General features: G+C 37.5%; 1 protein-coding gene across 2 annotated transcripts; it reads right to left on the minus strand.

Annotated features, from left to right (window-relative positions):
- Positions 1 to 6660: 6660 nt before the first annotated feature.
- On the minus strand, positions 6661 to 105722 carry SLC25A12 (solute carrier family 25 member 12). Of its 2 annotated transcripts, XM_041721755.1 has the most exons (18): positions 105633 to 105722; positions 104631 to 104684; positions 84395 to 84537; positions 72546 to 72661; positions 64430 to 64569; positions 50977 to 51123; positions 48687 to 48825; positions 47750 to 47843; positions 45940 to 46024; positions 39431 to 39512; positions 38013 to 38171; positions 34644 to 34696; positions 34316 to 34396; positions 14041 to 14181; positions 12122 to 12260; positions 9240 to 9398; positions 9038 to 9128; positions 6661 to 7759 (listed from the first exon to the last, which is right to left on the minus strand). In XM_041721755.1, the coding sequence occupies exons 1-18, from the start codon at positions 105642 to 105644 to the stop codon at positions 7558 to 7560; spliced, it is 2037 nt and encodes a 678-aa protein (XP_041577689.1). In that variant the 5' UTR covers positions 105645 to 105722; the 3' UTR covers positions 6661 to 7557. The 2 variants fall into 2 exon arrangements, with proteins under 2 accessions (XP_041577689.1, XP_041577690.1); XM_041721756.1 differs by lacking the exons at positions 84395 to 84537; positions 104631 to 104684; positions 105633 to 105722 and adding an exon at positions 67927 to 68030.
- Between the last annotated feature and the right edge of the window lie 23405 nt (positions 105723 to 129127).

Below are 129127 nucleotides of genomic sequence, written 5' to 3' on the forward strand. Positions count from 1 at the left end.
TGGTACATCCAATGAAATATTTTGCACTAAAAAGAAATGAGTACTCAAGCCATGACAAGACATGGAGGAATTTTTTTTTTTTAAGATTTATTTATTTGAGAGAGAGAGAACACAAGCAGGGAAAAGGGGCAGAAGAAGGAGAAGGAGCAGCAGACCCCTTGCTGAGCTGGGACAACCCTCTCCTATCCCCCGAAACAGGTCTCCATCCCATGATCCTGGGATCATGACCTGAGCAGAAGGCAGAGGCTTAACCGACTGAGCCACTCATGCACCCAACATGGAGGAATCTTAATTACCTATTACTAAGTGAATGAAGCCAATCTAAAAAAGGCTATATCCTGTATGATTCCAAATATATGATATTTGGAAAAAGGCAAAAGTATGGAAATTAAAAACATCAGTGATTGCCAGGTACTGAGGGGAGCCAATGGAGGAATAAATAGAACACAGAGGATCTTTAAGGCAGTGAAAATACTCTGTATGATACATTTGTTCAAACTCAGAATATACACCACCAAGAGTGAACCCTAATGTAAACTGTGTACTTTGCATGATTCTAATGTGTCAATATAGGTTCCCTGAGTGTAACAAATGTACCAATCTGATGGAGGATGTTGATAATGAGGGAGGCTATGGATGTGTGGAGATACAGAAGGTATATATGGAAGATCTCTATAATACCACTTAATTTTGCTGTGAATCTAAAACTGCTTTAGAAAAGATATTTTTCAAAGTAGTAAAAATAAAGGAATTAAAGTGGTACACTACAGCTATAAATACAAATATCTATTTAATCTAATAAATATACTTTACACATGAAAGCAATAAGACAGGAAGATACAAGACATATAGAAAACAAAATTCAATTATCAAAACTAGTAAGTGAATTCACTAAGGTCATAGGATACAAGATCAATATAGAAAAATCAGTTCTGTTTCTATATAGTAATAATGAGCAATATGAAAATATAAGAAAACAATTGCATTCATAAAAACATCATAAACAAAATACTTAAGAATAAATTAAAAGAAATACCAGACTTGTGCATTGAAAAAAGACAACATAGTTGAAATTTTTAAGTATCTAAATAAGTACAGAGAGATTCCAAGTTCATGGATTGGAAGAATAAAGATTGTTCAGATTACAATTCACCCCAAATGGACTTACAGATCCAACAAAATCTGTATCAAAATGCCCACTGACTTTTTTGAAGAAACTCTCAAGCTAATCTAAAATTTGTATGGAAGCGCAAAAGATCCAGCCAAAACAATTTTGAAAAAGAACAAAGCTGAAGAATCTATATTTTCGTATTTCGAAACTGAACATGAAGATACAGCAATCAAGAAAGTGTGGTACTGGCGTTAAGTACCATCATATAGATGAATGTAACAGAATGCAGAGTCCTAAAATAAACACGTATGGGCAATTCATTTATGATGGAAGTACCAAAACAATTCATTAGGGAAAAGATAACTGGACAGCTGCATGCACAAAGATGAACTTAGACCCTTCACACCACACACAAAAATTAACTTCAAATAGTACACAGATCTAAAAGGGGTTAAAACAGAAAAATTTTCAAAGAAAACAACAGAAAATCTTGATGACCTTGGTTTAGGCAGGGGTCTCAGATGACACCAAAGCATGATCCATAAAATTCAAAAATTGATAAACCAGACTTACACTTTAAAACTTGCATTTCAGGGCACCTGGCTGGCTCAGTTGGTTAAGCATCCAACTCTTGATTTCGGCTCAGGTCATGATCTCAGGATTGTGAGAACAAGCCCCATGTTGGGCTCATGTGCTGGGCATCTCCCTCTCCCTGCCCCCCCCCAACAAAAACAAAAACAAACTTTTTGCATTTCAAAGACATGATTAAGAAAATAAACTGGGAGAAATTGCAAATCTGATATAGGACTCATTTCTAGAATATATAAAGACACTTACAACTCAGTAATAATAAAAGGATAAATCCCAATTCAAAAATAGCTAAAGCCTTAAACACAAATGTCTATAAGCACATGAAAAAGATGCCCAACATCATTAGTCAATGTGGTAGTAAATGTTAAAATCACAGTGGGTATCACTTCATACCTATTGAATAACTATAATAAAAGACCATAAAATGTTGGTGAGAAGGTGGAAAAACTGTAACATTCATACATTACTGGTAGGAATATAAAATGATATATTTTACATTTGGGGAAGTGATGGAAATGTACTAAAATTGGATTGTGGTGATGATTACATAGCTTTGTAAAGAATATCTCAGCAGTAAAGCTCTTAAAAGAAAAATTAACCAATCTATCACTAGACTTCCAGTTTATAGCATTGGGATGAGTTAGACAATACCACAAGGAAACAATCAGATAAATAATACAAGATACTCTGTAAGACAAATGACTTACAATGTTAAGGACCAACAAACAGATGAAAAACCATGGGACTATTCCAGAATTAAGAACTAAAGATGTACAGCCAAGATAATGCATCAATATTGATTAGACTATACTTCAGAAAAACAAAGACATTTCTGGAGTAGTTGGAAAGGTTTGAATTTTTATAATATCAGATAATATGAAGTTATTGTAGATTTTTTTTAATGTGTGATAATGGTGTTTGGTTGCAGAATGTCCTCAGTATTAGGAGATGTTTGCTTTAAAAAAAAAAAAAGATGTTGCTAAAATATTTAAGAATGATGTACCATGTCATCTGCAACGTACTTGCAAATGGTTCAGCAAAAATAACTGTATTTGCAAAGATAAAGAATGCATGGAAAAGTGTAAATAAGTGAATCTAGTTGAAACATGTTCAGAGTTTCATACTACCTCTTCAACTTCAAACTTTTCAGATTTGTAATCTTTGAAAATAAAAAGTGGGAAGGAAACTCAATTACATTTCTATATACCAGGAATGACTTTTTAAAAAGATATAATACTATCTAAATTATGACATACCTAGAAATGAATATATATACACAATATACAAGACCTCTGGTGATAATAAAATTTTATTCTGACATTAAAAAGACTTAAATAAGAGATATATCATGTTCATGGACTAGAAGGTCCAGTATAATGATGTAAATTCTCCCCATATGGCCTATAGATTCATTGCAACTCCAATTAAAATCTCATTGTGTTTGGTTTGCTCAGTCTTTAGGAGGAAATTCACAAGCTGTTTCTAAAATGGATATGAAAGAGCAAAGAACCAAGAAAAGCCACAAGCTCTTGAAGAATAACAAGGTGAAAGGACCTGGAGTACTACATAACAAAACTTCTTTTCAAGATAGAGTAATGAAGAGAGTGTATATTGGCACAGGGGAAGACCAATAAAACAAATAAATAGTCCAGAAAGAGATGTCTGTACATATCAACACTCAATATATAGCTGGAGAAGGCACTTCAAAGCAGTAGGGAATAGAAGGTCTTTTCAATAAACAGTGCTGCAACAGACTAACCATATAAAGACACAAAAAAATTACCTCATACCACATGCTGAAATCATTTCTAAGTAGGATGAAACCTCAATGTGAGACACAAAACTATAAAGCATTTATGAATGAAATAACCATATTCATGAGCTAGAGAGAGAATAATTTTTAAGTGAAATATAAAACATTTTAACCATAAGGTAGAAATATATGTGAACATATTAAAATGTTAATATATCAAAAACACTGTGAAAGGACAAGCCACAAATTGGGGAAAGATCTTGCAAATACAACTCAGAGAGTAGTATCCAAGATATATATAAGAATCCTCTGCAAATTACTGGGGAAAAAATGGACACAAAACTTTAACACATACTGCACTCACCAAAGATGACATCTAATTAGCCGGTAAACATGTTGGCGTTCTCATATGCTGTCAGCAGGAAAAGTAAATAAGTCTTTTTGAAGAACAATGGGGCAGTATATATGAATATATGAAGGGTGTTCAGCCTCATTTGACATAAGGAAAATGCTAAGTAAGACCACAATGAGATAACACTATACACCCAACAGATTGGTAAAAATTAAGAAGCCAATATCCCCTTAGGGGAATATAAATCAGTACAAGAATCTCTGGGAAAGGGCAGCCTGGGTGGCTCAGAGGTTTAGCGCCGCCTTCAGCCCGGGGCGTGATCCTGGAGACCAGGGATCGAGTCCCACGTCGGGCTCCCAGCATGGAGCCTGCTCCTCCCTCTGCCTGTGTCTCTGCCTCTCTCTCTCTCTCCTATGTATTCTCATGAATAAATAAATAAAATATTAAAAAAAAAAAAAGAATCTCTGGGAAATAGTTTGGCGTGATCTGGCAAGAATCTAACAAACCTGTGCCTCTGTTGTTCTACTCGTAGGTATATATCCTTTTAAAAGTGCATACTCTAGAAGCCTGGGGGAGCATGCGACTAGATCTTGGGATTATAAATTCGAGCCCCGTGCTGGGTGTATAGATTAAATAAACCTAAAAATAAAAAAAGTGCATACTCTAGAATACACAGACAATATATCCAGAGCAGCACTGTTTGTAATATCCTCAAATTAGAAACCACTCAGATGTCCAGAGTAAAATGGAAAAATTATATTCATATAATGGAATAAGTATAGATATATACGATTATATGGATGAATCTTATAAACATGTTTAGCAAAAGAAAACAAGTTTCAAAAGTCTACAATATAATTTGATCATATAAATTTCAAAAACAGGAACTAAATATTGTATTTAGGAGTATATGTATACATGTATGAGTGTAAACTATAAAGAAATGAAGAAAGTAGGGCTGGTGTTAAAGAGGAGACAAGGAAGGTGATGGAGACGATCATATGTGGGAATTTCTGAGGTGTATTTTGTGACATGGGTAGTTACATGGGTGCTCACTTTAAGACTTTAAACTATGTGTGTATATACATACATACATGTACATCTCATGTACTTTCTATATATTCCACAATAAGAAAATATACAAATAGCCAGTAAATATGAAAAAACATTCAACCTTTTAAGTAATTAAGAAAATGAGAATTAAAATAACAGTGATCACCTATCATGATTTACTTAAAATATAAGACTGCTAATACCCATTTCTGCAGTTATAAAGAAAAAGGCATTCTTATACGCTGTCAGTAGGAAAGTAAATTAGTAAAGCCTTTCTGAAGAACAATGTGGCAATATATACAAAAATGCAAAACCCATATCTTGTGAATTATCAGTTCCAATTTTAAATATCCCAATGAAATACTAGCGCATGTACTCAAAATATATGTACTAAAAGATGTATACCAGTGTAAAAGATATACACTACAGTAGTGCTTGCAATAGTGAAAAAAAATCAATGTCAATAAGGAAGTATTTATGAAAAGTGTCAGAACCCACACAATGGAATCCTATGCAGCTGTTAAAAACTAAGATAAATCTTTATGAATGGGCATGGAAACATCTCAAAGATATTAAGTGAACCTAAGTCACAGAACAATACACACATAGCATAACCCTGTTTTTAAGATATAAACATGTATATATATTTTTTATATAAAGATGTATGAAAAACAGACTACAAATTTAGACTCTAACCTGTTAGTGATTACCTCTCAGGCAGGGAGAAGCAGGGTGAAGAGGGCGCTTTCACATCTTACTCTATATAGTTGACCCTCGAACAGCTTGGGTTCAAATTGTGCGATCGGTTCACTTTTATGTGGATTTTTTTCAATACGATACTGTAAATGTACTTTCATTATGATTTCTTAACACTTTCTTTTCTCTAGCTTACTTCATTATAAGAATAATCTAATACATACAACATAAACAAAATATGTGTTAAGTGACTGGTTATGCTATTGGTTTAAGGATTCTGGTCAGTAGTAAGGTATTAGTAGTTCCGTTTTCAAGGAGTCAGTATATGCCAGTTTCCCACTGCACAGGGGTTGGTGCCCCATGCCCCCAAGTTGTTCAAAGGTCAACTATATACACAGATATTCCATGAATCTTTTATAAGAACATATCCATGGACTACTTGCATATTTTTTAACAGGTGGTAATAGGAAACAACTGTATTGCTATTTATTCCATTCCAATGAGAACTGAATACATTTGGAAATAACTTGCTTTCAAAGCTAAGTCTTTTGTTCCTTGGGGGCCTGAGAGCCTACGGTTGTGTTACAGGGCTGTCAGCCATCAAGTGATAAGTGCTGTGTAGGATTCTAAGTGACTGGGTCTATCTCCAAGTTTGCCCCCGGAAAATATTTGCATACATTCTCATATCCTGGCTCATTGGCAAAAGCAATAATGTTTTTCCCAAAGCACTTTGCTAAAGTAAATTCTGATGTACACATCAAATCACAACCATAGCAAAGTGTAGATGTGGCTGTCAAGATGCATGTTTAGACCTAAATTAGTAATCATACCCTTGGTGAGTGACTTTTGGAATAAGTAGTTTGGATTTGGATTCATAAGGAAGAACCAAGACTCCACAAAAAAAAAAAAAAAAAAAAAAATCACAAGATACATCTTCTCTTTTTCTTCTTCCCTCCCCTCACTCCCATAGCCCTTTCCAAATCAAATAATTTCCTACAGAAGTGGGAAAGAGGGAAACCTGATCATGAGTTATTTGGGAACTGGTAGTGAATCAAAATATAAGCACTATCAGTGTATTTATGAAGGAAAATCCAACTACGTCCATACATTTTGGTGTGCATTTTATTTTGAGGGGGATCATATCCACATGAAGAAAAATTGCCAAAGTATCCTTTAATCTTGAAAGCTAGGCCCCTGCCTTGCTGTGTCAGAGGAAAGCAAACTAAGTCAGTAATGCGGGAGACATCCCTGTTTCCATATGCACACTGACAGGAGGGGAGCTGTCTAGAAAATGCATTTTGATTGATGAACAGAGGAGAATCTACACACGTGTTAAATACAAATAGAAACACATCAGCACACACAAGTCATTAGCCTGCTCCTCTGCATCTGCTAGCATGCATCTTTTCCAAAGACTCTCTTCATCAATGGTGTAAGCACTTGGTCTCATTATGCCTCCTATCAGCAAATACCTTTTTATTCCAGAATGGAAAACAAACTGGAAATTAAATACATCCAATATTGATGCTTTATTTCCATAAGCCACCAATAAGAGAATGAATTTAATTTTAATACATTTATTTTTGTGTGACTCTTAATAAAACACTTTCAAAACATTCTGTACATTTCAAGCCACTTAGAACCGCATTACATTCTATAAACGTGATTTGTTGGGATGAGGTGCCAAGATGTCTCTGTACAAAGATGTACAATATGTACAGTCACTAGAAGTGCAAGCTGTGCAAAGCAGTCTAGAACACTAATTCATGCCAGAGCTTAGAAAACATCTCAACACTTAACACTAAAGCTTGAAACTGCATTGTTGCTTTTTCCTGGGCAAATGATTATTTTATAAACAAATATATGTATATGTCATATAGAAAGAATAGTTTGCCTCCTCAGCTCAGCCAGCACCATGCAGCTGACTGGGTACGTTACAGGGCTGCTCTTCTAGGCTTCTTTCTCCAGGGCACCATTTTGCCACCCTCAATGGTTGTCCCATCACTGAGCTGCCGCCGCCACTGCCTTTGACTGAACTACAGCAACACTAGGAGATTTAAATTTGGGAAGATAAAGGCCAAACTTGTTTTCAATGCCCGCGAAAGTGGCTGTGGCAAGTCTGTATCCACCGATGTGATCAGGATTGGCAGGAGGAAGGTCTGCGATGCGTGACTTAGGTGTTGGTTCTGAGCCAGACGGTTTGCTGTTGATAGGAAAAAGCCAATGGTTAGAGGCTCCAGACTGATGCGGGTGGCACGTGAGGAGGCAAGAACATTTTCAGTCTCCCCCCACGTGCCACAGAGAGGAGTGTTTGTCCGGCTACTTCCTTGTCATCTATGCTACATTTGTCATGACTTATAGCTGCTTTCAAAGTAACACTTTCACATTTTTTTTTTATTTGGAAGAGAAATGGCTTCAATTTATAAATAGAGCCACAGAAAAAAGATCAGAAGAAAATACACTTAAACATTAACACTCTCTGAGAAGTAGGATTGTGAGTGATCTTCTCTTTTATACTTCCACATTTTCCAAATTTTCTGCACTAAGCATAAATTAGTCATAAAAAGTTTGCATCTTTCTTTTATTTTGACATAGTTTAAAAGGCTAACTTTTTAAAAGTAGACTCATGAAGGTAATCATTAAATTTAAAGAGACATAGATACGATTCTTACTCTTACAGAATGTGAAAACACAAAAGACCCTGGAATTCTAAGATTGCTGTTCTTACTTCCTACTTTGGAAAAATCCCTCTACTTCGTGGCTCAACAGCTAGTTCCCTATTTGGCCTCTGAGCAAGGAAGAGGGTAAAAGGTTGATGAGGTAAAGACCCAGATATCAGATTTGATCATCTGCTGAAAAGCTAATTATTGCCTGCTTGCCCACCCAGCAGATTCAACAAGTAATTCCCTTTCTTCCCAGGACTGGCTCAATTTCTGATCTAGATCTCACCAGTGATTATGTCTATAGGCATATTCTTTCTCTGAACCTGTTTTTTCTGGTTTTTAGCTCTAATAACATCTATATCTATCTAATAATCATGGTGAATAATGAAGTCTCAGAGGTGTGAAAGAGCTTGACTGAGTCTTGGAAAGAAAGTTCATAAAAGCCTTACTAATACAAATTTACATTACATCTGGTGTAAAGGCCATGTGATAAAATTCAAATAATAAGGACTTAAATCCATAAAGCTCTGTATTTACTTACACTACAAAAGACAATTTATTCACATAACATTTTAATTTGCGACTTGCCTTCACTTTCCCCAAGTCGCTGCTTAACACTGCATGATGTCACCCTACCGAGATCTTATTCCCCTAATACTGAAGCTTCTCAAGCCCACTGTTTGTTTTAAATGCATTGGTCCTGTAGGATTCTCTGTCCTACCAGTTCTAAGAATCCCAACAATGCCTCTGTCTGCTGAACAAAAACCTATTTTGGTTTTGGTGCTTTCTTTCACAAGGAGTTGAACAGCTGCACTTACAGGCCTCCAAAATCAATGTAAAACCACCGCTGGAGAAGTTCATAGGTGACCAGAGTAACACCAAACTGGGGAGAAGATCGAAACACTCGAGCTGAAAAAGAGACGGGAGAGGGGATACTTAATATGACTGTGGCAAAGGCAACAAGTAATGGAAGCAGGTCCCTAACACTGGCCAGCCATTCTCTAAGGCCCTAGCCCTTACCTGCGGTCCCCTTCCAAAATGCTGAGGGCCCCTCTTCCCGGAGTATCTTCCTGAAACAGTCAATGACACCACTGTATGTCGTCTGGCCTGCACGGGCGGCCACTTGCAGTCTTGTCTTGATGACATCGGCGGGGGTCACCAGAGAAGCAGCAGGCACACCTTTCAGGAGAAAGGCACATTTAAGTCATCCAACGTACCTCATAAAGAACAGAAATACTGCTAACGTCTAACAATATGATTAGCAACTCTAACTGCTCTAACTCAAAGTTTCTTAAATAGATGCCCAGGCACTCGTGGCAAAAAGGACACACAAACCTATTAGTTGCTTCAGTGTGGAACAAAATTCTTTTTTCTTTCTGAATTAGGAAAATCATGCTACATTGCATGATACCAAAGAACTATGACAGGAAAAACTGCAGCAATATTACTAGGACAATTCCCAAGTATTCCCTTTTAGGATTCAATTATATCACCTCCTTTTTTTTTTTTTTTTTTTTTTTTTGGTAAATAAGATAGAAGTATTTTAGTATATAATAAGAAATGAGGACACTGGACACTGTCAGTTTAATGAGATGCTAGTGCTTCTTGCTTATTCTTGTCACCTTACGGTGCAAGGTGAATGTCAATACTCACATCCATTCGCGTGTTTAAGGGGCCAACTCAAGAGTTGACTGGGACTCTTTTCAGACATGCTTACATGACAGAAGTCATTACCACTGGAGCAACAGCAGAACTGATCATCCAAAGGCCTTATCATCTATCCCCTGTGCCTAAACTCCTGCTCATGCCGATATTAATCTGCAGCGGGATACCCAAGATGGATTTCACAACCACATCTCTCACTTAGAGAACAAAGCAAGGAACAAAGGAGCAAGATAACCTTCCTCAGAGGGTTGATATTCAATTTGGCCTGAATATCACCAAATCATGCCTAAGCGGATGGAGCTGGCGGGCTTGTGGGAGCCTGTTACAGGAGGATGCAGATACCTCCCCTCCACGTGGCCCTGCACTGTATTCAGATGAAACCAGGTAATTTGCCTGTCGTTGGAATGTTCTGAATTCTAAGCGTTCTGAGGGCCTGCCAGTAAGGCTTTATCGGTAAAAATTAGAAAAAATAATCTCTCATTCTGAAAACTAACATCAAATATCTGGGGAAGAAGTTGGTGCTGACAGTTCCATGGAAATGTTAACTTGGTTCCATCAGCCACTGGCAAAATGCCTGTCCACGATTAGACTGTTCTTTGGCTGGATTTTTGCTGCTGACTAGAAAGCACAAGCAAAAGCTTGGAGGGAGAATGTGTTGGCCCCATTTAAAACTGGGAGACTGGGCAGCCCGAGTGGCTCAGTGGTTTAGCACCGCCTTCGGCCCAGGGTCTGATCCTGGAGACCCGGGATCGAGTCCCACGTCGGGCTCCCGGCATGGAGCCTGCTTCTCCCTCTACTTGTGTCTCTGCCTCTCTGTCTGTGTCTCTCATGAATAAATAAATAAAATCTTTAAAAATCAATCAAGCAATCTGGGAGACTCTGGCGACCAAAAAGGGGCTGGATGAGCACTTAGTGCCAACATGGAGCAGGCCGCTTTTCTGGCTTTCAACTGACTAAAGTAACAAATGCCAGAGGACAAAGGATTTGGTGGACCCCAAATAAGGGCTTGGAGCTCCCTGGGAGAGTTTCTTAACCTTCACGAGTCATTCCCTGTCTTCACGGATGAGAACTAGAACATGGTCCTTCCCAACACACCACCGAACCCCACCACACACACTGCACTTCCGGAAGTGCTCAGCAGGCTGTCCCGCTGTCCCGCCAGGGCACTGGAGGAGAATGAACCCAGTGAGAGCTACACGATACCATGAGCCCAGGCTGGCAGACCTATACTGAGCATCTGGATACTGCGTCTGAGTTTGTGTTCACCCTTCACGTTTCTATCCCTGACCTGTGGTAATGGGTGGCAGACACACAGCCTTTACCTTCCCGTCATTTCTGAGTGCTGGTGCGGCCAAGGACATCTGGCCCTCCCCTTCTATCTCAAGCTAGCTCCTTCAAGAAGAAGGCTAGACCTGTGAGATCAGAAGGAAACATCTTACTACCTTCCTGCATATGTTAGGCTCCTCTTTCAAATGTTATCTCTTTTGTGTCTAATTTGGGAACTCAGACCAGATGAAGATTGTCATTTGTTCCACTGACATCCAATCTCCTTTTATTACTATGCTGGCCATGAAGGGAAAGCAAGAATGAAGAAAATGAGAATCTTGCCCTCAAAAGCTCCCAGGCTAGTACAGAAAATAAAACTTCCACAAAGAATTATTACTAAAGGAAGTGTTAAGGGACAGAGAAGAGATACCAATTGAGTATAGGGTAGTTTGCTGGGAAGTATTGCTTACTTGTATCTAATGAAAACGATGGTAGAAGGAACATCGATAGTATCATGAAGAAAGCTCAATTTGGAGCCAAATCATGTAGACTCCATCAGGCAGAAATAGCAAGTGAGGCATGCTAGACCTGGGCATCCCATGAGGTACAATGAAGCAACTGATTTGATGAAGAACTCTTCCACCTCAATGCTTAGCTTGGCTGCACCCAAGGTTTCAGGGGCACGAGAGGCTAAGAAGCACGTTAATGATGAAAGCCCAATTTAGATGGGCAGATCTAATTTGGCTCTGAGTTGCTAAGCTGCATTACGCTGTTTATCCACATTATGCAAATGTAATTAACTCTCATCAGAATTAAAGCACATCCCACAAAGGAGAAAAAGCGATCATATTTAAACTAAGTCAGATACAAACAATAACCCTTCCAGAAATAAAGGCAGACAGTGCACAGAGATTCTGTACTTCTTAAAGAATTGGGGGGGGGGGGGAGGTGTTAAAAAAAATTGTAGTTACCTGCCATGGCTCCAGCTGCAAGGAGATTTATACCTCCCACGTGTCCATTTTCATCAGCCAGAAGTAGTTTGCAATGAGCATAAACAGGAAAATAGATTGCAGAGAAGGGAATGTCTCGGAGGAAACACGCTTTGGCACCCTGTCACAAGTGAGGAAATAGTGCAAAATGGTTGTGTAAACAGGGCCATGAATGCCCACAAGGGATCCAGGGTGACACGCCCTAGGTGCTCCCTCAAACAGCATGGGGACTGATGTGGAATGGAAATGGGGGAGAAATGAGAGGGGCACAGGAACTATATACGGCTCAAAGTTTGAGAAAAACTGGTAGACCCTGGGGACCCAGAGTTAGTTAACTGGGTAATGATGTTATCATGACAACTAAGAATTTCCTGGCATTTCCAGGCTGTTTGTTCTGTGTGGCTTTGGTGGATGCGAGGGGGAGGGGCATGAGTGGGAACAGACTTGGAAACCCAATGTTAATAGCTAGATTCCAAAGCAACCAGCAAAGGCACCCCCCAAAACCAACAATCTACCCATTCAATCTATACAGCACAGAGCCCATGAAGTGCCAGTTAAGTTATAGGCAGTGGCAATGGAAAAGAAAGGTGACCATTCTAGGGAAGGGGAAAAAGAAACCACCAATCTTCCCTCCTCAGTCCCCATGTCCTAAACAGCAGATTGGGGGAACTGGGTCGAATTATTTTAGCAGAAGTTTCCACGGGAATAGAAAGCTACCCAGTGATGGCTTATCTCGGGGACTGAGTAACAATAAACACTTTCCCCAGCTTGGGCACAGCCCGGGCTATTCACAGGACAGAGCTTGACCTAGCCACCTGAATAATCCATCTTTGGCACTTGTTTCTCCAATGGTTGTTTTCAAAAGACAAACTCAAACATTAAAAAAAAAAAATTCAAGAACTCTCTGAAGGATGATACAGGCAGAAACAGTATTAAAAAATTTAGCTCTCAAAGGGAATTTCAAAAAGGATGGAAATTTGGGGGTGAAGGGGAAGGAATGTGTACAGAACTCTCTCAAGGTAGGCATCATTGGTTTACTGGTCTCCTAAGAGCCCTGTACCTGTATGATTCTAATCTAGAGAATTTCTAATTTCCAATTTGTAGCTATAGAAGCCAATTTACGCATTCCTACAGTGATAGATCTATAAATAAATCAGATGCTGTAGAAACAGTTCTCTAATAGCAGCCAAATTTACGAATTCCCACCTTATACCAGGCAAAAGAATGGAAAGAAATACTCTTCCTTGTTTAAGAAAAATAATAGCTTCTGCTCCATTACATCTGATCTGTAATGATGGGAGTAAGTATACCTGCAGGGAAGGAATCTGTTGACTGGCATTTTGCTAAAGTACAGTACACTCTGTTTTTTGTTTTTTTTTTTAATGGAATTCATTATTGACAAATCCCACCACTTAACTTCTTAAAGACCTGAATTCTACCAAACTCTACTACTGTTTCACTGTGGTCAAATTATTAAGACAAACAGAAGCTCCTACTGGGAAGATAACAATAGAGATAACTCAGACTCAAAATAAACATAAGACTATTTTGAAGTCCTAAAACAGACCAAAGAGAACACCAAAGAAAGTTTCCCCAAACCTGCCATCAAATAAAAGGCTGGGAGCCCAAAGACATCGGGTCTGCAGTGTCAGCCCCCTGCTGGCAGCTTCGTAAAGCTGAAGATGACAACAGGAGGGTGTGTTTGTATATCCCACTGCCTCTAATAAAAGTGTCCTGATTTTTTCTTTTTGTCTGATTTTGTACTCAAGGGACTACCCTGCTGGACAAAATTGCTTTTCCACTTTGAGGGGAAGGGAGAAGCCTGGTTTCCACATTCTTTCACGAATCTATTGAGTACATTACAAGCTCTCTACTGAGATAACCCAAGGGAATCTACCCACCTTATACAGACCAAAAAGTCCCAGGTCCCGGAGTACATTCAGGGCGCTGACCCTGGGTCCTGTGGTGATCTCGCCAGCTACCTGCAGGCGAATCTTTACTATCTCCAGCGGATTAGTAAAGATGACTTGAGAGCCACCAGCCTGTAGGCAAGGGAGGAGAGACAGAAAAGCAGATTTCTGAATCAGAGACCAACTGGCAGTGTTACCAAGAAAAATCCAGAAAAAGCCTCTACATGGCACCACTCTACTCCACCCTCTTCACAAGGGAACAGAGTCCCATTCTTTGGCCGGTACTAGAGGAGCTCACAGGGATGATCCCAAACTCAGTTTCGAACCAATCTATGCCTGGGTTTGTTTTGATTTGAAATGTTGTCAACAGTAGTTCTCAAACTAGTCTTCCCGGGGTCAACCCAACCATATCCAAGATGGCAAAACTAATAAACTCATTTGGAAAATAAAAGTGAAGCCAGATGAGACAATGGGGAGCTCCCCAATGAAAGGGAAAGAGACAGTAGAAGACTGGTTGTAAGCTGGAGGTAAAAATTGGATCTATAATGGTCACTTTCCTTCTCTTAGCTCAGCCACCTGCTTCTGCTTCCTTGGATTGTACAGCAATTAACACAACTTTGGCCCACAGAGGTGTCTTAAGTCAGAGGGGAAAAGTCTCCCCTGGTTCAAATTCTAAAACATACTATACCGAGCAAAACTCTTGAGACAGATACACAGCTAAAAGGAGAGAATTCAGAAAGACACTTACAGTATCAAGACAAAACCAGAAAAACTCTGCTGGGAAATGGAACATCTAGTTACCATGAGTACAAAACTGGCAAATCAAAGCTACACTCCACAATGGTGGTGAGTGACAGGGATTTGAATTTGGATAATGAGGGTGTATTTGCATCTGAAACCTGTTAACTAGTAGGGGGGCGATAAAAAGAATGTTTAACAAAACTGCTACCAATTTTTTTTTTTAGTTTTTATAAGAAAAAAATGTGTTTGTATTGGTATACGTATATACAGATATACATAAATTTTTTTAAAACATATATATGTATCTCCATAAAGTGAATAAACTCATTTGTACATCTTCATCTGAACTATAGCTATTTATATTACACAATCATCACCACAGTCATATAATCATATTATACTACAGAATCATAACTTCACTGCAATAGCATGTCACACGTGGAATAGGAACCAGGAAAGGCCTCACTGGGGCACCATAATTCAGACGTACAGAGGTTCTACAAACAATACCCTTAAAACTCACGAGCAGCCTTCATGGACCCTTCAGCACTCTACCTTCACCCGCATTCCTGTTCATGTTTCTAAAACCCACAGGTCTCCCAGTCCCACTGCCAGAGGTAGCAAGTCTCAGCCTATTCTCCTAACTGTCCGGGGGCTATAAACCCCTCAACTATGCCTGCTCCAATCCTGACCCCTTACTCCTATCGACCACGACGTCCACAACCACCAACACTGACACAAGATTCCTTTCGGCTTTGTGGAAGCTTACTGTCCTGGATTCCCCAGGGCCCTAATCCTCTTTTTGTCCACCAAGCAAGGGGGTGCAGCAATTTGCTGTCTCTCTCTGGGTTTCCTGCAACTCCCCACTCAACAATCCATACCATTGGCACACAAGTTCCTGAATGACAACTGACCCAATTTTACATGTTGATCTGCCTGTGTTTAGTTCTCTTAATCTACTGCACTGCAGGGAGAAGGAAGCATTTCAATGTTTCAATCTAAGCAAACAATACTTTCAAAAGGATTGCTGGGTGAAAAATTATGTTAAAATGATAATCCAAGTAATTGCTCCCATAGCTAGTATTAAAAACCAAACCAATTGAAAAAGTTTACTACTTCCCTGAAATCTTTGTTTAAATAATGGTTAAAAGACTATCTTTGGGAAAATACACCTTATGTTCTAAACTAAAGCAGATTAAAAAAAAAGAAGAATAGAAACACAAATTTTGATTATAATCCCCAAACTTTGCCACCACCAAATGGTGTCAAACCTTGGGTGCCATTCATTAAATATGGACATCATGTTTAAATAAATACAAAATCCTTTCATGTTTTTAATCATTAGTAAAGTATAACATCCCACAGAGCAGGAGTACTGCAACCAGCAGTCCCTTGCCCTGTGAGTCCTCTGCCCCTCCTCATCAGACCCTTTTGGAAATAATTGCTAGTTTATGGAGATTTGTACTCCTTTAACAACTCTTCACATTTCTTTTTTTTTTTTTTTCATATTTCTTTTTGAGTGTACATGTACCATCTAACACATCAACTGTTGTATGCTTGGAAGATCTGTTACCCAGAATGCATACTAAGTCCTGACAATGCACTGGACAGAAGGACAAAGCTAAACTGATTTGCATTTACATATAGATCTGACACGTGAGCATGTAAACAAGAAAGCAATGACACTCTAGTAAGGCGCACATCTATGAGTGTGTTTCATTTTCACACTTAGCTACTCTACTGCATAGTCTGTATATGCCTTAAAAATTTATATTTCAAAACACTTTATGATAGGCCTAGGAATATGGAGGCCCCAATACTACCCAGAAACATTGAATAATTTTAGAAAAAATAAAGACTGTTATTTAAGTTGGCTAAAACTTCAGATATTTCATAACACTTAAAAGGAAATATTCATGGCAAATATGCACTGTCCTTTTCTAAACTCTGAGACTGACCACTATCTCATACATGTTAAACTAGAGACAGTGGGATTGGGGAATAAAACTGGCAATTAATCCAATCTCTTTAGTAAGAAATCTAAAGAATAGACAGAACAAAGATTATGTTTTATCACATTCTTAACTGTTTCCTTTCTGAAAAACAAATATAGGAAAATATCATTTCTATTTTAAGCTTCTACTGATTATAGTGATATTATTACATTTAAAACAGCTTTTCAGGGATGCCTAGGTGGCTCAGTGGTTGAGCGCTTCCCTTCAGCCCAGGGCATGATCCTGGAGTCCCAGGATGGTCCCACATCAGGCTCCCTGCATGGAGCCTGCCTCTCCCTCTGCCTGTGTCTCTGCCTCTCTCTGTGTGTCTCTCATAAATAAATGAATAAAATCTTAAAAAAACAACCAAACAGCTTTTCACAGAGAAAAGTCACAGTAAAGATAATTACAGAATATACAGAATTTCAGAAGTATTAAATTGTGAAATAAAAATATGGTAATTTTTCAGTGGAAAAAAAGTATCTGTATTTTTTCAAATAAGCTAATATGTTTGCTATTCTACGAATATGCAAATATACTTGTTACTTTAAAGAGTAACAAAATTAGATTTAGAAAATGTAAATGCCCAATAAGGAAATAGTTAAGAAGAAACAATTATAAGCTCTTAAGCAATAAGATCAGGTAATAAAATTTTAAACCAAACATAAAATATAGGTACTCACTGATCACCAATATGTCAATATTAACCTAAGTTTATTAAAATTAGAATGACTTTAGTTGAGAGATGAAAACATAGGTTGCCTCCTGGAAAGAGGAATGAGTACTTGAATTTTTAAAGCATACCCTATTGTTCCTTTTAAGTTCTGAATCATGAAATGCATTAACTACTCAAAAACAAAAAAACTGGGGCACCTGGTTGGCTCAGTCGTTGAGCATCTACCTTTGGCTCAGGTCATGACCCCGGGTTCCTGGGGTCCCACACTGGGCTACCCCACAGGGAGCCTGCTTCTCCCACTGTCTATGCCTCTACCTCTCTCTGTGTCTCTCATGAATAAATAAATAAAATCTTTAAAAACAAAAACAAAAACAAAAAACAAGAAACAGACCTGGTCTTAGAAACAATGGTTTCTTTTGTAGACTACGTCCTCTCTCACATTCTACCCCATGATAAATTTGGTAATTTATATACATTAAATGCATTTTAAAAACTAGTCAGCCCTAGTTATCTACAGATCCAACACTTTAAACAGGCTTATCTATGTAAATATGAACACCAAAAAAAGTCTAACCAAATATAGCTATGATCTGGAATAATAGACACAAAGACCTATAAAATTTCAAATTAAACCACGATGATACACAGCTCTAAACTCTTAAATGGATTTGGTCTAATCTGACATCTTGACACTCACATTAGATAACACCACTGCATACAACACATTTGGTAAATTTTTTTTTACCAAATCACCAAAATTAGCTCCTAAACTTCTAATTGTGAAATTTCCCTCTTCAATCTGCCATTTATTCTTATAAAGAAAGGGAAGCATTAATATTGAAACTTTTGGAGGTTTTCATTTTTCAGTGCTAAGTTGTTTCTTTGTTCTAGAAATGAATTACAAATGACACAATAAAAGAGAACAGATCTCATTTTGAATGAAGGTTATCTATCTATCTATATAACAGAAATGGAAAGAATATAAACACTTCTAGTTAATCTTGCGTCACATTATTTTTTTAATGAGAAAATAAACCACCTAAAGTGGACAGCAAAAATTAGGAGAGAAAGGATGTAATACTGAGATGTCACCAGGCCTCTGATGTGCCTGAGGCCAATGGGTTGCACCAGGATTAGACCTATTCAACCTCCTGCCCTCAAAATCCTACCCCAGGGGCAGAGTCCACAAAAAGGCAGGGGACCTGGCTCTGCTTGTACTCAGTCTCCTGTTTACTTTCTTCTTTGATCTGTTTTCTCCTGTAGTTTGGAACTGTTTCCCTCCAACCACAATCTGAACAATTCATTATAAAGTCTTCCCTTACAGAGATTGATGAAAATCTAACTTCAGTTTGAGGCCACACCAGGAACTTGAACAGAAGTGCAAAATACGTGCATTTAAAATAACCAAGCTAATAAAAGTCACAGAATTAGCTGTCACCAGGACTGACTCAAGAGGAATAGGAACAGATAGTGACTGTCTCACAAGCCATCAACCACACATTCTTAGATATTTTATAAAGCAATGGGAAATGCTATGGTTCCTTTCTAAAACAGCATTTCCTACTGCTTTATAAAAGAAATGGTTCCTTTCTAAAATAGCCTATGACCATGATAACTTAAAAGGAATAAATTGCAATTTGCTCATTGCTGGCTCACTGATAGAAGCCAGGGTGGTAGGATATAAATAGATAAAAACTACACATACCCCTAACGAGGGTAAAGGTGGTTCAAAACCTCTGTGTACCTATCATGAGCCACTCTGACATAAATATATGTCCTCTGAACTTGTACACATATGTATGTGTGTTCATGTAAGCATGCAAGCATCAAGTTGGGAGCTTGCTGATTCCTGGGATGGCAATTGGAAATACTATTTCCAACAACTCTTAAGAGATGTGCAACTCAGTTTGCTGAGGAAGACACAGCATACGGGCTGGTTAGCTACCAGTCTTGGCCCTAGGGTTTGTAAATATTCCAACTAACAAGTGGACCTCTCACTGCATCAATGGGTGTGTACACCCATGGGCTGAAGGGAGGTAGTATGGAAGAGTAAAGGTTCTAGGCTTGTTGATTTATACTGTCATTAACTTTGTAATCTTGGATAGATCATAACCTTCCCTCCCATTCCTTGGTTTCCTAATATGACAACAGGGATCCTAATGATCGCCCCCCTATACTTTACACAGCTCTTGTGCACTAATGAGAGAGCACTGTGCATACTGAAAGTAAGATATCAGGAGAAGGGATGGATTCTTCAGGAAGTATGTTCACACAGGGCTAAGAACATCTGCAACGTAAGATTACACTAGCCTTTTGCTGAGCAATAAATACGTTCTGAGGGGGTTGCCTGGGTTGAGCGTCTGCCTTTGGCTCAGGGTGTGATCTCTGGGTTCTGGGATCGAGTCCCACACCAGGCTTCCTGTGAGGAGCTCCCTTCTCCCTCTGCCTATGTCTCTGCCTCTCTCTCTCTCTCTGTCTCTCATGAATAAATAATTTTTTAAAAATATGTTCTGAGTTAAAACACTTCTCTCATTCAAAAGTATACACTATCTGAAAGAGATGATGTGATCAGGCAGGTATGTGGTCTGGTTAGAGTTTAAACATAAAAATAGGTACTTACAAATGGGACATCTTAAAAATGCATATAGGTCAGTCTATCAGTCTACTTAAACTAATAGACTTTCTGCTTTTTGACTTAGACAGACATAAATTTTTTTCACATTTAAGTTCATAGATATGTCTAAGAAACACTACATAATCTTTTCTTTGAAAAAACAACCACAGAGGGGGCAGGTCAATATGGTGGTATAGGAAAATCCAGAACACAACAAATCTACAGCTACCTATAGAACAATTCTCTCTGAAAAAGACATGAAACTAGCTCAACATCTCCTACACAACGACTGATAAAAAGACCACACTGAGACAGGTCAAACAGAGAGGCTCACATCCAGGAGATCCAAAGGGCTGAAGTAAACTGTGACTCCCCTTTAGAAGGGCTCATGCATACACACTCACTCACCCTATGACTCAGCACAAAAGCAGCAGGTTAGAGGGCACCTAGACCACATATAAAGGAGATTCATTGGTGAGGCATAAGGCGTCTGCTGGAAGAAAAGGGCTCTGCTGGATCCCTCTCTGGGGACAAGGGTGCTGACAGGTGCAATTCTGCACTCCTCTTGCCTTGCTCTTGGGTCACTAGTGGGCATCATTTTTACATTCTTCTTGCTAGCACCACGAGCCCCAAACCTGTACTCTCCTGCAGCCTTGCTCTGCTAATCCCAGTGGGCAGGCTTACCCCAGCCCTGCCTTCTCCTGTGACTCTGGCCCTGCTAAACCTGGCAAGTGAGTTTGCCCTGGCCCAGCACTTCCACGCAGCCCTGCCAAAGCAAGTGGATGCATGCAGTCCACACAGGGGATGGCCCTTGAGCATCTGACTCTGGTGGTCAGGGGACTGGCATTTCTGGGGCCCACAGGACTGAAACAATTGGAGACATGGTTCTTGACAGGTTACTACCCCCAGGGTACACAGCAACAGACAGAAACACACCCCTCAATCTTTCTGTGAACACTTTTTCAAGACTGGGAGAGACAGCTGTTTTGACTAATATAGAAAAACAGAGAGTCAGGCTTAGGAAACAGAGGACTATGTTCCAAACCAAAGAACAAGACAAAATCTGAGGAAAAAAAATCTCAGTGATATGGAGAGAAGTCATTTAGCTGATAAAAAGTTCAAAGTAATGTCATAAAGATGCTCATGAATCTTGGGAGAAGAACAGATTAATAAACAGAACTCCAATAAAGAGACATATAATGTAGGAAAATACAAACAAGGACTGAAAAATACAGTAACTGAACTGAAAAATAGACTAGATGGATCAAAAGCAGATCAGATGAAGCAGAAGAAAGGATCAGTAACCCGGACAACAAGGCAGTAGAACTCACCCAAACAGAGCAACAACAAAGAAAAAAGAATCTTAAAAAGTGAAGAAGCAACTCATAGAACAACATCAAGCACAGCAAGATTCAAATGTAGGGGTCCCAGAGTGAGAAAAGAGAGAGAAAGGGACAGAAAACTTATTTGAAGAAATAATGGTTGAACTCTTTCCTAACCAGGGAAGGGAAACAGACATCCAGATTTAGGGAGCCCAGAAAGTTCCAAAAGAGATGAACCCAAACAGATTTAAAACAAAACACATTATAATTAAAATTTCAAGAGTTAAAGGGAGAATCTTAAAAGCAGCAAGAGAAAAAAAACTTGTTATATACAAGGGAACCCCATGAGACTATGAGCAGATTTTTCAACAGAAAATTTGCAGGCCAAAAGTGCTGAAAACAAAAACCTTCCAACCAAGAATACTCTACCTAGAAAGATTATCATTCAAAACTGAAGGAGAGAGGGATGCCTGGGTGGCTCAGGGGTTGAGCGTCTGCCTTTGGCTTAGGGCATGATCCTGGAGCCCTGGTATCGAGTCCCACATTGGGCTCCCTGCATGGAGCTTGCTTCTCCCTCCGCCTATGTCTCTGCTTCTCTGTGTGTCTCTCATGATTAAATAAATAAAATCTTTTAAAAAAACAAAAAACAAAAACTGAAGGAGAGAGAAAATTTCCAGACAAGCAAAAGCTAAAGTGCATAACTGCTAAACTGGCCTAAAAAGAAATGTTGAAGGGACTTCTTTAAACTGAAAGAAAGGGTCCTGATTAGTAACAAAGTAACATCTGAAAGTAAAAATCTCAATAATAAAGGTAAATATATAGCAAAGTTAGACCAACCACTTATAAAGCTAGCATGAAGGTTAAAAAATAAAAGCAGCGGGATCCCTGGGTGGCGCAGCGGTTTAGCGCCTGCCTTTGGCCCAGGGCGTGATCCTGGAGACCCAGGATCAAATCCCCCGTCGGGCTCCCAGTGCATGGAGCCTGCTTCTCCCTCTGCCTGTGTCTCTGCCTCTCTCTCTCTCTGTGTGACTATCATAAATAAATAAAAATTTAAAAAAATAAAAATAAAAAAATAAAAGCAGTAAAAATCAAACAAGAAACTATAACAATTAAGGGATACACAAAATAAAAAGATGTAAAATACGACATCAGAAACATAAAATTGGAGGGATAGTAAAAATGCAGAATTTTAGAATGTATTCAAACATAACTTGCTATCAACATAACATAGACTAGCATACATATAAGCCAACATATATAAGCCTCACTGTAATCATAACGCAAAACCCTATAGTAGATACACAAAAGATAATGAAAATGAAATCTAAACGTAACACTAATGAAAATCATCAAACTATAAGAGAGCAAGAGAAGAAACAGAATCACCATAAAACACCCAGAAAACAATTAACAAAATGGCAATAAGTACATACTTACCTGTAATTACATTAAAACATTTTTTTAATAATTTTTTAATTTTTATTTATGTATTATAGTCACAGAGAGAGAGAGAGAGAGAGAGAGAGAGAGGCAGAGACACAGGCAGGCAGAGGGAGAAGCAGGCTCCATGCACCGGGAGCCTGACGTGGGATTCGATCCCGGGTCTCCAGGATCGCGCCCTGGGCCAAAGGCAGGCGCCAAACCGCTGCGCCACCCAGGGATCCCTTAAAACATTTTTTAAAGATTTATTTATTTATTTGAAATGGGGGGAGGGATATAGAGAGGGGGGAAGCAGACTCCCCACTGAGCACAGAGCCCAACATGAGGCTTGATCTCACAACTCTGAGATCATGACCTGAACTGATACCAAGAGTTGGACACTTAAATGACAGCCACCCATGTACCCCACCTACCTGTAATTACTTTAAATGCAAATGGACTAAATTCTTCAATCAAAAGACACAGAGAAGCTAAATGGATTAAAAAAAACAAAACAAACAAAAAAAAACAAGACCTATCTATATGATACTTAAAGAGATTCACCTCAAATGTAAGAACGCACATAGACTACAAGTAAAGGGCTAGAAAAAGATGTTTCATGCAAATGAAAATCAAAAGAAAGCTGGGATGGCTACACTTATATTAGACAAAATAGACTTTAAAACACTATAATAAAAGCAAATATAGGCATTACACAATGATAAAAGAGTCATTCCAGCATGATTATGTAACGTTTATAAACATTTGTGCACTCAACATAAGAGTACCTAAACATATATAGGAAATATTAATAGGCGTAAAGGGAAAAATTGACAGCTATACAGTAAGAGTGGGGGATTTTAATACTTACGTCAATGGACAGATCATCCAGACAGAAAATCAAAATGGAAAAGGCAGCCTTAAAGAATACATTAGACTATGGACTTAATAAACACATACAGAACATTCCACCAAAAAGCAGAATATACATTCTTCACAAGTGCACACAGAACATTCTCCAGGATAGATCACGTTACACTACAAAACAAGCCTCAATATAGTTAAGAAAACTAATATCAACTAATATCAACCATCTTTTCGGATCACAATAGTATGAAACTAGAAATCAATCACAAAAAAAATTTAAAAAGGAAATATCACAAATATGTGGAGATCTAACAACATGCTTCTAAACAACCAATGAGTCAACAAAGAAATCAAAGAAAAAATTTTAAAATCTCGAGACAAATGAAAATACAACACAATCTATGAGATGCAAGAAAAGCAGATATAAGAAGGCAGTTCATAATGATACAGACCTACCTCAAAAAACAAGGATAATCTCAAATAAACAATCTAACTTAATACCTAAAGAACTAGGAAAAAAAGGAACTAGAAAAAGAGGAACAAATGAAGCCCAAAGTCAGTACAAGGAAGAAAATAATAAGAATCAAGGCAGAAATAAATAAAACTAAAAAGAAAATAGAAAAGATCATGAAACTAAGAGCTGGTTCTTTGAAAAAATAAATAAAACTGATAAACCCTTAGCTACACTAAGAATAAAAGAGGGCTCAAAAAAATAAAATCAGCAATGAAAGAGGGGGAAGTTATAAACCATACTAAAGAAATACAAAGAATCATGAAACAACTACGAAAAATTATATGCCAACAAACTGGGCAACCCAGAAAAAAATGGATAAATTCCTAGAAACATACAACATTCAGTCTCTCAAGACTGAATAATGGAAAAATAGAAAATCTGAATAGACTGATTACTGAGAAGGAAACTCAATCAGTAATCAAAAACCTCCCAACAAACAGAAGTCCAGAACCAGACGGCTTCACTGATGAATTCTATGAAACATTTAAGGAAGAGTTAATACCTATCTTTCTCAAACTCTCCCAAAAATTGAAGAGGAGGGAATGCTTCCAAACTCATTTTACGAAGCCAGCATTACCCTGATACCAAACACTAAACAAGAACACCACAAAAAAGAAAATGACAGACCTAAATCCCTGAGGAACACAGACGCAAAAACCCTTAAAAAATATCAGTAAACTGGGTGACAGGCATTGAGGGGGGCACTTGATGGGATGAGCACTGGGTGTTATGCTATATGTTGGCAAATCGAACTCCAATAAAATATACAAAAGGAAATTTAAAAACTAAATATATATATATTTATATATATAAATATACACACGCCAAATTCAAAAATACATTAAGAAAATCATACACCACGATCAAGTGGGATTTATTCCATGGATATAAGGATGGCTTAATATCTGCAAATCAGTGTGATACACCACATCAACAAAATGAAACCTAAAAATCACATGATCATCTTAATAGATACAGAAAAAGCATATGGCAAAATTCAGCATCCATTTATGACAACCTTCACAACTAAGATCACACTCAAAAAAAAAAAAAAAAGTCACACTCAATGGTGAAAAACTGAAAGCATTTCCTCTAAGATCAGGAACAAGAGAAGGATGCTTTCTTTCACCACTTTTATTCAACATAGAATTCAAAATTTTAGCCAGAGCAATTCGCCAAGGAAAAGAAACAAAAGGCACCCAAATTGGAAAGAAGAGAATAAAATTCATTATTTGCAAAGGACATGAGTTTATATATCAAATCTGAAAGACCACACAAAAACTGATTAAACAAATACAATAAAGTTTCAGGATACAAAGTCAATATACAAAAGCCTGTTATATTTTTATACACTCACAATGAAGTATCAGAAAGAGAAATTAAGAAAACAATTCCACTTACAATTGCATCAAAATGATTAAAATACCTAGGAATAAATTTAACCAAGGAGGTAAAAGACCTGTACATGAAAAACTACATTGATAAAAGAAATGGTAGAAGAAGGGAGGATATTCTGTGCTCATGGACTGGAAGAATTAATATTGCTAAAACGTCTGTATTACCCAAAGCAATCTATAGATTCTAGTGCAATCTCTACCAAAATCCCATGGTATTTTCATAGAAATAGAGCAAACAACCCTAAAATTTATATGAAACTACAAATGATCTTGAGTAGTCAAAACAACTATGACAATGAAGAACAAAGCTGGAGACATCACACTCCCTGATTTCAAATTATATTCAAAAATGATAGTAATCAACGCAGTGTGGTTTGGGCATAAGAACACAAATCTGTGGAACAAAAAGAGTCTAGAAATAAACTCATGCATATATGTTCAATTACTTTTTTTTTTTAATTTTTTTTTTATTTTTATTTATGATAGTCACAGAGAGAGAGAGAGAGGCAGAGACACAGGCAGAGGGAGAAGCAGGCTCCTTGCACCGGAGCCCGATGTGGGATTCGATCCCGGGTCTCCAGGATCGCGCCCTGGGCCAAAGGCAGGCGTCAAACCACTGCGCCACCCAGGGATCCCTATGTTCAATTACTTTAGAAGAAAAGAAGAATTATACAATGGGGAAAGGAGAATCTCCTCAATAAACGGTGTTGGGAAAACTGCACAGCCACATACAAAAGAATGAAACTGCACCACTATCTTACCCCAAACGTAAAAATTAACTAAAAATGTGTTAAATACTTGAATATAAGAGCAGAAACTATAAAACTCCTAGAAGAAATCATAAGTGGTAAGCTCCTTGAAATTGCTCTTGGCAATACTTTTAGAAAAAAAGGTGGGGGGGGGGGGACTACATCAAACTGAAGAGCGTTTACACAGCAAAGGAAACCATCAACAAAATGAAACCTACTTGAATGGGAGAAGAAACTCGCAAATCATATAGCCGATAAGGGGTTAATATCCAAACTATATAAAGAGCTCTTACAACTCAACAGCAGCAGCAACAACAATAATCCAATTAAAAAATGGGTAGAGCATCTGAATAGCATTTTTCCAGAAAAGATATACAGGTGGCCAATAGGCACATGAAAAGATGCTCAACATTATTAATCACCAGAGAAATGTAAATTAAAGCCACAACGAGCTATCATCTCACACCTGTCAGAATGACTATTATCAAAAAGATAAATAATAAGTGTTGGTGAGGACATACAGAATAGGGAAAACTTGTACACTGCTGATGGGAATGTAACTGGTATAGCCACTACAGAAAACAATACGGAGCTTCCTCAAAAACCTAAAAATAGAGCTACTATATGATATGATACTATATGATACAGCAATATTACTTCTGGGTATTTATCCAAAGAAAAAGAAAACACTAATTTGAAAAGATATTAGCATCCCTATGTTTATTGCAGCATTATTCACAATAGTCAAAGCATAGAAACAACCAAGGTGTCCATCAATGGATGAATAAAGATTAGGTGTATGTATGCAATGGAATACTTCTCAGCCAGAAAAAGCAACACAGATGGACTTTGAGGGTATTATGCTAAGTGAAATAAAGCAGTGAAAGACAAAAAATGTAGGATTTCATCTATCTGTGAAATCTAAAACAAAATAAATTAACAAAACTCACAGGTGCAGAGAACAGATTGGTGGTTAGCAAAAGGGAGGAGGATTAGAGGAGCAGGTAAAATAGGAGATGGGGGGTTAAGACAAAGAAACTTCCAGTCATAAAATAAGTAAGTCATGAAGATGTAATATACAGCATGGTAACTATAGTCAACAACATAATGCATACTATGTAACTTTTTATGGTGGGGGGACTATACTTATTGTGGTAAACACTTCCCAGCGTATACAAATACTGAATTGTGTTATACACCTCAAACTAATACTATATGGCAATTATAACTCAATAAAAAAAACACACAGACACGTTAAGATAATAGGTGAGTCAAAGACTGGGAAAAATATTCATAATACATATTTTTGACAAGGGATTACATCCATCATGGATAAAGAATTCCTACAAGTCGGGATCCCTGGGTGGCGCAGCGGTTTGGCGCCTGCCTTTGGCCCAGGGCGCGATCCTGAAGACCCGGGATCAAATCCCACGTCGGGCTCCCGGTGCATGGAGCCTGCTTCTCCTCCCTCTGCCTGTGTCTCTGCCCCTCTCTCTCTCTCTCTCTCTCTCTCTCTCTCTGTGACTATCATAAATAAATAAAAATTTAAAAAAAAAAAAAAGAATTCCTACAAGTCAATAATAAAATCTATAAATAACATAATGAAAATAGGCAGAAAACTTAAACAGATACTTTAGAAAAAAAGATATACAAATAGCCAATAAACACATGAAAGGATGGTTAATGTCTTTAAGCATCAAGGAAATGCAAATTAAAACCACAGTAAGATATCCTTTCACATGAACTTGAATGACTAAAATAACAAAGACCAAGACCATCAAATGTGTGTCAGGGTGTGGAGTAAGAAAGACAAACACTGCTAATGAGACTGTCAGATGGTCCATCCACTTCAAAGAACCGTATCTGGAGTGCCTGGGTGGCTCGGTTAAGCATCAGACTCTTGGTTTCAGTTGTGGTCATGATCTCAGGGTCTTAGGATCCAGCTCCACCTGGCTCCCAATCAGCACAGTATCTGCTTAGATTTTTCCTCTCCTATCTCTCTGCCCCTACTCCCCTCAAGTATGCATGTGTGTATGCACGCACTCACTCTCTAGTAAATAAATAAATCTTTAAAAACATTACATTGAACATATCTGTAGTTTATTTTACTTAGATATTCACCCATCAAAAAGGTTGACAGATTTGTACAGGAATTTTTTTTTCATAATCCCAAAATTTTAGCACTTTTTTTTTTTTTAAAGAAATGGAATAGCTGATGCTAAAATTTATAAGGAAGAGCAAAGTGACAATAGTCAAAATAATTTTGAAAAGCAAGAACAGGGTAGCCCCGGGGCGCAGTGCTTCAGGCCACCTGCAGCCCAGGGCCTGATCCTGGAGACCCCGGATCAAGTCCCACGTCAGGCTCCCTGCATGGTGCCTGCTTCTCCCTCTGCCTGTGTCTCTGCCTCTCTCTCAATCTCTCTCTCTCTCTCTCTCTCTCTCTCTCTCTCGCTCTCCTCTCTGTGTATTCTCATGAATAAATAAAATCTTTAAAAAAATCCCACTTTAAAATTTTTTTTTAATATTTTTAAAAAATAAAAAAGAACAGCAAGAACAAAGTTGGAGGACTTATACCATTTGATTTCAAGATATACTATAAAGCTATAGCAATCAAGACTGTGGAATTGGCAGAAAGACAAGTAGATCAGTGGGACAGAACAGAAAAACGATTCATGTTCAACTGATTTTTAATAAAAGTTTTTCAAGAAGTGATAATGAAACTATTGCGCACTAGCCCATACCTTGCATTATATATAAAAGTTAACTTGAAATTGACTATATAGCCTTGGGTTTTTTTTTTTTTTTAATTTATTTTTTTAAATTTTTATTTATTTATGATAGTCACACACAGAGAGAGAGAGAGAGAGGCAGAGACACAGGCAGAGGGAGAAGCAGGCTTCAGGCACCGGGAGCCCGACGTGGGATTCGATCCCGGGTCTCCAGGATCACGCCCTGGGCCAAAGGCAGGCGCTAAACCGCTGCGCCACCCAGGGATCCCAGCCTTGGGTTTTTTTGAGAGAGAGAGCACATGTGTGCAAGTGGGCGGGAGGAAGCATTGGGGGACAGAAAGAGAGGAAGAGAGAGAATCCCAAGCAGGCTCCATACTCAGTCCCATATGGAACTCAATCTCATGATCCTGAGATCATGACCTAAGCAGAAATCGGGAATCAGACACTCAACTGACTAAGCGATTCTGGTGCTCTTATAGTAGCCTTATTTATAACAGACACAAACTGGAAACCCAAATGCCCATCAACAGAAGAACAAATAAGCAAATTGTGGTCAATTCATGCAGTGGAATGATAGTAAAAATAACAAAAAACCGGGGCACCTGGATGGCTCAGTTGTTGAGCATCTGTGTTTGGCTCAGGTCATGATCCCAGGGTCCCGGGATCGAATCCTGCATCAGGCTCCCCACAGGGAGCCTGCTTCTCCCTCTGTCTATGTCTCTGCCTCTCTCTGTGTCTCTCATGAATAAATAAATAAAATCTTTAAAAACAACAATAACAAAAAATAAACTACTGATAAACACAAAATGACAAGGATGACTCTTAAAAACTCTTTTAAGCAAAAGAGGCCAGCCATGAAAGGATGCATTTTGTATGATTTCATTTATATGAAATCCAAGAAGAAACAGGATTAATATCAGAATAGTGGTTACCTAGAGGAACAGAAAAGTGATTGATTGGAAAGAGGTATGAATGAATTTTCTGGGGTGAAATGTTCCATATCTTACACCTTGAGTGGTGATTTCATGGGTTATACAACTGTTAAAAATAATTGAGCTGACATCTAAAATATGTTCGTTTTTTGGTATGTTAATTATACCTAAATAAGTGATCATATATATGTATATACATTCAAATATATGCTAAATTTTTATTATATACATAATAAAGATTCTTAAAAAAGGATGAAAAGCCTCTACAAAGTTGAACGGGCTCATTTAGATTTATTTTGACATGTGAAGAAGGCCTGGGTTTGAATCTCCAAGAGAACATGATCAAATAAAAGGAGTTGATCTTAAAATCAAAATACTTGGGGCTCACATGAAACCAGAATATATTAGCTGTGTGATTTGGGGTGAGAGCTAACCTTTCTGAGCTTCTGTTCCTTATGTACCTATTTCACAAGAAGCGACAAGGCGCATTTTAAAGTATTTTGAAAATTCTAAGTTGACATTAAAGTATTATTCTTGCTCACAACAGATATCATAATTAAGCACTGAATTATATTTATGTCTGATATGAACATGTAATATGTATGTGTACACAGATATGTATGTATTTATACATATACATAAACTTCCTAATAGAAAAATAATAACATATGGCCTGATAAGAATGGCTTATCTATAAGAACAATGGGAAAAGATTATTTGAAACCAACTGTTATATATATGCTACACATACAACATCCATAATATATATTCATGGATAACTGTATATACAGATACACTCTTGCCTCAACCCTACCTAAAGAAGGGTCAAGCAACTGTTATACCTAAAGGTTAATTTATAGATATTACAACAAAATTTATACTAGCACATCTATATTATCATAAATTCTGAACTACTAAGTCTTTTCTGAGAAGGCTTTGCTACAGAGAAAGTTGGTTAATGTTCACACTGAAGACTTAAAGTTTGAAAATGCACATTCTGTTTATACTTCTAGAAGTATATACTTCTATATCCCCAAAGGTTATATTCTATTTCTACAGTGAGATATTCTGCTGCCTTTAGAAAGTGAGAGCAGCTTGCATCTCTAATCAGGAAATCAGTCAAAAAATTTTCCATCTGATTTAAAAAAGAATGTGTGCGTGTGTGTGTGTACAGACACATGTACGTGAGCATGTATACATGTGTATAAGAACATTAGAAGGAAATATAACAGACACCTGAGTAGCTCGGTCGGTTAAGTGTCTGCCTTCAGTTCAAGTCATGATTTCGGGGTCCTGGAATTGAGTCCCATGTAGGGCTCCCTGCTCAGCACGGAGCCTGCTTCTTTCCTTCCAGCTACATCTCTCTACTCCCCTCCTCACTTGTGCTCTCTACTCCGTCTCTCAAATAAATAAAATCTTTAAAAAAAAAAAAAAAAAAGGACATACACCAAAATGTTGACAATGAAAAATAAAACTGTCATTTGGTAATCTCTATGCTCAAGGCAAAAGGCCCTAAAATATTAAGATTAATAATTTGTGTGAAAGATTGAAGACCTAAATATAAGAGCTAAAACTATAAAACTCTTAGAAGAAAACAGAGGTATTAATCTACATGATCTTGGATTTGGCAATAATTTCTTAGATATGACACCAAAGCACAAGCAACAAAATATGATTAAATTGGACTTCATTAAAATCTAAGTCCAATTCTTCAAAGGACACAAAGTGAAAAACATCAGAAATCACATGTCTGATAAGGGACTCTAAATAAAACTCTTAAAACCAGAACAAAAATAAGATCTAAAGACTGGATATTTTTGTTTCTTGGTCAATTCATTATCTAGTCAATGAACACCATTTTTTTCCTAAAGGACAGCATTTTCATAGCAGAATTTTTCTCCTATACATAGGGAACTCAAAGCTCAGGTCCTAGATGATCCTTCTGCTGAGGTAAAATCTATACCAATACTGACTACTCAGTTTAAGCCATTTCTTCTGAATTAATCTGCATTAGGTTAACACATTTTGCAACAGGTTAACACAAGGTACATCTTTCAAATTGAGTGATTTTTGGAAAAACAGCACTGTTCTCAGCTGGTGATATAGACCGCATTTAGCCAAACATCCACAGGGCCCCTGAACATCATATCACCACCACTACCCAGGATGGTGAGGGTTCTCATGATCAGGCTCACAGGCAGCCACTCTTCCTAGTGTCTATCTGGTGGTAGCTGCTTACCAGGTTTCATTCGGTAAAGAGAGCATTCCTATATTTCACAATGCTCAATATTCTTTAAACAGAGACTTATTCATTTTGTTTAAGGCTTTATTATCTGTTGCAATACACAGACATAGGGAGAAGTGGTAGATTATGCTTTATTTTTTTTTTTTTAAGATTTATTTACTTATGATAGACAGAGAGAGAGAGAGAGGCAGTGACACAGGCAGAGGAATAAGCAGGCTCCATGCCGGGAGCCCAACGCAGGACTTGATCCCAGGATTCCAGGATCGTGCCCTGGGCCAAAGGCAGGCGTTAAACCGCTGAGCCACCCAGGGATCCCCAGATTATGCTTTAACAATCATTTACACTATAGTGTGACTGAATTCATCAGTACAAACTCAATAATTACGCATTTTCTTTCCTCCCTGAATGGAGAGATTTAGGAAAAAAGAAGGAAGCATAAAATGTTTGAGGTGAAGAACTGCAGACTACCTCATCATTCTGCCTCGAGCCCAACTTGTCTATTTTTCATGCTGTTGATTTCCAACTAGACAATCCATCACAGTTCTCAGAAATGAGTCATGATTAAAGAAGAGATTTAGAATGTCAGCATGACCCTCCAGGCACCCTAGACTTCAACAGAAATTCCCAAAGTTCAAACCTAGAAACAGGGTCCACAGTAGGAAAAACAAAGGAACCAAATATCTGATTACGGTTTAACCACTTAGGTCACATGTCAGACATGGGAACAGGTCAGTTTCATGGGCAAAAACCTCTGGGTATAACAAAGGGAAACAGAAATAATGAGCTACACAGAACAGAAAGAGCATGACTTAGATTTCTGGCAAACGTGTGCATGAGCAGTGGCAAAACTGAACTTAGAAACTTCTTAACGAAACTAAACTGAACCACTGAGAAAAAATACTTAGGATTCGCAAACATTCTCTCATTTGAAGAGAAGCAATTACAGCTTCTCATTGTGGTAAAGGAAGAGGAGAAACTACATTTTTCGTGATCTGATTAAACAAAGGTCTTATTTTTATGTTATTTGTCCTTCATAAAAAAAGAAAGTCAGCCAAAGAGGTGAGTTTTCTTCCTGAAAATGCACTTGGACGGACATGCGTGCAAACATACACACAAATGCACATATATACATACACACACACACACACACACACACACACACACACACAGCCCAAGTCACCTTTTCAATAGGAACTTTGGTTGCACAAAGGTGAGGACCCAGGTATGTACCAGGCTGACAAATCTCATCAAAAAGAATCCAGTGCAGCCGCTCTCTCTGACCCTTGGGGCATCTTTGCTGAATTAAAAGCTGCAAAGGTCATTGACCTCATCACCTCAAGTTCCACAAGCAACTGAGGAGGGTTTAGCCAGGACTGTCAGCCAGTTCAACTGGAAGTTATTAAGGGTTTCAGGGACAAAATGGACTAAATAAATCTTAAACAATTATGTAGTAACAAATTTGAAATGAACACCACAAATAAAATTAGTTGAGCTACAAACTTAGATTTGAGAATTGGTCCAAATCCAATGTCATGCTCACACTTTAAAGAGAGAAACCTTTGTGCTCTAAGTAAATATAATCTGAATCTCTGCATTCAGAATTTAATAGCCTTAACATAATTATGGATATTTGCTATAACCTCTGGTCCCTAAAGAAGGAAAATTATAATCATACCACAATGGTTTACTCAGTCCTACACCTAAAATCTAAGAGCCCAATTAATCAGTCGTCTCACACTTAAAGTTCCAGACAATGTAAATGTATGGGAACTTTATCCATTACTCTTATTTTCTGTGATATTTAAGAATCAGAATTAGAACTTTAAAAAGTGTGGAAGGTAATGTCAGGAGCTTCTAAGAGTCAGAGCTCATAAAAATACTACCTCTTTTCTTCACTCAAAACCAATTAGATCATGCAATGATATTAAAAAGCATTCTTTACAATCACTGAGAAAATCTTAGAAATCCTTGAGTTCAGAAAGAATGTCACTCAGATATTATATCTAATGTGCAAAAAAGATTAAAGGAACATACTTGCCATGAGAAATGCCCAGTATTAATACTTACACAACCTCCAGCAAGGATTTCTGCTAAAAGTGGAATGGAGCCATCTCTTCTGGTAAATTTGTCCCGGACAAAATCATTAACCTAATCAGAAAGACAACATCTGTTAACCAGAATTCTCAACCACTTCCTTTACAGGTATGTTTTTGGTTTTCCAAGTCATCAAAATATCAATCTCATGATAAAATTAAAAATTATCAAATGCTTACATGTTTGTTGAAAGCTTTACAAACATCGTGATAGTGTGCCAGTCTCAGCAGCATCATCATTAATTTTTGGCTTAATGATAATCTAAACAAAATGACATAAATTCAATGAAAAAGAAACTTACAGTCAGTTTAATGGCCTTTTCTGGAGCAACCCCTATCAGTTGTGGTATCAGACCTAGGTAAACAGAGAGAAGCATTAGCAATATGAACATACTAGATGTGAATACACAATCCTGAAAAGTAAAGATTTCCCCTGCATTATTTGCCTATCAAACATTTTAGAGTTTTCATTAAAATATGGAAAAATGGATTATCCTAAAAACTCTGTACATGTATGTAATAATTACTTATGTCAAACATAATATGCTTTCTTGAGACTATAGATTCTCTCTTAAGCATGCTTCCTTTTGGGGCAGCCGGGTTGCTCAGTGGTTAGTGCCGCCTTCAGACCAGGGCCTGATCCTGGAGACCGGGGATCGAGTCCCGCATCAGGCTCCCTGCATGGGGCCTGCTTCTCCCTCTGCCTGTGTCTCTGCCTCTCTCTCTGTCTCTCCTGAATAGATAAATAAAATCTTTAAAAAAAAGAAAAAAAAAAACAGCATGCTTCCTTTAAAGCCTAGTTATCTAACATCTCCCAAAAAGTACCTGAGAAAGGAATGGAGCCCATGATCTTCTCTACTCCCAAACACTGCCAATAACAATGTAATCAAATTCCCTCCCTTTACAACCAACAACATACAAAAGTACAAAAACACTTTAGAGAAGCCCATGTTGTATGTTTGGAAAACCTTTGCAAGGCATGCTGCTGAATAGACCCAGATTTTGCCACAAATGATGCTATTACCTATGCAATAGCATATGGTGGCTTGGTTATTACAGAATATCAACTTCCATAATTTTCTCTTCAGAGAAAACCAGAATTCAGTACTCATTTATCTTAAAGGAAGCCAAAACTGCAAAGAAAAATGCAGTTTTAAGTATCAGTTAATGGATATCTTCGACAAGCAAAAACATATGCCTCCCGCATTCTTATTTACTAATATATGTCAAACTTAAGACTTTTCAAAAGAATCTTCTTAAAACAAAGGAAATCATTATTCTCAGAAAGTTAAATTTCCCAGGCTGGCTGCAAACTGGAAAAGAAAAAATATACAAACAATTCAACATCTGTAGATATTCATAAGGCTCAGCTTTCTAAAGCACACAGATTATCCAAATTGCTGGCGTACATTTTTTGCATACATTTTTTAAAGATGCTAACAATAAACATTCTATACCCTTTAAATCACTCAGCCATGGGGGAGTTATATATGTGTTTGCACACTCACTGCTGATCTTAAGCCTACTTTGAGGATACTGCTGAGTGATTTTCTATGAGTTGAGAGCCAGAAGTAATCATACATACAGGCTACTGTCAGTCAAACGGAATTATCAATGACAAACACAAATCTGCACACACCTTTAACGGGCAGCAGACTGATTTAAAAGAATAAATCAGCAGATGGCAGTCTTAACTTTCTAACCTTCGTGATTATGAGGACCTATTACTTTTAATCTAACTTCCATACAACCATGTCAGCATGTATATTTGTTTTACAACTTGCCTCAATAAGGCTCATGGAATTTTAATAAAGTACTGATTTATGTCATTTTATCACTATTGCCTGCAAAGAAATTTAAGCTAATCTGTCAACAATTTTGTCAATCATCTGACAGAATAATGGACCAGTTCTAAGCAATATATGACAATCTCAATAATCATAGTGTTCACATACAGGACTCCTACAATCTTCTCCCTAATACAAGAGTCTCTCATTTAAAGAACTGATTTTATCAGCTCACATCCTGAATAAAGCTAACAATCCCTCCACCTCTCCCCACCTCCAAACTTGCCATATCAGACCCATTTAATTAATATGATACCTCTCCGAAATGAAATTTTCAGTAAGCATCCATCCATTGAGAAGGCTAAAGTGTGCAGTATATATCTAGGTTAGTTTCTTTTTTTTTTTTTTACGTTACTTTCTAATAGAGAACATTCTCTAACAAGTATACCAAGGAGGAAGAAAGGTTATTATTTAACAAGGACAGATTGAAGATGACAAAGGAAAAACAACAACAACCTTAGTACCACTCAACCCTCCTTAAATTCTTCATTAAATAAAATCTAGATATGCAGGATTTAATACATCTTAAAATAAGCATTTCCATGCACAAATCTGCATCCTGGACAACACACATTTTTTTCCACTAGAATTTAGAAACTAGAGTTCTGAATATTTGAGTAAAATTAATTACATTCATTCTAAAGAGCAGGCTATTTGAGCCTAGTTTGATTTCAGAACCACTCTTATTCTATATAATGCCAAAAATGAACATCCTCATGACCCTCTCCTCTAAATATATCACAGATACATTTTTCACTTGAGTATCTGCAAATAATGCTAACCAGATGTATTTTTTTTCCTCCTGTCTATGAGCAGACGCTTTGCACAGGTCCAATCTTTCTTTCCAAGGAAGAGGTTCTAAGCCAAACAGTTCAACAGAGCTCAGAGTGAGCTAGGGATTAATGAGATTTTGTGCGCAAACAAATAAGTATGGTAAATTACATAAACGATCTGGACTTGAGCTTGTAGAGAATATTTTCAAAGAATTCCAAGTGGCGCCCAAAGGGATTAAAAAATTAATCTCCCTCCCAAAGGAAACCCTAAATTCTAATGTGAAAACATATACATGAAAGTCATTCCCTCTCCAAAGAGAACAAGTTCCTACAAAGCCGATGGGGGTGGGGAGAATTCTACAAGGGGTTGTTGCCTCTGATGCTGACAGCACTGTGCTCAGCCTCAACTTGGTGGCAACATTCCCTGCAAAAGAAAATCTCTCTGCTTTTACTCAGTGCCTCTGAGGTAAGGGGAGGAAAGGAGAGAGAATGAGATTTGGAGCCAAAGATTTTCTTTTATTCACTTTTTTTTTTTAACTTCAGATGACTCACTGGAAAAAAAGACTTATGAATGGTCTTCTTGGAAGAGACAAACACATCTGATATCTCTTTCAATTGAAACAAGTGCATAGAGGGTAAACTTACCTTCCAGTAACAGCCTGACTTCAATTTCACAGAGAAGAGGTTCATCTCTCTTCCCTAACTCTTTGAGAAAACCATCTATTTCTTAGCTGCCATCCTTTATTCAACCTGCACACCAGTGCCTAAGTTTGTAAGAGCAGAGTGACCATAAGCCCATGTTGGAACAAATGCAGGATTTGGATTCCATGAAATATAAATATCAGGAAGAAGAAATGAAGGCTTTGTCTGTAGACTAATATTGCTAGTTACCAACAAGAATGTAAAAAGGGAAACAAAACAACAAGAAAATAAAAAGAGAAAAACAACTCTAGGTCTGACTGGACGAACTAATTTTCATAATGACGGAGTTAAGATCTGCTGCTGGAGAGATAAAATCACTAACTTCAGCAGCTGAGATATGCTTACTCACCTCGGTAGAGTCCAAAGAAGCCCTCATAACGTAAGACTTTTTTAAAACAGTCAAAACTGTTTTTGTACATCAGCTCCCCAACAACAGAGCCAGTGCCACGCTGGTTTTGCATGCGGGTCTTCACCAGATCTATAGGATACACTGCAGTGGCTCCCACGGCTACAAATAAAACAGTTTTTAGGCTTAAAGGAGAGCGCAATTAAATGGAGGATCTTTAAGGACAACAAATCTCATCTCAAAGGACTAGAAAATAAAACACAAAAAAGAGACCATGTGTTATTTTTTTCCTTTTCTCGTACATGGTAAAGGATGACAGGCTAGCAATTGAGATCCATAAATACAGCTGCTTCAGAGAACAACTGCAGTGGATTTTCAAGTCATCACCAACATCAGATAATCAAGACTTGATTTTCTGTAACAACATGAAACTGTTGTATGTAACATATTTGTTTATATTTTCCATTTGATGCCTAAATGCTATACCTTGTACCCCTTTAAAATAACCACATATGTACACACAGGTAGCTTTAATTTTAAAACTTACTTTACTAAAGCATTTTGGTAAATTAATCTTAGCTATGAGCATAATATTGGAACTACATCTCAACATGACCCTATCCCTTTGTATAGAATTTGGTCTTTAAAAAAAAGAAAAGGCCAGGTTTTAGAGTTTCTCAGAGATTGAAAAATTTATAAAATGAATTAGTGTTATATTATTCCACTGCTGAAAACCAAAACATGTTCTGCAACTTCTAAAACTGAAACCAAAAAGAAAAAAATAATAGTTTCATTGGTTCAGGCTTGTTTTGAAAAATCATAAGCATTTTAATCACACCTCCTAGATTCTACTCAACAAAGCAACTTCAGATTCTACACATTTTCTACAGAGAGATTTAAGCAAAAAAAAAAGTCTCTCAAATTTTGCCCAGGAGCCAGGAGGGGAGGTTCCTTTTAGCAAATAGCAGCTGTAAGTCTAGATATTCTCAAGCAGTAAAAAGAGAGAGGAAAAAAACATAAGTAGAAATGCAAAGGTGAATCACCTTAGGAGGTTATTTTATTTCATAAGGTTCTGGGATTTGTATCCCAAATCTGGATTTCCTACCTGCCTTTGCCCCCAACACCATTAACACAGTATTATTCCATTTCTTCATATGGTTCTAACCAGGATACTTAAGGTGAGTGCAGCACACATCCAGACTTTCACTTTATTACAAAGGTTTTGTCCTGAAGACAGACTGGAGCCAGAGGGGCCATGGTTGTGTTACAAGTCCTATGATCACAGGTAAAAATAAAGAACACTTTGGAAAGCTCTGCAGTCAAGTCCTACAGCAATAAACTGCACCTCTGCTGATCTGTCTCAGTCTAATGAGATATTACATTAACACAAGCTTGGAACAGCACACAGCCATGTCACTCACCTCCAGCAACTGAGCCCAGCGTGAATCTATAAGCAGACTCGGCAATCTGGAGCCAGATAGGCCTGCCTAAACCGTGAGATTGCTGTGGACAGGAAAACATGTAAAAAGAAAAAAAAAAAAAAGGAAAAGTATAAGGCAAATTTAAAAAGCTACAATTCAGCTATTTTAAGATTTTAAAATAGATACCTTGATTAGCATTTAAAAACCACATCCAGCCAAATAGATACAGTTGCTTTTTTCTCTCCCATTTTTTTTTTACAAGCCTATTAATACCTGATTTGTCTGCTCCTATTGGGGAATACACTATCATTCCAGAGAAATGACTCTTTTAGGCAAATGAATATTTAAGGTATAAAATCTTTTCCCCCTTTCTTTACTTTAGCCAACTTAAAAATTTTAAATATTTGTAAAATGTACAAAAACTACCTCGAGGGGCACCTGGGTGGCTCAATAGGTTAAGTGTCCAACTCTTGATTTCAGCTCAGGTCATGATCTCAGGGTCCTGAGACTGAGCCCCCTGTGGGGCTCCATGGTCAGTGAAAGTCTGCTTGAGATTCTCCCTCTCTTTCTGCCCCTCTTCACCCTGCTTGCTCACTCACTGCACTCTCTCTATAAAATAAAGTCTTCAAAAAAAAAAAACAAAAACCCACAACTTGATTCCTAAGTCAGAGAGTACTGATCATAATCTACCTTCTCTAACAACAGAAAGTCATCATATTCCTAGGTCCATCAGTTACTGCATCAAGATCTAATGCAGCTGTTTGTGCTATCTTCCCATGCCTCACAGACATTACTTCTTTCATCAACAGCCTCTCATCTATTAGGGCTAGAGAAATCACATAACTAGGATTGTTAGAATTATATGTAAAGCAAAGCCAAGTGCTTCTCTTTGGGGCTAAAGTGAAAATCTTTAATAACTACTATTTCAACTGTTCAGAGCCTTGGCCCCTTATTTCTGGCTTTGCAGGCTCACCACTGCAGTTATCACTAATTAACTACAGTATTTCTGACCTATGTTACTAAGCATTTCCTCTCCCAGACCCATCTATTCTCCAGTTATACCTATGCAAAGAAAACACCTGAGGGGCTTAAAAAAAAAAAAAAAAAAACTGGGGCCTGGAGCTTATCTATTTTTTAAAGGTTTCAAATCATTATGCTGTGCAGTTAGGTTGAAAACTACCCATATTTATAGCTCTGACATAGAATCTGTGATGACAATGATGCAAAGGGAAAAAACCCTATTGTGACTCAGTGTTATTTCATAGGTATCCCACAGCATAGAAGATCTAAAATAATTGATCTATACTTGTCTTCCAGTTTTGTTCTGTAATATTTGCTTTATGAAGACAGCAGTTATGCTCTATAAACAATTTGAGATGAAAGAATAAAATATTTGGTTTATCATCAAGCAAACCTGAAAAATATTAACTTGGAATAACCTTTTAAAAATAAACACAGCATAAAAAGCTTAGATATGCTCATTAGAATAATTTAATGGAGAGGGAATCCATGCCTAAAATCTAAAAGAAGGTAAAAAGCCAATCCACTCTGACTTGCTTTCATCTGTACAATTTCTTCAAAGCTGAATTAACCAAGCTAAATATGGCAAACCCAGATATTTACAAATAATTTGAGAAGCAGCCTACAGAAAAGTTTTATCTGCTTCTTGTTTTGTAAATTCTGTACCACAATAAGCATGTTTACAGTTTTTAACCAAAGCATCTGATCCCTAAATATTTAACATTTGATTTTTATCTCTATAGGCAGATATCTTTTAAAAGTTCATTATGCTTGCCAGTACTGTGGTTCAATAAATTCTAGAGTAAAAAGGAAAATAAACAATGTTTGATGAAGAGTCAAAATGAAACACTTGGAAAACTCTTGGCAAAAAAAAAAAATTGGTAGAATATTATTTCAAATAATATCAGTACATATTTTATAAATCTCAACTATCAAAATATACGAAATTTACTATAATCTAATTAGGTGAAAGTATACATCTATTACATACAAAACTGAATTTAGTTTGTGGAAGAAACCATTAAAAGGTGGAAAATTACAGAGTAGTACATTATCATGATCTTGTAGGAAATACATTTTTCCTACCAAGTTAGCTCAAGCAACTACACAGCCATCCATTATGTTTAATTTACATGCTGTAACAAAAGTGAGCAATTAATAATTAGAAACTGATATTTTTATTTGAAATCTAATAATAGAACAGGATATTTTAACAAAATCCTGAGTATAAGCCTAATTTGATTCATTCATAGAATAGCAAAAAATGGGCCATTCAAAAAGATAATTGCTTTTTGTTCTCTTTATCACTATAATAATAATAATTTTAGACTGTTTAGAGATTTACTATCTCCTAAAGGATGAAAGTACTTTACCAAGCACTCAAGACCTGTGCCCTAATGCAGCCCTCAGGGACCCAGTGTTTTTTAATCTTCTGTAAATAAATTCCATTGTGAGACCATCAGGAGGATAGAAGTCTCCATCATTCTTTTAAGTGAACAGCTCCAACAACTGTTTAAGATCAAACACTCCTGCCAGGAAGATTTTAAGCACCTAATCTCAATATATAATTTCATTTATAAAGTCATATACATGTTCCATTGTACTACAGAAATCTAAGTGGCATATGCTTATTAAATTACATATAGTATGCCTTTTAAACATATACAAAAGTAGAAATTATAAAAGAATGAAATGAAGTAAAGTGATTTTTTAAGTTTTATTTTCATTTATTAATCCAAAAATCTTTTTGGTTATCACTTCAATGCATTACATTGACTATGCTTCAGTGAATTTTTTAAAAATTGTTTGAACAAAGGGAAGCTAACCAGTTAATTCTGATACTCTGTTTCAAAGATAACAGTTGAAAACACAATGTGTATCTTCAAGGCAAAGATGTTTTTAACATCACATATTTTGAAGAAATTTAAGTAACAGCATTTTAGCTTAAATTTAAAAAACTTTAAAATCAATGTGGCTATTATGCTACCTTTTAAACACAGGCAAATATGGGTTTTTTAAAAAGTTTTTATTTAAATTCCAGTTAGTTAACACACAGTATATTAGTTTCAGTAGTACAATATAGTGATTCAGTACTTCCATACATCACCCGGTCCCCAATGCAAGTGTCTTCCTTAAAATCTATCACTTATTTCACCCATCCCCACACCCACCTCACCCCTGGTAACCATCAGTTTGTTCTATCCAGTTCAGAGTCTGTTTCTTGGATAGCAAATACATTTTTAATATGCACATAAAACTTTTTTCCAAAATGGAGTTTCTCAATCACAAAACTGTGAAAATAAGCCTCATTCTCATAGATTATTATTTTCAACCATATTCCTTTCAAAAGAAGATGCTGAATTAAATTCATAAAATTAAAAAAAAAAAAAATATATATATATATATAAATTCATAAAATAAAAGAGCTATGATCCCCGATTAGAATCAAGTAACCACTAATTTTGACATGGAAAGTCTCTCCTATGTTCAACGACATATATTTTCTTTACCCTCCTTTCCTTTAAAGAATGTTTATAAGTCCTACAAAATCCTATGAAAACTGAAGATTATAGTGCACTTTAATTCTTAGCTAAGAACATCTCTATTAATACAAAACACCTAAACGCCTTTTGGTCTCTGCCCTTATTAAACAGCATTTTTTTAAAGTACAATATATTTAAAAATAATAATAATAAAGTAATATATGGTCAGTAAGAAGGTTTTTTTAAACTTAGCACTGTAACTTATGGTTCACTTGTATTCGGGTATGTAAATTAATTTAATTAATGCTATGGATTTCACTTCATGAATATTCATAAGTAGAATGCTACTGTAGCTGTCATCCCTGTTAATGACTGTGTACTGAATTTTTAGCATTTAGGCTGAAAGAAAAATACTCAGCACTAAGAAGAAGATCGCCTACCGTGAGCAAATGGGCCAAAGGAAAAGGCACTCTTCCCTTAAGGTTATGATTATGATCATGAAAGTGATATTTAACAAGATTAATTAAGTGTTTTTCAAAGCAAAATAAGAGTTGAGGATCTCGACTGATTTTTAATCTGCTCCCTAAGTATATGTGAATGATAGGAAATGATTTGAGACCTCATTTGGATAATAGAAAGTTCTTGCGCTTTTGTTATTGAATGTACCTCATTCTATAAATGAGAATTAGGTAAGGCGAGATCATGCCCATGAACAAGTCAAACTACCTGCCCAAACCAAGTTACTTCAGGTTTTTATGCCAACCCAAAAAAGAGAACTGCCCCCTTCAAAATAGCACACTATTAATGGAGAGAAGAAAAGGAAGGAAAACCCAATCATTTTTATACTGAACATACAAGGGGAGAAGAAAAAGGCTAGATTTTAATATCTACTGAAATGTATTATTGGAATGGCAAAATAAGCATAGAGAAAATAAAACAAAATTCTTTGCCTGCAAATCACACCTGGATTTGAATTCAATATTCTTGGCCTTACAAAACAAGATTTAAGGGTCTATAGGTTTTTTCTTTTGTCTTTTAGATACCACATGTAAGAGAATCAAATGGTATTTGTCTTTTAACTTTTTTTTTTTTTTTTTGACTAACTTATTTCACTTAGCATAATACTCTCTAGGTCCATCCATGGTGACACAAATGGCAATATCTCACTCTTTTTTTATGGCTGAATAATATTCATGTGTGTGTGTGTGTGTGTGTGTGCGTGTGAGCATGTGTGTATACATACCACATCTTTCTTATCCATTCATCTACTGATGGACACTTGGGTTACTTCCATATCTTGGCTGTTGTATATAGTGGTTGCCAGAGGAAAGGTGGGGGGGATGGGCAAAAATAGATAAAGGGGATTAAGCAGTACAAACTTCCGGTTATAAAATAAATACATCACAGAGATGAAAAGTACAGCATAGGAAATATAGTCAGTAATATTTTAAGCTATATTAGTAAACATTAACACTGAAAAAAATCTCCTTTTGAAATATATATTTTATTTCAAAGCAAATTTTTATAACTGTACACTACAAAATACAAAATTAAATTCACTATGCTCTTTAAATATTTCAATGCCTCGATGATTTAATAATTTTATTATATTTTATAAATCAATGAGTTGGAATAAATCTATTTTTTTTTTTTAAAGGATCTGAGAACATATAGGGAAAATACACTTTGATGACAGCAGGTAAGAATTTTTTTGCTTTTTTTTTAAGGAAGCTAAACTGTAATGGGTTATAGATATATTTTAATCTGTAGGGAGCTTTATTCCATTCCAGGAAAAGAAAGTATTAACATAAAATATAGATATAAAAGCAATATTTTCTATCTTCAATCTACTTATCTGACTAAAAAGTACTTGTTTATTATGTAAAGTAGAACTGGAAATTCTAATTAGCTTCAGAGGCAGAATCATTCCATGGAGCTCAAGTAGAAGAAAATTTCCTACCAAAATTTCCCAGAGTGAACCACACTCACATGCCTGATCTTTCACTAGCACATGTAGCTATTCATCTGTGGCAGCAATGAAGAAAAAAAAGAGTTGGGCTCTTTCTGTGGCATGCCTATTTAGTTTTTTTCCTCTCTCCTTGTTTCTGGTCCTTTTCCTGTCTGCCCAAACCCCTTCAATGTCTCCTAGGGCACCATAGTCCCCTAAGGAATCATGTGGGACATAGACCTCATCTAGTAGAGCAGGGAAATAACAGGAGGACAGGCAGTAGCCCTCCTAACCCTCCTCCACACACAAAGCCATGTGACCATCACTACAAATCAAGCTTCCTCCAAGTGCTACAGAAGTTAAGAGTTTCAATTTAAAACAAGACTTAAAAAAAAACCCAAAACCTGTTCCATTCTATAATTTTTTTTTCCATTCTACTCTTCCACAAAGTATCATGGGGTTTATTTTCCCATTAAAATAGTATTTTTGAAATCAGAAATGAGACTGTATTAACTTTGTGGGACTCAGAAGCTACTGTTTAAATCATTCTTTAAGAAAAAATGATAATATTTTATTAAAAATGCAATAATAGTCAAAGTTTTCTTTTCTGGTTCATTAATTACATAGTGTTCCTGTGTTATAATCTATAAAGCACAATCTCAGTGAAAGATTTACTTCATTAGAAGAATGTTTTGTATTTTAAAAACCCTATAAATATCAGCCTAATGATTCAAAAGGAACTTAACACTAATATTTAAATGTCACTATACAAATGAAAGGCAAAGACTGCTAGTTCTAGGGAGAAGGAAGTCAAGCCCATGTATGTTTGCTCTCTTATTTTCCTTATCTTAATAGCTAAAATTAAAAAAAAAACACATAAATTTAGTCCCCCATAAAAATACTTCATGAGGGCAGGGGTAACAGTTCTATAAAGGTAATCTGTGAGCTAAGTAGAGCTTCTTTCTGGAAAGTAGTCTTTAATTTTCATAGCATTCAGAAGCTCTAAGCTGTCATGTACATAGGATTCCAGCATTTTTGAAGGTGGTTCTACCTCCTACCTGTCTCTGGAGCTCTGCCAAGTTGTAAGGTAAGGCCCCCTCAGCCAACGGTGCTATTCTCTCAATATCTGCCAAAGTCAAGCGCCTTCAGGCAAAAATAGGAGAAAGGAAAATTGTTAGACACCAACACTCTCATACCAAGATCATATTTCTTCAGAAAAAAAAAAAAGGATTGGAGAAAAGAACTGTGCTTTAAAAGTAGTTTTTCCCTATTCACACAGATCATGAAGATAAATAAAGGCCCAAGTTCCCACAACAAAAAGCAAAGACCTCAGAAAAAATATGTAGAGTGCACAAAGTTAATAATACTCTATGATAGATAATAAAAGTAAAAAACTAATTTTTACCAGAAGTATCGACTTTGACAGTTAATATGTACTAACCATATCCCTTTAGTGTACATATTTAATGCACAGGCACAAAGTACTTTGAGAAGGATAAACGCACAAAAGTGATCAATATTGGTGGTCTTTAAAGAAAGGCACAAAAGGTAGAAGAGAGAGTTTTTTCAGCACCCTCTTTTTAAGCTCCAAGTTTCAAAACATGCACTACTGTTTTCAAAAAATTTATTTAAAAATCAATACATTCCATGAACAAGGTAGATCACTTCAGATCCAGTTTTGAGAAGCACTTTTTTGAAACTGTTTATTTCATGAAGGAAGGCTCAGAATCTTTACTAAATCTATGAATTCTACATGGATGAAACATGGCCTGATACTTCATGTCAGTCACCAAAGATAGGCTGCTACGTTTAGTGTCACCTCCAGCCCAACAATTCATTATGTAGCATGAAGGCAATAAATCACCCAGGTGTGGGGGGTTTGGGGGGCTCAGTTGGTTAAGTGTCTACCTTCAGCTCAAGTCATGATCCTGGGGTCCTGGGATTGAGCCCTGCATCGGACTTCCTGCTCAGTGAGGAGTCTGCTTCTTCCTCTCCCTCTGTCCTTCCCCCTCTGCTTGTGCATGCTCTCTCTCTCTCAAGCTAATAAATAAAATCTTTAAAAATTTTTTTTAAAAATCACCCATGTATACTCAGCTTCTACTAGTCCTCAGGTCCAGGTATTCCTATACTTAACTACTAAAGGCATCTAAAAAATCTTACCACTTAATAAAGCATAAGTCCCCATTACACAAACCCTGCCAGAGATAAAGGTTTTTCTTTTCGATTTGCAAAAGAACTTTGCAAATTAAAAACTCTCAATATGCTTTGTTTTTTTAATGTATAAAATGGGGGCATAAAACATCTGAGCTTGTCCATGATGCTAACTCTGATAATAATGTCACAGGCATATTTCACGAAAATGATACCCTCACAAAATGACATTTACCATTCAGTAAAATGACCATTTACAATGAACCAAAAAGATAAGGCTCCTGAACATGTAGTTCAGTTTATTTGATAAATTTAGGCAAATTTTCACAAGTATCTTACATTTAATCCAGTACAGTTGAAATCCATTTTTCCCATCCTTCTCTTTCTTCTTACTCCCTGACTCACTGTTTTCTTCCTTCCCCCATTTCCCTCTCTCAGGCCCCTTAAGCCCTTGCTCTTTCCTCTTACCTCCCTTTCTCCATCTCTTCCCTCTCCTCCTCTTGCTCTCTCTCCCTTTCCCTCTATCCATTTCCCCAACCTAAAAGTCTGTTTTCCTCTGTCTCTCCCTCCTTCCTTGTTACTCACATTGCCTATCTCTCTTGGAATTTGCAGACTGAATTAACTACTGTTAAAATGAACACAAAGCATCCCCCTGCTTCACATGTTAAACTAACTGTCCTAAAATAAGTATCATAAAGAATTATTAGAAATAGTTACCCTGTAGCATTATATAAGTCGGCAAGTTGGTAGAGGATATCAATTTCTAGTGGAGTGACCTGTCCATAGCGTATGGCACTCTGGGCAAATTCCTCTAAAAGAAAAAGAAAGTATTTAAAAATCTTAGCAGATTCTTCATATGCTTCTACCAACCATAATCTGAAAGCTAAAGACATCTTAGTATTATTTTAAAAATCTAAAACTGAATTTAAATACTTAAGTTCAACTATGAAATTCTGAAAGTTGGCAAAAGATAAAATGTTAACATCACAAACAGCAAAAACAGATACTTTAATTTCAAAGATAAAACAATCTCTTCAGAATCCTCTCTCTTATCTTGTATATTTGCTTTGATCTCCACCGTTACAAGATAAAAAAAAGAACTGGTTATTCTCCAATCATCTAAAACACCCTTTACAATATAGCAAAAAGAGTAGGTGTGCCCATCTTTCTGTGGCAACTCTTTCTTAGAACATACAAGCTGCTGCCACACTGCCAGTGACCAGTTTGACATATTGGGCCAAGGTTCTTTTCAAAACTGTCAAAGCCACTTTTCCATTCCTGACCCCAGCATCCCATTAATTCCACCTGGATTTTTGGAGACCATTATGGCTCAAGTGAAGCATGCACATATAACAACATATTTTCTAGATCTGGCTTCAGAGCAGTAAACTTAGATCAACTTCATGCCCTAGATAAAGAAAAGTGAAGGGCAGCCCTGGTGGCTCAGCAGTTTAGCGCAGCCTACAGCCCAGGGTGTGATCCTGGAGACCCAGGATCGAGTCCCATGTCAGGCTCCCTGCATGGAGCCTGCTTCTCTCTCTCTCTCTCTGTGTGTGTGTGTGTGTGTATCTCTCATGAATAAATAAATAAAATCTTAAAAAAAAAAAAAAGTGAAAATGTAGATTGAAATCAATATGTATTTTTAAACTCTTACCCTTTGTGACTTCAACATCTTTCCTTGTGCCAGCTAGAGTGCTATATATCTTACGGACAAGCTCCATGTTATTCAGTAAGGAGTTAAATGCATTGAAGTAGGAGAAGCTAACCTGATGTGAGATACTTCCTCCAGCTGCCTAGGAAATGACAACACGAAAAGTTTAAAAAGCAAATGAAAACAAAAAAAAAAAAACATGTTTAAAGACACTACACTTTTCTCAAAAGAAGATCCAAAGGAGTCTTCATTATTAAAGTGATTAACAACCAGTCCATAAATATAGAGAAAGTATCGTACTGAAACACTCAGTGCATTTCACGCCCTCAGGGAGGTCTATGTAATTTAGGTTTTAAGGAAGAAAGCAACATCTGGAAGTTGGACTTCACGGTTCATCTACCTATAAGGTCAGAAACAACAAATACAATTATCACAGATCAAAAACAATGGTTATTTAAACAGGATTTTCAAGATCCTCAACTATGGAACTCTTGCTAGTCCAGGATAATTCAAACATCAGTGTACAACATAAGGAGTATTTTTTAAACTCGCTTTTATTCTTATATACATACACAAAAAACTTTACATTATAAGACTATTTCACTGTAGCAACTCTCCTTTTTTTTTTTTTTAAGGCCACTGTTATAATTAAGATATTTAACTTCTGTGCTGGGCTCTGAATCTGCATCGTCAAAGATACAACTATCAAAAACTCCAAAAAATGTAGAGAAATCTAGGGAGGATTCATTCACCATAAAGTACATCTTTAGTGGAACAGGGCAGAAGAGGCTTTCTCATGCCTGGGGAGTAATGAGGAGCAATGTGGCCTTCATTACCCTGGCAGGGTGAGGAGATAAGTTCTCCCTCTCCCACCAGCTGGATATAAATTCAAAAGAGAATTTTTTTCATAGTTTTTAAAAGCCTAAATTCTAAGCCAGGAGTCAGAGGAACCCATATGATTGAAAACATTCTCTATTAAAAACTCAAAGAAATACTTATGGAAATACCAGCGTGACCTTAATCATAAAGGTCCACTAAGAATAGTGTAGGTAATGATGGGCAAATGCACCCATCCCTCACACACATGCCTTAACCCAAATATAGATGAATGTATATTAGCCTGAATTTGGATGCCAGTGACCCAAAAGCAGAACTCAAATTATTTAATACATTCCTTCAGGGACTGAAATGCCATTTGGTAAGCTGAAGCTATAATAAGTCTACGTAAGCCAATTGGAAAAGATTAAATGGGTCCCCTCACTCCAAGGCACTGAGTGAGTCCTTTTCTCCAGGATTTACTTTCAGTCCGCCCCCCCCCCCCCTTTTCTTTCCTTCCTTCTCTCATTTTTTGGCTGGGGTATGAGGTAAGGGTTCAGGGAGTGGGAGATGGGTGTCAAGGAGGTGAAATGTGTAGGACAAAGTGACATGCTCCATGTTCAAATTCACTGAAGAAAAAGAACAGAAGTTGATCTTTCTACCCCAGTCTAAATCAGGGATAATGATCTTCAGCTGAAACAACAAAAGCACTCATTGGCTTCCCTCCATTGAAAACAAGCAGCAATCAAAAACTTATACATAAGTACAATGCATGAACAAGAAAACTGGTAAGTGAGGAAAGTTTCACCACTCTTTGTGAGGAAGTGAATGACATCAGTTTGCTATTGGTCCAGATGATTACTTTGTAGAGATTAGCAGTTTGACAGAACAAAAAAAAAAAAGAAAAAAGAAAAAAAACTGTCTGGTCCATGCAGACTGAATGCACAGGTGAAGGGGCAGAGAGAGGAGGGAGCCACAGAGGCTGATGCCCACATATTTCCTCCATACCTTCTGCCACGGCCATGGTTATTAAAACAGTGTAGAGGCCAGTGATGATTCCTCTAGCAAACAGCACCCTGCAGGCAACAAAGGAAGGAGCCATCTTTATAGCAAGGCTTTGGGAGCCTAGTGGGATGGAAAGGCCAAGGTGAAGGCAGTAATGTCTGGGCCAGGTACTGCCCACTGGGAAAAGGTAATTATACACCCTTGTCTATAAACCCTGTTTTCTTTAGTTGGACTCTGTAAATGGAAATAAATAATTTGAAAATATAAGACAGCAAGACGGTGGCTCTGAAAAAGCTATAAGGGGAAAGACTATTCACCATCACCCCCACTTCCCTTACACAAACCTGTTTACCTTCTACATCCAAACATAAAGTTAGAATAGAGAGTCAGATGGGTCCAAGGAGGCAAGCCAGGACCCAATAGTTCAAAATTTTTAAGGAAACAGAAAATGAAATACTTGCTTTCTACTTACTGAAACTAAGTTCTCCTCCACAAAGGGAGTAAGCATGTGAGATCGAATGGTAACCATGATGTCACTGAAATCCAGACCGGAAATCACACCACTTTTGCTTTTGTCTTTCAGCGCAAAGGCTTGTCTTGCATGTTCCAATTGTAGCTCCTGGAGAGAAAAGTTAGAAACAGGACATTAGATTGGTCAAAGTACATTGCAACTGCATTTTTTGAAAAGGACAGATATTCTTCCCATAAGTGCACTTACTACAGAAATGAACACTGCACAGCTCTGAATTTACAATTAAAACTTTTTGATTTCTCTTAAAAGGAACATGTTTTCCTGAAAATGTACTACACAGTATTCATCAGGAAGAACAAAGCACAGCATGGAAATAAGGAAAAAGGGAGGAGAAAAAAAACCCTTTATTTACTTGAAAAGTTTCCAGCACTGAAAACAGTTCTTAATTTTTAAAATGTATTCTCTTCTGCCTGAAGGCATTTTTATCCAAGAGTAATTTCTGAATTAAAAGTTTAGATTCAGGATGCCTGGGCAGCTCAACGGTTGAGCGTCTGCCGTGGGCGCAGGTCATGATTCTGGGGTCCTGGGATTGAGTCCCGCATTGGGCTCCCTGTAGGGAAACTACTTCTCCCTCTGCCTGTGTCTCCGCCTCTCTCTCTCTCTCTGTGTCTCTCATGAATAAATAAAGTCTTAAAAAAAAAAAAAAGGCAAGCTATGTTCAATATGCTCTAGATGTCAGTTGTAATATTTAACGTTATTTAAAACTTAATTCTTATTTTCTTTTAAGGGATAGCTTTTCTACATATGGGTGCTCAAATGAAATCTGAGGAATGCGTTCTTTGACCACAACAAAACTCGCACACAAGAAAGTGCCTGCCTCCTCCTCTAAAAGAAGCAATACATTTGCTCATAATCTCTTTCTCAAACAAAGCAAGTTTTTAAAATATTTTTTCTTAGCAGGTTGGCAGGCTAGAGACAAGTATATCAAACCTACTAAATCTTTCAGTAGTTGTAACTTTAAAAAATTAAACTATAACACTGAGGAAAACATCTAAAAACTTTAACATCTATCATCAAAAATTTAACTATTTGGATTTTCTTGAAAAGAGCAACAGGAGTGGAAAAACTGAAACTCAACTGGTAAATATGAAAGACAAAGAGTACAAATAAACACCCAGCATGACTTAACAAAGTTTTCTCTTCCCCTTCTACTTTTTTAAAATTTCACTCTATCAAGATAAAATTAACAAAATCATAAAGTGTGCAACATGGGACACACTGGGGAAGATTAAGTAACACATCCATCACCTCACAGTTACCTTTTTGTATGAGAACATTTAAGTTCCACTCTTAGTAAATTTCAATCATACGGGGGTGCCGGGGGGTATATAGTCAGTTAAACATCCAACTTTTTTTTTTTTTAAGATTTTATTTATTTATTCACAAGAGACACAGAGAGAAAGGCAGAGACACAGGCAGAGGGAGAAGCAGGCTCCCCATGGGGAACCCGATGTGGGACTCAATCCCAGGACCCCAGGATCACGACCTGAGCCGAAGGCAGATGCCCAACCACTGAGTCATCCAGATGCCCCAAGCGTCCAACTCTTGATTTAGGCTCAGGTTGTGATCTCTGGGTCCTGAGATTGAGCCCTACATCTGGCTCTGCTCTGAGCAGAGTCTAAGATTCTCTTCTCCCTCTGCCCCATGCTTTCTCTAAAATAAACAAAATCTTTAAAAATTTTTTCAGGGCAGCCCCGGTGGCGTAGCAGTTTAGTGCTGCCTTGCAGCCTAGGGCATGATCCTGGAGTCCCGGGATCAAGTCCCACGTCAGGCTCTCTGCATGGAACCTGCTTCTCCCTCTGCCTGTGTCTCTGCCTCTCTCTCTCTCTCTCTCTCTGCATCTCTATGAATAAATAAATAAATAAAATCTTAAAAAAATTTTTTTTCAATTATAAAATACAGCATTATTAACCATAGTCACCATGATACACAGTACATCCTCAGACCTTACTTGTTATAATTGAAAGTTTGCACCCTTTTTCCAGCTTCTCCTGCTTTCTCTCACTACCACCCCACCCCCAATCCAGCCTCTGGTAACCACAATCCTACCTTGTGTTTCTATGTGTCCAACTTTTTTTTAAAGATTCTACATAGAAGTGATACTTTGTAATATGGCTTTCTCTGACTTATTTCACTTAGTATAATACCTTCCAAATTCATCTAAGTTACCACACAACAGGACTTCTTTTAGAGTGAATAATATTCGTGCGTGTGTGCGCACACCCATACACATTTCCTTTATCCACTCATCTGCTAATGAACACTAAGGTTCCTATACCTTGGCTATTGTGATAGTGCTACAATAAACATGAGAGTACAACTATCTCTTTGAAATAGTGATTTTTGTTTCCTTTGGATACATACCCAGAAGTGGGATTGCTGGATCATAAGGTGGTTCTATTTTTAATTTCTTCATGAACCTCCATACTGTTTTCCATAGTGGCTGTACCAGTTTACATTCCCACCAACAATGTACAAGGGTTCCCTTTTCTCCACATCCTTGCCAGCATGTGTTGTCTCTGGTCTTTTTGATGGCATCCTAACAAATATGAAGTAACATCTTGTGGTTTTAATTTGCATTTCCCTGGTGATTAGTGAGGTTGAGCAACTTCTCATATACCTCCTAGCCATTTGTATGCCTTCTTTGGGAAAATGTCTATTCAGGTCCCTTGCCCATTTTTAATTCTTGTTCGAACGATTTCTTTGTACATTTTGGAAAAAATATCATTCAAGTCCCTTGCCCATTTTTATTTTTATGTATGTATGTATGTATGTATGTACGTCACGGAGTTGTAAAAGTTCCTCGTATATTTTGGCTATTAATCCCTTATTAGATATGTGGTTTGCAAACGGCCGGCCTTTTCATTTTGTTGATGGATTTCTTTATCATGAAGCTTTTCACATTGGTGTAGTCCTACTTATTTATTTTTGCTTTTGCTGCCTTTGCTTTCGGTGTCAAGTTCAAAAAATCATTGCCAAGACTGAAGTCAAGAAGCTTACCCACTTTCTCCTAAGAGTTTAAAGTTTCAGGTCCTACGCTCAAGTTTTTAATCCATTTTGAGTTGCTTTCATGTATGGTATAAGATCTGAGTTCAGTTTCATTCTTTTGCATGTGGATCCAGCTTTCCCAACACTTTTTATTGAAAACACTACCCTTCCTCCATTGTATATTCTTAACTCTTTTGTCAGAAATTTATTAACCATATATGCATAGGTTTATTTCTGGGCTATTTTGTTCCATTGATCTATATGTTTGTTTTTGACAACACCGCTGTTTTGAGTACTATACTTCATAATATAGTTTGAACTCAGAAAGTGTGTTGTCTCCAGCTTTGTTCTTCTCAAAACTGCTTTGACTATTTGGGGTCTTTTGTGGTTCCATACAAATCTTAGGACTGTTTTTCTATTTCTGTGAAAAGTGCCATTGGAATTTTGATAGTGACTGTGTTGAATCCATAGGTCGCTTTGGGTAATATGGACATTTTAACAATATTAATTCTTCAAATAAGTGGACACAATTATTTTTCCATTTGTGTCTTCATCTTTTTTCATCAATGTCTTACAGTTTTTAGTGACCAGATTTTCTACTTTCTTGGTTAAATTTATTCATAGGTATTTGATTCTTTTTGATGTTCTACAAATAGGACTGTTTCTTAATTTCTCTTTCCAACAGTTCATTGTCAATGTACAGAAATGCAATTGTCTTTGTATATTGATTTTGTACCCTGAAACTTTCCTGAAGTCATTTATTAGTTCTAATAGTTTTTGGTGTGTGTGTGGAGGAGGGGAATGTATAGTCTTTTAGGGTTTTCTATATAAAATATCATGTCATCTGCAAAAAGGGACAATTTTATTTCTTCCCTCCTAATCTGGATGTCTTTTATTTCTTTTTCTTGACTAATTGTTCTGGCTAAAACTTGGCAGTACTTTTTTGAATAAAAGTGGTAAGAGTTGGCACCCCTGTCTTTTCCTGATCGTAGAGTAAAAACATTCAGCTTTTTACTGTTGAGCATAATGTGAGCTATGGGCTTGTCATAATTTGCCTTTATGATGTTGAGGTATGTTCCATCTATACCTAATTTTCTAAACATTTTTATCATGAAAGGATACTGAATTTTGTAAAATGATTTTTACATTTACAAATGTAATTGTAAATGTAATGTAAATGCTTTTACATTTACAATCTAGCAAGATCATATGATTTTTATTCTCCATCTTGTTAATGTAGTATATTACATTTAATCATTTGCATATGATGAATCATCCTTGCATTCCAGCAATAAATATGACAGTTCATGATGTAAGCTCCTTTTAATGTACTATTAAATTCAGTTTACTAATATTTTGTTGAGGCTCTTTGTGTATATCTTCATCAGGAATACTGACCTGAAAAAAAAAAGGGGGATCCCTGGGTGGCGCAGCGGTTTGGCGCCTGCCTTTGGCCCAGGGCACAATCCTGGAGACCCGGGATCGAATCCCACATCAGGCTCCCGGTGCATGGAGCCTGCTTCTCCCTCCGCCTGTGTCTCTGCCTCTCTCTCTTTCTCTGTGACTATCATAAATAAATAAAAAATTAAAAAAAAAAAAAAAGGAATACTGACCTGTAATTTTCTTTTCTTGAAGTGTCCTCATCAGGATTATCACTGGTCTTGTAAAGTGCATTTGGAAGAAGTATACCTTCCTCTTCTATTTTTTGGAAATTTGAGAAACATTGGTATTAACTCTTCTTTAGATGTTTGGTAGTATTACCAGGGAAGCCATCAGGTCCTATACTTTTCTTTGTGGGGAGGTTTTTAACTACTGATTTAATCTCTTTACTAATAATTGGTCTGTTTAGATTTTTTTTATTTCTTCATGATTCAGAATTGGTAGGGTGTATGTTTTTAGAAATTTATCCATTTCTGTTAGGTTATCTCATTTGTTGGCATATAAATGTTCACAGTGGTTTCTTATGATCCTTAGTATTTCTGTTATCAATTGTAATGTCTATTTCTAAGTCTTTTTTCCTCAGTCTAGCTAAACATTTGTCAATTTTGTTTAGCTTAAAAAAAATACAGCTCTTAGTTTCATTGATCTTTTCTACTGTCTCCCTTGTCATTATATGTCATTTATTTCTGCTTTGACTTTTGTTATTTTCTTTTTTCTGCTGACTTTGGCTTTGGTTTATTCTTCTCTTTCTAGTTCCTTGAGATGTAAAGGAAGGTTGAGCTCTTTATTTTTTCTTAATGTATGGGTTAATTACTATAAACTTCCCTCTTAGAATTACTTTTGCTGCATCACATACATTTTGGTATGTTGTGCTTTCATTTTCATTTGTCTCAAGATTTTTTTACTTTTCTTTTGATTTATTCTAAGATCCATTAATTATTCAGGTGTATGTTGTATAATCTCCACATATTTGTGAATTCTGTCCTCTTCCACTTAATTCATTCTTCCTACTCACTCCATCTTCCTATCACCTCTGCTCTAACCATATCACCTTTCAAATGAAGCAGGAATTTTAGGCCTTTATTTCAACCTTAAAATGTGATTGAAAGAATTCCCTACAGAAAGGATATTCCTAAGCAGCATCAGAAACAGACACGACACAGGTCCACTCTCTATCTTATATATGTTTTCCTTCACTCCTTTTTCATGGTTTTTGTCATTTCTTTGTCTTCTCCATATATAGGTCACAGCCTCTCAGAAATATCCAGTGGCAACCATGGACATAATAAGGTCTTATTAATGACACTCAGTACTGAAGAAAATGTGGACCTTTATATTAAAGACAGCAGAATTCTCATTGCAAGAATAATGCTAGAAGAATAGATTTTATTTTATTTTTTTTTTAGGTTAACAATTAGAGAACTCCTATGTATCTTTTAAAGATACACAGTGAAAATCATAGATGAAACTATAGAATGTACGGGATTGGCTTCCAAATGATTCAGGAAGGAGCACAGTGGAATACAGACAAAAATAGAATATAGACAAAAATAAGAGTGGTCAACAGTTACTAACTGGTAAGATGGTTGATGGGTACGTGGAAGTTCATTAAACTCTTCTATTTTTAAATATATTTGAAGTCTTTCAAAATAAAAAGTTTAAAAATTAACATAAAGGATTCAAATGAGAAGCAAAAAACAAAGGGGAAAAAGGAAGCTTCTTATCTAAAGTTCTAAGGTTTATGTAATATAGTTAATATATCAGGGTAGAATTAGATATTGCAAAATATATTCAGTAAATGCAAGGGAATCAAAGACAAGAGCAAACCATCTTTGGAGGAATCTTAAAAAACACGAGTTGGAAGAACATTTCCTTTTTCTTATTTTTTTTCTTTCAAGATTTTATTTATTTTTTATTTTATTTATTTATTTATGAGAGACACATAGAGAGAGGCAGAGATACAGGCAGAGGGAGAAGCAGGCTCCCTGCAGGAGGCCCTATGTGGGATGCAAATTACAACCTGAGCCAAAGGCAGAACTCAACCACTGAGCCACCCAGGCGTCCATCAAGATTTTATTTAAACTCAAGTTTGTTCACATATAGTGTAGTATTAGTTTCAGGGGTCATTTTCTTTTTTAAATATCTCTCAAATAAATAATATTTTCAACTTTTCCAATTTGAGCACTTTACAATGTCAGTCAGGTAAGCAGCACTAACTGTGCAAGTGTTTGAACAAGCACTGGGGGGGCACCTAGGTGGGTTAAGAGGCTGCCTTCAGCCCCAGGTCATGATCCTGGGATCAAGTCCCCTGTTGGGCTCTCTGCTCAGCAGGGGAGTCTGCTTCTCACTCTGCCCCTCCCCCCAACTCATGCTCATTCACTCTGTTTCAAATAAATAAAATCTTAAAAAAAAAAAAAAAAAACACTAGGTTCTACAAATACCTAGACCGATTAAGTTTTCAAACTGTGATCCTGCTCATGAAGAGAAACAATACCCTAGACTTATAAAAAATAAAATAGGGATCCCTGGCGCAGCGGTTTGGCGCCTGCCTTTGGCCCAGGGCGTGACCCTAGAGACCTGGGATCGAGTCCCACGTCAGGCTCCCTGCATGGAGCCTGCTTCTCCCTCTGCCTGTGTCTCTGCCTCTCTCTCTGTGTTTCTATGAATAAATAAATAAAATCTTTAAAAAAAAAAAAGAAACTGGCATTGAATGAGAATGACCTAGTACATGTAACTGCTGTCTTCTAAAACTCCACTCTTCACTAAAATCACAGTAAAGAAACTAAAAGCAAAACAGACATTCAACGACAAAGAGAACAGAAAAGGAGATAGCAATTACATTTTAAGCTTAGAGAGCAGTAAGGCAAGTGACAACAGACTTAACCAACTCAAGAAAACTGGACATGGAAAAAGCCAAAAAACAATCCAATGTACATGACAGAACTCCCAAACCACTCAGGAATTGGCTAGATTAGTACCTTGGAACTGAAAGTGAAGGTGAAACTACAAATAGGAGGCTTAGATGGAAATGTGTTTAAAATGCAGTTAGTTACCTGCATTGCTTCACCATAGCCAGATTACGCCCTTTCCCACTCCACCAGAAGACTAGAGGTCACTGACTAGAGAATGTAATAGACGATTCTCTGGACTAGGGGAGACTAGGCATAGTTAAAAGAAGGTAATTCTTTTTTATTTCTTTAAAGATTTTATTTATTCGTAAGAGACACACACAGAGAGAGAGAAAGAGAGAGGCAGAGACACAGGTGAGGGAGAAGCAGGCTCTATGCAGGGAGCCCAATGTGGGACTCGATCCTGGGCCTCCTGGATCAAGCCCTGGGCGTAAGGCTGTGCTAAACCATTGAGCCACCCGGGCTGCCCTGAAAGGAGGTAATTCAGTGGAAGTCCATCTCTACACTGAATGTTGAGACCTCCAACCCTCTTGTCTTATTCAGCAACCAGAATGTCAAAAGCCAGATCTAATAATTCCAGGTGGGAGGCCAGATGATTATCCTCTTGTTCCCCAATGCAAAAGGAAAGATCTGAACATACAGACATTAGAGAGTGCCCAGTATGACAGTCCAGTCAGCAAACTTTACAATAAGGTCTAGAGTTAAGAAGTAGTATAATGAACTTGAAGCTCCCAATAAGCCTCACTTTTAAATATGAGCAGACAAGCAATGATGATCAGATATGTGTAGAGCCAATAACATGAAAAACAGAAACCCAAACAAAGAAAAAGAAATAAACTTGGAGGGAGTCCTGGGTGGCTCAGCGGTTTAGCACCTGCTTTCAGCCCAGGGCATGATCCTGGAGACTTGGGATCGAGTCCCACGTCAGGCTCCCTGCATGGAGTGTGCTTCTCCCTCTGCCTGTGTCTCTGCCTCTCTCTGTGTCTCTCATGAATAAATAAAAAAAATAAAAATTAAAAAAAAGAAATAAACTTGGAGAAAACAGACATTAGCGGGGAGCAACAAACACTTGTCTTTAAAATCTTTGGAGAAGTGAAAGAAAACAGCACATCCATGAAAAAAGAATATGCTTTTTTTAAAATATTTTATTTATTTATTTATTTATTTATTTATTTATTTATTTATTTATTTATTTATGAGAAACACAGAGACAGGCAGAGGGAGAAGCAGGCTCCCTGCAGAAAGCTGGATGCGGGACTCGATCCCAGAACCCAGGGATCACTATCTGAGCCAAAGGCAGATGTTCAACCATTAAGCCACCCAGGTACTCAGAATATACTATTTTTGAAAAGGAATATTCAGAAAACTAAAAAGAACTGAAAATCTAAAATGTAACACAATTAAAAACTTAATAAAAGGAGGATGCCTGGGTGGCTCAGCAGTTAAGGGTCTGCCTTTGCCTCTGGAATTCCGGGTTCAAGTCCCACATCGGGCTCCTGCATGGAAGCCTGCTTCTCCCTCTGCCTATGTCTCTGCCTCTCTCTGTGTCTCTCATGAATAAATAAATAAACTTTAAAAAAAAAAAAAAGGTTCAGAAGGAAAGCAGGAGAGAGAATAAAAACTAAATCATACATTTAATATACTAGCTCTAGAAAGAAAGAAAAAAGAGTAATTAATTTTTAAGAATTTTTAAGAAATTTAAGAATTAAATTTTAAGAATTTAATTTAAGAATTAAAAATTAAGAATTTTTAAGAATTTTTAAGAATCATATCACTTAGGCATCACCCAAGGATGCCTGGGTGGCTCAGTGGTGGAGTGTCTGTCTTCAGCTCAGGGCGTGATCCTGGGGGTCCCGGGATTGAGTCCCACGTTGGGATCCCTGCATGGGGCCTGCTTCTCCCTCTGCCTATGTCTCTGCCTCTCTCTCTGTGTATCTCTCATGAATAAACAAACAAAATATTAAAAAAAAAACACTGAGGAACAACAATTTTCAAATTCAAAGAGCCCACTGAAAGGATGCCTGGGCACCTGCCTTCAGCTCAGGGCATGATCCTGGGGTCCTGGATCAAGTCCCACATTGGGCTCCTTTTAGGGAGCCTGCATCTCCCTCTGCCCCTGTCTCTGCCTCCCTCTCTGTGTCTCTCATGAATAAACAAAATCTTAAAAAAAAAAAAAAAAAAAAAAGAGCCCACTAAAGACCCAGCACCAAGGAATATCATGAAATTTCAAAACATAAAGGAAAAAAAATCTGAAAAACCCACTGGTGTGAAAAAATGTTTCAAAACAGAATCAAGATTGAGAATGGTGGGATTGCTGGGTGGCTCAGCGGTTTGGCACCTGCCTTCAGCCCAGGGCATAATCCTGGAGTCCCAGGATCAACTCCCATATCAGGTTCCCTGCATGGAGCCTGCTTCTCCCTCAGCCTGTGTCTCTGCCTCTCTCTCTCTCTCTCTCTCTCTCTCTCTCTGTGTGTGTGTGTGTGTGTCTCTCTCTCATGAATAAATAAATAAAATCTTAAAAAAAAAAAAAGATTGAGAATGGTACTGGACTTTTCAGCGGCAAAACAGCAAGAAAACAAACGAGAAATGTTCTCAAAATTAGGAGGAAAATAATTTCTACCAGAATTCTATACCCAGGCATACTAAGTGTAAACATAGCAGAGGTTTTCAGATATGAAGTCTCACAAAAAAATTTTACTTTCTTCAAGAAGCCCCTGCAGGAAGCATTCCACCAAAAAGAGGAAGTAAACTATAATAAAGGAAGACATGGAATCCAGAAAACAGGAGATTCAACATAAAAGAAACACAAACAGATTCCCCACGATGAAGGTGAAGGGAGATAATAAACTGACACCTGTGAAAAAAGTACAAAATCCAGCCTCCAATCATGAAGCAGATCAGGAAGTTCTAAGGAAATGCTGCAGAGGCTACAGAAAACAGTCTGGAAATTCCTCAAAAAGTTAAACATAAAATTACCATATGACATAGCAATTTCACAGCTAGGGATAGACTCAAAAAGATTTGAAAACAAGTATTCAAACAAAAACATGTACACTAATGTGTGTGCAAGGGCCAAGAAGTAAGGTGAGAATAACCCAAGTATCCATCAAATAATGAATGGACAAAAAATAGTATAGCCATACAATGGAATATTATGCAGCCATAAAAAGAAATAAGCTACTTATACATGCTACAACACGGATAATCCTTGAAAACATTATGCTAAGTCAAAAAAAAGCCAGACATAAAAAGTCATATTGTATAAATTCCATTAACAGTAGTCTTCACTTATCCATGGGGGGTATGTTTCAAGATCCCTAAATGGATGCCTGAAACCACACATAGAACCAAACCCTTTATATATGTTTTTTTCCCATACATACACACTTAAGACAAAGTTTAATTCCTAAATTGTACACAGTAAGAGATTAACACTAATCACGAAAATAATAAAATAGAATTATAACAATATATTGCAATACAAGTTATGTGAATGTCGTCTCCTTCTCTCTTGCCTTCTTAAAATATCTTGCTGTACTGTACTCATCCTTCTGATGATGATGATGTAGATGATAAAATGCCTAAGTGATATGATGAAGTTAGGTGAATGATGTGAGCATTGTGACATAGCATTAGGATCCTTCTGATGATACATCAGAAGAAGGATCATCTGCTTCTGAACCACGGTTGACCAGAGGTACACTGAAACTGCAAAAGGCAAAACTATAAATAACGGCGGAGCTACTGTATATGAACTATGCAGAATTGGCAAATCCACAGAGGCGAAAGTAGTTTGGTGGTTGCCAGGAGCTGAGGAGAAACAGGAATGGGGAGTGACTGCTTAATGAATACAGAGGGGTTTTCTTGGTAATAAAAGGTTTGGGCATTATATAGTCTCATTCATTGGGGGAATATAAAAAATAGTGAAAGGGAGTAAAGGGGAAAGGAGAGAAAATGAGTGGGAAATATCAGTGAGGGAGACAGAACATGAGAAACTCCTAACTGTGGAAAACGAACAAGGGGTAGTGGAAAGGGAGATGGGCAGGGGGCCGGGGTGACTGGGTGATGGGCACTGAAGGGGGCACTTGATGGGATGAGCACTGGGCGATATGCTATATGTTGGCAAATCAAACTCCAATAAAAAAAATATACAGAAAAAAAAAGGTTTGGGAATAAGACAAAGGTGGTAGTTGCACAACACTGAATTGTACTAAATGCCACTAAATTATGCACTTCTATGTAGTTAATTTTATGTGAAGTGAATTTTACCTTGATTTAAAAAAAAAAAACTCCTAGAGAGCTCCAAGAAGATGAAATTGACAGAATACCTAATATGTTGTAAACATATTAAAATGAGATGTTAATAACCGAGGCAAAATTTAAGAATGAATTAGCATTAATACATAGAAAACTAAACAAATAAGAAAAACTAGAAATCGTAAGAAAAGTAATCATTTTAGTCATGCACAATATTTATAAAATTATAGTAATTAAAATGTTTATTGATCTAAGCAGAATCATAACATAATTATATGGGGGATGGAGAAAGAAAATATCTAAATTTGTGGAAGAAAGAGAGAGAGGTGAAAGAACCAGCTCCTAATCTTCCACAGTTCAAATTCAGTGAAAAAGACCTAAAAGTGAAAACTTTTAATGTAGAGTACACAACCAAAGACAAACCCATATAGGCAAGGTAATCTCAAGAAAGAAGAATAAAGCTGGAGGTTCCACGATTCCAGATTTCAAGATGAATTACAAAGCTGTAGTAATCAAAACAGTATGGTACTGGCACGAAAATACACATAGATCAATGGAATGGAATAGAGAGCCCAGAAATAAACCCTCAATTATATGATCAATTAATCTCCAACAAAACAAGAAAGAATATAATGAGGAGAAGACAGTCTTTTCTATAAATGGGTGTTGGGAAAACTGGACAAAACTATGCAAAAGAATGACAATGGACCAGTTTCTTAGAGCACACACAAAAATAAACTCAAAATGGATTAAAGACCCAAATGTAAGACCTGAAACCATGAAATTCCTAGAAGAAAACACAGGCAGTAATCTCACTGACATTGGCCTTAGCAACATTTATCTAAATATGTCTCCTGAGGCAAGGGAAACAAAAGCAAAAATAAACTATTAGGACTACACCAAAATACAAAGCTTCTCCACAGCAAAGGAAACCACCAACAAAAGAAAAAGACAATGTACTTAATGAGAGAAGATATTTGCAAATCATACATCCAATAAAGGGTTAATATCCAAAATATATTTTAAAAACTTATACAACACCAAAAAAAATAATAATATGATTGAAAAACAGAGGAAATGAATAGATATTTTTTCAAAGACATCCAGATGGCCAACGCAGTCAGTTAAGCATCCAACTCTTGGTTTCAGTTCAGGTTGTGATCTCAGAGTAAAGGGATCCAGGTCTGCCTCTGGCTCTGCTCAGCATGGAGTCTGGTTAAGACTCTCACCTTTTCCCTCCACCCCTCCCCACCACGCTCTAAAATAAATAAATAAATCTTTAAAGAAAAAAAAAAAAAACACAATGAGCTATTACCTCACATCTGTTAGAACAGCCAGTATTAGAAACCCAAGAAATCACAAGTATTGTTGAGGATGTAGAGAAAAGGGAACCCTCATGCACTGTTGGTGGAAATGTAAATTGGTGCAGCCATTGTAGAAAACAGTATGGAAATTCTTTGAAACAATTAAAGACAGAAATACCACACAATCCAGTAATTCCACTACTGGGTATTTATTCAAAGAAAGTGAAAACACTAATTTGGAGAATACTGCAATTAAAAAAGGAGATTTAAAAAAAATAGAAGAGCCAACACATGTTTATTATTTAAAGCTATGGAAGTAGTCTTTGAAAGAACAGTTATGAGAGTTTTAAAAGCTGCATCTGGGAGTGGGAAATGGAAAATGGGGGTGTAATGCTACAGAGAATTGCTATTTTTTGGTAAAAAACTTAAAACTAAAAAGGAAGGAAGTAGAGGAGAAATGGCATTATTTAAACGAGTTATGAAAACTAAGCTCACCTGGAGAAACTGTGTGAATTCTGTGTAGTTAAGATGCTTCTTCCGATTATGCCCAAAATGCAGTCGGATAAATTCACAGTCCCAGTTAAAAGGGATATGATGATGAATAATAGTCTGTCCAAAAATTTCTTTGACATTTTCTTAAAAGGGAAAACAAAAATAAATAAATTATATCTGGAATAAGTAGTTTAGTCCACTGCAATGTTCCTACAGAAAGAAATTAAGAGAAATTTTAAGTCAATATTATCTGCTTCTATTAAGATTAGCTGCAAAATTTTTTGTGCCCAGAAACCCATGCACAGGAACACAATTGATACAAAATATAATTTTACACTTAAGATTGTGTACCATTACATATAAGGCCATGAGATTCTTAATTTCTCTTGATTTAATTTTAATTAGGAAGTGATTTATATCTTGCACTATAAATGGCTGCTACTTTGCATTCCAGAATAAAATCAATAGTGTTTTCCCGATTCCTCAAGGAGTCGAATTAAGCCCTTTATCAGAAGCATGAATACCTAAATTACAGTATAATGCAATATTTGTCATACTAAGTATGGTTTGATTGAGGCTTGATTATTACATTCACACTAGCCTGAATGTCTATTGAAGATAGGTATAAGAAATACTACCAAAAGCATATCATTAGCTCAGCAGCAAGCACCTTATTAAAAGCTTCTGATATTGTCAAAAATATGGTCTTGACACAAAGCTTCAAAATCCCCATAAAAAGCATGATTATTAGTCTCAACTATTAAAATATTTTAAGATAAGTGAAATTAGTGATTCACTTTTAAATAAAGAAGGACTAAACACAGTACACTAACTTTTAGATAGGAACAAGTAAAGCTATGTAATATACAACCAAAACCCTCTGACAGCTTGTCTTCATGCACTACAATGTCAGTCACTTTCTTACACACTTCTACACTTACTATAAAAGTCAATTCACAAATGACTGGTACTTTAACAAGCATAGACTGAATAGCCTAATTTAGAAGCTCATGCCAAAAAAAAAAAAAAAAATCATTAACAAAGTTAAGAAAGCAGGAAGCCTGTTTTACTGATGTCATAAAAACAAAATTATTTTCAAGTTTATGCCAATTATATTAGTGGAAGTGTTTTACTGTCCATAGCTATCAATTTTACTAATTAATAAATAGAAGTTTAATGTTTTATAATCTCCAACTATGTTATTTCTCTAATTTCTGCAATTCATTAAATAAGATATCGATCTCATATTGTAATGGTTTAATGGATTCCCTTTAGTTTTATATACCTTTTTCTCTTGATAAAAGATTGTTACTGGGATAAGGTGGAAAATAGTGTAAGAATCCCAAACTGGAAATCCTACCAGTCTGGACTCAATGTAACAGTTCTGAATAGGTCACAGCTATCAGTAAGCTGGAAGAAGGCATTGGATGTCACTGGGGAGATGGGATTCTCGTCTTTCAAATAGAATGTAGCATTTATTTCTTGCCTAATTAGCAACACTGTGTCAGAGTTTTCAAACCATGTTAAAATTATTTTCATCTTCCATAAACACTATTAAATATATGGGGTTTTGTTTCTAAGAACAAAAAGAATTCCTGGGATTCTTCCTGGCTTTTAACCACCCCTAAATCTATATGGAATTTCAACAGTTGGAAAATATGTTAAAGGTTATGAGATAATTAAAATAATAAGGATTACAAAATATATTTAGAGCTAAATATACTATGAAATCAACAAAGATTTTTATGATCTCCTTTAACTAGCTGTTCTATTCCCAAGCTAATTACTTTGATTTCCTATTTTTAAGGTCTAAGGGAGTCTAAAACTAAGGAAATATGAAGAAATTAATGGAACACAGAATAGAATAACTTAAGTTACTATATATTTAAATATTAAGATTATGAAAGGGAATAAGTTATGTTATGATAACCTTCATTTTAAAGGTCACAAATCCTGAAACTCAACTCTTTGGTAAGAAATGCACATACTGCTACCTAGATAAGTTTTATATAACGGTGGAATAAAACTGAATTTCCTCTATATGATCAGAAAATATTAGATTATTAGTGTGAAACTAATCAAATACAAAGATTCAAAAGCTTTCAAACTACAAAAATTTACTTAATTATGAAACTGTTTTTCTATTATCACAAAATGGATACTTATGAACTAAAATCACAATGTCTAATCTACATTTTTAAAAGTCCCATTATAAAAACTTTAACTAAAATCCTATTTTGTAAACTTTCTAACAACCTCTAAATAAGATCTTGGAGTATCTTTGAAATAATTAAAATGATAGCTTAAATTACTCATAATGATCTCCCCAAATATTGAAGTGTCAGTTTCCATGAGTATTTGTTTCAACATTTCCTACTTCTCACAAAGTGGTCATTGACAGCTTTGTGTATGGTTTTATTATGACCATTAATATGTGCTGTGTTTTGTTAACCACCCCCCAGACACTTTTAATTATTTTAACTATGTCACAGGCTACAACTATAGTTACTAGGAAAAACAAAATTTCAAACCTACTTTGGCACCTCTTGATGTGTTCCACTTCCCTTCTCTTATTTTCACTACCAATTGCCTAAGGCTAATTCAGGAAGCTTACAAAAATAATTAGTACAACTATTGTTTTAAAGTCCAATTCATAATTACCACTTTACCAGGATGTGTTATCAAAAAAAAAAAAAAAATTATACAAAAGCTCCAGAACTGGAGAGCTTCTACTTGTGTGAGGCAATAGCTCAAACAGATGATGTTCTTACCTTACCCAGTTTTATCAAGTTCTGCATGACATGAAAGGGAACCCCAATCATCTCAAATATTCCCAATGCATCTAACTGAAACTGCATAGTGTTTTCCCCCAGAGAGAATCCCGTCTTTCCAGTGGCAAACAAGGGTCTTTAGCTCTAAACAGCACTCCTTGGAGTACTATTTCAGTGGCCATAGTTCTGGCCTGGATGAAAGGGCTATGACAGTCACATCTTATTGGCAGCAAGATCGTGATCTCAGGTTTTATACTAGACTAGTATTGCTATGGGATATAGGAATCCATTCGTTTTCTGACAAATAGAAAACAATAGACCACTTTTTCACTTCCTGCAGAGCATGGGCTTATGAAAGAGATGGTTTAGAATTCCTCTGATGAGGGAATTGGGGCCAGATACAAAAGTAGCCTGTCATTATGTTCTCTTTGTTCAAAGGAAAGGAGAACGATTTGTCAGGAGGGCAGGTAATGGTGACAACTGTGATTAAGTAAAAATGTTCACAGACATATAACATTAGTCAGTTTAGCTGTATCAGTCACTTATGATGATAGGACTAGATGAAATACACATTGAAGCATATATATTATGTAAATATGTCTTAATAGAGGTTTTAATTTCCCCAGCAGCCCACACTGTGTCTCCCCATCTCATCCACCCTCATCCCTCCCCTGGTCCTTATGGGAGCTTCCTACTGGTCTTGTTCACCTTTCTGCAGTACAAAATTACCTCTGACCGGGGCTGGCACTCTTCTCCAAGACTGCCGCCATGCCTGTTCCATGAATGAGCCTGGAAGGAGCTGCTGTACCAACGGTGTGGCCAGAGAACTCCTCCTGTAGGTATACAAGCCATCAGCCCTGTGACACAGCCCACCTACCATCAGCCCAACGACATCCTGATTCCAAGGATTCCAGCCCAGCAGGAGCCACTGCTTCCAACTTAATAGGCTTGAGATCAAACATTTTTATTGTCAGGGAAAAAAAAAGTCCTCGATAGCTGAGTTTCACCTGCACAGTTCTTAAAGTGAAGTCAGAGAGGCTTTTAGAAGGACTCCCACCAAACAATGAATTCCTTGTGTATAACTGAACAAAAACAATGGCGAGACTTGTGGAAGTAAAGAGTTTTTCAGTGAAGGAAAACTTGGGGAGAAAGAAGAGGAACAACTAAGAGACCAAAAGAGAAAACAAAGGAAAACAAACAACAACAACAAAAAGTTCAACAACAGGAACTTAGCAGAGGAAGTCCCAACCAACATAGCATGTAGACTCAGTCCCAGACTGCTAGGTTCTACTTCCAACTGGATCATTAGTTTCCTAGGTGACTTCCTCAGTTTTTCCAAGCAAGAAAGTATTTCTATTAACCCTTTACCTACCTCCAGAAGGGACTACCATACCTGCTGCCAAATACATGTGAAGGTCCATTTCTCAGAAAAAAAACATGAGTTTACATTTAAAGAGCATCTATTACTACAGAAACTAGATGCTTCAAGAGTCTATCACCAAATGGCATAAAAACTAATAATACCATATCCTTTTTTTTTTTACTTCAAACTCTACCCTACTCTAGCACCCTTGAGTATTAATATCACTTTCTCTGCAGTATCTGAAAGGAATATCAAAATTTTTCCCGATTTAATTTGAACACCCAGGTAAAGCTCCAACTCTTACTAGATTAAACTAGGTATTTGTTACCATTAGATTTTCATATTATTCCATGTCTACAGCTTTGTTTCCACTGAGAAAGTGTACATTTTTCATATCTAGACTTCTATCTCCTGAATCTTTTAATAATAGCCATGGTAAACCCAATCTGTTCTTCCCTTCCTGGAAAGAGTCTATTTTAGAGGCACAAATGGAACACATACTCATTTGTTGTATCTAATGATGACCAAACACAGTATAAAATCAAAAGGAATCCCTGCTTTTTGAGGGTTCTACAGTGAGGAGATGAAGATATGCCCCTGAAAAAAGATCACTTTGGAAAGTTCCCATTCCTACACGAGCAGTTTGGAACACAATGTTGATGAGATTTCAGTAGAAAACTTATACTGTATAACATATCTTATATTCATGTATTAGTTAGTAGATAGAGGAGTTTGGGTTTCATTTTTTTTAGAAGGATTATATCTTTGTTAAAGCAATAGGCTTTGATATTTTTAAAATGTGGGACAAATGCATGGCAGCTATTGACAACACAATGTAGTATAACTGGTTATCTAGGTTACCTCAACCTAATTCTATTGAGCAGAATATCCAGTACACTAGTGGCTAGCAGGGAGACCAAGGCAAGTTTATAATGTATCTAGCACACACCAGTCATGCAGCGGCCTCTACAAGGCTCATGCCACCAGGCAGTAAAAGATACACAAGCCATTAAGTAATTATCTACAGCATGCATTAGAAGTTTTATATTAAAAGAACATCAAAGAGGAAACAACTAGTGGTTTTATTCACTCTTTTAAAAACTCCAGAACGCTGAGTTTGCATATTCTGAAATGTATTACTGAGGTCTCAAGTTTTCGTCCTCTCCCCCAAAGTAAAGGCATCTCTAACAATTTAAAAAAAAACAAAAAACTTGTCCAGCACTCAAGTAAATGTTGTTCAATATTTCTATTTATATAAATACTTGCAAAAATGCACACAATTTAAGAATCTAATCTGATATATATTAAAAAGCATATCTAAAAAAACAAAAGCATAAATGAGAACAATATATACAAATACACAGATAACATCATCATCATAGTCCATGAGATACTGATGGCATAACAGTTTTCCCCACTCCATTACACCTGGCATCCAATATTCTCTCCCACCTTTCTCTCCTGATGTGCTCAAGAGAAAACTTTAAATAAGTTCCAAACTAGAAAACATAAAGCCATTTAGTGAAAAGGATTTAGAGTTAGAATGGATCTAAAATTTTCTTTTACCTATCTATCTATAAACACATAAGCATAATTCATTTTATGAAGTGGATACAAACATGAAAACTGACCTTTATCACAGATCCAAATCCTATAAAAATAAACTCCAAGTTAATCATTTCCTTATGTTGAAATTTTATAGTCTTGAAAATAGCCTGTAATGAGTAGGCCTTAGAAAACTTGTTAAATGGCATTTGTATCAGTTTGAATGCTTTTCCTCTTAAGAATCTAAAATTATTAAACTTTCCTTCATTATGATTCTTTTTATTTAAGAAAATTTATCCAAAATGGATCCTCAAAAGTAGGGGGCAAGGCAGGAAGAGAAAACAGTCAATGTTCCCAGGAAATATATGAACATCATCAAGACAAACATCCTGCTGGCCAGGGACTCCAGGACCAATGTAGAAAGGGCATTCAGCTTTATATCATTCCATAAAAATCTTCCTATCTCTTGATTATGAAGCAAAAGAATGAAAGCAGGATTTTGGAGGGTTCTTATGTTCTTCAGTTCATATCAGGTGTTACAACAACTGAAACTAATTTGTTTGGCTTTTAATCTTAATTATAGTTTCTTAAAATTCTAACTCTTACATCACAGTCTGGGGAGAAAACAAAAGATCTATAAAATGCTAAATTTGGGATCTAGTAACTATAAGCTTTCATTTGCATGAAATACATGTGTTTATAAACCACTCAGCTACTTTCTATACTCATTTAATCTACTAATCAACACTGGCATGAGTCTCTGTTTTATTCTATTGGATGAACTGACTTTAGTGACTTTTTAAAATAAAATTGGGAAAAGCAATCAAATGGAGGAGACACAAAGAACCAAGATACCAAGGTAGGAGGGACAAAAAGAAACCATAATTTGTTTTGGGAAATACAATTCTTAAACAATGGACACATGATCCAAGCACAGGTATGCTAACTCTAATGGAGATACTTGTATCAAAGTATTACCCGAGCACCGCTGCACAACATTTGGAAGTGAGACATGTGAGACTGTGTGATACCTACTGAAAATAGAAAATCAGTATTAGTGGCCCAGGGTTAATGCTGAATGATGAGAAGATAAAGGTTTTATACTTTAAACTACAGAATCTTGGTGCTTCTGGGGAAAGTCCGCCTTCTTTAGGAGGCAGAAGGGCCAGAGCTTGCACCGAAGCAGGAAGCATGCCAAGACAGATGCAGAAGCTTAAGGGGTTCTGTTTGTGTTGGTATTTATTTTGGAAAAATCTTCTTATATGGAAAATAACTGGGTCAACTGGCAAAAGGGAACAGTCAATGCCAAACTAGAAAACGTGCTGACTAAAATCAAAGTAAAGGCATCACTGGTCCTTTTGAATACCTAATACTTTCTCATTATTCTTTCCATGCCAGTGATGCTTCTTCCTTTGGGTTTAACTGAAGGATGTTTTTTCTGTAACAAATTCTACAGTGAAGAAATATTTAGCACTATAGTCATGGAAAGCCTAATGTTCAAGAGTTTTTCTACCACATATTGATGCCAATTCATACCACAAAAGGGCTCAAGTTCGACTTTACAAGATGAAAAAGTTCTGGAAATCTGTTTCACAACAATGTGAATATACTCAACACTACTGAACTATACATTGAAAAATGGTTAAGATTTTATGTGTCTTACTAAAATAAAAAAAAAAAAGGGCAATGTGGGTTCAAGGTCCTTGAAAATACTGCATTGCTCTTATTGAAACTCCTGTTGCCAGAAAAATTAGCAGACACTTTAAACACAAATTACTGCAAATATGCATCTTTAAAAACTAACACATGGCTACAAATAGAAATTTTAGTTTATATGCTTGTCAAACAATGGCACTGTGCTAAATTATGTGCCTAACAAAGGATTTATATCAATTTCTACATTTAACACAGATATTAATTTCAACATTCTAGGCTTGTTTCCTAAAACCAAAAATCTATAATGGGGGTTTAGAGAATGCTAACTATCCTTAACTCCCTCCTTCAGTTCCATTCTTGGTGTTAAAATGACCTAGCAATTTTCCAAACTGCTATTGAAAAGCTCTGCACTCTCTACCCAAAAATTCCTTAAAGAATGACATGATTATTCCATGTTGTTCACAGTCTGTTTCATAAAGAATTTTGCCCAGGCTAGCCCAGAACAAGAAAACTTTACACCACCTATTTTAGGAATGTGGAAGTGTCAATGACTCAATGAGCAACGGCATTCCTAGATTCTTTACTTTTTTGCAATAGTCTAATACTTTTAGTAAAATACACCATTTTAATTTTATCTGTGTAAATTCTTTTAGGATATCAATACTTCACTTATTGACTAGCTCCTAAATAAGCGGCAATCTATGCAGTTACTAGATTTAGCAATTAAAGACTGGACCAGCCTTACTGACTTCACTTATCCCTTATAATCTTTTTTTTTCCTTACCAAATGTCACCTCTCCATTTCCACTCTTGTCAAACAACTGGAAAGCCACTATGAACATAGAATCTGGAGCACATAAAACAGATTCAAATGCCAAAAACTCTTGATAGGAGATCAATCTGGAATAAAATAGAAGATTTTATGGGCTGGTAAAGAACGGGAAAACATCAGGCATTTAACCTGCCTTTACTATATGATCTATAGTTCAAGGTAACCAAACAATTGAAAAAGGGACGTTTCTCTTTAGAGAGGTAGTACAGATAATAAAGAAGGAAGGAAGAATTAGAATGCTACCCTTTTGTGAATCCCTAATAAATTAAAGGACCTGGATAATCATCAATCACTCCTAAAATCACAAAAATGGAAAGAACTAGACCAAAAATAATTAAACCTGAAGCTGATAAAGTCTCTAGATCATAATTTCTCAACCATGGCACTCAACAGTACATTTTAACCTCGATAATTCTTTGTTGTGGGGGCCTCCTAGCCAGTGTATCATGTTTAGCAGCATCCCTGGCCTCTACCCACCATGTTGAGACACACTGCTTTCCATGTAATCAATTTACAGAAAATACAAAGGACAAAGGAACATGTTAAACATCACCACAGAAACACAATCAGCATAAATGCAGACTGTAGGAAACTACAGGGTGAATACTATGTACTTGCAAAAAAAAACAAAAAAAACAAAAAAAACAAAAACAAACTTTGAAAGAAAATATGAAGGAGAACCTCATTAAGGACTTAAAAGATGGGCAGCCCTGATGGCCCAGCGGTCTGGTGCTGCCTTCAGCCCGGGGTATGATCCTGGAGACCCGGGTTTGAGTCCCACGTCAGGCTCCCTGCATGGAGCCTGCTTCTCCCTCTGCCTGTGTCTCTGCCTCGTTCTGTGTGTGTGTGTGTGTGTGTGTGTGTGTGTGTGTCTGTCATGAATAAATAAATAAAATCTTAAAAAAAAAAGACTTAAAAGATATTTGTTGGCAAATCTAACTTCAATAAAACCAAATGAAAAATATTTTTAAAAGACTTAAAAGATATAGTAATTAATTATAAGATTTGGATTCTGACTCAAGTAAAAAAAAAAAACTTTTAATATATAAGAAAATTGGCAAATGGTAATAACAATATAACACAAATACCTGATGATATTAAGAAATTGATGTTAATGTTTTTGAGGAGGTTTGTTTTGTTTTGGTAACTTTTCTTATCTTTTTGAGAAACACATAGATATTTACAACAAAATACGTCATCTGGAATTTGCTTCAAAATAATCCAGGGGATGAAAGAATGGGAGGAGGTATAAATACAACAAACTTAATAATTACTTTTATAATTACTAAAAACTGGTGATGAGGATATTGAATTCACTACCCTAGTCTCTGTTTTATATGATTGAAATGTCAGTAATACATTTTTTAGAGGCACCTGGGTGACTCAGTCAGTTAAGCATCCAGCTCTTGATCTCAGTTCAGGTCCAAATCTCAGGGTCATGAGTTTAAACCCTGTGTTGGGCTCCACATTGGGTGCAAGTCTATTTAAAAAAAATTTTTTTAAAGAAGATACATTTTTTTAAAGGAAAATTCAAAACAAAAGACAGGATATGAAAGCATATTTAGTCCTAGAATACTCAGGGGTTATGAAATTAGCCAATGACCAAAATTACACAATTTTCTTCAATGATCTTTTTTGGGACGAGGGGGAGAGGGCATGAGCAGGTGTGAGGGAGTGCAGAGAATATCAAGCAGGCTCCACACCCAGCGTGGAGCCCAACTTAGGGCTCAATCTCATGACCCTGAAATCATGACTTGAGCCAAAATAAGGAGCCAGACACTTAACTAAGCCACCCAGGCACCCCACCTTCAATGATCTTATAGAGTTGGCATATGCTAGTCATCTTCCAAAGCAAGCTACAAAGATCCCATACCCTGTTGCTGCTATTGGTAAGTGACTAGTATTCAATTAACAGCACTATAAAAATCTGTTTTTTATAAATATATATACTGATTTATTTATTTACTTATTTATATTAGTAACGGTGCCACCTTTTATTCTCAAATGGCCTGGTTTGGGCAACACATTTACAGTCACCCTATAGAAAGGAACAGACCTATAATCTTTAATGTGGCTTCTAGCTCCTCAGGATCTGATCTCTCTATACACCTCCCCCTTGGTCTCTGCACTCCAACCCATTCATTCTTCATCCATGGTCCTTCCAATCAGGATCATCACTCAGCATTTCATTCTCCTTAGAATTATCCCACCATCTCCAAACTTTTGCCCATTTAATTGGTACCCATCTTTATATAGCTCAGCTCTAGTATCACTTCCTCTAAAGGACCATCTCAGAGTCCCCAGATGACTTTACATAATCCTTCACACCCCTACAGCAGCACACTATACATTTTTAGTGCCCCTTGAAAAATTGTTATTAGAGTAATTATGTAATTCACTGTTTATTTTTTTTTTAAGATTTTATTTATTTATTCATGAGAGACAGACAGAGAGAGAGAGGCAGAGACACAGGCAGAGGGAGAAGCAGGCTCCATGCAGGGAGCCCGATGTGGGACTTGATCTCAGGTCTCCAGGATCAGGCCCTTGGCTGAAGGTGGCGCTAAACCGCTGAGCCACCCAGGCTGCCCTAATTCACTGTTTCCTTGCAAAAAGATAGGCTTGTCACAGAACAGAGGTTTGATTCAGCATCTGCCTTTGGCTCAGGGCGTGATCCCGGAGGTCTGGGATCAAGTCCCATATCAGGCTTCCTGCACAGAGCCTGTTTCTCTTTGTGACTATGTCTCTGCCTCTCTCTCTCCCTGTGTCTCTCATGAATAAATAAAATATTTTTTAATAATTAAAAAAAAAGGAACTTGTAAATATTCTTGAATAAGTTTAATTTGAAATACAAAGTTTTTTAGAGGGGATCCCTGGGTGGCTCAGCGGTTTAGTGCCTGCCTTCGGCCCAGAGCATGATCCTGGAGTCCCGGGATCAAGTCCCATGTCAGGCTCCCTGCATGGAGCCTGCTTCTCCTTCTGCCTGTGTGTCTGCCTCTCTCTCTGTGTGTGTCTCTCATGAATGAATGAATAAAATCTTTAAACAAACAAACAAAAAAAAACAAAAAAGTTTTTTTAGAGAGCCATACTTCTCAACACATCAGGAATGACTACATTTTACATTTCATGTTATGCTCCCATTCATCTAAGACATATTTAAAATTCAAAGTTTCATTTTCTATTAAGTACTTTGAAATATGTTTAAGCTCCACAAGTTACATTATATTCAAAGCAATGTGTATTCTATGACTTTCCCTTTATCGTGGAAAAGGCCTTGTTGTGGTATTATTCAGGACACTAAAGACTATGCCTTCCCTGTGTCCCTGAAGAATCTTTGGTGAAATTAGGAGATTGATTACCTAATGAATCCTGGGAACAATAATCAAACTATTTATCTGGTCACATATCATAATACACTTTATGCATTAGTGTATTACTAAAAACTATAATACTCAAAAGTGTGGTTGTCACTAAACAAATTCTAAAGTACTAAAAACAAATGAAGTTATAACATATCAGGTATCCAAACACTCCTAAAAAGCAATGACTAGTAAGTGGTTTTAACAAGAATATATAACACAGGGCAGCCCTGGTGGCGCAGCAGTTTAGCACCGCCTACAGCCTGGGGTGTGATCCTGGAGACCAAGGATCTAGTCCCATGTCGGGTTCCCTGCATGGAACCTGCTTTTCTCCCTCTGCCTGTGTCTGTGCCTCTCTCTCTCTCTCTGTGTCTCATGAATAAATAAATAAAATCTTAAAAAAAAAAAAAAAAAAGAATATATAAACACGAAATAATGATATAGGGGAGGACTTCATTTTCTACATTATATATTTCTGAAATGTTTGAAGTTTTTAGCATCATTTAGCATTATTTCTTTTGATTATAAAAGTAATTTAAAAAATAAAAAGTAACTAGACTGATGATGGATTAAAAAACAAAACCCAAACATTCTGGTTTTTCCAAAAACAGTCCCAGGAATCTGACATCAAAAACACAGTCACGGGGGATCCCTGGGTGGCTCAGCGGTTTAGCACCTGCCTTTGGCCCAGGGCGGATCCTGGAGTCCCGGGATCGAGTCCCACATCAGGCTCCTGGCATGGACCCTGCTTCTCCCTCCTCCTGTGTCTCTGCCTCTCTCTCTCTCTCTCTCTCTCTCTCTCTCTCATAAATAAAGAAAAAAATCTTAAAAAACAAAAAACACACAGTCACCCTGGGGCGCCTGGCTGGCTCAGATGGTCAAGTGTCTGCCTTTGGCTCAGGTGGTAGTCTCTGGGTCCTGGGATCAAGGCCCATGACGAGGTCCTGGCTCAGTGGGGAGTCTGCTTCTCCCTCTCCCTCTGCTCATACTCTCCCTCTCTCTATCCCAAATGAATAATTTTTTTTGATCTTTAAAAAAAAATACAATCACCCTGAAATACAGAATATGTAGCTTTACAGCAACATTTCATACTTGGTAGCAAAATTTTCTGTATTTATGAGAAGAAAGAGGTAAAAGACTTTTTCCATAACTAGCAAAGATGATAAAAATCAGCTGGCAGACAGAATTTGGCCCACACATGTTTTTTCTGGCATGTGAAGTATATTTTTAGTTATGTTACCGACATTAGGAAATCATAAGTCCTTCACCCAAATATCCAGTTTTCTGGTTTCTCTTGTTAAACTGCAAGTGTAGGCAACAGGTTTCTGGTCCCAAGGAGCACTAGGTCCCTGGAGCCAAAGCACAGGCTGCCTCTTCACAGACACCAGGGCCCATCGGTTATCTACACCCAACCTTGTGAAACCATGTAGGTTTCCAACTAAGCAGATCTTGTCTAAAATATAAAGTCTGTGGACTTTAAATATCTACATTTCTTGGGGTGCCTAGGTGGCTCAGTCAGTTAAGCCTCAGACTCTTGGTTTCAGTTCAGGTCATGATCTTGGAGTCACGAAGTTGAGCCCCAAGTCCAGCTCTGCACCCAGTCTGAGATTCTTTCCCCTTCCTTCTCCCTCCCCTTCTGCTCCCTCCTCTTCTGCTCCCTCCCCCTGGCTTGTGTGTTCTCTCCCACTAATAAATAAATAAATAAAATGTTTTTTCAATAAATATCTACATTTCTCTATCAGTATATTCAAAAAGGGAAATCCTTTTGGACCTTAGAAAGTCCAAAAGTCAAGTAATATGCTGAAAGACATGCACAAGTCAGTGAAAGATTCTCAACTCCGTCTTTCTACTCAGTGTATGTATTCTTGCCCGCTCCCCATATTTAAAGTTACAGATGAAAAAATAGAAAGGGTACCTGGTATTTGAAGTAAACTATTATTATAAGAAAGTATTGGGGGAATGCTCAGCCAATCCTCAATACTCAGGTACTTTTGCTACATAGAGTGATTTATTTGAAGAAAGGTTAACTGAGAAATACAAAAGCAGGGGCACGAGGGTGCACTCGAGGTAAGCCCCTGACTCAGGTCATGCTCTCAGCTCAGGGGCTGATCTGAGGGTGGTGAGATCCAGCCACCACTTTACTGGCCACCCACCAGGGCTCAGCACAGAAAGTCTGCCTGAAACTCTTCCCTCTACCTCTGCCCTGTCCCACAGAGTGAGTGTACATGCACACACATTCTCTCGTACGCACTCTCTCATAATCTCAAAAAAGAAAAAAAACACAAAATCATCAGCAACTTAAAAATACATAACTTCATATTATTCAGTCTTAAAAAGGAATGAAATTCTGATACATGCTGTAACGTGGATGAATCTTAAAAACAACAGACTAAGCGAAATAAATCAAACACAGAAGGGAAACTATTACACTATCAATGCATATAAAGTACCTAGCATAGTCAAACTTATTAGAACCAGAAAGTAGAATAGAAGTTACTAGGGGCTGAGTTTGGGGGCAAAACAGGGTCTCATTATTTAATGGGTACAGAGTTTCAGTATTAGAAGATGAAAAAAAAAAAACGGTGGTAATGGATGGTGATGATGGCAGTACAATAATAGGAATACACTTAATGCCACCAAACTATATTCTTGAAAAATAGTTAAAATCTTAAATTCGGGCAGTCCAGGTAGCTCAGCGGTTTAGCACCACCTTCAGCTGAGGGTGTGATCCCAGAGACCCAGGATTGAGTCCCTCATCAGGCTCCCTGCATGGAGCCTGCTTCTCCCTCTGCCTCTGTCTGTGTCTCTCATGAATAAATAAATAAAATCTTTTAAAAAAATCTTAAATTTCATTATATATATGTTAATATAACAAAAGTCATCTGAGGTTACCCAGATATATGCATTTATCAAAATTCTGCAAATGTATCTGGAAGTTTTGTATTTGTCATTATGTGTAAATTTTACATCTAAAAAAAAACACTCAGGGGCAGCCTGGGTGGCTCAACGGTTTAGTGCCGCCTTCAGCCCAGGGCCTGATCCTGGAGACCCGGGATCGAGTCCCACATCAGGCTCCCTGCATGAAGCCTGCTTCTCCCTCTGCCTGTGTGTCTGCCTCTCTCTCTCTCTCTCTCTGTGTGTGTGTCTCTCATGAACAAATAAAATCTAAAGAAAAGACAGCTTCATCTATATACTAGAAAGCAGCCTTTAATGGACACTAAATCTGCCAACTCCTTGATCTTGGACTTCCTAGCCTCCAGAACTGTGAGAAATAAAGGTCTTAAAAAAATAAAGTAAAATAAAATAAAATAAAATAAAACACTCAAAACAAATACTGAAATCCAGTTAATAATATGCATGCTGAAATATTTATGCAATGTTGCAATTCTGAAATGTGTGAAAAAGTAAGATGGATTGATGGAAAAATAGAAGGATATATATATATGTATATATATATATATATATGAAAAAGGAAGCATAGAAAAACGTTAATGGTAGAATATGATAGGTATGTATGTGTATACTGTAAAATTCTTTCAATTTTCCTAAATGTTTGAATTTTCATTATAAAATCCTGGGAAGAAGTAGGGTGGGGAAAATGGACCACTTTGTCTCTCTGATATGCTCCTTATCTGTTTTTAAGCCACAGGCATTTTATACCACATGATAATGCAACAATATATTTCATAAAGCAAGAAATAGCCTGTTATCCGTGAACATAAACCAAACATGCTCCAGAATACTTTTAAAGGCTCTTTTCCCTGTATCCTGCAATGAATTCCCCTATTGTTAGAAGGTCCTGATCAAGACTTAAGCAGAACAAATGCAAACCACAAGCCACTAACTAACTGGAATGAAGAAACCATTGCTCCCACATCGGGCTCCCAGTGCATGGAGCCTGCTTCTCCCTCTGCCTGTGTCTCTGCCTCTCTCTCTCTCTCTCTCTCTCTCTCTCTGTGACTATCATAAATAAATAAAAATTTTTAAAAAAAATTTAAAAAAAGAGATCCCTGGGTGGCGCAGCGGTTTGGCGCCTGCCTTTGGCCCAGGGCGCGATCCTGGAGACCCAGGATCGAATCCCACATTGGGCTCCCGATGCATGGAGCCTGCTTCTCCCTCTGCCTGTGTCTCTGCTTCTCTCTCTCTGTGTGACTATCATAAATAAATAAAAATTAAATAAAAAAAAATTTTTTAAAAAAGAAACCATTGCTTAGTTCATACTTTAATAAATGGTTTTTCTTTTAATGAGGATGAGCGGCACCTCACTTTTTATCATACCTGCGGCTTGACTTTTCACAAAGAATATGTATTCATTCTATTACTCTGAAATAAAATATTTTATGAATCAGATGCTTTAAAATTTTTCTACAAAATTACTTTTAAATTTACTGAATGGAAACTAATGAAATTTCAAAATATCAATATGTTAATTTCGTAATTTTTAAAACAACCAAGATTTCTGCATAAAACGTTTTTCTATAGGCATGAAGAATACTTTTTCTTTTGGGGTGCCTGGGTAGTGCAGTCAGTTAAGCATCCAACTCTTTATTTCAGCTTAGGTCATGATCTAAGGTGGTGAGATGGAGCCCTGGGTCTGGCTCCGCACTCAGTGGGGAGTCTGCTTGGGTTTCTCACTCCTTCTGCTCCTCATTGCTCGCCCCCCCACTGCTATGCTCTCTCCCTATCTCTAAAATAAATAAATAAATCTTTTAAAAACATTTTTTATATGTATGTAGAACATTTAAGGAAAACAGCTGTGAAAAACTAAAAAAGAGAAAAATAATAGTCTTATACATTATAGGAGAATAGAGCTTCCAGATGAAATTCTGACTAGAGCCAAATATAGAAACTACAATTCTAGAAGTTACAGTTTCAAACAAGCAACTGTCTAAACATTTTAGATGAGATCACACAATAATAGTTCCCAAAATCTGCATAAAACCATTTTGCTTTTCATTATATAACCACATCTTCAAAGTTTAAGCCACAATCTCACAAATAATACTTGGCTAATGGGTTTTACTTTTAGACAACCCATCATGCTATTTATACCATATAATATTGCTTCTACATGGTTTTGCGAGCAAACACCTGTATCAAAACATTCCTGCTTATTTTACTATCTACTGGAAGAAAGGAAATGGGGAAGAGGGATGGGGTAGTTTACATGCTAAGGAAACATGAAGCAGGGGGTGGGGGAGTCCAGAGCACAAAAAGGTATGGATGGTACTGACCACTCCACTCCTAAATCTGCTTTTTTCCATACTTATTAACTAAATCACTTAGACCTGCCTATGCTAGTTCTATTCATTGAGATTTGGTCTTGAGTAATTATAAACAATATTATATGATGCTATTTCAAACTACCTGTACCTATAAGACTCTCATCAAAAAAACTACCAGAGAACCAAGAAATACCTCTTGGAGAAGGAAAAAAAAAAAAAAAAAAGTACCAACTGCACTATTCTAATCTTTCATCACTGCTCTGGGTAAAGGAGTGGAAAACAGAAAATGGGGAAAAAAGAAGTTTTTTAAAGATGATTATAAGAAGGAAAATAGACTAAAAATTAAGAGTATTTTCTGTTATTGGGCAAATCAATCAACCTCTCTGGGTCCATTTTCCTTAAATGTTAAATGAGCAAGAGTTGGCTACTCAGAATAATTTAATGATATCAAAGTTTTTGATTCTCTTGAATTACAAGTATTAAAGAAACATTAATAAGGATGCTTAAACTTTTTTGAATTCACAGACCCCCTTCTTAAATCTGGCATTTTTCTCCTCAGAAAAATGAAAATACAAATTCACTCATTTTGCATTATATTCCAGCAAGTTCAGGAACCCCTGAAGACAAGCCATGAATAGGAGGTTAAGAACTGCTGTGTTTCGGGGTGCCTGGGTGGCTCCGTTGGTTAAGCATCCAACTCATGATTTTGGCTCTGGTCATGATCTCAGGCTTATGAGATCAAGCCCCACATGGGGCTCTATGCCAGGCATGGAGCCTGCTTAAGAGCCTCTCTCTCTCTCTCTCCCTTTCTTTTGCCCCTCCTCCCTCTAAAAAATAATTTGCTGTATTTCTAGAAAATTCCATCTTCCTCTTTTAGAAATAACCTATATGTTTCATAAATTCATTTATAATTTTTATGCTTTAACTCTTTGAATCAGATTTCCTATCCAATCCCAATCTGACTCATTCCAAAGAGATGAAAAAAGGAAGTTTAAGGAGTTTTTAAAAATCTGAAATAGAAAATATTTACCTTTTGGGGGGAAGAGGAAAAAAAGATTTATTTTTTACAAAGAGAAACAGGTTTATTTGTAGGTGAACATTATCAACATTATTAGATAGTTCACTAGCCAAATCCATCTTTGATCTACTCTGGCAACTTAAACCCTTGATTCCATTTAACCACATTAACAATGCAACTGAGTTTGGGAGAATCACATGAAGCTTCAAAAAAAATACATGTACTGAGATGGACCAGATATGGGTACTCTGAAAGCAGGCCTCAGGCCAAATTAATGACAATAAATACTCTTATAGTTTCTAAAAGATCTAAGTGTATATGTTACCTTAAATAATTCTGAAGAATGAATTCTGATTTAAAAAAGAATTTTCATATATATTACTGTCTAATCACTATTGAAAATCCAATGACTAAATGGTCCATAGTACCTTATCAGCTGATTTGACTTTCTAATTTTTTTATTTTTTAAAGGAATCTCTACACCCAACGTGGGGCTCAAACTCATAACCTCTACCAACTGAGCCAGACAGGAGCCCCTGATCTGACTTTTTTAGAGACCCATCACAAAATGTTTCCAAGCTCTACAATATCTACCATTATAAATTATATAAAATCTTTATCTAAGATATAAAATACTCATAGTAGATTTTATGCATTATACTAGATTCTCTGGGAAAATACGAATGAATACAATACTAACCCTGGATTCAAAGAACTTAGATACCAACATTTCTACTTTAACTACCACGATTGTCTCCTAAATGGATTTCACTGCATGCAAGTCTTGCCCTACTCCAACCTACCATTTTTCTAAAACCTGATCATATCTGTGGTAATGGAAATAACTTTTAGCAGCTCCTCCTTGCCTAGTTTTTCACACAACTACCTCTACAAATAGGAGAAAGAACATGGGCCTTTGAAGGCCTAAGGATGTAGCTTGGAACTCACAAAGCATGACAAAATTCTCTTTATAATTCACAAAAATAATCCATTTGCTCTATAATACACTCATATTTGATTTTAATATAAAAATGGTGTGCTTTTTCCCCTCAGTAAACTGACACTCTAGTATGATGCACCTCGCTATTTCTGTAACTGAACACACCCATACACTGCCAGGCTAAAAATACCTCCGAGACTAAGTCACGAACCTACAGGATACAGTCAAAGCTTAGCACACAAGGTTCCCAGCTCCACTCCAATCACAACTCCAACAGCAACAAAGCCACACCATAGCCACAGGAAGGTATATGTAACACAACTTCCCCAATGTCACTCCCCAAACACACACACAGACACAGAAGCATATAGGCACACACATGCACACTATCCTTGATGTTTCATACCATTGCTATTCCCTTTCCTGGAATTCTCCTACTTATCTCCTACCAGCAACTTCTTGTTCATCTTACCAGATTTCACTCCATAATCACCTCTTCTATCATGCTGTCCTGACCACCCAAAACAGGGTTAACCATACTTTTGTGAGTGTCCTTTGTATCTTTCATATGGTTCTATTATAACACTTTATTCCCAAAGTATCATTTTGTTTACTCATCCTCTTTCTCATTAGGCCATGAGTTAAGGCCAGGAACCCCATTTTATTTGTGTTTGTATTACTAAGGCCCAACAGTGCCTGGCTAATGGCGGTTGTTTAATAAATGTTTGTCAAATAAATGAGTAGACAGATAAATGAATAAATGCCACTCTCTAAATTCTTCCCTGATTTATTCTTCTTCCTAGCACTTATAGCCTAACATGCTATAGTTTACTTTTAAATTTGTATACTGCTTTTGCACTTAGCAGTTTATTCACTGATGTAATGCTAGGCCTTAGAACATTGCCTAAAATATAGTAGGTACCCAATATTTGTTGTATGAGTGAAAAAAATACACTTAGTTATCTGAAAACCATTCTGTTCAAATTATTCAATATAACATATGGCTTTTTACACGTAGTTTTCTTTCCAAAAAGAACAAGAAAGAAAGAAAGAAAGAAAGAAAGAAAGAAAGAAAGAAAGAAAGGTTAGTTATGCCAAATCCTTGATAATGGCAGCAAGTTACATTTTTTATAAACTTCTAAGAAAATGTAAGGTTAACTAATATTAAAATTCCAGATGGTCATAGGTAAACTTAGGGCTTACTACTTTTTAGTAAGATACTGCAGAATATTCACACTCAAAAAATGTATAAAGGTTCTTACCCATCCTTGGTTTGATCGGCTACTCCTGCCAAGAGCTGCACTATCTTCGGATTGCTGTTTGGATCATTGTACAGTCCAAGATAGCGCTGGACAAAGTCTTCTGGGGTCATGTAATGTTCTCCATCAACCTCAGTACTGGCATACTAAAAAATGAATAACATATACTTAAAAATTAAAATTATTCAACATCATCCTGTAGCCAAAAGTATTTTGTGAAAAGATAAATTAAAGACCAGTATCAAAATTCAAATAAAGATAATAAATGTAGGACTTTTCTCTGGATAGTGAAAAACACTCAGAACCTGACTGAAGAATATCAGCCAAGTGCTGATACTTGCGACAACATGCACGAACCTTGAAGACATTGCAAGTTAAAGAAGCCAAACACAAAAGGCCACAGAAGGTATAACCTCTTTTATATGAAACGTCCACAGTGACAGAAAGCAGAAGCATAGTTGCTAAGAACTGAGAAGAGGGGAAAATGGGAGTAACTGCTTTAACATAGGTGAGGTTTTTCTTGGGCACAATGAAAATGTCCTGGCAATGGCCACACAACATTGTAACTATACTAAAGAACACAACACTGTAAACTTTCAAATGGTTAAAATGGTGAATTTTGTTACTTGACTTTTATCTTAATGAAACATATAATAGGTTAAGAGAAGAAATATGAGAAAGATGAAGAAAGGTGAAAGGGCAGCTGAGTTAACCAAGACCTGAGAATGAGAAGCTGACACCTGTAGACTCCCAGGAGCTTCCCACCTACAAGAGCACAGGGCGGGAGATGACACAACACAAGAGACTCTCAGAAAGTGAAACAAATGAGAAAAAGCATGACAAACAAGACCTTCCACCATAGGTATTTGTTCTACATTCCAGTAGCTGGAAAAAAAGAAACAAAAATATTCTGTTTTTATGTCAATTTTTACAAAGAAAATAATAATACCTGCCTATCAAATAAAAGCCTCATTATTTTAAGGGTTTTATGTACTATGGCATGATCAAAGATGAACAACCAAAGCTCTCCTCTTTGGGTTGCAGCTGATTTAGTCAACTATCAAAGTAGTAACATCAGAAAATTTCCCAGAATTGAAGAATACAAGGGTTCACTAAGTGCTAACCATAACATATTAAAACAAACAAAACAAAAACCCACACCAGGACTTGGCCCATCAAAAAAATGACAGAACATCAGAATAAAGAGAAAATCCTAAAAGTTTTTAGAGAGGAAAAAAATGGTCACCTACAAAGAATTATGAATCATGAGCATCAAGGCTTCCTCAACAGAAACACTGAAAGCTTGAAAACAATGGAGTAAGACCTTGAAAATTCTAAACTAAATTATTTCCAGCCTAGAATTCTAAACTGAGGCAAACTTTCAATCAGTTGTAAGGGTAGATTAAAACTACTCTGAGGGGTATCTGGGTGGCTCACTTGATTGGGTCACCAACTCTTGGTTTCAATTCAGGTCATGGTCTCAAGGTCATGGTACCTTGTGAGAGTGCGCACACACACACACTCTCTCTCTAAAATGGGTAAATCAGAGGCACCTGGGTGGCTCAGTCGTTAAGTCTCTGCCTTCGGCTCAGGTCATGATCCCGGGGTCCTGGGATCAAGTCCCACATTGGGCTCCCTGCTAAAGGAGCTTCTTCTCCCTGTACCCTTCCCACCTGGCTTGTGCTCGCTCGCTCTCTCTTTCTTAAATAAATAAAATCTCTAAAACAAAACAAAACTCAAATAATAAAATGGATAAATCTTTAAAAAAATAATAAAAAAATAAAAGTACTTTGAGATACCCATGTTCTCAATACTTTTCCCCATCATGTACCTTCTCAGGAAGCTATAGGAGAATTTGCTCCATTAAAAAGAGGGCATGAGGGGCACCTGGGTGGCTCAGTGGTTGAGTGCCTTTGGCTCAGGTTGTGATCCTGGGGTCCTGGGATCGAGTCCCACACTGGGCTCCCAGTGGGGAGCCTGCTTCTCCCTCTGCCTATGCCTCAGCCTCTCTCTGTGTCTCTCTTGAATAAAAAATAAAACCTTTAAAAAGGGGGGGGCATGAACCAAGTAAATGAAAAATTAGGTAATTTTTAGCTCTATGAGAAAGTAAATTATGAAATAATATTTTTGTTGTACAAAAATATGTGACTTGACTCAAACAGTATTTATAGTCATAACAAATATCAAATATTAATTTAATAACAATTATAAACATACTGAGAAGAATGAAGGGAGAAGGACAAGGAAGTAGTATAAGGAAGTACTCAACTACTATCAAAGGAAGTTAATAATGTCTAGAAATAGCAGTACAGAAATATGAAAGGAAGTACCAAAATAAATAGCTAAGAGTTAGAAATGGTTGCTTCTGGGAAACAAGACAGGGATGGGAAGGATCAAAGCAAAGGACTATTGGTTTGTTTTTTGGTTAAGCATTTCAAATGGTCTCATTTGTGAATCTGACTAAACCAAGCAACCAGCTCTTTCAACAAAGAGGGAATTAAATAAAAAATGTTTCCTTTGTCATATTCTAAAACACACCACAGAGGCTATCACAGCCAATGCTTTATTAGCCTGCACAAGAAGTAGCCTAAGGTAAACCTATTTCTCCTACCTTGGACTACCAAATGCACCTAACAAATATCACCCCCAAAAAAAGGTCATATTCTCTCTACATGCTATAAAAATCATTCCTGAAACGGTCCTAAGTTTTAGGTCCTGGCTCCACCAGTAGTAACTTGCTGAGTCCTTCAACAATTCCGTTCTCCTCCCAGGCTTCTAGATATATTGCACATCTACAAAATGAAGACTAAATAATCTTTGACATTTCAAAACAGTAAGTTTGTTAACATAGAAGAAGAAATAAACTATATGGTATTAATACTAATACCATGTGGATTCTACTAATTCCTGTCAACTACTTTTGTTTTTTGTTCTTCAGTGTTCTTTAAAATCTGACATGTTGGGATCCCTGGGTGGCGCAGCAGATTGGTGCCTGCCTTTGGCCCAGGGCGCGATCCTGGAGACCCGGGATCGAGTCCCACGTCGGGCTCCCGGTGCATGGAGCCTGCTTCTCCCTCTGCCTGTGTCTCTGCCTCTCTCTCTCTCTCTGTGTGACTATCATAAATTTAAAAAAAAAAAAAAAAATCTGACATGTTTTACCAAAATCAGAAAACTACAGAGTTAAGAACAAGCAGGAGAGGGGGGAAAGGCATAATGTCAGAAGACTACTGCAACTGGAAAGAGGAATCAACACAAGGAAGTCTAAAAATAGAATTTGAAGACACTGACAAGTCAACAATTCACTAGACTATGAGAGCCAAGCAGTGGTATCGGAAATGACTATGGGATCCAAAAAGGAGTGTTCATTCCACGGACAGGTGAAATGGGCTGCAGTAGGAAGGAAAAAGTAACATTTAGAATAGGCCTTGAAGGTAAAATTCGATTTTAATTGCAAACAGACAAAAAGGATCTTTCAGGCTAAAAAAAAAAAAATGTGAACACATATAGAAATTCAAAAATCTTTTTTTCTTTTTTTTGGGGGGGGGGTGTAGAGAAATGGCAATGAAGAGAGGATATATAAAGATGATAGTAGAAGGCGAAACTGAAAAGGCAGCTTGAGACAAGATGATGGAAGGTTTTGAATGCTAAATTGAATAGTTGGAACTCCATTCTGTGGGCCATGGGAGGCCACTAAAAGTTTCAAAGGAGGACAGAGATGTGATCTAACCTGTGCTCTCTCTTGTAGCAATATAAAAGATGGTTTGGAGAAGACAGAAACTGACTGGGGGGAGAGAGATCAAGTATCCCCTACTGAAGTTGGGAGTGCAAATGGAAAAAAAATGGGTATTTTCATGCCTTGCTAATTTTTTTTTTTAATGAATTCAAAAGGTACAAAAGGGTATACACAGAAGAATTTCTAACCCCTCTGTCCCCAGTCACTCAATATTCCACTCCAGGGATGTCTGGGTGGCTCAGCAGTTGAGCTCCTGCCTTTGGCCCAAGGCATGATCCTGGAGTCCTGGGATCGAGTCCCACATCGGGCTCCCTGCATGGAGTCTGCTTCCCTCTCTGCCTATGCCTCTGCCTCTCTCTCTCTCTGGATCTCTCATGAATAAACAAATAAAATCTTAAAAAAAAAAAAATACTCCACTCCAGAGGCAATTTCTTATATATGCTTCCAGATGTTTTATGCATAAATGATTATATAGGGACACTTGGGTGGCTCAGTGGTTGAGCGTCTGCCTTTGGCTCAGGGCATGATCCTGGAGTCCTGGGATCGAGTCCCACATTGGGCTTCCCTGAATGGAGCCTGCTTCTCCTCTCTCTGCCTGTGTCTCTGCCTTTCTCTCTGTGTTTCTCATCAATAAATAAATAAAATCTTTAAAAATAAATGATTATATATAGGAGACACATGCATATACATGCTAATGTATATACACACAAATATGCAAGAATATTCTAACCCCTTTTTTTTTGTTGTTTAGATTTTATTTATTTATTCATGAGAGACACAGAGAGAGAGAGAGAGAGAGAGGCAGAGACACAGGCAGAGGGAGAAGCAGGCTCCATGCAGGGAGCCCGACATGGAACTCGATACCTGGCCTCCAGGATCAGGCCCTGGGCTGAAGGCAGTGCTAAACCGCTGAGCCACCCGGAAGCCCCTAACCCATTTCTTTTTATACAAATGATAACTATTGATACTGTTATTGATACTATATTGATACTGTTATACATCTTGCTTTTTTCAAATTCAGTCATTTTGGAAAATGATTCAGCAAGATACATACATGCAACATGTCATATATAAAGAACTGTAAGAATGCTCACATCCTTTGACAAGGAATCTTGGGTCTGACTCCTATGAAAATTTTTTAAAAAGGAGGAACCAAACACAAGATGCAAAATAAAAAAATAACTAGAGATAGGTTATGGAGATCTTTGTTCTCTTTACAACTATTTGAGTGCTGCTTGCTTTCCTTAATCAGATGTCAGTTCTCGAAAAAGAGAATATGAGAACCCCTCAGAGGTAGTATTAACAAAATGTGGCAACTGATTCTCCATTTCTTTTTGCCACAGGTGTCTAACATCTTATAGTAATATCTGAATTTGACTACCAGGCTACACATAGAAAACACACACAAAGTATACTGTACTTACAGAATCACCAGGAATTCACAACATTTTTTACTTTATCATGAAATAGAGCAGCCTTAGCACAAACCAAGGACACAGGAGCCAACAAGGAAAACAAATGCTTTTGTTGACAAGTCCTGGAACAGGCTTTGCCAGTATCTGGGGTTATAAATGATGCCAGAGAATCACTTACCCTGAGGTATTTTGCTAGTGTTTTCCCCAACTCTCTTACTCTATTTTAACTTGATTTGAACTGAAAGATAAAGTGTATAGCTCACAGGGGGAAAAAAAAAAAAAGTCATCTCATCCATAAGGAGTCGGTACTTGACTTTTACAGGAGACAGTTAACTAATTAACTCATTAAATTAAGAGACAATTACTTGGCAATGTCAGTGAGTCTGTTTGCCTGAACAGACAGAAGAGGGAGTACAGAACTGAAACTAGAATCTACCCACAGTCAGTCAAGACACTAAAACATTTTAGGTATTATGTTAACAAAGAAAAGCAGGTACTTTAAAAATGCGTGATATATTTAAACCAAAAGTATATCTTAAAATACTTTTAAAATAAGAAATGACTCATTTATTTTAAACTTCATTACTTTCGATGCTTATTTTAATTGACTGGATAATAAATGTTTTAAACAAAGTAAACATGGCCTTGAGTAACACAGAGGGCTAGAAATGAGAAAAGGTTAAGTGGCCACCTTCTCTTTCTACTAACCAAATGACTTGCATATTTATACTAAAAACAATAAAAAGCTATTTAAAAGAAAGTTTTGAAAAAAAAAAAAAGAAAGTTTTGGGTCTCCCATGCTAACAGTTATGCCTAAAATTTAATATATCAACTAACTGACTAGTTTTACAATATCATTTCCATTTCATTCCTGTCATTTCAAAGAGTGAACCAAAATTACTTTAAATGAAATTAACCAAATATTACATCCATACTCCAAATAACTTTAGAGTTAATCATTTGCCATTTCAAAGACGTCTCTTAAGCAGTTGTAAATCCTCTTGGGCAGGAAGTCAAGGACACATGAAAGACATTGACAAGAAGTAGCTGACAGTATCCAAACAAAAATAGGTGATTTATTTTCTTGATTAAACTTTTTCCAAATCCAACTCAAGCATTTGAATGTAAAAGTGCACATAGCTTTGACATTTCCAGAAAAATTTAAATTTATATTTAGTGCACATGTGCTTCAAAGTCTTGACATTCTGAAGCTTGAGAAATAAAATGGATCTTAATGAAAGATTAGAATCTTCATTTATTATTGCTGATAAAAGATAACAGTGTTTTAAAAAAAAATAAATACAGTGTTAGGGCAGCCCGGGTGGCTCAGCGGTCTAGCGTGCCATCGGCCCAGGGTGTGATCCTGGAGACCCGGGATCTAGTCACACGTCGGGCTCCCTGCATGAAGCCTGCTTCTCCCTCTGCCTGTGTCTCTGCTTCTCTGTGTGTCTCTCATGAAGAAATAAAAAAAAAATCTTAAAAAAAAAAAAAGATGACAGTGTTTCATTTATAAATATATGTACTTATACTATTGTACTTACACTGAACTACCTCTAGCTCCAAATGAGGTCATGTTGTCTAGAAATATTTTGCCTACCAAGTCAACATATCAAGGTCTCACTTGACTGGATAAATTAAACGCTAGTAACTCCTTTACAATTTACTATTTTTAACCTATATTACAGGTTAACTGTAAAGCAGATTTTACGAAAAGTTTTCATGCAATCCCAAATTTCTATTGAGTAAGGAGGAAAAGAAGGTTAACTTAAAATTCAATGACATGAATGAGTAAAAAATCCAAATAGTCTAAATGATACAAATCACCTGTTTAAATCATTTTAAGTCCAAAGACAAATACATCCTCTGATATTTTATATGTCTAAAAGATTTTCCAGAGATTATAAAGTCTGATCTATTATAACTAGAAAGCTGGTTACTTTTTAAAAAGTATACAGTGTATCAGGATGCCTGGGTGAGTCAGTGGTTGAGCATCTGTCTTGTGATCCCAGAGTGCTGGGATCGAGTCCTACACTGGGTCTGCATGGAGCCTGCTTTTCCCTCTGCCTATGTCTCTGCCACTCTCTCTCTCTCATGAATAAAGAGATAAAATATTTTTTTAAAAAAAGGAACTATACAGTGTATCAAGATTTTAAGTATGCACACCAAAACCAAGGTAATATATTTAGAAGCACTACTTTATTTTATTTTATTTATTCATGAGAGACAGAGAGAGAGAGAGGCAGACACACAGGCAGAGGAAGAAGCAGACTCTATGCAGGGAGCCCGACGTGTGACCCGATCCCGGGTCTCCAGGATCATGCCCTGGGCCAAAAGCTACACTAAACTGCTGAGCCACCCAGGCTGCCCAGAAGCACTACTTTTTAAACCAAAAACCTGCTAATATAAAACCTTCCAGGTCATTTTGCATTAAAAAAAAAAATTTTATTAAATACCAATTGTATGCTGGACACTATGCCTGGTACTAGGGATGCAAAGATCACAAAAACATAGTTCCTACCCTCACATAGCTCAGAGATAGTGGCATGATGGACACCGAAACTAGGGTCAGAAAAGAATTCTAGGGCAGCTGGGGTGGCTCAGCGGTTTAGCGCCGCCTTCAGCCCAGGGCCTGATCCTGGAGACCCGGGATGGAGTCCCACGTCGGGCTCCCTGCGTGGAGCCTGCTTCTCTGCCTCTCTCTCTGTTATCTCTCATGAATAAATGAATAAAATCTTAAAAAAAAAAGAAAAAGAAAAGAGTTCTAAATCCCCTGTGCTGTTAACTGGTTACAATTTCTTGAATGAAACACAGCTTCTCTGAGCCTCTTCTCTAATAAGACGGTAAAGAAAGATAGCTGTCTTGATGCAAGGGAAAAAATGAGATCTTGAACACCAAAGTACTTACAAATTATAAAACTAATGCATATTGAACTACTGTAGTTCTTCTAAAATGCTTAGAAACATGGAAAAGCATAGGGTCCCAATTTCCCTCCTTGCTTAAATGTTCTACTTTTGCCCAAGCATGAAGGAGTTATTGTTCTAACTCTGCATTTTCCTCCAAACCAAGGTTTCCTTGGGGTTGGCTTCCACCCCCAAAACCATATTTTGGTTTACCAAATCGGTCCTAACTGGTCTAGCCAGCTTCACCTCTGCTTATCTAACACGTGGCTGTAATATGAGTCAAAACACACTGTTGCTCCATGACTTTATTCCAACTGAGATGAACTGACATTTTCAGATCTTAACCATCCTTTTAATTTCAGTAACTCTCAAATGACAATGTCACAAAGTGGTAACTACAGATACCACATAAAGCATTTCCCATTGAGAAAAAATGAGTATGTGAACAATGGAAGAGCTAAGCATACAAAGCTAATCCTCTTGCTGTCCTTCACTTTTACTGCTCTTACTCCTAACAGAAGCCAAATTTAGTCAGGAATGTATGCCCTTTCACTACTCGAGCGCTCTGCATGAGGAGCAGACTGCAACAGGTCTGACATACAAACCCTGTTAACAACAGTACAATGTGGAATTCATCTCTCAAGTAATATTTTAATAAAATAACTATAACATGTACTTTTTAAAAGATTTTTTTCTTTTTAAAAGATTTTAATTAGTGATGCAAAATTTTTCTGATATTTACTAAAATCAACTACACATGCATTAGGAAAATGCAATTTTATACATCTAATTATAACTAGCACTTTCAGTTGCATATTTCACGTCACTAGAAACAAACCTTCTATTTGATTTTACAAAAAAAGTTCTCTAAAAGTCTGCCTAGCTCAACTTGTTTCCATGAAATATTATGTGCTTATTTTTCTTTTTTGCTTTAATATATGTATTTTTATTGTCCGTTGTATCAAGTCCTATGGTCAGCTACTAAACAAAGCAATTCCTACCAGGGCAGGGAGATACAAGACCCTTGTTAATCACTGACATCAAGTAAAGCTACCATAATAAGGTAGGTCTACCAAAATAATATTCCTCTCAAAACAGCCAAAAAATCTTAGAAATAAAATAATGACCCCAGAGAACTCGATAACTGAAACTAGAATGCTTCTCAGGGCAGATTAAGTTGAATAATTAATTTGCATTGTTCTTAAAATAAATACTTCAATCTCTTGGTCTAAGTAACCATGGGAACATACAAGGAGCATATATATTTATAAGCCTGGGTAAATCATGTCTTTGACAATCAAGGTGCAGCTCCTAGAGTGCAGAATTGCTATAATGTTGGTAGGCCTTGATTAAATATCAAGATTTTTGCCACAGAGAAAGAAGGACCTTTATGCTGGTAGGAAGTGGAAAATATTAAAAGATTTAAGAGAAAGATCAACCAAATGTAATGTATGAACATGGTTTAGATCCTGATTTTAATAAAGCAACTTAAAAAAATGAAACAAACAGGAAAATTTCAATACTGAATGGAAAGCTACATTATTAAGGAATATTTTTACCTGTAATAATTGAATTGTGATTTGATAGTTTTTTAGAGTCATCACCTTTAGAGATACTAAAGTATTTGTGTATGCCTGGATACAATGTCTGGGAATTGCTTCAAAATAATCCAATGCAAGCACAACACAGATAAAGCAAGATTAGCTTAATACTTGGTGAAGCTGAGTTATGGATACATGGTAATTCATTATACTATTTTCTCTAACTTTATATAGGTTTAAATTTTTCTATAATTAAGAAAGGCTTTTTAAGAGACTACAGAAGGGGCACCTGGGTGGCTCAGTGGTTGAGCATCTGCCTTCAGCTCAGGGTGTGATTCCCCGGGTCTTAGGATCAAGTCCCACATCAGGCTCCCCACAGGGAGCCTGCTTCTCCCTCAGCCTAGGTCTCTCTGCCTCTCTCTGGGTCTCTCATGAATAAAGAAATAAAATATTTTAAAGAAATAAATAAAAATAAAAGACTACAGAAAAACAATGAGAAGATTCTATATGTACTAACATACCTGTATCTCCAAACAATATTAACTAAAAAAGGCAAGTTGCATTGAAATACACAGAGCAGGTCTCTTCCATTTACTGTATAACCTTGAGTAGAATTAACTCTTCTAGGGTTCAGTTTCTTCGTCTATAAAATGGGAATATTAATGGTTACCACCTTGTAGAATTGTTCTGAGGATTAACTATAATGATTTGTATAAAATACTTACATTACTGTCTGAGACATAATAGTGATTCAATAAGTAGTACAGTTTCAGAAGCCCAATCATGGCTCTGACACTGGTTTCAGTGAATGATGCTTCAGAAACTTCAGTAATGTTAAGTAAAAGAGAGCTGGAGAGATCAGGGAAATTTTTCTTTTTAAGTTACACACATAAAGAATGAATTACAAGTCTCTCTTTTAGGTCTGTTTCTTGGTATTTTAGAGCCTAGAACTGGACTAGAATTCCTTCTTTGGTTCAGACTGGGCAACTGAAGGTTCCAAAGACAACTCTGTAAATATCTTCCATAGTCTCCCAAACTTAGACCATGGCTATATCCTTTTTCATAACCTAAAAACTTGAGAGAAGTTACCTCTTCTGATGATATTTCCAAATGTGGGGATTTGTAAAGATCTTCAGGGGTATGTCTCAAAAAATGTCATTAGCTGATTATATGTACATAATCATATGTACATATTAATATCTTAGTCACTATATAGATCCAGCACAGTTACCTGGGAAAGTCAAGGGATTCAGATCTTATTCAGGAAAGAAAGATCTTCATCTCATTTTAGAAGAAAAGGAAGGGAATACAGAACTAAGCTCCATGGGGATGCCTGGGTGGCTCAGCAGCTGAGCGTCTGTCTTTGGCTCAGGGTGTGATCCCGGAGTCCTGGGATTGAGTCCCTCATCAGAGTCCCTACAAGGAGCCTGCTTCTCCCTCTGCCTATGTTTTTACCTCTCTCTCTGTGTCCCTCATGAATAAATACACAAAAATCTTTAACAACAACAACAAAAAAAGAACTAAACTCCATGTATTAGGCATCATCACTCATTACCTCAGCTAATCTTTACAACATCCATATGTGCTAGGTGTAGTTATCCCTTCTTAGATAAGTCTGTTTGGAGGAAACAGACTCCAAAACTAATGCAAATACCTACAGTCATACTGCAAAAAGGAATCAAATAAGGACTCAAATCCAGGTCAGCCTACAAAGCCCTTGTAGGCGCCAGCTACATTCTGCTGTCTCCTGGATGAAAAGGAGTCACCTGAGGCCTCATTCAAGATATTCTGAGAACCCCATGGACAGGAGGAAATTAAATTGGAAGAATCACAAGCAGTCATACATAAGAAAGCACAGAAATGTATAAGAAAGTTTACATCTCAATATGATCTATTAAATATAATCTATTCAAAATGTAAATTGAATTATTCCACTTCTAAGGTGAAAGACCTTCAGTTGTTTCAACAATGCTCATAAAAAAAAAAAAAAGAAAAGAAATCTAAACTCTTTTCCATGACCTACAAACAAGGATGTGCCTGATATGGTTCTCCTTTGGCTCATCTCTTACTGGCCATTCACTCCCTCATTTACTGACACTTCATTTTTTTAAAAAATATTTATTTACTTACTTATTTATTCAGAGAGAGAGAGGAGAGAGAGGCAGAGACACAGGCAGAGGGAGAAGCAGGCTCCATGCAGGGAGCCCGATGCAGGACTCGATCCCAGGTCTCCAGGATCACACCCTGGGGCTGCAGGCGGTGCTAAACCGCTGCACCACCAGGGCTGCCCATTTACTGACACTTCAGGCACACTGGTCTCCTTTCTGTTTGCTGAACATACCAAGCCCTTATCCACATCTAGGCCTTTACACATCTGAGACCTCTGATCAGAATTCCCTCTACCCACCGTTTAGTCCCATCTCTTATCTCACCTCCTCCGGGCTCTTCACTGACCACCCTCTTGAAAAATGACAGCCAGGGGCACCCTGGGTGGCTCAGCGGCTTAGCACAGCCTTCAGTCCAGGGCGTGATCCTGGAGACCCAGGACTGAGTCCTGCATCAGGGTCTCTGCATGGAGCCTGCTTCTCCCTCTGCCTGTGTCTCTGCCTTTCTGTATGTGTGCACATGTGTGTGTGTGTGTGTGTATGTGTGTGTGTGTCATGAATAAAAAAATAAAATCTTTAAAAAATTTTAAAATAAAAGTCACATTAAAAAAAAATGACAACCATTTCCACCATTGTTTATTTCGTTATTAGACTTGTCATCTTCTGCAGTTTTTGTTTTCCTCCCAAGTCTGTGGGCTTTGCTATTGTCTGTCTCACTACTACCTAGAATGTGAGATTTTACTTTCACTGAACTTCTCTATCTAAAATCTATAGATAGGGCACCTGGGTGGCACAGTCAGTTAAGTGTCTGCCTTTGGCTCAGGTCATAATCATGGGATTCTTGGATCCAGCAGCACCTCACACCTCGGGCTCCCTGCTCAGCAGGGAATCTGCTTCTCACTTTCCCCCTGCTTCCCCACCCCCCCAGCTCATGCTCTCTCCCTCTCTCTCAAATAATTTTTTAAAATCTTTAAAATCTATAAATGTAGAACCCAGCACAATACCTAGCCTGGCACGTAGTAGCCAATTAAAATTGTATTGATGAGTAATAGAACACAACCCGGCATTTAATACACTCATTTTCTCATGTTTTCAATTATTTTTCAATCCTTCAGTTGACTCAAGAATAAAGTCTCACCATGGTGTGAGTATGCCCTCAATGCCTAACCCTTCTTTTTAAATGAAAACTCTACATAGTTTATGGCAAATACCAATATACTAAAGATAAAGGCTATCATCTTCAATGCCTATATTCTTTTTTTAAAAACTTTATTTATTTTTAATTTTACTTATTTATTCATGAGAGACAGAGAGAGAGAAGCAGAGACACAGGCAGAGGGAGAAGCAGGCTCCATGCAGGGAGCCCGACATGGGACTCAATCTTGAAGCCCAGGATCACACCCTGAGCCGAAGGCAGACGCTGAGTCGATGAGCCACCCAGGAGTTCCCAATGCCTATATTCTAAAGAACTAGTGAAAACCTTTAACCAGTATAGCTAAGAAAACTATAGATCCCTTTCTGTGTATCTCATACTGGGTTTATTCAACCCAATTTAGTCTGGGAAGTCTTCTTTTAACTTCAGGTTCTGAAAAGCTAAATTCTTACTTTTTATATTCACTTGACCAAAACCTAATACATACACATTAAGACTTTGTTTTTATTTTCCCCTAATTCTTCTATAAGCATGTATATATGCAAACATACATACAATATATATGAAGTGGCTTTTAGAAAACTATAATTATACTATATACACTTCTTTACATCTTTCTTATCTCACTTAAAGGTACATTGGAAATCTCTCTAAATCAACTGCAATAGGCCTAACTCATCTTTTTTAGTTCTGCATAATTTTCGACAGGATGTTTATTCCATAATTTTTCTACCACTCCCCTTTGATAACATTTCTCGTTTCTTTTTTTTTTTTTCCTCAAGGAACAACTGAATGCTGCAACTAACAACCTTGTACATATATATTCTTATGAGAATTTTTATTTCTCTAGGATAAACACCCCAAAAGTAGGATTGTTTGTTCAAATGGTATTTTCTTTCTATTTTAAACTATTGCCAGATTGCTTTTCAAAGAGTCTTTGTTTCCACAAGTACCCTATGAGAGTAACTTTTTCCTTCACATTGGGCCTCAGTAGATGTTATCATTTATAGTACACATTCCATGCTTTTGAAAACATAGCCCTAATACCTATTCCAAAAAGTAGAAGCGTCTCCTACTAAAAGCCCTGCTTAATTCCCTTCTCAGCCCCAGGTTATTGACAAAAATAAACAAATACGTAAAAAATATTTATTGAATAAAATGATATTTCTATCAAAAATTAATATATTATCAAAAAAAAAACCCTAAGGAAGAATCACTCTTTGCTTTACATTAGCAGCATCTTCTTTCGCTTATTCTCTAAAATAACACAGGAGAAAATGCATTTCCCTAATTTTTATATGATATATGATCTTCATTGTTACACTGGTAATAATGAGAAAAAGAACAGGATGAGGTGCCTGGGTGGCTCAGTTGTTAAGCTCAGATCATGATCTCAGGGTCGTATCAGCCTCATGTCAGACTCCACGATTAGTGCAGTATCTGCTTCTTTCCCTCTCCTTCTACCCCTCCCCCGTTTGTGCTCTCTCAAAGTTTTCCAAAAAAAAAAAAAAAAAAGAGAGAGAAAAAGAACAGGATCAAAAAAGAGAAAAAGAACAGGATCAAAAGAACAGGATTCCACTGTAGTAAGTTTTTAGTTTAACATATATAATGATACAGTCTCAACATGTGTTGCTTTTACTGTATAATACATTGATAAATAAACAAGTCTACCAACTTAAAAAAAAGACACCTTGACAAACTATTCACTTAAAACAATTTTTGATAAACTTACTTTGCCACAAAGCATAGACTAGAATAACTCCTCATTTTGAAGTTTGTCAGGTTTATAACATGACTGTTATCCTCACCTTACCCACCTCTTCATTACTTCTATTGTCTTCCTTTTGCTACAGTATATGTCTGATGTAGCAAAATTGAGTTAATGATAGTATGTGGGTGAGAGAGATAAGAGATAAATCAAGAAATGACAGTTGTAAGGGTAGTAATAGTAAGATCTTAGCTTGACAACTGGTTGTAAAATTATAGCACAATCTAACATAGAAGAATTCATTTATTGTGTTGGCTAACTGAATTAAAAATAAACAAAATCATTCAGAAAAGTAAAAAAATCACTTGTTGTGCTCCAATTTTATGAACTTGTAGGAGACAAGAAAAAGCAGAATCCTAATAAATATTATTTTCTAATAGAAAATATAGCTCATAGGGCAGCCCGGGTAGCTCAGCGGTTTAGCGCCGCCTTCAGTCCAGGGCATGATCCTGGAGACCGGGGATGGAGTCCCACATTGGGCTCCCTGCGTGGAGCCTGCTTCTCCCTCTGCCTGTGTCTCTGCCTCTCTCTCTGTGGATCTCTCATGAATAAATAAATAAAATCAGAAAAGAAAAGAAAAGAAGAGAAGAGAAGAGAAAGAAAATATAGCTCATCAAAACTTGAGAAGCAATGAACACAAAAAAAATAAATCTATTTCCCTATATGCAAAATAATACTTTACTTTTATAAAGCCCTTCTCACAAACTTGCACATGTAATTCCATTAAATATAGACAGATCTGCACTTTCAAAGAAAAATATTTTGCTGTTGACAAAAATGAGTATTTGTAAATTAAATAGTTAATCCCACAGATCCAAGTTTTACAAAAAAGTTTTTAATTGTATTCCAAAATTCAAAATTAAATCTTCCCTGTAGTCTTTAAACAGCTCAAAGGATCCTACCAAAACCAAATTATACTAATAGCAATAACCTGTACTTTAATCTTTGACTATATCCTTTTTTTTTTTTTTTAAAGATTTTATTTATTCATTCATGAGAGACAGAGAGGGGCAGAGAGAGCAGCAGAGAAGCAAGCTCCCTGCAGGGAGCCCGATGCGGGACTTGATCCTGGGACTCCAGGATCACACCCTGAGCCAATGTCAGGCACTAAACCACTGAGCCACCCAGGGATCCCTATATCCTTTGTTTTGAAACTACTTTAAACTTCCATGGGATGATTCTCCCTAGTTCTCCTCCTCCTTCCCACTTCATTTTTTTTTTTTTAATTTTAATTTATGATAGTCACACAGAGAGAGAGAGAGGCAGAGACATAGGCAGAGGGAGAAGCAGGCTCCAAGCACCGGGAGCCCGACGTGGGATTCGATCCTGGGTCTCCAGGATCGCGCCCTGGGCCAAAGGCAGGCGCCAAACCGCTGCGCCACCCAGGGATCCCCTCCTTCCCACTTCAATTGTGAATTATCACTTATAAATCAGTCTCTTATTCCTGGTCTTTTTCTTTTATATTTAATCCCCTCACCACAAGGATTTATCTACCACCTGTACAAATCTGTCTCTCTCCAAACCTGACAGTTTGACATATTGGGACATACTTTTTTAACAACCAAACTTAAACTGCTCCCTCCCCCCAAAATTCCCAAAAATAGATGTCTCCTCAATTAACATCTATCCAGATTCACTACTTTTTCCTTTACTTCTGTATTTAATATCAAATTCAACAGATTCATCCCTTACAAAGTCCCTGGTATTGTCCTTCCTTTCCATTTCCCCAGCCATCAGCCACTCCGGGTCATTATCTCCCACATGTATTATTTCAACAGCCTCTTAGCTGATGTCCCTACCTCCTTCCAACCTCTCCACACTTTACCCAACATACACAAAGAGCTGTCAGAATGTACCACTTCAATTTCCCGGCTCAGAAACCCAAAGTGCCTCCCTACTGTTTCAAATCCAAACTCACTGGCCAAATGTTCTAGGAAGTTACAATGTAAAGGCGCTTTTTTTCCCCCATCACCTAAGTAACCAGATTTTTTTTCCTTTAACTTAACAAACACAGCTGCCATTAGCCCCTTATATACCTCTAGCTTTCAAAAAATTACCTACCCCCCATTTTGAGACTCCATAAGTGATCTAGTATAAGGGTCAAGAGTACAGGTTCTGCAGTTTGATTGGAATCCAGCCTCCACCACTTAAGGACTAAATGACATTAACCAAGTCACTTAACTTCATGTATTTAACAGGGACTCTAACCCTACCTCCTAAGGTTGTTATGAAAATTAATGTAGTGACCTTAAAACACTAGGCTGGTGCCCAGCGCAGAAAGATCAACACCTGTTAGCCATTGTCATTATTGTTACAACCACTTTGATCCAGGCAAGCCAATTTGATCATTCTACCAGAGGCTATGCATTGGACTTTATTATTCTTGACTACCTCAACCACAACCTGTTAGAGACTGAATGGGTATGAAAAAGGAGCTAGTCACAGGTCCACTACCATTCAAGTCTTGGCTCAATCCTCTCCTTTGATTATTCAACTGGTACCTACTGCGAAACTAAATACAACTGCACACATGGCACACAGGAAACAGTCCTTATTAAATATTTGTTGATAAAATATATTAAACGCTAAAGAAATAGTTAGTATGTATTTTTGCTTAGTATCTTTAAAATATTAATAAACCATATACTTCTAAAATAAAACTATTTCTGAACAATTTCCTGTAACTTCAAGTAACTAGAGTTTGAAGTACTTAAGACAGGAATAAGAAAAATCTGCTATGTTACTTGTAACTGTCCTCAAAATGATTCAAATAACCATACTGCATCTTTCTAGCTAATGAAGGTAAATATCTATGATCTCTTATCTATCAATAATTCTTGGGTCAATGCTTTATTAACTAGTGCTAAATACACTGTTATGAATTCCACAATCTTTCAATATAAAAAATAAGGGCGCCATAAAAATAATGTGTAAAAAGATAATGATAAGGGGGCACCTGGTTGGCCCAGTTGGTAGAGCATGCAATTCTTGATCTCAGGGTTTTTTTGTTTTTTTTTTAATTTTTATTTATTTATGATAGTCATACAGAGAGAGAGAGAGAGAGGCAGAGACACAGGCAGAGGGAAAAGCAGGCTCCATGCACCCGGAGCCTGATGTGGGATTCGATCCCAGGTCTCCAGGATCGCGCCCTGGGCCAAAGGCAGGCGCCAAACCGCTGCGCCACCCAGGGATCCCCTGATCTCAGGGTTTTAAGTTCGAGGCCCACACTGGGTGTAGATATTACTTAAAAATCTTAAAAAAAAAAATGATAACAATAAGATTTAAAGGTTGTCAAAATGCTAGGCATAATTCCAGCTCTCTCCTTATATTTCTATCCTGTCCTCCAAAAAACCAAATCCATGCAGAATCATGGATTTTTTTTTCCGTAGGATTTTTGTTGTTGTTAAACATTTGTATTTATTTATTTGACAGAGAGAGTGCACAAGCATAAGCAAGGGGAGCAGCAGAGGGAGATGGAGAAGCAGGCTCTCTGCTGAGCAGGGAGCCCTACATGGAGCTTGATCCCAGAACCTCATGACCTGAGCGGAAGGCAGACACTTAACCGGCTTGAGCCACCCAGGCACCCCTCCATAGGATTTTAAGATTTATTCGAGAAAGAGAGAGCACACGTGCATGTGCATGCACATATGTGCACAGAGTGTATGGGCAGAGGAAAAGAGAGAGAGGGAGAGAAACTCAAGTAGACTGCCCACAGGGTCTGGAGCCTGACATGGGGCTTGATCTCAGACCCTGAGATCAGACCTGAACCAAAACCAAGAGTCAGATGCTTAACTGACTGTGCCACCCAGGTGCCCCTTCATAGGACTTTTAAAGCTGAAAGAGGGCAGCCCGGGTGGCTCAGAGGTTTAGAGCCACCTTCAGCCCAGGGCCTGATCCTGGAGACCTGGGATCGAGTCCCAATTCAGACTCTGCATGGAGCCTGCTTCTCCCTCTGCCTATGTCTCTGCCTCTTTCTCTCTCTGTGTCTGTCATGAATAAATAAATAAAATCTTTAAAAAATAAATAAATAATAAAGCTGAAAGGATCTTGGGACAGCTGGGTGGCTCAACAGTTGAGCGCCTGCCTTTGGCTTATGGCGTGATCCTGGAGTCCGGGATCCAGTCCTGCATCGGGCTCTCTGCATGGAGCCTGCTTCTCCTCCCCTTCTTCCTATGTCTCTGCCTCTCTCTCTCTGTGTCTCTCATGAATAAATAAAATCTTTAAAAATAAATAAATAAATGAAGCTGAAAGGATCTCAATTCCCATTTCCTGATGTTCAGTTGAGTCCCGCATGAGAAGATAAAGCCCAGAAAGGCCAAACAGGTAGCCTACAGGTAAAACAATCAGAGGCAAGACTGGGAACTGAACCCAGTGTTCCTGACACCTTCATTACATCATGCATCATTTCAAGTGATTTCTTCCAAGCCTACCTAATCTAGAAAAAAAGTTACTATATCACACCAACTTCTCACAAAGCCACTAAGAATAATCATATGGTATGGTTAACAGACATATTTTTCGCTATTTTTAAGAATACTTGTGAGGAATAAAAGTTTCAAGCCATTAACAGATCATTTCTATTACAACTACTTATGTTCTGGAAATGATGCTTCCTTTTATCAGATTTTTAAAATTTAAAATTCCAATTTTCACTAATTCTTTTCCATGAACTACAAATATGTATGGTCATCTATGCAGCCTCTTCCCCAACAATAGCTTAAGCAATCCAAGTCTCAGATAAAAACGTCATCTATTCCAGGCTGATCAGCATATGTTAGAATCTGTTCCTAATATAGAATCCTAGACTTCTGGAGTTGGAAGGAACCTTGGAGATCACTTCTCATTTTACAGAGGAAACAAATACCCAAGAGGGACCTGACCAAGGTCATAGTTTCTATATAAGAACCCAGGTCCAGAATAGAAAGTTTTCAAAAGAAGATTTCAGAGAAAAACACTGTATTTAGTGGAACACCTTAGCTTGTCTCCCTTTTTATCTATTTCTTAAGTACAACTTCCTGCCTGAGGAACTTCTGAAATTTAAGAAAAGAAAGCAAAACAAAAAACTAAGCCAGCTTTGTAAGTCTACAGCCAAGTCTCTAATCTTAAAAACTTAGAAGGTGGATCCTTGCAAGAACGGCAGACAGTAGCATTTTGTAACAAAACCCCAAAAGCTGATGAATGTAAGTAGAGGGAGAAAAGACACATACAAATTAACAATAACTATAATATTCCTAGCTCTGTAACAAATTACATAAATAAATGCTTATAAGGAGGAAAACTATAAACTTGCAACTTTCAAGAAAGAAATTTAATCACCATACCTAGTAATCACACACGAGCGTCAATACATTTTGAAATATAATTTTGATCATAGTGCTTATGGGAAGCTGGAAGTTCTTTTTAGTGCTCTTTATATGCTTTATGTTTAAAAAAAACAATAATTTGAGGAAAATATTTTATCAAACCTTAATAAAAAGGAAAATCCGTATTCAAACCCTAATAATTATAAGCTATATTGTCTATCCATGTTTTTAAGAATAAATGAAAAAAGCTAAGGCCTGAAAAGCACTAAGTTTACATCTATTTCGTCCCTATAAAAGAACACGCTACACAAGCCAATTTACCTGTAGGAATATGTTTCTTAACTCATGAGGATCACCTCGCTTGGTTGTTTGCACCTGTAAGGAAAAAAAAGCCAAGTTAATACTTTACTAGAGACCAAATAATCTCTTCAGATTAGAGTTCTCAAAGCTAACAATCAATGCTCTTATCTTTTATAAGGGCGTTTAGTTTAAAACAAACCCAAAGTGCTAATACTGATAACACCTGTCAAATTGGAGCTCTGCGACTACAGAGGCGAGGAAGTACAGGTGTGAAGACCTTAACACAGCATAAATCTACCAGATTTCCTCGGGACTGGAAAGGCGAGGCAGGGAGGATCAGTCTCTTACTTTCCCCATCCACTAGCAACACAACGGCACCAACCCACCTCCAAATCAAGAGGGCCCAGCAAGGACGGGGCAACAGGAAAGTTGAAACACCCAAATTAATCGCCTGGCCTAGCAGCCTTTCTTCTCTACGGAACGCAATCCAGAAATATAATGGTCTCCGCTCTTTCTCCACCCAACCTAAAATACGAAAGCTGCTACCACGTTTCCAAACACTCTCGACATCCTGCCACCTGCAGCACGGATGCCAACCACCGCCCCCGGCCCCGCCGAAGCTCCGAATTACTCAATCGCTCGCCCCCTCCCCCACTGCAATATACAGATGCCTTAGGTGGCCTCGGCTTTACGTGCCACTTCCTCCTACTCCCTCTCCGATGCCCCCCCAGGCCGGGCTCACACTCCCGGGCGCCTAGGGCAGGGCACAGCTCTCCCCCCCACCGGCCCGAGGTCCCCCAAGCCCCTCCAACTCGTAATCCCTCCTACTTCCCCTCCCCCAGCCGGGCATCCTCTCCCTCCGGTGCAAGCCCCACGCAGCTCTCCCACCCGCGAGCCGGAGCCCCAGGACGCGCTAGCTAAGAACCAGGCAACGGAGGAAATGGTAAGCGGCGGGGGGCTGCAGGCAAGGTCCCCAGAATGTCTCTTATGCAATAAAGGCAGCGGCAGAGAGTTGGGAGTCACCTTGACCGCCATGCTGTGCTCGGAAGCCGGGGACGAGCGAGTGAGCGAGCGGGGCCGAGCTGTCAGGGCGCGCGCGCGCCGCCTCCCCGGCCGCGCCCGCCCCCCCCCCCCCCCCGCTCGCCGGGGCCGCGCGCGTCCCTATGCAAATGAGCCCAGGGCGGGCGCCGCGCGCGTCCCTATGCAAATGAGCCCAGGGCGGGGCGGGAGGAGGGCGCGAGGCCCCGCCCGCGGGGAGCCGGACCCGGGCCCGGGCCCGGCTGGCAGCGGGGGAGCTCGCGCCTCCCACGGGGAAGCCTGGAGCGCAGGGCCTGGGATTCCGGCGCGGCGGGGCTGCCTGCAGCTGAGCCGCGGCCGGGAAAGCCCCAGGTTTCCTAAGGCCTCGTGTGGGTGTGGCTTTGAGCACCGCCTGCAGCCCAAGTCGTTTTCTCCGGAGACTTCACGGAGCGCTTGGGATCCAGACTGAGCAAGGTTTCGACGGATCAAACGGCGTGTCCGCGTTGATGATGACAATTAAATGAATTCATGACAACAAATAGCTATATTGACAATAAAAAATATGGGGGGGACATGCACTCTGGGGGGAAACCTAAGGAAATGTAACGTGATAAATATGTCCTTAGATTGGCATGAGATAAATATGCTTAACATATTTGTGACCCTTGTATGATAAAGCTTTATGGGTAGGCTCACTTCATACTCCGCCTAATCGCCCAAATCCTTTGTGCAGTGAGGTGGGGCACAAGTGCATACGGAAAATAATCCATTTGTCTTCCACGCGACTGGCGCTGAATCCTGGCCCGACATGCTTCCTACATAAACATTGCCAGCCCTGCCTAAGTAGAAGCTCTACCTTGAACCAAAATAATGGCTCTAAAACTGAATTTGGCCATTATGACTATATTGAACCACAGATTGATTCACTGAACATTTAGTGGGCATCTATTACACGCCAGATATAGTCCGGCTTGTAAAAAAAAAAATACAAAAACAACATATAGTTTCCTAATCTCTAGTACCTTACAGATGGTCAATGCTTCCCTAAATCCCAATCTTAAATATATATATATATATATTTTGTTTGTGACTACAGGCATACTTTTGTATATTAAAAAAAAGGCTAACAGGGGATCCCTGGGTGGCGCAGCGGTTTGGCGCCTGCCTTTGGCCCAGGGCGCGATCCTGGAGACCCGGGATCGAATCCCACATCGGGTTCCCGGTGCATGGAGCCTGCTTCTCCCTCTGCCTGTGTCTCTGCCTCTCTCTCTCTCTCTGTGACTATCATAAATAAATAAAAAAAATAAAAAAAAAATTAAAAAAAAGGCTAACAAAGTAAGATTTATCTTAATCTCACTTAGCTCTGTAATCCCTCCCCACCCTCTTTCACATTTCCAATGTTGAATGTTGAGAAAAGGTTTCCCTTTTCTCCAGTCTCACTAATCATAATATTTGTATTAAGTATCAAGTTGATAAAAATAAGGAAAGAGGGCAGCCCGGGTGGTTCAGCGGTTTAGCGCCACCTTCGGTCCAGGGCGTGATCCTGGAGACCCGGAATCCAGTCCCATGTCCTGCTCCACACAGGGAGCCTGCTTCTGTCTCTTCCTCTCTCTCTGTCTCTCATGAGTAAATAAATAAAATATTAAGAAAGAAAGAAAGAAAGAAAGAAAGAAAGAAAGAAAGAAAGAAAGAAAGAAAGAAAGAAAGAAAGAAAGAAAGAAAGAAGAAAGAAAGAAAAGAAAGAAGAAAGAGAAAGAGAAGAAAAAAAGTGGTAAATAGAAACTGATAAGGAATGCTATATTACTAATATTATAATGAGCTTTTTTTTAAGATTTTATTTATTTATTCATTCATGAGGGACAGAGAGAGAGAGAGAGAGAGAGAGAGGCAGAGACAGAAGCAGGCTCCACGCAGGGATCCTGATGTGGGACTGGATCCTAGGATTCCAGGATCAGCCCTGGGCCAAAGGCAGGCGCCAAACCGCTGAGCCACCCAGGGATCCCCCTGTAATGAGTTTTCTTGCTACAGTTGAATTAACTATTACGTCTATTTATTCAGTTTGTTCAAAGTTCTTTTTTTTTTTAAGATTTATTTATTTATTTATGATAGAGAGAGAGAGAGAGAGAGAGAGAGGCAGAAACACAGAAGGAGAAGCAGGCTCCATGCAGGGAGCCTGATGTGGGACTGGATCCTGGGACTCCAGGATGGCGCTCTGGGCCAAAGACAAGCGCTAAACCGCTGAGCCACCCAGGGATTCCCTCAAAGTTCTTTTAACAATGTTACTGGATTTAAGGATTTACAAATTCATAGTTTGTTCTAGCACCTTATGCCCCTGGAACTTTGCTCTCTTATTTCATGAAGTTTCTCTAAGTAGGAATCTCAAGATGTTTATTTTACATTAAGGGAAGAATGTCTATTTAGTAGGTCAAAGTTCCTCAGTTTGAATAAAAGTAGTGAAGGGAAAAGGAAGACACTTATACGAATGAAAGAATTATTTCCTATTGAAACATGTTGCTGACCAAATCTATGTTGTTGGAATGAAAATTTACGGTCAGATTCACCACTTCCTCCCACAGAGGAAAACAACATCACATTTAAACAGAGCCCACCACAATAATTCCTAGATATAAGCATCAAGCCACAATGAAAATTTTCTTGAATAAAAAATAGCTGAGGGGCGCCAGGGTCGTGCAGTCAGTTAAACTTCTAACTCTTAGTTTCAGCTCAGGGCTAATCTCAGGGTCTTGAGATCGAATCCACCAAGTTGGCTTGAGAGTCTCTCCCCCTCTGCCTCTCCTGCTTAGGCTCTCTCTCAAACAAATAAATCTTTAAAAAAATAAAAAAGCCTACCTTTGAAAAAAAATATGTATATGTATGTACATATATACATATATAATTTATATATACATGCTATATATATACACCCTAAAATATATATGTATAAAATACATAAATTTATATATATTATTAAAATATATATATATATATACCTTAAAAAAATAGATGATCTTTGAGCAAGTCCAAGAGCTTCACTGGTGCCAATCTAGTTGCAATGGAGATTATGTATTAATTTAAAACTAGGGACTCCTGGGTGGCTCAGGGTTTAGCACATGCCTTTGGTCCAGGGTGTGATCCTGGAGTCCCAGGATCAAATCCCACATCGGGCTCCCTGCAGGGAGCCTGCTTCTCCCTCTGCCTGTGTCTCTGCCTCTCTCTCTCTGTGTCCCTCATGAATAAATAAATAAAATCTTTTTTTAAAAAAAATTAAACTAAATAAAACTGATATGGGGAATCCCTGGGCGGCTCAGCAGTTTAGCGCCTGCCTTTGGCCCAGGGCATGATTCTGGAGTCCTGGGATCAGGTCCCACATCGGGCTCCCTGCATGGACCCTGCTTCTTCCACTGCCTGTGTCTCTGCTTCTCTCTCTCTCTCTGTGTCTCTCATGAATGAATAAATAAAATCTTTAAAATAAATAAATAAAGACTGATACAGAGAAAGTAGAAAAGCTCAGCTACCCTAAATAAAGGTGGATTTTGCTAGATTTTTTATCTATCCAAATATAATAATAAAATAGACAAAGGTATTTACGTTATATTCTATAAGGAAATAAGTATTTAAAGGAATACAAAAGTCTATGAGTTAGAGCTCCTAATCTGAAAAACTTTGCAATCTACCCTTCTGTTATAATGATTGACAAATAGTATTATCAATAGTTGAAACAGGGGCACCTGGGTGGCTCAGTAGTTAAACGTCTGCCTTTGGCTCAGGTCGTGATCCTGGGGTCCTGGGATCGAGTCCTGCATCAGGCTTCCTGAAGGGAGCCTGCTTCTCTCTCTACCTATGACTCTGCCTCTCCCTAGTCTCTCATGAATAAATAAATAAAATCTTGAAAAAAAAAGTTGAAACAAATTAGAACAGATGAGCGGGGTTAATGGAAAACTTATTAGTTAATGGGGCATCAAAAGACAATCCTGTCAAATAAGATTCACAACGTATTGGGAAAAAGTGGTAGAAATAGTTCAAAACTTCCCAGTTTTTTAAAATTACTTGCCAATAATGTAATTTATAACTCTTTTCTTAAATTGCAAATGACATTTGTAAACAAAAAATAATTTTAAAACTATGAAACAAAAAAAAAAATAAATAAATAAAAAAAAAAAAAAAAAAAAAAAAAAAAAAAAAAAAAAAAAAAAAACTATGAAACAGGGCAGCCCTGGTGGCGCAGTGGTTTAGCGCTGCAGGGTGTGATCCTGGAGACCTCGGATCGAGTCCCGTTGAGCTCCTTGCATGGAGCCTGTGTCTCTACCTCTCTCTCTCTCTGTGTCTCTCATAAATAAATAAAATCTTTATAAAAAATAAATAAAATAAAATAAAACTATGAAACAACTATAAGTTAAAAAACTCAATAATTAGGGCAGCCCAGGTGGCTCAGCGGCTTAGCGCCACGTTAGGCCCAGGGCATTATCCTGGAGACCCAGGATAGAGTCCCGTGTCCCGCTCCCTGCATGGAGCCTGCTTTTCCCTCTGCCTCTCTCTCTCTCTCTCTCTCTCTGTGTGTGTGTGTCTCTCATGAATAAATAAATAAAATCTTTTTTTTATTTTTTTTATTATTTATTTATGATAGGCACACAGTGAGAGAGAGAGGCAGAGACACAGGCAGAGGGAGAAGCAGGCTCCACGCACCGGGAGCCCGACGTGGGATTCGATCCCGGGTCTCCAGGATCGCGCCCTGGGCCAAAGGCAGGCGCCAAACGGCTGCGCCACCCAGGGATCCCTAAATAAAATATTTTTTTAAAAAACTTGATAATTAAAACAGTCTATAGTGAATGAAATTTCAGAATGTAAAGTTAGAAGTTAAAATCTAAAGTCTAGTTGCAAATATATTGCCATTAATAGTCACTTTTTAGAATTGAGTTCATAAAAGATTCAATATGTAGTTTGAGCTCGGAATTTAAATATGCTTGTGAAGTTGTTGCCTATGAAATTATTTTATTATCCCAGATGCAAACCCAAAATATGGGTTTCCTAGACAAACGCACAGAAACATGTTTCTAACTCCCAAGCAGCTTACATCATATTAATTTGAAACCAGTCAGTCACTCTGTGGGTGAAAGTTAGAACTATGCTAATACCTAGTGTCTTAATAAACTAAAATATAATAATTAAAACAAGAGGCAATTTCCAATGAGCCTATCCTGCCACAACTCCTGGTCCTCCTTCTATCTTTAATAACATACTATTTCTGTTTATCTTCTAACCTCCTCCGATTATTTCACTGACATGAATACATATTTGTTCTTGTTTCCATATCCCACACAGCTACTATGGATATCATCTTGCAAAAAGTAAATCCAGGTGGTATATAAACACTTAGAAGAGCATTAGGATATCACTGACTAACTAAACCAGGAATGAAGCTCTTCCTAGGTTAAAAGTACATACATCATCATTATAATGAGGAATAAGCTGCATTTTACACCTATCAAGATGAAGCTCACTTAAAATATTGGAAATAAATAGCATGATCTGACTGGCACACACACACAAAACATTTGAACATCTGGAACTTTTAAGTATGTATTGGTCTTGGCCTAATAGAATCATAAAATGGTTCTTTTTATTCTATTGAAATATTAGAAAACTTACAATTTTATAAGATGTGCTTTTAACTCCTTCCTTGCTAAGAGTCTATATGGGGAAATGGCAGGGTGCAGGCTAGGGAGAAATATGAAGGGTTAAGTATCCAAGTTTGCACAAATTATGTTCTAGTTGGTAGGCAGACTTCAAAATCAATCAATCAGAAGTTATTATTTCAACCCTAACCACTTGTAGACACTAAATAAATTAGGCATTTTAGGACTTCTCTATACTGTACAAGTATTACACTCCCTCTATGAGCATTTGATCTAATTGAAATAAAATCTCTTGGTGGAGAGGGAAGAATGAAGTATCAAAAATCAGACGAAATAGTTGTACTTTTGCAGTTATGTCTTCCTAAACTGCTCTTCCTCATTGTCTGACTGTCCTATAAATTATGTGATGGGGATGACAGTGATCTTATATTTGGACCACAGTCTTCTTTATCCCTTTGTGGAGGCAATTACAGTTTTCTTTTCAATGGATTTTGGAAGGAATTCATGGAATGAGCTGCTCTAGATGTTTAAGTCTGTGAAGGCCCTATCACTATAGTAATCATGTGTAAGCTAATATTTAGTGGAAAACCTTATGATGAGATGGAGGATTAAACTAGATGAACTTTAATGCTTCTTTTAACACTCTAATGTCATGATTAAGAATGAGCCCAATTTTAGCTAATAATTTATTGAGTGCCTTGTGTTTGCACTAAACTCATTATTCCAACTATAGGGAATATAAGAAAATTAAATAGCATGATTCCCAAAGCATGAAGAATACTTGACTGTGGCAACTACTATTATTCTTTTTTTTTTTTTTTTTTTTTTAGTGAATAAAGCTGAATGGTACCAAAACCTTCTGCATGTACCAAAGGCCAAGACAGCTTTATATAATAATTGGGTAAAAAAAAATCTGTGGGTTGCCACAGAGTCCTATTCCAATCAAAAGTATATAACTGGGACACAATCATTCTGCTCAATCCCTGAGCTGCCCACCTCTACCCAGTCCCTGGGGATTTACTTGGATCTGGTTTTTGCCTCCCTTCTACTTAGAGGCCAGCAAGGAAGGATGCTTGGGACCTCAGCCAAAGTAAAGGAAAAATTTTCACTTTAAAAATTGCACCAAGGTCAGCCCGGGTGGCTCAGTGGTTTAACGCCGCCTTCAGCCCAGGGCGTGATCCTGGAGACCCAGGATCGAGTCCCACATTGGGCTCCCCGCGAGGAGCCTGCTTCTCCTTCTGCCTGTGTCTCTTGACTGTCTCTCTCTATGTGTTCCTCATGAATAAATAAATAAAAATCTTTTTTAAAAAAAGAAAACATAAGAGAATATTTTAGTGACTCAAAGGTAGGTAAAGGATTTTTAGTCAGGACATAAAAAGTAATAACTATAAATTAAGAAATTGATAAATTAGACTACACTAAAATTAAAAATTTTTTTTCTAAAGTTAAAATTTATAATCATCAAACAACAGCATTAAGAAAATCAATAGGCAAACCATAGTCTGGCAGAAATATTGGCAAAACATATATACAACAGGGTGCCTGGGTGGCTCAGTTGATCAAATGTCTGCTTTTGGCTCAGGTCATGATCCCAGGTTCCTAGGATCAGAGCCCCATGTCAGTAGGCTCCAGCTCAGTGGGGAGCCTGCTTCTCCCTCCTACCTCTGCCACTACCCCCTCTGACTCATTTCCTCTCTTGCTCTCCTTCTCCCTTAAATAAATAAATAAATAAATATTTTTTAAAAAACACATATACGGGATGCCCGGGTGGCTCAGCGGTTAGGGGTCTGCCTTCAGCCCAGGGCATGATCCTGGAGTCCTGGAATCAAGTCCCACATCGGGCTCCCTGCATGGAGCCTGCTTCTCTCTCTGCCTGTGTCTCTGCCTCTCTCTCTGTGTCTCTAATGAACAAATAAAATCTTTTTTTAAAAAACCACATATAAAAAAATAAATAAATAAAAATAAAAAACCACATATACAACAAAGGATTGATATTCCAAAATATAAGGAACTTCCAAAACTCAATGATAAATAAGCAACCTAGTTACCTAGTTTAAAAATGGGCAAAAGATTTGAACATATACTTCACAAAAGAAGATGCACAAATGGCCAATAAGCACATGAAAACCGCATAACATGATTAGCCGTCAGGGAAATGCAAATTAAATCACAGTAAAAAGATAGCACTACACACCCACTAGAATGGCTAAAATTAAAAAGACTGAAAACAGATGCTGGCAAGGATGTGGAACAACCAGAGCTCTCAGGCACTGTTGTGGGAGTGTAAAATGGTATAATCACTTTGGAAAACGATCTAGCAGGTTCTTATAAAACTAAACATACACCTACACTATGACCCAGCAATTCAATCTTTGGGTATTTACCCAAGGGAAGTGAAAATATGTGTGGATAAAAAGACTTATACAAGAATGTTCATGGTCACTTTATTCATTAAAGTCAAAAACTAGAAATAACCCAGGTTTCTATCAATTGGAGAATAAGCTATGGTATATCTACAGAATGTAATACTACTCAGGAATTCTTTTTTTTTTTTTAAGATTTTATTTATTTATTCATGAGAGACACAGAGAGAGAGAGAGAGAGGCAGAGACACAGGCAGAGGGAGAAGCAGGCCCCAAGTGGGGAGCCCTATGTGGGGCTCGATCCCTGGTCTCCAGGATCACACCCAGGGTGAAGGCGGCACTAAACTACTGAGCCAGCCACCTGGGCTGCCCACTACTGAGGAATTCTTTACAAAGGGCAAATTACTGATACAACATGGATGAGTCTTGGGCAGCCTGGGTGGCTCAGCGGTTAAGTGTCGCCTTGGGCCAGGCCGTGATCCTGGAGACCCAGGATTGAGTCCCACATCGGGCTCCCTGCAAGGAGCCTGCTTCTCCCTCTGCCTGTGTCTCTGCCCCTCTCTCTCTTTCTGTGTTTCTCATGAATAAATAAAAAAAAAAATCTTAAAAAAAAGAAAAAAACCAACATGGATGAGTCTTAAAAGTATCGTGCTAAGTGAAAGAAGCCTTACATGGAATTATACAGTGCAAAAGGGCATATATTATGTGATTACATTTATGTAAAGTTCTAGAACAAACAAAATTAAATCATGTAAAAAGAACCATGTTGGCAGCCCAGGTGGCTCGGTGGTTTAGTGTCGCCTTCAGCCCAGGGCCTGACCCTGGAGACCCGGGATCGAGTCCCACGTCGGGCTCCCTGCATGGAGCCTGCTTCTCTGTGTCTCTCATGAATAAATAAATAATAAAAGATATTTAAAAAAAAAAAGAACCATGTTTTCTGGAAGGGAGGAATTGAGGGAACTATCTGGAGTGATGACAATAGTCTATGTCTTGCTAAGGGTTTACATTCCAGGTATGTGTATTTTCCAAAACTTGGGAATGTACACTTAAGGTTTATATATTTTATCATGTGTAAATTTTTTCTCAAAAGAAAAAAATCTGTGAATATTGAATCATTCAAGCTAATGAAGTATATAGGGGGGAAAGTACTAGTATCTTAAATTTGCTCTGAAATACGTAAAAGAAATAAGACTAATGAATGGATAGAGATGGATGGATGAATGGATAGATGATAGATGAATGAGGAAGAGAGAGGGAGAAAGATATTTGATACTTAACTGAGGGATATATGGGAATTCATTGTAAAAATTCAATTTTTCCATATGTCTGAAATTTTTCATAATAAGACATTACAGAAAACTGTGCTGGATCTTTGCATTACTAAAGATGGTTATTCTCAGGTACAACATAATTCTGTTGTTTGTCTAGAAATTGTAATGGGACTTGCTTTTAAATAATGTTAGGCCACTGTGCCTTGTTGGAGAGTAGGGAAAGGAAACCGAAACTACTTGACAAATAATCTATCTCTATTATAGGCAGGGGAATCTGAAAGCTACATCGAACTGAGGAAAATATATTCTCCTTAATATGGATTTAGACAGTAATTATATGTTCTTGGGAGCTGTGTTTGTGTGTTTGTGTTTCTTGGATCTAATAGGTAGCCACAGGAAAACTTGAGGAAGTATAAGTTGCTTTATGTGTTTGGTTTTTTTGAGGTTTTGTTTTTGTTTTTGTTTTTTAGAGGGAAAGATAGAGAGTGTGAGAGTGGGATCTGGGGAGGGGTAGAGGGAGAGAGACAAAATCTCAAGCAGGCTCCATGCCCAGTGCAGAGCATGACCTCCGGATCCCAAGATCATGACCTGAGCCAAACTCAAGAGTTGGATGCTTAATAGACTGAGCCACCCAGGTACCCCATGAGGAAGTTTATCTGTGTAACATACTGACAGAAATCTTGGAAGTTACCAGACTTAGAATCTAAAGTCTACCCTGGAACTCTTCTGTTTATCTACACCAGAACATAAATCTAGACTGAGAAACTCTAAGACTGGGACAGTTGGGTGGCTCAAGCGGCTGAGTGTCTGCCTTTGGCTCAGGCCGTGATCCTGAGTTTTGGGAACGAGTCCCATATTGGGCTCCTACATGGAGCCTGCTTCTCCTCCCTCTGCCTATATCTCTGCCTTTCTCTGTGTCTCTCATGAATAGATGATGATGATGATAGATAGATAAATAGATAGATAGATAGATAAAAATCTTAAAAAAAAAAAAAAAAAAGGAGAGGGCAGCCCCGGTGGCACAGCAGTTTAGCGCCGTCCGCAGCCCAGGGCGTGATCCTGGAGACCCAGGATCGAGTCCCACATCGGGCTCCCTGCATGGTGCCTGCTTCTCCCTCTGCCTGTGTCTCTGCCTCTCTCTCTAGTTGTGTCTCTATGGATTAAAAAAAAAAAAAAAAAAAGGAGAAACTCAAAGACTTTGGTGGGAAATATCCTGCAATGGGCAGATTTGTAGTGAGAGACCTAAAGAAAGGACTCACTGAGGAAGGGAGGGCCACAGCCCTCAAGACAAGAAAGCTAGGAACTGGGATATGCATAAAAATAAACTTCTGAAGAATTACTATGAAGAAATAATGTATTATTGACCAGTATTGAATTCTACTGATCAAATAATCAGGAAGTTTAAGTTAGAAAGTTCTGAAGAACAGTATAAAACAGCTAGACTTTGGAGAGTTACACCTTCTGGAAAGAGACAAATCAAGAAGGAAAAGTGGGTAGAACTGGGGAATGATGACATTCTTTTAATCAGAAGAAGACAAAATTTAGAACACAGAAGGAACCAAACCAAGAACTGTTTAAGGTCTCAAAGTTATACTCTGCATATTCCTGACAACAGAATACCACCTTAAGGTAATGACAATATAATAAGGAAAAACTACATGAAAATGAAATAAACAGGAATTAAGAGTTAGGTCATAAGAGGACAATGACATTATGTCTCTGTACTGTAAAAGATGCCAGAAAGGATAAGAATAAACTTACATATGAAACAGCTAACTACAGCTTACAATTCTGAGGAAGGAAGTTTCTGGGTAATACTGCTACTTCTTCCCTGATTCTGGTCAAGTAAGCATTGAAAAAAATCATGGGGTAGCACATCTACATGGTCTTCCCTGTAGATGTATTATTCCTTACTATCAGTACTTGGAAAGAAGCCATAGAAACAGTCACTATTTGCTTACCCTGTTCTTCAATCATCCTGTATGAGTAGGCTTACCTGGATGGTCCACAGGATAGGGATGGAGAATAAAATAGGGAGTCAGCAATTATACTTCATTTAATCATCCCCAACTCTTCAACAAAGCATTTTATATACACACATATATATGTATATATATACACAGGTTTTGTATTGGTGGTGTGGAAGAAAATGAAAGCGGAGTAATGGGAAATGTGCTTTCCTCCTATCAACTTTTCACTGAGATCCATGTGGCAGAAGTAACAATATCATTTCATCAAACATAGCCTCAGAGTTCTAGATGGGAAACAGAAGCTAAGTGAGTATACCCCATGATATGATGAGTGGTAATGAGGGGCAAATGCTCAATAGCAGATGGTCAAATCTCCCTCTCCTTAAACATACTAAAGAACCTTGAGGGGCAGCCCAGGTGGCTCGGCGGTTTGGCACCATCCTCAGTCCAGGGCCTGATCCTGGGGTCCCAGGATCAAGTCCCACGTAGGGCTCCCTGCATAGAGCCTGCTTCTCCTTCTGCCTGTGTCTCTGCCTCTCTCTCTCTCTCTCTCTCTCTGTGTGTCTCATGAATGAATAAATAAAAATCTTTAAAAAAAAAAGAACCTTGAAGGGGTGGTATGGTATTTTATCATACAGAATTCTATATGGCTATGAAATTGTAATCCATCTCTTAGATGTGGTATGTCCTTTATTATTGATACCAATAAGTAGGAAATATGAAGGGAACATAATTATCTCTCTTTATTTTTATTTTTTCCTCTTTATTTTTTTTAAGATTTTATTTATTTATTCATGAGAGACACAGAGAGAGAGAGAGAGAGAGAGCAAGGCAGAGACACAGGCAGAGGGAGAAGCAGGCTCCACGCAGGAGGGAGCCTGACACAGAACTTGATCCCAGGTCCTCAGGATCAGGCCCTGTGCTGAAGGCAGTGCTAAAATGCTGAGCCACCCGCGCTGCCCAATTATCCCTCTTTATAAAGATCTTACAATGTATTAGGAAGATAAAACATAAGAAAATAATTAATATACAATGTGTATGCTTAACTGTGTAGTAAATTTATGTAATACAGGTTTAGAAAATGAAAAAATCAGTTCAAGCTAGATGATATACAGAAAGTTTCATGGAAACCATAATTCACCACTTATTCTTGAATTTACCATTTTTCTATGTTCCTTGCGGAGTATGTCTTATTCCCCTATCCTTCCTCCTTCACCCACACCCTCAGTTGTAACACTTATCTCAATGCCTGACATGATCTATATAGGTACAAATTAAATGCTGATTATTCCTAGCTGATCACTCTAGCACTATAAATTAGCACTTTAAAAAAATATATCTTTTATTATTTATTTATTAATGAGAGACACACAGAGAGAAGCAGGCTCCATGCAGGGAGCCTGATGTGGGACTCGATCCCGGGTCTCCAGGGTCAGGCGCTGGGCTGAAGGCGGCGCTAAACCACCAAGTCATCCGGGCTGCCCTCCGTTAGCACTTTTATACTTCCTAAGGGAAGACTATTAGCATTGCCTTAGTTATTCAAGCCAGAAAGCTGGGTATCAGACTCTTCTTTACCCCTCACATCTGAATAGGTCCCCAGTTCTTTGTTTTCCATCCCTTCCGTGCTTTTTAAATCTCTTCTCCTCATTATAATAGGCTTCATTAGGCCTCCTGATTGTTCTCCAAGCCTCCAGTTCTCTACTTTCTACCTCTTGTCACTCTCCTCAAATCCATTATCCACAGTGCTGTCGAATGTTCCATCTAAAACAGAAATTAAATTTTGTCACTTCAATATGAAATCCAAACTCCTCAGTATGGTGAAGAGTGAAAACTTCTTAAACTGTTCCCTTTTCTTACTTATATCTTCTGTCTTGCTGCTACTAGTTCCTTTAGTCACAGGATTTTTGTGCTATTTCCTTTATGCTAATCCTTTGAGAATATTTTACTCCACGTTGACTCCAATTTGCCTATTCTTTAAGACACAGCTCACGAATCTTCTCCAGAAAACAATCTTTCACCCATTTCCCTGAGTGGAGTAGGCTCTACTCTGTGTATAGTATTTATTGCTGTTATAATCACTTTTTGGTTAATGTCTTTTCCACTGGTGACTTACGAACTTTATTGACTCAGACCTATCTAGCACAAAATACATATTTTTAATCACAACCTCACCCCAGTACACACTGAAATAAAATTTCATGAAGCAATGTCAAACTTTGCTCCACGTAACATACTCTGGTATTTATTATTCTGTATTATTCTCCTTTTGTTCTAATTCTGGTCTTAACATACTGAATTGATTTCATGGCTCAGTTTTAAAATACTGCAACAGAAAAATAAAATAAAATAAAATAAAATACTGCAACAGAATTTGAAGTCATACAGATTCTTAAGTGTGATAGATGCTCACTATAAGTAATTGAGAAAAAGCTAAAACAAAAATCTCTGGGGGCAGCCCGGGTGGCTCAGGGGCTTAGCGCCACCTTCAGCCCAGGACCTGATCCTGGAGACCCGGGATCGAGTCCCGCATCAGGCTCCCTACAAGGAGCCTGCTTCTCCCTCTGCTTGTGTCTCTGCCTCTCTCTCTCCCTCTCTCTCTCTCCCTCTGTCTGTGTGTCTCTCATTAATTAATGAATAAAATCTTCTAAAAAAAAATCTCTGTATCTGTAGCAATTAGCACAGGGTTAGCCATATAGCAGTCCTCCATAAAAATGTTTGATTAAAGAATACATTCACACCTCTGGGGAAAACCATCTTCATAAATCATCTTTTGTCCCCATCACTTTCCTTTTTAAGAATAAGTGGGTTTTTTTTGTTTTTTTGTTTTTTTAAGATTTTACTTATTTATTCATGAAGGACACAGAGAGAGAGGACTCTGGGATCACGCCCTGAGCCAAAGGCAGATGCTCAACCCCTGAGCAACCCCGGCATCCCTGAATAAGTGTTTCTTATAAGACATGAGATGTAATTATAATTGAGATGAAAACATAGACATGTAAGCACAGATAAAGAAACAGGCAAACTGGAGAAATCTTTAAAAATCATTGAGTTTAAAGGGCATAATAAGATAGAGAGGCATGATCACCGAGGGCAAACTGCCTTACAAAAAAAGGCCTAATGTGGTAAAGTCGCTTATTTGGTGATCGGTTCCAGAGGTCAGAAATCATTTTATAAATGACCCAAAGATCACTTAAGCTAACCAAATTCACAAAATGCTGATGCATATTATGCATAATATGCTCATATTAACTAAAATTTATTATTGAATACTTACTATGTATCAGACAATATCTTAAGCACTTAATATGAATCTATCCTCAAAACAATCATGTAAAGTAGGGTTATCTCATGTTAGCTCTTTTTCAAAGATCAGGACACTGAGGGGTGCCTGGGTGGCTCAGTCATTTGAGCATCTGACTCTTGATTTTGGCTCAGATCATGATCTTGGGTCTTGAGATCCAGCCCTCTGTCGAGCATGGAGCCTGCTCTGGATTTTCTCTCTTTTTCTCTCCCACTGCTGCTCCCTCTGCTCATGTTCCCTCCCCCCTCACTTTCTCTCTCTCTCAAATAATAAATAAATAAATAAATAAAATATTTTAAAAAATAAATAAAGGGCGTTGGCATTGGCTAACATTTTAAATCTCATTATCCTGTGATGATATGATGGCTGATAGGTCTATGTGTGCCCATTATGTTGGGGACATTGATTGTCACACAAGAGATGAATGTGAATTTCTTACAGGTCAAATGACACTAGGAAGATATGGCAACTTGAATTGCTTTTGCAGTATTCCATTCTAAAGGGAGGCCTCCTAATAAAGGAGATACAAGCAGTGAGGAGCCAGAGTTTTCTTTTCAGGGAATTGGCACAAAATGGATGCCCCTTTTAACTTACTGAATAAATTAAGAATGCATGCCATGTGAGAAACAGTTAAGGGCATTAATGGCAACCAATGTCAACTGGAAAAGCAGAGATGACGAAAACATAGAGTGTAGCAAGTAGCAAGATTTGTCTCTTCTCTAGTCCTACTTCTAAGTTCCCAACCCCAGAAGAGTTTGGCTTAAGAAGGAAAGAAGAAAAAATATCCTAGAACCATACATTCCACAACCCAATCTTTAGGTTTGGAGAAGAAGAATGAGTGAAAAATTGACTATACTCCCTATACTCTTCATTTCAAGTCCCTGTGGCTACAAGGCTAAATAGCAATGGAGGAGGTTTTAAAACACTGAAGTTTAACTAGGTTAGGCTAGATTTTGAATAACTTAGAAGGCCAGAAAAGTATGGAATCTATCCTGGGGGAACATAGTATAGTGGAACAATGTCTAGAAAAAAAGAAAGCATTTTAGTTCTTACCCCAACCAAGTTCAGATTCCTTAGTAACCTGCTCACATAAAAGAAATAGGAGTATGTAGTTTATGATATAATGTTAAGTGAATGAATCAGAATTTGCAATTGTATGTATGTGGCAAGTACAAATCTATGAGTAATCTAGATATATTAAACCATACCTGGAGAAGATAATTGAATTTTCTCTAAATCACAATTTTGCACAGGGTCAGCAATGATTGTATATCTAACCAAATCTACTATTACACTTCTTTTTTGCCATTTATTTAAGGAGTAAAATAAGTTTATTTAGCAAGATTGCTTCTCACAAATCCATGTTGGATGATAGATATGTGGCTGCCCTCTGTGGACTTGTAAATTAGGGGGTTTTGTTGTGGTTGTTTGGGATTTTTTTGGTTGTTATTGCTTTTCAAAGATTAACACCATAGTATTTCAAAGAAGAAGACTAACCAAAGTGTGATCTTCCAGTTCCTCCCTTTTCCATTAAAATTTGAGTATTATGCTTGACTTTTTCTATTATCTACAATCATTTCAGTTTGCAGGGAGTCCAAACATATAATTGTTAATAGCGCATATATTTCAGAGAACATGTCTTTGAGCCCTCCAGTGAAGACACCTTTAGGCCCACCTGATGTGAAATCATCTACCCTAACCTATTCTATTTCTCACTCCAATTTGTATAGCACCATTGGTAATATTTGTATGAGGATTCTAATTTATGAAGTTTTCCTCTTACATTGGAATATTTTAGGACACCTGAGCAGGGTAAGTATTTCCTGGGATTATTTACAACATATTGATCTCATACTAGGAATGCCTGAATCCCTTTTATCCCAAGACTGGTAAGAGATAAAAAGTTTATGGCTATCTTTTAAAAATCTCATATGACCCCAGTGGAAAATATATATGAACTAGATAGCATAAAAATAAAGTAAGACTCACTAAAGAGTGACCTTTTAAATTACAGCTTAGTGTTCCTGTCACAATTATGACTTAGGTAAGTACTTACCTACCTTTAATAAATGGATAAGGCACTGTAACGTACTAACTACCTAACTATGCAATTTTCATTTGTGCTTAGATATGGGCTCATATACAATTAGATATCCTAATAGTAAATAATATTGTGGTATGGCATTTAAACACATTATCTAATTTATTTTTCTTAAAGCAAAGCAAAGTGAAACTAATATAATTAAATCATATTGATACTACTTGAAAGAATTTAGACATTTGTCATCTTTGCTGTAGTTCTGTGCATTATGCTCAAAAGAACAATGTGAAAAAAAAAAAAGAACAATGTGAAATTCAAAATCTGAGAACCAAAGAATTTGAAAGTCCACTTGAAAAGGAAAAAATAGCAAGTCTTTACTAAATGAAAGAAAACATACACTTTAGCTCAGAAGGGCTTCTACATACCGAAGGTCAATGTAAATGTGCAGTCACAATTTTTGGAAAAGAAAATTTCTTCCTGGTCTTTCTTGTGATTCTGACATAACAAAGCTTACATAAAACAAAATTAACAAAATGTTTTAATTATCTGTTAATATTTTAAAATATTTTAGGAACCCGTTGCAATTGTTCTTATGACGTCTTTTACTTTTTTATTCTTATTTTTTAAAGATTTTATTTATTTATTCATGAGAGACACAGAGAGAGAGGCAGAGACATGGGCAGAGGGAGAAGCAGGCTCCCTGCAGGGAGCCCGATGTGGGACTCAATCCCAGGACCCCAGGATCATAACCTGAGCCGAAGACAGATGCTCAACCACTGAGCCACCCTAGGTGCCCCATGATGTTTTTTTTTTAATTTTTTTTAAGATTTTATTTATTTATTCATAAGAGAGAGAGAATGAAAGAGAGAAAGAGAGAAAGAGAGAGGCAGAGACATAGGCAGAGGGAGAAGCAGGCTCCATGCAGGAAGCCTGATGTGGGACTCGATCCCAGGTCTCCAGGATCACACCCGGGGCTGAAGGCAGACGCTAAACCGCTGAGCCACCCGGGCTGCCCCATGCTGTTTTTTAAATAGAAGTTTTCATTTCTCCAAGTATTTGTTCTTAAATAAGAATACTACATATTTTTAAAAGTAAAAACTCAGATTTCTAGATAAGAATTCATAAAATAAGAATATATCCCAGTACTGTAGTAAATAGATAATTCCACTTATATAGGAATTGTCCTTAAAGGCCAGGCAGAGAGGGGAGGAAGATAAACAAACCTGAGTGTACCTAAGTAGATAGGATATGGGCAAGCTTAATGTATTCAATATAATACTTAATCTGAATGAAAATCTTTCATAAATGGTAAAAGAATTTGTTCTCACTTCAAGTAAGAACTTAGAGATGAAGATAACATAGTTCCAGCTCTGGAGGAGTTATCAATAAGAGGTAAATAAGCTTAAGAGTGGAAAAGGTGATGATTCATAATTATCCCCTAGGAAGACAGATCAGAAAGTGAGGCAATCTTTCTGTGATAAGTAGGCCTACCTTGGTGAATGAACACAGCAGGCCCCAGATACAGCAGGCCTCAATGAAGCCAACTGGAGAGAAGTGAGAGAAGAGTATAAAAGCCTCACTTGGGGTGAAATGTGGGGCTGCTGCAGGGAACAGCATGGGTTTGCTCCTGTTTGTTGTGGGAATCCTAGGGAGAAAAGGAGGAAGGATGTTATATCCACACTACCACTTACCCAATAAGGTAGCCTATACCCAGTGTCTAAATGTTTGGGCGCTTAACTAATTAAAGCGTAAAGATGGAAGTATAAAGGAGCAGGGTAAGCTGCTGATGGGGAATAGCTAGGCTGTCTTAGAGCTCTGTGAGAAAGCTAAAATCTGGGTTAAAATTTTCTGGGGAAAACCAGGACTATTGATTTAGGCTTGTGTGTAAGAATACATGTGTCCTGGAGAATCTTGTCTTTGGAGCCATTACCAGGGATAAATGTACTCTGGCAAAAGATCATCTCCTGGCAATTGTGTTGATTACCCATCTTAGGCCAGCGCTACTCCCTGGTGACATCCAAAGAATGATTTAATATGAAGGAAAGGCCTATATTATACAGATGTTGGTAGGATGGGTTGAACATGAATAAGGTGGTTTTCAGTCTTTGATTCTAATCACAAGCTGAAGGATGTTTTATTTATTTATTTATTACAGATTTTATTTATTTATGCATGAGAGACAGAGAGAGAGAGAGAGGCAGAGACACAAGCAGGCTCCATGCAGAGAGCCCAACATGGGACTCGATCCCTGGGCCTTGGGGTTCCCACCGCGGGCTGAAGGCGGCGCCAAACCGTTGAGCCACTGGGGCTGCCCTGAAGGATGTTTTAAAGCAAAGAAACTTAGTGGTTTCTAATCTCAGGAACTACGAAATGCTGAATAAAAGTGGAAGCTTAGTTGCTTTGGGGAGAACTTGTGTTCTTGAGAGTATTACTACAAAATCATTTAACAAACATTTAATAGATGTCAATCATGCACTAGGCATAATGACTTTCCAAAGTAAAGTATTTCATGAAGGAAATTAGCCCTTTCAATAGCAAGAATGTGAAGAAAAAAATAGAAAAACAAAGGACCAAACTGAGATACCAACAATATCGCTTCTATCCATAACTTGCTGAGAAGCCTTAAACAAGAATGTAGGATGAAGTCAGAGATTTTCAGGGGTACACAGGTGACTTACTTGGGTGGGACATATTAAAAATTAGTATTCGGGGATCCCTGGGTGGCTCAGTGGTTTAGCATCTGCCTTCGGCCCAGGGTGTGATCCTGGAGTCCCGGGATAAAGTCTCACATCGGACTCCCTGCATGGAGCCTGCTTCTCCCTCTGCCTGTGTCTCTGCCTCTCTCTCTCTCTCTCTCTGTCTCTCATGAATAAATAAATAAAATATTTTAAAAAATTAGTATTCATATTCTTTTTGTCTAAATGCAAAAAGTTAACAATAGTAATATTTAATATAAGAAAGATTAGTGAAGATATATAATATATATATATATTTATACAAAGAGATGAACAAAATTTTCTTAAATGCATATGTATACCAAATAAAAAAGATGGCAATGACTAGATTACCTGATTTCTAAAATCACTCTGCTCTAAAGTTCTGATCCCATATTATTTAAAGTACTTAAGTTTCTCTTAGACTATATTTAAAAGTCACACCGTATCTTTATTTATTTATTTTTTATTAACTTTTATTGGTGTTCAATTTACCAACATACAGAAAAACACCCAGTGCTCATCCCGTCAAGTGTCCACCTCAGTGCCCGTCACCCATTCCCCTCCAACACCCGCCCTCCTCCCCTTCCACCACCCCTAGTTCATTTCCCAGAGTTAGGAGTCTTTATGTTCTGTCTCCCTTCCTGATATTTCCCAACATTTCTTTTCCCTTCCTTTATATTCCCTTTCACTATTATTCATATTCCCCAAATGAATGAGAACATACACTGTTTGTCCTTCTCCGATTGACTTATTTCACTCAGCATAATACCCTCCAGTTCCATCCACGTTGAAGCAAATGGTGGGTATTTGTCGTTTCTAATTGCTGAGTAATATTCCATTGTATACATAAACCACATCTTCTTTATCCATTCATCTTTCGATGGATACCGAGGCTCCTTCCACAGTTTGGCTATTGTGGCCATTGCTGATAGAAACATCGGGGTGCAGGTGTCCCGACGTTTCATTGCATCTGAATCTTTGGGGTAAATCCCCAACAGTGCAATTGCTGGGTCGTAGGGCAGGTCTATTTTTAACTCTTTGAGAAACCTCCACACCGTTTTCCAGAGTGGCTGCACCAGTTCACATTCCCACCAACAGTGTAAGAGGGTTCCCTTTTCTCCACATCCTCTCCAACATTTGTTGTTTCCTGCCTTGTTAATTTTCCCCATTCTCACTGGTGTGAGGTGGGATCTCATTGTGGTTTTGATTTGTATTTCCCTGATGGCAAGTGATGCAGAGCATTTTCTCATGTGCATGTTGGCCATGTCCATGTCTTCCTCTGTGAGATTTCTCTTCATGTCTTTTGCCCATTTCATGATTGGATTGTTTGTTTCTTTGGTGTTGAGTTTAATAAGTTCTTTATAGATTTTGGAAACTAGCCCTTTATCTGATATGTCATTTGCAAATATCTTCTCCCATTCTGTAGGTTGTCTTTTAGTTTTGTTGACTGTATCCTTTGCTGTGCACACCGTATCTTTAATAACATAAACTTCCTCATATACAACAAAATTTAATTTTACAAATATATGAAAAAGTGAAACTTTGATTATTTAAATGCATCCTAACCCTACTGACACACCTTTCTTACCTAATGAAGCAGGTTCTCTCTGTATTATATGATGCCAGTTGGCATGACCCATTCCTCTTCTTAGCTCACTCAAGAGACTGGCAAAAGGATTTTCTGAGAGCATTGTGTTGATCAGATTAACAATAAACTTAAAGTCTGGATTCCCTCTAGCAAAGTTTTCAGAATTCTTCAAATTTCACTAATTTGTGCAGCAACTGGTTGGTTTACTCTGTTGATAACTATAACTATAATTATATATATATATATATATATATATATATATACATTCCCTCAAATTTCTGATTTATAAAGAAAATTTAGAAGAAACACTACTGTAAAGCTAAACTATTTTATTCTACAATTCTTTTAAAGGATGGGTTTATGAACTGAACACGTAATTAATGGCATTATATAGCCAATATAAAAGCTACTCACTTTTTGTGTCTAAAATTATAGGAAGTTAAGAGTCTTGCTATGCACAGTAATATGAATAAATAGATCACAAAGAAGTTGGCTGGAAACCAGTGCATTAAAATGACAGCTTTCACAATAATGCAAATATACTTAACACTACAAAACTATGTGTTTAAATATGATTAAGATAGTCAATTTTATGTGTTTTATACGAGTCAAAAAAAAGAGACAATGACTGAAATAATATACCAGCCTAAAATGAATATTTCTGGGATGCCTGGGCAGGTCAGTGGTTGAGCGTCTGGATTCAGCTCAGGTCATGATCCCAGGGTCCTGGGATCGAGTCCCACATCAGGCTCCCTGAATGGAGCCTGCTTCTGCCTCTGCCTGTGTCTCTGCCTCTCTGTCTCTCATGAATAAATAAATAAAATCTTTTAAAAAAAAGCATACAAATTTAAAAATGTGTTAAATTTGTTAAAATTCCTAAACTGTTTCTCAAAAAGTACTAGTTTATATACCTATGGGTAATGTATGAGACTTACAAAATGGAGGGTGCTAATTGTGGTTAATGTGTGTCTTTAAGTTCTTCTTCTAATAGTAGTTTTCAACACGAGCCAGTCTATTTTTGTTTTGACTCTTATGGAAGTCAAGTAGATGGGTAGGGCATTCTGGGTAACTGGTCTGGGAATTGAAACTCATTGCCCCCCTCTCCTAATTAGTGCTACAAACTAAACAAATGAGTTAACCAGCTATTGTTACTGATCTGTAGAGAGGTATATATTTTAAAATAAAGATACATTAAGTATCTGCATTTTTCTTTTAGATTTCAGATTTTCTATACCCATTGTATGATGTCCATCTCTTTAATACCATGTTTTTTTTTTTTTTTAATCTTTTCTGGACATTTCAAGATAGGATGCCAAAATTTACTAGTCCATATGCACTTGAACCATATAAAACATATGGTTTCTAGTTCATTCTTCTTTTTTTTTTTTTTAGACTTTATTTATTCATTCATGAGAGACACACAGAGAGAAGCAGAGACACAGGCAGAGGGAGAAGCAGGCTCCATGCAGGGAGTCCAATGTGGGACTTGATCCTGAGATTCCGGGATCACGCCTTGAGCCAAAGGCAGACAGACGCTCAACCACTGAGCCACCCAGGCATCCCACTAGTTCATTCTTAATAGCGCAATATGGCAAAAAAAAAAAAAAAAAAAAGTGCAATATGGCTTTTTCCATGGAGAAAAATGACTTTTCCAAAACTCCTAATCTAGAGTAAATATTATCATACTTCTATCACCACATATTAACATATAATTTTAGAGTTTCAAACCTCTTTCATAAATATTGTTCCATTTAATTTTTACAACCCAGGTGTGGTGACTGGGAAGATATTATCTCCACTTAATAGATGAAATAAGGTTATACAATCATGAAGTAGTAGAACTGAGGCTAGCAGGGCATTGAACTTTCCACAGCCCTCTGTGCCGCCTCTTCCATATGTAAAAGGACAGCATATTCTTTTTGCAGAAATGTTATTCCACGGTGGTTAACATTCACCTCCATAATCCCCTATAGAACAAGATAAAATACAAATTTCAAAAGGGGGAGAAAATATGCAAAAAAAGAAAATACATTTTTCCCTTTTGGTAATTTTACTACTACTTTTCTGAAAGAATTCATTCTTTCAGAATGACTGTATCTAAACATGTATTCTCTAGCATTACAAAAAATACATGTGAATAATTATAAGACAAGGACACTATAAAACTATAACCTCAGGGCCCCTGGGGGATCAGTCAGTTAATCACTCAACTCTTGATTTTGGCTGTGGTCATGATCTCAAGGTCATGAGTTCAAGCCTCCCATTATATTCCATGCTTAGCATGGCATCTGCTTGTCCCTCTCCTTCTGCTCCTCTCCCTGCTTGCACTCTCTCTGTCAAAATTAAATAAATAAATAAATAAATAAATCTTTAAAAAAACCTATAACCTCAATTTTGCAAGCAGATCATATTAAATGCTAACCCCATAATGTACGTTTAATCATACGTCTTGTTCACGTTCATCTTATTTCTTACTTACTTTCATACAAGTTTCATTACATTTCTTCCTTACAACTAACCATAAAGTCACAGGACTAATCTTTCTCAGATTTGCTTATTTTCTTATTATAAGCATAATTGCTGGTCAGTTATTGGCTGACCTACAAATTAGGTGGTT

This window comes from Vulpes lagopus, chromosome 11, assembly GCF_018345385.1.
Source record: "Vulpes lagopus strain Blue_001 chromosome 11, ASM1834538v1, whole genome shotgun sequence".
Lineage (NCBI taxonomy): Eukaryota > Metazoa > Chordata > Mammalia > Carnivora > Canidae > Vulpes > Vulpes lagopus.

What these genes read in the sequence shown, in the direction of transcription:
- SLC25A12 (XM_041721755.1), bottom strand. An exon ending in TGCAGCTGGAGCCATGGCAG is followed by an intron (nt 9,399 to 12,121) that starts GTAACTACAATT and finishes TTCTCCTGAAAG; the next exon opens with GTGTGCCTGCTGCTTCTCTG. An exon ending in ATTTTGGAAGGGGACCGCAG is followed by an intron (nt 9,129 to 9,239) that starts GTAAGGGCTAGG and finishes TCTCTTTTTCAG; the next exon opens with CTCGAGTGTTTCGATCTTCT.